This window comes from Brugia malayi (assembly GCF_000002995.4).
Source record: "Brugia malayi strain FR3 genome assembly, contig: Bm_v4_ChrX_scaffold_001, whole genome shotgun sequence".
Lineage (NCBI taxonomy): Eukaryota > Metazoa > Nematoda > Chromadorea > Rhabditida > Onchocercidae > Brugia > Brugia malayi.
In genome coordinates, this window is record NW_025062479.1 from 23,994,374 (window position 1) to 24,138,552 (window position 144,179).

At 20.3% G+C, this 144,179-nt stretch overlaps 13 protein-coding genes and 1 further gene across 20 annotated transcripts; 10 read left to right on the plus strand and 4 right to left on the minus strand.

The window, feature by feature from the left end:
• Positions 1-4,963: 4,963 nt before the first annotated feature.
• On the plus strand, positions 4,964-8,529 carry Bma-clec-89 (Uncharacterized protein; the record flags this gene model as incomplete). Its single annotated transcript, XM_043075948.1, has 5 exons — positions 4,964-5,034; positions 6,013-6,340; positions 7,048-7,075; positions 7,355-7,465; positions 8,237-8,529. 5 exons carry the CDS (start codon positions 4,964-4,966, stop codon positions 8,527-8,529), a joined length of 831 nt encoding a protein of 276 aa, XP_042931882.1.
• Positions 8,530-9,189: 660 nt separating this feature from the next.
• Bm18081 (Uncharacterized protein) lies at positions 9,190-11,165 on the plus strand (the record flags this gene model as incomplete). Its single annotated transcript, XM_043075949.1, has 4 exons — positions 9,190-9,207; positions 9,330-9,340; positions 9,609-9,710; positions 10,958-11,165. 4 exons carry the CDS (start codon positions 9,190-9,192, stop codon positions 11,163-11,165), a joined length of 339 nt encoding a protein of 112 aa, XP_042931883.1.
• An 18,870-nt stretch (positions 11,166-30,035) lies between these two features.
• On the plus strand, positions 30,036-42,250 carry Bm8444 (the record flags this gene model as incomplete). 2 transcript variants are annotated; one of them, XM_043075950.1, is made up of 4 exons in its annotated part: positions 30,036-30,051; positions 36,222-36,463; positions 41,426-41,722; positions 41,798-42,250. In XM_043075950.1, 4 exons carry the CDS (start codon positions 30,036-30,038, stop codon positions 42,248-42,250), a joined length of 1,008 nt encoding a protein of 335 aa, XP_042931884.1. The 2 variants fall into 2 exon arrangements, with proteins under 2 accessions (XP_042931884.1, XP_042931885.1); XM_043075951.1 differs by lacking the exon at positions 30,036-30,051 and having other exon boundaries at positions 36,224-36,463.
• Positions 34,573-34,752, minus strand: Bm16583. The gene has a single exon (XR_006228068.1). The product of XR_006228068.1 is annotated as a pre-microRNA Bm16583 (primary transcript).
• A 6,014-nt stretch (positions 42,251-48,264) lies between the features above and the next one.
• Bm130 (Uncharacterized protein) lies at positions 48,265-51,562 on the minus strand (the record flags this gene model as incomplete). The annotated part of the gene is made up of 4 exons (XM_043075952.1): positions 48,265-48,476; positions 48,795-48,988; positions 49,295-49,373; positions 51,442-51,562. 4 exons carry the CDS (start codon positions 51,560-51,562, stop codon positions 48,265-48,267), a joined length of 606 nt encoding a protein of 201 aa, XP_042931886.1.
• Positions 51,563-56,380: 4,818 nt separating this feature from the next.
• Bma-hst-6 (heparan 6-O sulfotransferase HST-6, putative) lies at positions 56,381-59,542 on the minus strand (the record flags this gene model as incomplete). The annotated part of the gene is made up of 9 exons (XM_043075953.1): positions 56,381-56,403; positions 56,760-56,848; positions 56,935-57,075; positions 57,331-57,516; positions 58,002-58,239; positions 58,321-58,429; positions 58,557-58,722; positions 58,930-59,086; positions 59,389-59,542. The coding sequence occupies 9 exons, from the start codon at positions 59,540-59,542 to the stop codon at positions 56,381-56,383; spliced, it is 1,263 nt and encodes a 420-aa protein (XP_042931887.1).
• A 3,698-nt stretch (positions 59,543-63,240) lies between these two features.
• Positions 63,241-64,078, plus strand: Bma-hmg-1.1 (high mobility group protein; the record flags this gene model as incomplete). Its single annotated transcript, XM_001893327.2, has 2 exons — positions 63,241-63,438; positions 64,004-64,078. 2 exons carry the CDS (start codon positions 63,241-63,243, stop codon positions 64,076-64,078), a joined length of 273 nt encoding a protein of 90 aa, XP_001893362.1.
• Positions 64,079-69,228: 5,150 nt separating this feature from the next.
• On the plus strand, positions 69,229-85,389 carry Bm1569 (Uncharacterized protein; the record flags this gene model as incomplete). 6 transcript variants are annotated; one of them, XM_043075954.1, is made up of 23 exons in its annotated part: positions 69,229-69,243; positions 70,055-70,121; positions 70,423-70,577; positions 71,362-71,527; positions 72,881-73,065; positions 74,068-74,217; positions 74,874-74,956; positions 75,380-75,570; positions 75,992-76,055; positions 76,461-76,510; positions 76,906-77,013; positions 77,171-77,239; positions 77,661-77,921; positions 78,909-78,972; positions 79,320-79,935; positions 80,664-80,805; positions 81,997-82,045; positions 82,358-82,431; positions 82,527-82,583; positions 83,439-83,535; positions 83,724-83,778; positions 84,737-84,796; positions 85,258-85,389. In XM_043075954.1, 23 exons carry the CDS (start codon positions 69,229-69,231, stop codon positions 85,387-85,389), a joined length of 2,910 nt encoding a protein of 969 aa, XP_042931888.1. The 6 variants fall into 6 exon arrangements, with proteins under 6 accessions (XP_042931888.1, XP_042931889.1, XP_042931890.1 ...); XM_043075955.1 differs by having other exon boundaries at positions 77,661-77,807; XM_043075956.1 differs by having other exon boundaries at positions 76,461-76,498.
• A 13,087-nt stretch (positions 85,390-98,476) lies between these two features.
• On the plus strand, positions 98,477-110,057 carry Bm18082 (Uncharacterized protein; the record flags this gene model as incomplete). Its single annotated transcript, XM_043075960.1, has 9 exons — positions 98,477-98,657; positions 99,624-99,715; positions 104,800-105,011; positions 106,283-106,366; positions 107,431-107,621; positions 108,602-108,735; positions 108,894-108,969; positions 109,244-109,304; positions 109,469-110,057. 9 exons carry the CDS (start codon positions 98,477-98,479, stop codon positions 110,055-110,057), a joined length of 1,620 nt encoding a protein of 539 aa, XP_042931894.1.
• A 1,313-nt stretch (positions 110,058-111,370) lies between these two features.
• Bm11541 (Uncharacterized protein) lies at positions 111,371-113,100 on the plus strand (the record flags this gene model as incomplete). Its single annotated transcript, XM_043075961.1, has 2 exons — positions 111,371-112,546; positions 112,795-113,100. The coding sequence occupies 2 exons, from the start codon at positions 111,371-111,373 to the stop codon at positions 113,098-113,100; spliced, it is 1,482 nt and encodes a 493-aa protein (XP_042931895.1).
• Positions 113,101-119,322: 6,222 nt separating this feature from the next.
• Bma-wrt-9 (uncharacterized protein) lies at positions 119,323-123,735 on the plus strand (the record flags this gene model as incomplete). The annotated part of the gene is made up of 6 exons (XM_043075962.1): positions 119,323-119,431; positions 119,644-119,813; positions 120,486-120,574; positions 120,804-120,977; positions 121,710-121,777; positions 123,611-123,735. 6 exons carry the CDS (start codon positions 119,323-119,325, stop codon positions 123,733-123,735), a joined length of 735 nt encoding a protein of 244 aa, XP_042931896.1.
• Positions 123,736-124,100: 365 nt separating this feature from the next.
• Bm18141 (Uncharacterized protein) lies at positions 124,101-125,956 on the plus strand (the record flags this gene model as incomplete). Its single annotated transcript, XM_043075963.1, has 3 exons — positions 124,101-125,022; positions 125,268-125,540; positions 125,877-125,956. 3 exons carry the CDS (start codon positions 124,101-124,103, stop codon positions 125,954-125,956), a joined length of 1,275 nt encoding a protein of 424 aa, XP_042931897.1.
• A 6,317-nt stretch (positions 125,957-132,273) lies between these two features.
• Positions 132,274-139,861, plus strand: Bm12769 (Uncharacterized protein; the record flags this gene model as incomplete). The annotated part of the gene is made up of 8 exons (XM_043075964.1): positions 132,274-132,355; positions 134,150-134,336; positions 134,493-134,607; positions 134,782-134,949; positions 138,327-138,484; positions 138,969-139,038; positions 139,167-139,216; positions 139,660-139,861. 8 exons carry the CDS (start codon positions 132,274-132,276, stop codon positions 139,859-139,861), a joined length of 1,032 nt encoding a protein of 343 aa, XP_042931898.1.
• Positions 139,862-141,400: 1,539 nt separating this feature from the next.
• On the minus strand, positions 141,401-142,055 carry Bm14100 (Uncharacterized protein; the record flags this gene model as incomplete). Its single annotated transcript, XM_043075965.1, has 2 exons — positions 141,401-141,515; positions 141,961-142,055. The coding sequence occupies 2 exons, from the start codon at positions 142,053-142,055 to the stop codon at positions 141,401-141,403; spliced, it is 210 nt and encodes a 69-aa protein (XP_042931899.1).
• Between the last annotated feature and the right edge of the window lie 2,124 nt (positions 142,056-144,179).

Consider the following 144,179-nt stretch of genomic DNA (forward strand, 5'->3'; position numbering starts at 1 on the left):
ATATCAAAATCGCTTATCATATCAAATTTTATCTTACAAATTTAATAGCATTTAATTAAAATTATCATATCAAAATCGCTTATCATATCAAATTTTATCTTACAAATTTAATAACATTTAATAGAAATTATCATTTTAAAATCCTAATATTCAATTAGTGATAATAACAAACTTATATTTTCAACAAAAAGAAATTAATTTAATTTTGCACTTAAAAATTTTTAATTATTCCTTGTTGGATTAGTTATAATGATAAGATGATAAATATGGAATATCAATTGCAAAATAAATATTCTTCTAAGTTAAAATTAACAATTAATATAATATTATCACAAAAATTTGCTTTGTTAAAATTTTTAAATTTAAAAAATTAATAATAAATATTATAAAATTAAAAAAAAAAAGAACTCTAAAATTCACGAAATAATTTGAATAGAAAAGTGTTAAAATTTACAAAATTATAATTTGAAATGATATTAATAGATTGGAAGATTTTCGAAGAAAATTAATAATTTACATTTTAGTAACAAAATCATTTTAATTAATTAATTAAAAAATATAATTCTTTTTTTTTTGATTATTTTAAAATATTTATAAAAAATTTTTAGCTATAAACATTTTTTTGTTTCCTTAAATTTATATTAAAACTAATTATTTTAATTGATGAATTTCAAATTCATTCAGGAATAATTCATATTCTAGGAATGAAATGAAATAATGAATTAATTGTAATCATTAATCTAATACTTAATTTTGAAATAATAATAATAATAAATATTACTTTAAATGATAATTAATATTTATTTAAGTTAAAAAAAAATTTTTTTTTTTAAAAAATTTGTTTGGAAACCTGTTTTTAATGCAATTTATAATATGCATACGAGATAATAATAATTATTTAAACGAACTAATAACTATTTTGTAAAAAAAAAAATTTAAAATTAACAGGTTATAATTACTTTTAAATGTCATCAAAATTCTCTTAAATAATTAATTATTCCATAATATTTCCCGAGATTTACCGTATTTTTTTTTTTTTTATGTGATGCATCAATTTTACAGTACATTTCATTTTATTTTTATTTTATTTATTATTAATTTTATTTTATTATTGTTAAATTTTATTTCAACTACTTAATTGTGATAATTATATTTGAAGGAAAAAAAATCATTGTATCTCTTAAAGCTATAATAATTGTAATATAATTATAAAATTATAATTTAAAACTATTAAACTTAAAACTACAATAATTGTAAATAATAATAATAATAATAATAATAATAATAATAATAATAATAATAATAATAAAGCAAATTAATAAATAAGTTTGTTTATTTAAATAGTTTGAATATTTTATTGCAATTTATTGCTAAGAAATAAATTTGTGAGATAAAATTTGATTAATACAACGATTTTGATATCCTTCTCTATTTTATCACAAAATTTTTTTCATCTTATCAACTTATCACTAAATAATCATAATTGTTATCAAATAAGATCATGACCTGATAATCAATAATCAAGCCATTTTTCATCATATTACCTTTTTTTTTCTTCTCTAATTTATCACAAAATTTTTTCATCTTATCAACTTATCACAAGTGATCATAAACACGAGTAAAATTAGATGAATAATATTTCATCTTATCAACTTATCACTAAATAATCATAATTGTTATCAAACAAAATCATGACCTGATAATCGATTATCAAGCTATTTTTCATCATATTATCTTTTTTTTTTCTCTAATTTATCACAAAAATTTTTTCATCTTATCAACTTATCACAAGTAATCATAAACACGAGTAAAATTAGATGAATAATATTTCATCTTATCAACTTATCACTAACTAATCATAATTGTTATCAAACAAGATCAGTATCTGATAAGAGATAATGAAAAAAAAATAATTACATTATATGCTATGAGGTAATTAATTTAAATTATTAATTAAAGATTTGATTTAAGAATAAAATTAAATGAATAATATTGATAAACTAAAAGTTAAAAAAAAAAAAAAAAAAACGAGCAAAGTAATTAAATAATTAATAATTAAAAATTTTAATATGAAAAATAAAATAATAGTAAAAATTGAAAAGGTTTCATTAACGATTAAAAAATGATTGAAATTAAAATGATCAAAAAATTTTTTAATATCTATCAAAAATTTTATGGTTCACTTATGATTTTTGTTATGGGAATAAAATGTTAAATTCATTTCGTTCCTTTCATATTTTAATTCAATCATTTTATTTTGAATTATTATATTGAAAAAAAAAAAGAAAAAAAGAAAGGCCTATATTTATATATAAATATTTAAAAAAAAAAAAAAAAAACTGAAATTAAAAATCTTTTTTCTTTTCTTCTCTCTCTCTCCTCCCTCTCTCTCTCTCACTCTCTCTGTCTTTTCTCGTATTTTCCCTTTCTTCTCGCTTTTTTTTTTTTTTTTTTTTTTTTATAAAAATAAAAAGAAATAATTTTTGTTAAAAAGAGAAAATTTAATTTCGCTGAATTTAAACGATTATTGGATGAAAAAAATCGATTAAAAATGAATAAATTTCTTTCATTTTCTATTAAAACGAAAATAAAAAATATAATAAATTTTAATCGATTAAAAAATAAATAAATTTCTTTAATTTTTATTAAAATGAAAAAAAAAAAAAATAAAATAAATTTTAGCAAAAAAAATTTTAATTATAAAATATAAATTCCTAAACGTTAATTATAATAAAAAAAAAATTAAATTATTTATAATTACAATTTTTTTTATTAAACGAAAGAAGTGAAAAAAGAAAGAGAGAGAGAGAGAGAGAAAGAGAAAAAATGAAATTTTTAATGATAAAATTAAAATTAAATGAAATAATTGTGGAACAAAAAAAAAAAATTTTATAATTAATTACTTATATTTATAAAATATAATTTATATTTTTTAATGTAAAATTTTCTCAAAAAAAAAAAGAAAAGGAATAAAAATAATTTTCATTTGCAAATTTATTTCGTTTACAAATAAATATTTTTACAATTTTGATTTTTTCTTTCTTTTTTTTTTTTTAAATTTTTTTTCTCACTGTCACAATTCTCGATTTGCTCACTGTCACAATTCTCGATTTGCTCACTGTCACAATTCTCGATGTCACAATTCTCGATGTCACAATACTTTTTTTTTTTTTGTTGTTGTTGTCAAAACTATTAGCAATTGTTTGATGACACTGTGACATCATTTCATATAAATGAAATGAACTTCTATAATATTTCAAATACAAGGACAATTTTTTTTTTTTTTTAAAATAATTTTTATGCTTTGTTAAATTTTTTTTTTATTTTATTTAAACAGTTATATCTTTTCTTTTCTTTTCTTTTTTTTTCCCACTTCTTTTCATTTTACTATCAATTAATTTTGTGACAAATTTTTATTTTGAAAAAAAAAAAAATTTTTTTTTATTTTTCAATGAAATATTTTTGATTATTTCTTAAATGAACCATAAAATTTTATCATAAATAAAAATGCTTGAAAGAATTTTTTTTTTTTATTTTGCTTAAAAGAATTATTTTAATGATAAATTTATTTTAAGAAATTTTAATTTCATTTTTTCTTTTCTTTTTTTTTTTTTTGAAATAATATCTATTGTTAGGATTAGTTTGTAAAAATTGGTGATAAATTTAGCAAAAAACGATTTAATTTTTACTTTTGAATAATTTTTTTTTTTTTTGAAATATTATATATTTGAAGTATTTGAAGCTAATTATTTTAGAAAAACAATTTAAATTTTATTTTAAATAATTTTTTTTTTTTTTTTTTGAAATATTATATGTTATCTTTTATTTTTTAATACTAATTATTTTAGCAAAAACGATTTTAATTTAATGCTAATTAATTTAGAAAAACGATTTAATTTTTACTTTTGAATAATTTATTTTTTTTTTTGAATAATTTATTAGTTTATTTATTAATTATTTCTGAGTAATTTATTTGTTATTATTATTTTTTTTTTTTGAAATATTATATGTTATCTTTATTTTTTAATACTAATTATTTTAGCAAAAACAATTTTATTTTTATTTTTGAATAATTTATTTGTTTATTATTTTTTGAAATATTATATATTAACTTGTATTTTTAAAGCTAATTATTTTAGCAAAAACGATTTTAATTTTTATTTAGAATAACTTTTTTTTTTTTGAAATATTTTATGTTTAAGAATTAATTTGCTAGAATTTATCAATCAGAGAATAATTTATTATTAAAGCAAAGATCATATCTTACTTTTCTTTTTGCCTCAATGAAATTTATAAATATAAATTGCTGTAAAACATTGTTAGCATAAGTGATAACAAAAGAAAATGATCAAACTTCATGGATATTTATTTGATAGAAGCAAAAAAAAAAAAAAAAATTTAGCTTATAAAAGCTTAGCTTTAAAATTTCAAATTTCAAATTTCTCCAACCAACAACAAAAATGTATCTAATATCATTGCTTTGCTATTTTCTATTCTTTAGTTGTAAGTTTTAAAATTTTATTTTAATTTTTTGTGTAAAAATTTTGTTTTATTTATTTTTTATTTATTGGTGTAGATAAATTGTCTAATTGTAAGTTAAAATTGAAAAAAAAAAAATTAAATAATTTGCTAAAGTAAATTACCTAATAATAAAATATTACCTTTGAAGAAGGTATGTAAGTTGTAAAATTTATTTTAATTTTTTTGTGTAAAAATTTTTTTATTTTATTTATTTTTTTATTTATTGGTGTAGATAAATTGTCTAATTGTAAGTAAAAATTGAAAAAAAAAAAAAAAATTAAATAATTTACTAAAGTAAATTAATAAAGTATTACCTTTGAAAAAGGTAAATTTAAATTTTAATAAAATGATTTTTTTTTTTTAAAAAAAATAAAATTAATTATTATTATAGTATGGCAAATTATTAATTCGTTATCAACGTGTCCGACTGGTTTCAGTTATTATGAAAAACTCAAAAATGCTTTATGGTAAATTTTTCGTCAAATTTTACGAATTGTATTGCTTGTTTACACTGTAAATTAATTTATTCATATGTTTAAATTTTTTTTTTTTTTAAAAAAAAAGGACAGAAAATTGTGTAAATATAAATATTTTTGTAATTTTATTTATCAGTTAATTTCAATTTGGTGATAAAAAAGTTTAGGTGATAAATCATAATTATTTTATAATTTTATTTATTATTTTATCAGTTAGTTTCAATTCAGTTGATAAATCATAATTATTTTGTAATTTTATTTATCAGTTAATTTCAATTCAGATGATAAATCATAACTAATTTTAATTTTATTTATCCGCTAATTTCAATTTAGTGATAAAAAATTTGGTGATAAACCATAATTATTTTGTAATTTTATTTATCAGTTAATTTCAGTTTAGTGATAAAAAAATTAGGTGATAAATCATAATTATTTTTTAATTTTTTTTATCAGTAAATTTCAATTTTAGGTGATAAAATGGTCGGATAAACCAATGAGCCAATATATGCGCGTTTGTCGTGCGCAAGTAAAAATGCTTTTCTAGCATCTATTGAATCTGCTGAAGAAAATGAGCATATCAGAAGTATTTGAACTTTTTATAAGAAATTTTTTTTTTTTTTTACTAAAATTAAACTTTTATAAATTTTTCTAATTTTATTCAAATTAATTACAGGTTTAAAGAAGCATTTAATTAAAAAGTTTAACAAAAGAAGCGATTTATGAACTAATTTAAAAACTTTTGAATTAATTAAAAAGTTTAAAGAAGTAATATATGAGACTAACAGTGGAAGAAAATTGACAATATTAATAAATATTAAATAATAAATAAAAATTAAAACTAAATTTAAATAGGAATCCAAATAAGATATAAAACAATTTACAATATTAATTACATTATATTAAATTAAAACAATTTACAAATTAATATTTTATATTTATATTAATTTTTAAATTTAATTTTTTCATTTTTACAAAAAAAAAAAAAATAAAAAATGAAAAAAAAATATTTTTAAAGGTTATTATTGGATGAAAATGTGGAAAGTGCATATATCGGTTTACAATCAGTTCCGTACGATGTAACACAACGATATTTCTGTACCGGTGAAACGATCGATTATACAAATTGGTTATCCGGAAAACCGGATAATAAAAATTTAAAAGATAATGGTTGTGTTATATTAAATGCTAAAAATGGCAAATGGATTGATTACAGTTGTGATGCTAATGATGAATTAGGACCTTGGGCAACTATTTGCCAAATTAAAGATACCCGGGAAGAATATGATGAGTTAAAATGCCCTAAAGGATTTGAATATTGTTCAAATACAAAAAATTGTTATAAGGTTTGTTAGAAAATTTCATTAATTTTTAATATAAATATAAATTTAATTCAATTTTTTTTTTTTCATTATTTTATAATAAAAAAAGAAAAAAAATGTTATAAATTTTATTTCTTTCAAAGTAAGTTTTACTTTTCTTCTTTAGTTTTAAAAGTAAGTTTTGTTACTTAATAAAATTAAATCTTTTCTTTAAAAACTATTTTGATATTTTTATAGCAAATTATTACTTTTGTTATTTGTATATAAATAATAATTCTACTAATTATTTTCATAGGTAATAACTGCATTACCTATTTTTATAAGTAATAATTCCATTACTTATTTTTTACATATATGTAATAATTGCATTACTTATTTTTATAGTAATAATTCCATTACTTATTTTTATGGGTAATAATTCCATTACTTATTTTTATAAGTAATAATTCCATTACTTATTTTTTACATATATGTAATAATTGCATTACTTATTTTTATAGGTAATAATTCCATTACTTATTTTATGGGTAATATTCCATTACTTATTTTTATAAGTAATAATTCCATTACTTATTTTTTACATATATGTAATAATGCATTACTTATTTTTATAGGTAATAATTCCATTACTTATTTTTATGGGTAATAATTCCATTACTTATTTTTATAAGTAATAATTCCATTACTTATTTTTTACATATATGTAATAATTGCATTACTTATTTTTATAGGTAATAATTCCATTACTTATTTTCATAGGTAATAATTGCATTACTTATTTTATAGGTATTAATTGCATTATTTATTTTTATAAGTAATAATTCCATTACTTATTTTTATAGGTAATAATTCCATTACTTATTTTTATAAGTAATAATTCCATTACTTATTTTTATAAGTAATAATTCCATTACTTATTTTTATAAGTAATAATTCCATTACTTATTTTTATGGGTAATAATTCCATTACTTATTTTTATAAGTAATAATTCCATTACTTATTTTTATAAGTAATAATTCCATTACTTATTTTTATAGGTAATAATAAAGGAAAAGGAATGAATCAAACAGAGGCGCAAAATGAATGTAAAACTTATAATGCGCATCTTGTAAGCATTGATTCGGAAGAGGAAAATCAATTTGTTTCTGGTAATTTTTATAATTTAACTTTATTAAAACAATAAAATTTCAAAAATTAATTTATGATAATTCTATAGAAAACAAACAAAAAAATGAAAGAAAGAAAATAAATTTTATTAAAAAATATGAAAATAATCTCAAATATTCAAATTATTTTTTAATTTTAAGTATTTCTATAACATTTATGCTACTTTTTTTATTTAATTTAGTATAATCTTTAATTATTTCATTACTTATTCAATGCTAATTTAGTTCAATTAATTATATTTAATTAATAAATTTAATTTCGAATTTATATATTTTACAAGTTTTATATTATATTTGTAATAAATATTAAAAAAATAATTCTTTTTCTTTCTTTTCATCATTTTAATATTATTTATTAATTTTTCATACAAAATTATAATATTTTACTTTTTCAATTTATTATATTATATATTCTTTAATTCTATAATGTTCTAAAATATTATATTATTTATATATATTTTATTCCACTTTATAAAATTATATTATACAAAAATTAAATTTTAATTAATTAAAAAAAAAAAACAGAAAAATAATTTCTTTTTTCATTTTCCCATCTTTTTAAAATATTATTTATTATTTTTTTTTTTTGTGCAAAATTATAATTATTTTTTATTCTATTAATATTTATTATATTTATATGTATTTTATTCATTTTACAAAATTATATTATACAAAAGTAAATTCTAATTAAATAAAAAAAAAAAACGATAAAAATTAAAAATAAAATTTTATAAAAAAATTTTTTTTTTTAAGATTTATCAATGAAACATCCACTTTCGGCAATGCGTATATTTATTGGATTAGAATTACATCAAACTGATGATATTAGTGAACAGCATTGGTTAGATGGTACAACAATTGATTATACAAAATGGGATTATATGAAACCGGATAAGGAACGTGTTCGTCCGGAACATGAATGCGTGATAATGATTCCGGAACGACATGGTGTATGGTCGAATTGGTCATGTGCTGATTCATGTTGCGCTAAACATGCTATTTATGGAGCTGTTTGTGAAATTGATCATGATGATAAGATAATATAAAATATAAATTTAATTCTAATTTTAATTTTTAAAAAAAATTTTTTTTTGTAATTTAATTTAAATTTAATAAAATTAAAAAAAATATATATCAAATAATAATAATTTATTAAATTATGTTTTTCTTTTTTTTTTTTCGTTGTTTGAAATAAATTATTGTAATTAATAAAATTGCATTGAGAATATGCAAAAAAAAAAAAAATTATATTAATTCGAATATAATATGAATATTTATTTTATGTAAACAATTAAATAAATTTTTGTAAGTTAAATAAAATTTAACAAAAAAAATTTCACAAAACCGAAAAACAAAAATGAGAAAATGAGAAATTAAAATAGCCAAAAAAAAAAAATTATTTTAATTGTTAAATAATTTTAATAATTTTTTTCGTCTAAGATTTAAATAAATTATCGATTGTATTTTTAGTATTAAATTAAATTATTTTTCTTTTTAAATGATTAATATTAAATTATTTTTTAAATAAATAAAAAAAAATGTTAAAATTATGTTAATTCTTGATTATTTTTAATATAAATTAAAATAATAAATTATGAAAAAAAAAATTGAATAATGAATAAAATGAAATTAAATTTTGCCAAAAAAAAATTTGCATTTTCCTTTTTTTTTTTTTTTTTTATGAATTAAAAACATAAAAGAAAGAAATGTTATCATTGTTATCAGTTGGTTACTAATCATTTTGCTAATCTTTCAAATTTTAACAATCCAATCTGAAAACAATTTTAAATTTTTTATTGAGTAAACAAATGTCTAAACATAGTATTAATTATAAACGTAATCGAAGGAAACAAAATGGTAATATCTGATTGATATTTGTTAAATTTAACACTTTTCTTATCATTTTTTTCTTAAAATTTCTTATCATTTCACTTTTCTTATCAATTTAACAAATAGTATAACTAATATTTGAAATTGTTAAAGTGGGCATTTTACTTTAGAATAAATCTTATTATTTGTAAAATTTATATTAAAGAAATTCGAGAATTTATACTTTAAAATTTTAAGAGTTTATAATAAAAGTTGTTTGAAATAAAATTTAAAACAAAATTAAAATAAAATTTAGGTCTAGTCCAGGTGGAACACCCGGACCATATGGTCGAATTCGACAAAAACAAGATTTCATTGATATTAAGAAAGAAATTGAGAAGTTAAAACGAATTAGTCGGTAATTTAATTAGCTATCAAATTTTTAAATAGTAAGAGGAAAAGCACAGAGAGAGAGAGAGAGGGGAAGAGAAAGAAAGAAGAGAGTAATACTTTTGTATGTTTAACAATGATAAAAATATTACAATTGTTTCAAAAAAATACAGAAATCATTCTTTCTTTTTTTCTTTTTAGAAATTTATATTAATGAATTTATCAAAGTTATATTTTTGAAAAATTTAGGAATTTATATTAAAAGTTATTTAAAAAAAAAAATTACACCTATAAATAGGTTATTTATTTAAATAAAACCTACAATCGATTATTTAATTAAATAAGTATTACACCTATAAATCGATTATTTAATTAAATAAGTATTACACCTATAAATTGATTATTTAATTAAATAAGTATTACACCTATAAATCGATTATTTAATTCAATAATTATTACACCTATAAATCAATTATTTAATTAAATAAGTATTGCACCTATAAATCGATTATTTAATTAAATAAGTATTACACCTATAAATCGATTATTTAATTAAATAAGTATTACACCTATAAATCGATTATTTAATTAAATAAGTATTACACCTATAAATCGATTATTTAATTCAATAATTGTTACACTATAAATCAATTATTTAATTAAATAAGTATTGCACCTATAAATCGATTATTTAATTAAATAAGTATTACACTATAAATCGATTATTTAATTAAATAAGTATTACACCTATAAATCGATTATTTAATTAAATAAGTATTACACTATAAATCGATTATTTAATTAAATAAGTATTACACTATAAATCGATTATTTAATTAAATAAGTATTACACCTATAAATCGATTATTTAATTCATAATTATTACACCTATAAATCGATTATTTAATTAAATAAGTATTGCACCTATAAATCGATTATTTAATTAAATAAGTATTACACCTATAAATCGATTATTTAATTAAATAAGTATTACATCTATAAATCGATTATTTAATTAAATAAGTATTACACCTATAAATCGATTATTTAATTAAATAAGTATTACACCTATAAATCGATTATTTAATTCAATAATTATTACACCTATAAATCGATTATTTAATTAAATAAGTATTGCACCTATAAATCGATTATTTAATTAAATAAGTATCACATCTATAAATAAACAAAAACAAAAAAGCAAAGAAAGCATTTCATATTTAAAAAAATGTAAACAAAAAAAAAAAAAAATAAAAAATTTGCATATATTTTCAGGAAATTAAATAAGACTGAAATTAACAAGAAATCAATGGAAGGAATGGAATTAAAATCTTCATCTAAATTATTTGAGTATAATTTAAATAAACAAACACAAAATGAAATGCATTTTAATGCATTATTTGAGCAGAAAAGCGATGAAAATAATGTTAATTGTGCTAATGTAACAAATGTAAATCAAAATTTTAATTTAAATCAAAATTAAATTCAAATCAGAAATTATTAAATGATGAAAATTTGATCAAAAATTTATCAGTGAAACAATGTGCGCAAATGTACGAACCTGACAAATGCTAATAAAACAATTAATCATTTTAATGCAATATGAAAATTTGATTAATAAATTGAATGAAAAATTAAAATCAATCGAATTATTCACTCAAAAACAATTGGCAAAAAAAAGAAAAAAAAAAAGACCTATCGTACTACTAAATGAAAAAATGCCGTAAAGTTGAAAAATAACTTTTGCGCACAAATTTTTTTTTATAATAAATGAATTTGCAAAAATGTATTTATTTAATTAATTGCAATAAATGAAATGATATTATCAATTTATAATTTATTTTGACATTATTTCTATTAATTTATAAATTAAATTAATTAATTAATTAATTAGATGATTGTTTCATATTATTTCATATCATTAAGTTATACTAAGTAATCTTAGCAGGTAAAAAAAAAAAGTAAAGAAAGAAAATGATAGAACTGAATAACATATTCCGTTTAATTACCGGAATTATTAAATATGAATTATAAAAAAAAAAAAAATTCCCTCTTTTCCTTTCTGTCTTTCTCTCTCTCTCTCTCTCTCTCCCTCTTTATTGTTAAATTCTTAAATAATTCAATAAATAAATAATCACTAACATATATTAACAATGATTTCTCTTTTTTTTTTTTTTTTGCATCGCAATGATTGATAGTGATTTCCTGATCGAATTCATAATAATCGTGATTTCTTGATTGATTTTCTATTCATTATGATTTCTTTATCAAATTGATAATTATTGTGATTTCTTTATCAGAATTATAATGATTGTAAAAATTTGATCGTTATCAAATTTATACTGATTGTGATTCCTAAGTCGAATTCATAATAATCATGATTTCTTGATTGATTTTCTATTTATTATGATTTCTTAACCAATTTTCTAATGATTGTGATTTCTTTATCAACTTTATAATGATTGTGATTTATTTATCAAATTTATAATGATTGTGAATTTTTAATCAGGTTTATAATGATAGCGATCTGTTATCAAATTTATAATGATTATGATTTCTTTATCAACTTTATAATGATTGTGAATTTTTAATCAGGTTTATAATGATAGCGATCTGTTATCAAATTTATAATGATTATGATTTCTTTATCAAATTGATAATTATTGTGATTTCTTTATCAGAATTATAATGATTGTGAATTTTTAATCAGGTTTATAATGATAGCGATTTCTTATCAACTTTATAATGATTATGATTTTTTTATCAACTTTACAATCATTGTGATTTCTTATCAAATTTATAATGATTGTGAATTTTTAATCAGGTTTATAATGATAGCGATTTCTTATCAAATTTTTAATGATTATGATTTCTTTATCAACTTTATTGTCATTGTGATTTCTTTATCAGAATTATAATGATTGTGAATTTTTAATCAGGTTTATAATGATAGCGATCTGTTATCAAATTTATAATGATTATGATTTCTTTATCAACTTTACAATCATTGTGATTTCTTTATCAAATTTATACTGATTGTAATTTTTTTTGACAAATTCAACTTATGCACTTATCTTTTTAATTATTAATTATAAGCTAGACAACAAATAATCCAGACAATTATTGCAAATTTATTGAAATAATATTAATAAACTTACAGTAATTTATCATTCTTGATAAACTGATAAACCGATCGATCATTTCAATCAATTTATCAATTCTATTTTAGTATTACATTGCAATCAAATTACTCCAAGTAAATTGTGGGAGAAAAAAACAAAAAAACAAAAACAAAATTTTCCTGTCATCCACATTGTTAAGAAATAGCGATAAGATCAAAAATTTGTATTTTCGTTTTAATTTCTGAATTTCCTGATTAATTTGCATGAAATTTCCGGATTTTTGCTTATTAATACATTCGTTAGATTCTTTCTTTTTTTACTTTTTTTTCCTTCAATTTCTAAATTAATTAAATTAGTAATTAGTTAAATTCATAAATTCGTTTATTCTACTTTATTTATTTTTCTAATTATTTTATTTATTTCATAAGTTGCAACGTATTTTACACATGCTTTTTTTTGATAGAGAAATAAGATTATTTGTTGTTTACGTCACCAATGTACACGTTTGACGTAAATGACGTAAGTGTATGACTCATATTTAGGTAAGTAGCATTGAATCACTGTTTAGAATACTTCATGCATTCCTAAAATATTTAAAATATTTCAAAAAAAAAAAAAGATGAGCAATGAATTGCAAAAATGATTTAGTCAATCGTTTTCAAATTAAAATTGATTCCAGGCGGTATTGTACATTATTTAAATGCGCTAATGACCGGTTCAATTTTTATATATATATTTTTTTTAACATTTTTAATAGCTAAATAAAAAAAGAAAAAAAAAATGCAATTTAAGCTTCACTGAATGATTGGAATGTTCGGCAATTTTAACAAATTATTAAATAATTAAAAAAATATTAAAATACTAAAAAAATATTAAATTACTAAAAAAGAAAAAAAATTTATTGCAAATTATAAAAATTTTTTCTTTTTTTTAACTTAATTTTTATATATTATTATTTATAAATTGCGCAAATTTAACATTAATTAGCAATGGAAAATTAAATTTTTTTTTTTTAATTTTAAAATTATCTGAAATTTTTTTATTTTGCATCGTTTAAATTGAAAAGAACAATGAGTCACTTATCATAGTTTTAATCAAAATTATTCAGTTAATTTGAATTTATTTGCAAAAAAGAAAGAGAAAAAAAAAATTATTTTTTTTAATTTACTTTTTTTCCTTCAATTTCTAAAATTAATTAAATTAGTAATTAATTAAATTCATAAATTTCTTAATTATTCAGTTAATTTGAATTTATTTGCAAAAAAGAAGAAAAAAAAAATTATTTTTTTTAATTTACTTTTTTTCCTTCAATTTCTAAAATTAATTAAATTAGTAATTAGTTAAATTCATAAATTTCTTTATTTTACTTCATTTATTTTTCGAATTATTTTATTTATTTCATAAATTGCATTAATATTAAACTCTTTAAAAAAATTTTTCAAATACATTTAATTGAACTATCTAAATTGTTAATAATAATAAAAGTTTAACTTTTTTTCTTTTTAAATGATAATAAAGTAAAAGATAAAAATTTTTAATATTTAAATATTATCTTTATAATTGAATTTTTTGATAGTAAAAATTTATAAATTTCCTATTTACAAAAATTATTTATTTTTTGAATATTTCTATCATAGTCTTGCAATTATTATTAAATTTAAAAATTATTTAAAAAAACTTCCAAAATTTGTTTGAAAATTGTAAAACGTTTTTTTTTTTCATAATTGCAATTTTTGTTTAATTGCGCTCAGGCGGTTAATTCAAACGTCACTATTTGGTGACATCCGTATGTCATACAAAAAAAAAAAAAAAAAAAAAAAAAACAATAAAAAAATAAAATAACAATAAAATGAAGAAAATTATTTACGACGAAAAAGAAAAAAAAAAAGTGCTCAATTTCATATATAATTGATGGTAAATAGCTCAATAATAGTTTTTAAACATTTAACAAATTTTTTCAATGAATTTTTTTTTTTGTTAAAATTTTTGAAATCTTGTTTGAAATTTTTAAATTACATTTGAATCAGCTCAGATCGAATGAACAAATTATCTAATCGATCTCAAATTGCTCTTAATATATCAACATTTTCAGTCATTAAAAAGGAAAATGAAATGATTCAAAAAAAAATTTTTTTTATCATTTATTTTATATTTATTTATATTTGTTTATTTTATATTTATATTTATAGGTTTTTATCATTTATTTTATATTTATTTATATTTACATTTATTTATTTATATTTGTTTATTTTATATTTATATTTATAGGTTTTTATCATTTATTTTATATTTATTTATATTTACATTTATTTATTTATATTTGTTTATTTTATATTTACATTTATAGGTTTTTATCATTTATTTTATATTTATATTTATTTTTTTAATTTATATTTGTGTATTTATATTTGTTGATTTTGTAATTATAGAATTTTATCATTTATTTTATTTTTATATTTATTTATTTATATCTTTTTATATTTAAGTATTTATATTTATTTATTTTATATTTATAGGTTTTTATCATTTATTTTGTATTTATATTAATTTATTTTATTATTATATTTATTTATTTATATTTACGTATTTGTATTTTTTATTTTATAATTATAGAATTTATCATTTATTTCATATTTATACTTATTTATTTTTATTTGTATTTATTTGTATTATTTATTTATATTTGTTTATTTTATATTTATGTGTATTTATTTATATTTATTTATTTATATCTGTTTATTTTATATTTATAGAATTTTACCATTTATTTTATATTATTTATATTACTGTTTTTTTGTAATCTATTTAAATGCACAAAAAAATCATTTTTCAATATATCAAAATTATTTTAGATAAGTAAATGAGATAAACAAGTAAAATTTTGTACTAAATTTTTGTTATATTTTATTTGTAAGATTAAAAACAATTTGTTTTTTTTAATTTGCATAAGTTTAACTAATCATTTCATTTGAATACCTTAATTTTCTTAAATATCTTTTTTAAAATATTTAAATACCTTAATTTAAATATCTTAAATAGAAATAAGATCGTTTTTTTCCTCTTCCAAATCAAATTTAGGAGAAAGAAGCTGCATTTTTAATTCATTTCAATAATTTTAAGTAATTATTTCAGTACTTTTAATCAAAACTATTGAATTATTTTTTTATCAAATTTAATTTAATAATAAAAAAACTGAAAAAAGAAAATATAATAAAATAAACAATAAATTTGAAAAAGAAAATGAAAAATTAAAAAACTTTTTGCTTAAAATTATTCATATCAGAAATTTTGAAGTAATACATTTGATATTTGATAAATTACTGAATGTATAATTTAAAATTTAATTTTATAATTCAATGAATTTTTTCTGTTGTTTTTTCAAATTTAAATTTTTATTTTTTATTTTTTTTTTTTTGTGTTTAAAAAGTTAAACATAAATAATTCAAAAAAAAAAAAAAAGAAAAGGTTTAATTTGCAAATTATATATTTAAAAAAAAAAAAATTTAATAATTAACCTCTGAAGTGATTGTGCTTAACAACGAATTGTTAAAGTATTTAAAGTTTTAAAAATTGAAATTTAAAAAAGTGATAAGATGTCATATTTGATATTTAATGATTGATAGTAGCTGATAACAATTAAAAATACTTTTTATCAAATTAATATTCTAATTTTTTAGCAGCAACATTTATTACTTAAACATTTCCAATTTTAATAATTCAATTATTTGATTTCGTTCTAAATTTGAATTTACTTATTACTTAAACACTTGTAATTTTAATAATTCAATTATTTGATTTCGTCCTAATTTGAATTTACTTATTACTTAAACACTTGTAATTTTAATAATTCAATTATTTGATTTCGTTCTAAATTCAAATCTTCAGTATTTGACGGTTGAGAACAAAAGCAAATTTTAAAATCGTACATCAAAAAAAAAAAAAATTCATATAAATTTAAATTCAAAATGTATTACATTTAATTTTAAATATTTGTATTTTAATTTTTAGATATGAAAAATAATGAAAATTGATATTTGCATAAAATTTGTAAGCAATTTGAGGAAGTTATTAAATTATTATTTAATTTTTTCCAAAATTATTGTTTATTATTAACCTAAATTATTACTTAAGTTTTTATTTTAAATTTTATAGAATTAAAATTTGATTCATATTTGAGCTTCAACATTGCTTAAATATTCCTTTGATATTATTATAAAATGGACAAGAAAAAGAATTTGCAAAGAAAGAGAAAGAAAAATTTAAACAAACAGAAAATTTTAATTCAAATTTTAAAATTTGAAAAAGAAGTACTGAATTAAAATCAGTATTAAATTAAAATTAATAAATAGCAATAATATTTGAAAGTTTTATTTATTTAAAACAATAAAAAAAAAATTATTTCTCAGATAAATGATTAGCTTTTTGCATTCTTTTTGCTTAAAAATTCAAAAATTCACAAATTTCATATTAATATTTTGATGCAAATTTATTTTAAACATATTTTCATATTATTTATAAATTATTTTTATTTTCTTTTTTTGTGTTTGTTTGAATTTTATAAAAAAAAAAAAAAAAAATTTTGCTAAATAATTTTGTTAAAACTTAATGCAAAATATAGTATTTCAATTTCTTTTCTTCACAATTTTTTAAATTTTTTGTTTATTATTCAAAATAATTTATTAACTTTAATTCATTACACTGCAATTTCAATGATTAATTAATTAAATTCAAATATGAAATTAAGTAAAAGGTCAAAATGGGGTCACTCAAATGACACTGAGCGATTATCACATCAATTCATTATTAATCGAATGACAAAATGAAAAAAAGTGAAAAGTATTAAATATAAAATTGGAAAAATAATTCAATTATAAAATTTATAAAAATAATTTTATTGCATTTAATAATTTTAATAAAATTTTAGAAATTCAAAAAAAAAAAATGCAAAAAAAAAAAGCAAAAATTTTGCTACAACAAAGAAAAATTCTAATAGCAAAAGAATAAAAATGAAAACAAGTTTGATTAAAAAATTTTTCAATAATACTTCAAATAAATATTTCAATATGCTTTTTTTTTTTTTAAAAAAAACGATATTTTAAAAAAATTTTACCAAATATTTAAGAAAATATTTAACTTTTTTAAATGTATTTTAAAAAAAAAAAGAAAGGAAAGAAGAAATTTCTCACATTTTAATAAAGAAAAGAAAGAAACAAAACAAAAAAAAAAAAAATTTTGAAAAATTAGAAAAAATAAAGCCAGTTTGATATTAATAATATAAATAACTAACATTGACAATCAAATATCAAAAAAATTTATACAATTTTATATAAATGAAAAATTTTTTTTTTTAAATTTACTTTTTGTCACCAATTTTTTGTCATTAATTTCATTAAAATTTTTCAACTGTTTCTATTTTGTTTTTTTTTTTCTTTTTCACTTTTATTTGTAATTAATGAAAAATTATCATTTATAATCTAATTTTAAATGAAAATATATTTTATTGTTAAATAATTTTTATTCAAAATTTTGTTTTTTTTTTTTTTTTTTTGAACTTGAAAATTTTACTCAAATAAGTTTTAAGATTGTTTAATTATTTAATTAAATTAATTAAGCAAATATTATTGCTTTTTTAAATTTAAAGTATTGCTCAGACATTTTTATAGTGAATTTTTTAAAGTTTATATTTCATATTTATATATAAACCATTTAATTATCAATTTTAATCATTGTCCTTTTTTTTTTTTTTTTTTTCTCTTAATGCATTAAATTCGTTTAATTAATCAAATTTTAATAGCAAAAATAATTTAAGTTAAGCAAAATTAATTTAAATGAAATATATTTTATTGTTAAATTATTTATTTTATATTTTATTGTTAAGCCTAAACAATATGCATGTATATATGTTTATCTTAAATAAATTATAAATTTTAATTTTGAAAATATTTGAAATAAATCAAATTTTTTTGCGACCAATTTTTTTAATTTAAAAAAAAATTTATAAAAAAAAAAAACTAAGTATTATTTTTAAGAAACGAACTGTCCAATAATTAATGGAAATTGAATTGTGCGGAAAAATCATAATAATAATAATAAAATTTCCTGTTTTTAACCAATTGATGAGAAAATTTAATGAATGCAATACTTTTACACTATGTATGTGTGTGTCTGTTTGTGTATGTGTATGTGTGTGTCTGTTTGTGTATGTGTATGTGTGTGTCTGTTTGTGTATGTGCATGTCTGTTTGTGTATGTGTATGTGTGTGTCTGTTTGTGTATGTGTATGTGTGTGTCTGTTTGTGTATGTGTATGTGTGTGTCTGTTTGTGTATGTGTGTGTGTCTGTTTGTGTATGTGTATGTGTGTGTATGTTGTGTATGTATGTATGTATGTACTGAAATTAAATTTAAAAAGATTTTTAGTCATAACAAAGTTTTTAAAAATTAAAATTATAACCAAAAAAAAAAAAAAAAAAAGCCGCTGCTGCTTACTAGCATTTATATTAATCAAACTAATTAATCATTTGTGATTAATTAATTAATTAATTAGCAATTTTTTATGTAATTAATTAATTGCCCTTCATTAACACAAAATTTTTGAAATTAAATTTTTTAAATTACATTTTTTTTTATTGTTTTTTTTTTTTGAAGAAAAGAAAAACAATGTTGAAAATGATTTTTTAGTAATTAAAAATATATCATTTATAATGTGCATAAAAACTTTATTTTTTTTTTTAAAAAGTTTAAAATCTTTATTTGAAAACTTTATCAGTGATAATAAACAATTGAATATTCAAAGTTTATTTATATTATTTATTCAAATTGTTGTAAATTATATTAATATTTCTGTAAATTTGTATTTTTATATTTGCTTAAATTTTAATTGATTGATCATTTATCAGCCATTTATCATTTATCAGTTAATTGATATATTCATTGTTGCTTAATTGCTTATCAAAAAAAATTGATAATATTTTAGTAAGTTTAATTAAACTTTAGCTAACTTTTAGTAAAAATTTTTTCATTCAAATTTTTTAATTGTTCAAAAATTATCACTACTAATTTGAAATTATAATATATAATTTGAATTAAATTATTTATTGCACATTTTTTTTTTTTTTTTTATTATCAATAATATAAATACTAAATGTAAGAATCCTTACTTCCGGTTCATTTCAAATGATTCAATCAATCAATCAATCGATCAATCGATCAATATTTTCCGGAATTTATCATTAATATTATCAATTAATTAAAATTAAAACTTTCAATACGTTCAAATTTGCGCCATCTATTAAATTGAAATTATAATATATAATTTGAATTAAATTGTTTATTTGCACATTTTTTTTTATTATCAATAATATAAATACTAAATGTAAGAATCCTTACTTCCGGTTCATTTCAAATGATTCAATCAATCAATCAATCAATCGATCAATATTTTCCGGAATTTATCATTAATATTATCAATTAATTAAAATTAAAACTTTCAATACGTTCAAATTTGCCTCTACTAATTTGAAATTATAATATATAATTTGAATTAAATTGTTTATTTGCACATTTTTTTTTATTATCAATAATATAAATACTAAATGTAAGAATCCTTACTTCCGGTTCATTTCAAACGATTCAATCAATCAATCAATCGATCAATCGATCAATATTTTCCGGAATTTATCATTAATATTATCAATTAATTAAAATTAAAGCTTTCAATACGTTCAAATTTGCCTCTACTAATTTGAAATTATAATATATAATTTGAATTAAATTGTTTATTTGCACATTTTTTTTTATTATCAATAATATAAATACTAAATGTAAGAATCCATACTTCCGGTTCATTTCAAACGATTCAATAAATCAATCAATCGATCAATCGATCAATATTTTCCGGAACTTATTACTAATATTATCAATTAATTAAAATTAAAACTTTCAATACGTTCAAATTTGCCTCTGTTATCTTTCTGTTTATTTTATTTTTTTTTTTTTAATTTCTTTTAAAATAAAATAATGGTATGTTCAAAAAAAAAAAAAAAAAAAGAATTTTACAAATAAAATTTCAAAAAAAAAAAATTTGTACAACAATTTTCACATTCCATTTTTTTTTTTTGTTTAAATGCCACACACACATACACAATTACATTGACTTTTGATTTTCTTTAACATTTCGAACATCCTTCCTTCCTTCTTCTATCCTTTCATCTCATTTATCGATCAATCGATCGATCGATTGATCAATTGATCGATCAATCAAGTAATTGATCATCTTCTCCAATCAACCATACAGTCATGATGCGAGGACGTTTGAAGTTCAGTTCAATTTTTCAGTAAAAACATTTACAAATTAATCATTTGAAATAAATGAAATATAATCTTTTTTAAATTAAAACGACAAGGACAATTGTAATGTCATTTAATCTTTTTTTTTTTTTTTTTTTTAAATGAATTTCAATTAATTGAAATAAATTGTTTTAATTAAAATAAAAATTAAATGAATTAATTAATTGAAATAAAAATTAAATTATAACGTAATTAATGATATGATAAAAAAAAAAACAAAAAAATGATGAATATTTAATAAAATAAACCATTTTATTATGTAAATTTCTTTGAAATAATTCATGAATTCATTTTTACGAAATTAATTTACGGAATTATTAAATTAATAAATAATTAATTATTTTAAATATTTTTTTTTTTTTAAATACAAAGAATTTGTTATTTTATGCGTTTTTTATGAAATTAATTTACTAATTGAATTTGTAAATAATTAATTATTTTAAGTGTTTAATACTTTTTTTTTAAGCACAAAAAAAATTTGCTATTTTTTTTTTTTTTTTAATTTTTTATTTTCTACTGCTTTTTTTTTTTTTTTTGTTATATGCAATATTCGCATTTGAAATTGCTAAAAATTTTCTTTTTGAAATTTTTAATTCATTCAAAAAATTTTTTTTATTCCATTTAAAAAATAATTTTCATTCAATTTACAACAATGATTAGAATTAATTAGCTATTTCTAAAAAGAATAAACAAAAAATGTTTTATACTTATTTATTTATTTTTTTAAAATAGAAAAAAAAAAATTCGATTGTTATTTTCCTTTTTTTTCTTTTTTCCAATACAAAATTTAATTTATAAATAAATAATATTTAAATAATTTTGCATGAAAAAATGCATTTCCTGAAAAATTTTTTTTATTTTTCTCAATTAATTTATAAATATTTAATTAATATAACAGTATTTATTTTTATCATTTTTCAAAAAAAAAAGAAAAGAAAGTAATTCTTTTTCATTTCCATTAAATTATAAAATATAGAATTAAAATTAAATTTTAATTATTTCAAACAAAGATGAAAATAAAAAAATTCTTAATTCGAATACATCCCTAAATGATTTTTAATTCTTACATTTTTTTTTTTTTATTCAAATTGAGCATTAAATTTTAAATTTAAAAAAAAAAAAAAAAAACTTGTAAAAATCTTATTTTAAAGAATGAATCAGAAATTTGTCTGTGTCCGTTAATTTGACAATAACCTTCAAACTGTAACACCGTAAACTTGTGATTTTTACTCAAATTTGACCAATTCATTTTCAAAGAAATTTTGAAAAAAAAAAGAAAGAAAGAGGGAGAGAGAGAGAGAAAGAGAGAAAAGGAATGTATCATTAAAAAAAAAAAAAGAATTATTTAATTTTCATTTCAAATCAAAAATTCTTTTAAAAATTTGGATAAAATTTGAGAGTAAAAATTAATATCAATAAATATAATTGATAAACTAACTTATTCAAAGAAAGAAAAAAAAAAGTTATTTTGAAAAGAAAGAGAGAGAGAGAGAGAGAGAAATGGAATGTATCATTAAGAAAAAGAATTATTTAATTATTTCATTTTCATTTCAAATCAAAAATTCCTTCAAAAATTTGATAAAATTTGAGAGTAAAAATTAATAACAATATATAAATTGTTTTTTTTTAATTTAGCATTTTTTTTTTTTTTTTATATATTTTTGAAACAAAAAAATTAAATTAAATTACTCACTATAAATAAATGGGAGAAAAAAAAAAATAGGAAAGAAGAAAATAAAGAATTTCCGGAAAAGGCTTAATTTTTTTTAATTCAAAAAAAAAATAAATTTTTTTATTTTCTTTTTTCTAATTTTCTTACTGCACTGAACATTGTACTTTTTTTTCCTTTTTCCTTTTTTTTTTTTTTTTTAAATCCAATTTAATTAGCCATCAAGAATAACAAAACCGGTTTTTTTTTCATCAATGATTTATGGAAATAACAGTAGCCCGGAATAGTAGTAGTAGTAGTAGTACTACTACTACTACTACTATAGCTGTTACCAGTTGTTATAGTGCTGATAATGATAATAACAATGATCATTATCAGCGGCCAATAACGGCAAACAAAAAATTGAAAGAATTGAAAAAATCTTGTCCTTGAGCAATACACATTTAATCTAAATTTTAGCAGTGAAACATCAATATAGCATTATTATTATTATTGCTATTATTACTATTATTATTATCATCGACAAAAATTTAACCTAAATTTAACAGCGAAACATCAATATAGCATCATCATCATTATCATTATTATTATTAATTATTGTTATTGTTATTATTACTATTATTATTATCAACAACGAAAATTTAATCTAAATTTAACAGTGGAACATCAATATAGCATCATCACCATCATTATTATTAAATATTGTTATTGTTATTATTATTATTATTATTATTATTATTATCATCAACAAAAATTTAATCTAAATTTAACAACGAAACATCGTCATTATCATTACTATTATTATCAACAAAAATTTAATCTAAAATTAACAACGAAGCAACCATATAGCATCATTATTATTATTATCAACAACAATTCATCATTGTTATCATTATCATTGTTATCAATTACTGAGCTATGATTAATACATAGCTAACATTCTTTCAATTACCTGAAAAAAAAAAATTTTTTTTTTTTAATACATTAATTTAATTTCTTTTTTTTTTTTTTTTTATTTGTCCTTCAACTCATTTACATCATTTCTCGTTTCTTTTTTCTTTGTCTGTTTTAGATTCTTTCCTTTTTTTTTTTTTTTTGTTTTTTCCAAACAAGAAAATATTGCATGAAAAAAGTGTAAAAATAAAAAAAAGAAGAAAAGAAGAGGAAATGTTTTTGTTAAATTTTAATGAAATTTTTTTATAAAATAATATTTATAATTATAAATTTGTTTATAAAATTATAATAAAATTCATATAAAAGAATGAAATTGATCAATGATCAAATTTTTGATTCTTTTTTTTTAAAAGTAATATTTGAAATGAACAAAAGAAATTGAAAAATAAGTGGAAAATTTAATTTGTATACGATATTATCATTAATAGATAAATGGATGAAAAAAAGTAGGCCAATTTTAAAATATTATTTTAAAAAAAAAAATAAAACTTGAATGATTGATTATATTTTACGTAATGATAGACAATATTTCAAGGTGATATAATTAATAAAAAATATTAATTTCATATTTTAATGTTTATTCTTATTTTTATTTTTTTAGCAATTACTTTTAGAGAATTTTTTTTAGCAACTGAATATATATCAGATTATATCTTTCATATAAACAAATTTTAATTTAAATTCTTAAATTGAATTAAGAATTTAAATTAAATTTAAATTATTATTTCTTCAATTGAACATTATTTTAAACAAATTGTTTATGTCATTTAAAAATTTTTTTTTCACTCAATTTATGAAACAAATAAATTCATTTGATAAATTATTTACTGATATGATAAATTAAAAGATAAGCTAACAATTCATAATTTATTTTATCTGAAAGCTTTTTTTTTAAGTAATAATTTTTGCATTATTAATTACTGTCTGGGAGACAAAAAAAAAAAATTCACTTTCTAAATTTTTACTAAATTTATTATTTCTTTATTTTTTAATCAATAATTTCAAAAATTTCCTTTTATCAAATTAATTATTTAAAATAAATAATTTAATTCTATTTTGCTAAATTTATTATTTCTTTTTTTAATCAATAATTTCAAAAATTTCCTTTTATCAAATTAATTATTTAAAATAAATAATTTAATTCTATTTTGCTAAATTTATTATTTCCTTTTTTTTTATCAATAATTTCAAACCTCTTTTTTTTATTAAATTATTTATTTCAAATTGATAATTTATTATTAATTTTTTTTCTTTTTTAAAATTTAAATCATTTTAAACATGAATAAATATTATCAATTTCCAATTGATTAATTTTGAATTCATTGATGTATAAATGACTGAAAATTAAAATTTAAATTTATAATAAATCAACCCCCCCTCCCCCATCACCTTCCTTAATATTATTAATTGATAAATGATTATTATCTAATTGAAATTTCTCATTGTTACAAATTTTTAATACATCTTTAATGGGACAACAATTATTTGTATTAAATATTTGTTGATGAAATTTCTCGTTTAAAATGATCTGCAAAAGTGTCAACCACATATATCATTGTTATGACATTAATTGTTGTTTATTAAATATATTAAAAGAAGAATTGCATTGCATCCGTTCCAATCATTTCATTTTATAATAAATATTTTCTTTTTTCTTTTGTTTATTTTTTTTGTAATTTATTTGTTCATTTTTTGTTTACTTTTTTTTTTTAATTTATTTGTTTATTTTTATTTTGTAATTTATTTGTTTATTTATTTACTAAATCATTCATCAGTTCCACTTCTTCTCTCTCGTTTTTAATTTTTAAATATTATTTGCATCATTGAATGTTTATTAATTAATTGTGAGGTGAAATAAATAAACAATTTTTTTTGTTTTTTCAATTTTTTTTTTCTTTTTTATATTTTGATTTTTTGATTATTTTGATTCAATAAATTCGCACCAAAAATTTATAAAATTAACGAGTACATTTTTTAATTTTCACTTGCATTTCAAAAATTTTAAATTTGTTAAAAAAGAAATAATAATATAATTTTTTTTTCAATGATTTAATCGGAATTAAATTTTAATTCGATTTAATCATTTCTAAGTTTGCTTAATAATTTTTCTTTTGTATTATTTTGATTTTTGTTACTAAATAATGAAAAACGAATATTTAAGTTACATTTTTTAATTTTCACTTGCATTTTAAAAATTTTAAATTTGTTAAAAAAAAATAATAATATAATTTTTTTTTCAATGATTTAATCGGAATTAAATTTTAATTCGATTTAATCATTTCTAAGTTTGCTTAATAATTTTTCTTTTGTATTATTTTGATTTTTGTTACTATATAATGAAAAATGAATATTTAAGTCTGTTATTTATAACAAATTTGAAAGTATGAATTTTTTTTCGAAATAGTTTAATTAATTTATTTTAATTAACTGATTTAATTCAAAGTAAATTAATTAACTTATTTACAAAGATAATCTTATGCGTTTTAATAATTTCAGTAATTTATTTATTTACCAAAATAATTTTATCTGTTTTAATGAATTTTAGTAATTTATTAATTTAACTAATTATTCGTCCATTTAAGTAAAATAAAAATGTATCTGTTAATTTCATAATTTTTATGCAAATTTTTTAAAATTTAAATATTATTTACAACATTGAATGTTTACTAGTCAGTTGCAATTAGTTTCAAAACACAAAAAAAGATATTACAAAATTTTTTTTTTTAAAAAAAAAGTAGAAAAAATATAATTAACAAAAAAAAAATATATTTTTGTTTTTTCTTTCTTTTTCTTTGCTATTTTAACGAAAAAATAAATAATTAGCAAAGAAAATGGGTGACAGTCATAATTTCAAAAAAAAAAAAAGAAAAAGAAAAAAGGAAAGAAAAAGTATTTTTAATAATTGAATAAGAAATTAATAAAACCAGAAGTATTGAGAAGTATTTGACAAATTGCAAAAAGTTAAAAAAAAAAAAGAAGAAGAAAAAAAAAATAATTGAAATGTGCAAAAAAAAAAAAAAAAACGGAATGTTATACGGAATTTTCTGGATGTTTGATCTGATCAACAATTTATTTTAATGTAATTTGTAATTTTTCATCTTCATAAACAGTTAACTTTTTCAGTAACATTCAATTTTACTTTAGTATTACTTAAATTCTTAATGAAAAAAAACTTTGGTGGGTGTAGTTTTTCTTTTTTGTTAAATTTAACATTATGATAAAATAAATCATTATGAATTTTTATTTTGAAAATTTTTTTAAATCAAAAAATTTTTGTTTGTTATTATTGTGTAACAAAATATTTCTTTTTTTTTTTATGAAATTATTATGATAATATGTTAAAAAAAGGAAGAATTATTATAATCAAAATATAATAATTTATTCATTATTCATTTTCATTATTTCCATTTATTGTAATTTAATAATTTTTTTTTTTTTTTTTTTTTAAATTTTAATTTATGATTGAATTTTAGTTAGCATTGATAATGATTGTTTATCATCCGGTTATTCGATCATTTTTTTTTTAAATATCAAAAAATTATATCATAAAAATAAATATGTATTGCATTATTTTCAATAATTAATTATTGATCTATTCCTTTCCTTTTTTTTTCTTTCTTTTTTCTTTTAATTATTCTAGAAAATTATTGGAGAAGTTACAGTTATATTAAAAATAATTTACATTTAATCGTTTTTTCTTTTTTTTTTTTAAATTTTCTTTTATGATTCAAAAAATTATTTTTAACGTATAAATTATTTTTGAAATTATACTATCATTCTTTTTTTGTTAATTAGAATTAAATATCAATACTATTTGTTTTTTTTTTTTTTTTAAATTGTTTATTTATTTTTGTTTATTCCTAATTAAGCATTAATTTTATGCAATTTTAATTTTCTTTTCATTCTCAAAAAAGAAAAAAATTATTTTATTTTAAAAATTAAAAATTTCTATAATAATCCGCAATTTAACATCATTGTTTTTAAAATGTCAATATAACAGGTATAATTTTTTTTTTTTTTTTAAAAAAAAAAGAAAAATGACCTATATAAAATAAAAAATGAAAAAAAAAAGAAAAAAGTAACCTATAAAAAAAGAGAAAGGAAAAATTACCTATCAAATTAGAAAGAAACAAGAAAGGAAAAGTGACCCAAATTAAAAATAAAAAAAAAAAATAACTTTGACAAAATCAGATCAATTTATTTTAATATATCATTTAATTTAGTGGTTTCGACGAAAAAGATATTCCATAAAAATTTGAATTATCATTTTTTTTTTCGTTTCATTTTAATAACTTTTCTATTTTTTAATTAAATTTTAAATTGTTTACGAAAAAAAATGGGTTTAAAATTTGGCTATGAAACAAATTGAAAAAGAAAAAAAAAAAAAAAAAAAAACTAATTTCAAGCAAAATTTTTATCAATGATATTTAACTTAAAATTAGAAATGATGAAAAAAAAAAAATTGATATTTCTTTTAATATTTTATAAATTTCTATTTTATTTTTTTAACTTTTTATTGCTTATTTATGCTATAAAATAATCATTTAATTATAGCATTCTGAAATTAATTCATTCAATGTAATAAAATAATAATTAATTAAACGAAGTAATAAAATTAAAACAAAATATTTTGCTAAAAATATTTTCGATATTAAAATTATTCACATTTCATTTTTATACATTTTAAAATTGCTATTTATGCTTAATGTAAACAAAAATTTTATTCATTTATAGATGAAATAAAATATGTAAGAAATGAATAAATTATATAATTGTTTTTTTTTTTCTTTTTCTTTCCCTTTTTTAAATTATATATTTAATTATAAATTTTTGTTGCATTACATTTTGCATATTTGCAAAAAAAAAAATTTTAAATTTTTTTGTTTTTTTTTTGTTTTAAAAAAAAAAAGTTACTATTATCAATGAATTCAAACAATGAAATACAAACCAATAAACATGTACCATTCATTCGGCAAATAATTGCTTGTTTCGTTCACATTTCTCAGCGAATTAACATCCAAAAAAAGTAGGAAGAGGATTAATTTTGTTAGCATTCTTTCAAAATGCTTTGTACCGGTTTTTAGTTTTTCTGTTAATCACATTTTAACCGGTTTTATCTTGTTTTTTCTTTTTTTCTTTTCTTTCTTTTTTTTTTTTTTAAATTCATTTTTAAACAATTCATCGAATTCTTTTTTTTTTTATCATCTCTTTCTCTTTATACAAATTTGAATATGCATATATTTAAAAAAGAAAAAAGAAATAATAATAATAATAATATTATTCATTTTTGTAAAAAAAAAAAAATTTTTTTTTAAAATAATAATTTTATTAAAAAATTTTGAAAAGAAAGGGATGATGAAAAAAAAAAAAGAAAGAAAGAGAGAGAGAGTGGAAAAGAAAGAAAGAAAGAATATAATTTTTTTATTCAAACTACTAAAAGAAGCATTTATTTTAAAAATTAAAAAAAAAAAATTAAAATTTTATAATTTTTAATTTGAATTGAAATTAATTTTTACAATATGAAACGTATTTAAAAAAAAAAAATAAATGAATGAATGAATGGTACTTGAATATTTTGCATAGCCTCAGGCATTAATAAATATGCTCATTGAGAATTAATTTTTTAAATTTCTTTTTTTTTTTTTTAAACAAAAATTATGGTATGGTAATTATACGAAGATATTAAAATTTAATTAAAAAAAAAATTTTTTTTTTAAAATTGTTTGATAGAGAAAGATATCATTGTATTATTTGAAATAAATTAATTTTTTGTAAAAATTTTAATATACAAAAATAGAATAAATTTTTTTTTTTTTTTTTTGTTCATATAATAAAAAATAAAATTTTTGAATTAAAAAATATATTTTTCTGATAAGATTGCATTTATTTGTTAAATTGTAATTATTTTTTGTTAAATATTATTTTTTTTTCTGTTGAATATTATTATTAAATTAAAAAAATTAAATTTGTTAAAGAATAATTAGCAAATAATTTTTTTTTTTTTTTTTGTTTCTTAAATGATTAATGATAATTATTAAGTATAATTTTAGGTTTATATGTATTTTATTAAAATGCTAAAAATCAAAACAAATTTTTTTTTTTTTTTTTTTTTTTTGTAAATCAATGAAATTTAATGAAAAGGAAATTTTAATGAATTTTACTGTGACAGATAAATGATAAATTTACAAAATACAGCGGGATAGTTTTGCTAGGTTGACGGACGTATTGCTGGAACGACAATTTTCACATGTCATTTTAATCAATGTTTATTAAAATTGGTACTGTTTTTTTTTTTTTTTTTTTTCTTTCCTAATCATGTTTCTCTTTTTTTTTTTTTTAATTTTAATTTATTTAGTAAATAAAAATGAAAAATTAAATGCATGAAAAATTTGCATAAATTTTAATTTAGCTGTTTATTGGTACTCTTTTTTTTTTTTTCTCTAGTCATGTTTTTCCTTTTGTTTCTTTTTAAATTTTAATTTATTTAGTAAATAAAAATGAAAAAATGAAATGCATGAAAAATTTGCATAACTTTAATTTAGGATAATTGAAAAAGAAAAAAGAAAGCGTAAGATTAGATTGTAATTAATTATAAATCAAATTATTCAATTATTACTTTTCACATCAACTAAAATCATATTTTGTTTAAATAAATATATCAAAGATTGAAATAAGTGATTTAAATGATTTTATAGAAAAATAGTTAGATTGTTTTGATTGATATGTTGATAAGTAGATAGAATAGATAGATAGATAAATGATAAGCATGCCCGTTAATGTTCATTTTAATTATAAATATATATAATTAAAATAACTTTTAATTGCATTGCATGGTTATCTCAAGTGCATCATTAAATCTGGTTTTGCTAAATTACAAGAAATGAGAATAATATCTAAATAGCTGTAAAAATTTCTTATTATATAACTATGATATAAAAGACACAAATAGGTAAGTAAATAAATATGAAATAAATAAATAAATAAACAAATAAATAAAATGATAAATTGTGATTATTAATCTATGAGAAAATAACTTATCATGAAATATCAAAAACAAATATTACATTTGATAATATTATAAATGAAATAATTTTATTGCTAAATTATTTCAAAGAATTTTTTCATAAGAAAGAGAGAGAGAGAGTGAGAGAGAGAGAGAGAGAAATGGTATGTTCAATGTAAAATTCTGTCAATATCATTTATTTCAAATTAAAATTTTATTACAAGGAAATGATTAGTTTAACGGAAATACGAATAAATAAATGAAAATAATGCATTGAGAATAACAAATTGTGAAAAGGTTAAAGGTTAAGGTTTTCTATTTTCTTTTTTTTTGATCTATCATTGACAAAAATTATTTCGCTCTTATCATTGATATCATTCATGTAAATTGACATTTTTGCTATCATTCTTTATCTTTTCTTCCATTTTAGATTGTTTGATCTGTCAATTTTACTCTGTCACACTTTATCATTAACTATCAATGCATTATCGTTTATTTGAATGCAAAATAAAATTTAAAAAAAAAAAAAAAAAAAGAAAACAAATTTATTTAAAATGTAATATCAATAGTAACTGCAAAAAAAAAAAAGAAAAAAAGAAACGAAAATATGCCTAATTATTTTTAATTTTTGATTAAATAATTCATTAATTGAAAAAAAAATTCTAATTATTTCTTTTCTTTTTTCTTCAAATAAAGTAAAAGTAATTAAAAAATATGCAATTTTATATTAATAATTAATATGCATGAAAATGGTTGAAATTTTTAGTCTGTTAAAATTGAAATTTGGGAAAAAAAAAAAAAAAACAAACATAATTGACGTGAAAATTAATGCCTTCTAAAGTAAAAAGTTCACTCTTTTTTTTTTCTTGCATAAATTTTCATTTATTTAAAAATTTTTTTTTTTGTTCTTTTTCAATTCAAATATCTTTTATAATATAATTCATAAAATTGTTAATTTATGTGAAATTATTTCTCAAAAAACTTGTTAATGCTATTTTTTTTTTTTTTTTTTGTTTGGATCAATTATCCCATTTTTCGATGTTTCATTATGATTTGGCCAATTTGATATTTTTAGAACGACATTTACCTTGCAGTCAATCTTATCTATATTATTTTAATTTCTATTCTTTTTTTTTTTTTTACTTTTTCAATAATTCTTTGTGCTGGTTATGCTTGAGATAATTCATACTTGAAATTTCGTTTATTTAAATATTTTGAATTCATTAATTGTTTCTTTTTGAATTGCTGCAATCATTCCTAATGTGAATTATTGCAAACGATTCTATTAATCAAATCAAAAGATAATTATTTTTTTCTATTGTAAAGATTTGAATATATTATTTTATCTTCAAATCATTAAGTGTTTTTTTTTTTTTTTCATTCACATTATCCAAAAAAAAACAATTAAATTTGTGATTAATTAAAATAAATTTTAATATTAATTCATTGCATCATTTATTTATTTTTTTTGCATTAAGTACTTTTTGATATTTTTTTTAAATGACTGCAATTTTTGCTAATTTTTTTTATATCATATAGTAATGATTAATCTAATAATAAAAGAAAAAAGAAACTACAATTATTTTAATGTTCAAAATTTATTGGCAATCTGTAAAAATAACATTAATGATAGTAATAATTATTATTACGTAAGTATTATTTTATCATAATCATTATTATTATTATCATCATCATTATACTAAAAAATTTGTGATAATGAAGCAAATAAAATATTTGATTTCCATATATATGAATTTGTTATAATTCTTTATTATTGTGTTCTTTTGTTTTTCTTGCTAGGATCAATCCAATAATTTAAAAGTTTTATGCATAATATTTTTTTTCTTCTATGGTTTTAAAAACAAAAAATAAATAAATAAATATTGTAGAAATGTTTCACTTGCGCACTTTGAAGAAAAAAAAAAAGCGGAAACAATACTGTAAAGTGCGTCGAGAGCACTTTGTAAAATCAGAATTGTCAATAATTTAAGCCTTTTCCAATTCATTTAACATTTGTAAATTTTAAAATTTAATTTAGAGAAAGTAATGCATTAAAATATTTAGCACTTTACTTAATACTTTTGCTCATGCGTAAGAATGTTGAATTTTTTTGCAATATGATGTTGCATTCTTCTAAAAATGAAATAAATGTTCAAATAATTTGTTTGCCAAATATACAATTTAAATTTTATTTTATTATACTTTTAACTAATTTTAGCACTAATGAAACATTCAAAAGTTACAGGTTATTATTATTGAAAATTATAAAATTATATTCAATTTTTCATACATATGTATATTTCACCCTGATGAATAGATTTAGTGTTTTATTTTTGACTTTGTTTTTGTTTTTATTTTTCTTTGCAATTTTCTCCCTTCCAAAATAAATGAAATATGACATTCGTTGTTTATTTTTTTTTTTTTTTTTTTTTTTTTGTTTTTATAAAATGAATTAATGAAGCATTCGATGCACCGAATTTGCTATTTATTATGTACAACAAAAAGATATAATATATATTTTATTTAGTTCTAACTTGTATTTTATTTCCAATATATAATTCTCCTTAATGAATATTTTTTCATGAATATTTTCTTTCTGACTTTTTTATTATCGGTTTTATTTACCTTTTGAAATTTTCTTGTTTTCAAAATAAACATCAAATTTATTCAAACTGATGAACTGACCTTCAATAATTTGTGTATTTCGCTTTTTGTTTGCTTTTTGAATGAAAAATTTTTTTGTTTTTGAAAATAAACAAAATGTAATTTTATTGTTTTGTTTTTATTTGTAAAATCGGCTGGAAAAATTTTTGTGGAATATATCAAAAAAATATAATTTTCAAATTGATAACATTATCATACAGTAGTTTGTTTCTCTTTTGTTTTGTTTTTTGTTTTTTTTTGCTTTTCCTTTATAAACTTGTTCAATTGCTGATTTTTGTGGAATTCATTTTCAAATTAAAGAAAAAAAAAGCGGAAACAGTTAGAAGTGATTTATCAAAATTATCAAAGAGAAAAAATTTTCTCTTTGAATAATATAGTAATGATAAAGTTCATCATCATATTCAATTCCATAAAAAAAAAAGAAAGCCATTAAATAAAGTATAACAAAATAGTCATTAAATCAAAAATAAAAAATAAAATTTTCTTCAGCGTTTTCTCTTTTTTTTTCTTATCCATTAATTATTTTTCTATTTTTTTTTTCTTTTTTAATTTAGAACACATTTATATTATTACACTGAAATAGATACTCTATGAAGGAGAAATTGTGTAATAGTTCGAGAATACAAAAATTATAGCGAGCAAAATATTTGGAAGTAAAAGTCTGTTTTTTCACTTTTTCCTTTTTCCTTTTTTTTTTTTTTTTTTTTTGTTTAAACATTTTCGTTTTCTTAATTACAAAATAAAATATGAAAAAAAAAAAATATCATTATGTTTGTCAGTATCATTTTCATCAAACGATTTATCTTTTGTTTTTCGTTTTTTATCTTTTTCATTTAATGAAAAATTTAAAGAGATAAAAAGTAGAGAAAAGATAATAGTAAGTAAGAATTATTGAAATGGGAGAAAATTTGAAGATAAATAATAATAATAGTAATGATAGTTTAGTAATTTATTGTTATTATTAGTAGTAGTAATGGGAGGAGGAGGAGGAGGAACAGGAAAAGGAAGATGAAGCTATAAAGAAAAAGCTAGTATACAAAAAAATTAAGTGTTATCTTCGTTTTTTTTTTTTTTAATTTTTGCGTCATAAACAGTTAGAAAGATTGAACCTGTTGAAAAATTAACGAAGCACTGAAAAAGAAGAAAGAAGAGGAAGAAGAAGAAGATGATGATGAAAAGAGAAGAGAAAGGATGTTTGATAAATCTAGTGTTACCAATTTCTACTGACGCATCTACTGGCGCATATGTACTCCCTCCCACATTCCGCCCTTCTTACTCTTCTTCTTCTTCGTCTTCTTCATCTTTAATACCGCCATAACGTTAATATACATATAAAAGGTTGGACGAAAATGAGAAAAATGATATGAGATGATGCGAATTCTTTCTGCTTACTGTTTTAATATATTTCAACAATAATGCTAGATTTTTTTTTTTTTTTTGCTCTAAATAATTTAATAGTTTGAATTTTGTTTTAATTTTAAGAAATTCTTTTTCAAAAGATTATAATTATTTAAAAATTGTTGAGAGAAAAAAAAAAAAGAAAATGCATAAAGTAATTTGTTTAACTGATTTACATTTCAGCTAAACTTCTTAATCTTTTTCTATTTTTTGAGATAATTTGAATATTATGAACAAAATTTTTTCATTTTTCTTTTTTATCCTTTTTATCTTTTTTTCCTTTTTTTGTTTTTATTTTGATTGATGATTATTTCACATTTTAGTAGAAAATGAAAACGATGATTTATTTAGCTTACATTTAATAGTAGTTTTTATCTTTTTCGTTTTCAGTTTGCTCAAAAAAATGAAAAAGAAAAATTTGAAGATAAATTCTCAATTTTTTTTACTATATTTTTATTTGTAAATTTTTATTATTACATTAATTAAAAATATATTTTTCAAATCCAAATTAAAATTTAAACAGTTAATTTGATTTTAATTTTCTTTGCAATTCCATACAAACTATGAAGTTGTTACTTTAAACCATTCTATTGTGAAAAATCCGTATTCACTGACATATTAATACTTGAATACTTACTTCTATTGTGAAATGGAGATGAAAAACAAAAATAGCTAAACATTAAAGTTACCTATAAAAGGTTCATAAGTCAAATTTGAGAATTCTAAATTTCTCATTTTTCAATTTTATCACTAATATTTTATATATATCACAAAAGGAAAAAAAAAAAAAACACGAATCATTAAATATCTGAGAAAACAAAAATACTTATCATAATATATCTACTATCACTTGAATATGTTAGCTTTCTATCATCTCTTTTTTTTTTACTTTCTTATGCAGTTACTACTTTCTTTTTCATTGAAACTATTTTTGTTTAATTTCAAATTTAAACATGAATTTTTATTTAGCTTACATTTAATAGTGGTTTTTATCTTTTTCGTTTTCAGTTTGCTCAAGAAGTAGGAATTAATTTTCAATAGATATGACTCTATACAGTATTATTTACATATGATTTTATACAGTATTTTGTTATGATTATTGTTGTTGTTGTTTCTTTTTTTTTTTGATTAAAATACACTTTTATTCACATGTATTGGAAAATTAATTAATTCATACTATAAACACTTTTATGTAATATTTATGTTAAAAGTGTAACGTAAATGAAACGTATAAAGCAAACATTACCATATCACTTTTTTTTTTTTTTTTTCATTTCCTTTTTTAGAAAAAAAAAGAATTTATTCTATGAATTTTATTGTAATATAAAGAAAAGAGAAAAGAAAAATGAAATTAAAAAGTTTTCTTTTTTTTTTTTTTTGCAGTGATGAGGCCTCACTTGGACGATGATGCATTACATTATAAAAAAAGACAACAGGAAGCGGAAAATCTTCGAAGGGTTGCATTTTACGGTGTAGCATTATCAACCATAGCTTCATTTATATGCGCAATTTCCGTACCAATGTTTTATAATTATTTGCAACATGTACAATCTGTTATGCAAAATGAAGTGGACTTTTGTAAATCACGCTCAAGTAATATTTGGCGTGAAGTAACACGAACACAGGTTAGTTAGTTAGTCAATTAGTTAATTACTTACTTAACTAATTGCTTACTAAATTATATGATTATTATTATATTATGTTTAACAAAAATTTTTATTTTTTTCTCTTTTTCGTTGTTTTATATTAAAAAAAAAAAAAAAAATTTAATATAACATTGAAATTCATTACATAGTGATAATTGTTTTGCAAAATTATCTATGCATTATAATAATTGCACAATGATAAATAGAAAAAAATTATATGATATAGCAATTTTTTCATGAAAAATGTTGTATTCTTAAATGTGCTAAAATTAAATGGTTCAATTTTCTATTATTATATTTTAATTTTTAGTTTCAAAATATATCCAAAATTTGAAATTTATTAATAAATTAAATGCAAAACATGAGAGAATGATTTTTTTTTTTTTTTTTTTTTTTTTGTATGTTATAATAAGTAAATAAAGAAATAAAAAATTTAAATAAATAATTATATATATAAATAAATATATATGTGTATCCAATTTCAAGGTAAACTAATCTATATACACTTTTTGAACTATCCCTTTTTACCGCATATCTCTATGACTGTAATCAAAATTCGCAAAATAAACCATTTATTGCATCAAATTCAATTAACATACTGTATTTTACCGTATCCTATAATGGCATACTGTATCATACTGTATCGTATCATATCACTAGTGATATAAACCATTAAATTGGTTATAAAAAGAAAAAAAAAAAGAATTTTACCATCTATAACATTGATTAAAATGGTAAAAATATTTAACATTTGTAAATAATTTCTTCTTTCATCTTTTTTTTCCAATTCCTTTTTCTTTCTTATTTTTGGCCTTCAAGCTAAAAATACAAAAGACTTATTCATTTCATTCTTATTTCATCTCAAAATTTATTGTTCAGTGTAGTAATTTGCATGACAAAAAAAAAAAAAAAAAAAAAAGGAACAAAAAAAAATTCTCTAAGTAATAGGATAAATTTTTATGTTGTTTCATATAATGCGGTACAGGTACCAACCATCACCATCATTATCATATTACCATTGACAAATTTTCTTTTCTCCCTCTCTCTTTCTCTCTCTTTCCTCGTTTATTGTACTAAGTAAAACCGGAAATTTCTAAACAGGTAGCATATCTTATTTTAAAATTTCTTTTTTCTTTCCTTTTTTTTTGTCTGAAATTCTTGTTCCAAAAAAAAAAAAAAAAAAAACGAATAAAAAAATGTAATTAATTGAAAAAAAAAGAAAAAATAAATTTTTTTTTTTAATGAAAAACATGCTTTGGTAATGCAGAACTTAATATTGAAAGTTATACTTCAATATTTTTATTGGTGTAATATTTCAATAAAAAAAGAAAAAAGTATATAAGAAGAAAAAAACAGTATTTTTTTCTTTATTTTTTTCCATCTTTTTTGATTTTAGATGAAATTGGGTAAGTTACTTTAAATGGTAAAGGAATTTTATGTCTCTTGCATTTCACTTATCTAATTTTTTATTTAACTGCAAGGTCAAAATTGAATTGTGATCACAAATACAACTATGGTTAATTTACTGAATTGAATTATATGATTAATTAATTAGTTGATTTAAGCAAAGAAAAGAAAAATAAACAATGGCTAAAGCAACATAAACAGTTAAAAGAAATATTAAATTAAACTGAATTAAATTATGCCAAAAAGCTGCTCACAATTTTATGCTAATCATTCAAATAGAATTATGGAAAATATGTGAAAGATACATTTTCCATTTGCCATTTGATTTAGTATCAAATTTAGTATTAAATACTTTTCACAATAATATTATTTTTAAGTGTTACAGTGGTATGAATATTAACAATGAAAATTTCTATCAATTAATAGTTTGAATTTAAACCTAAATTTCATCAAATTCAATGATGACAAAAAAGAAAGAAAAAGGAAAATAAAAAATGAAAGAACGTGTAATAAATTTAATTTACACGAAGTATTTTAATTTTTTTTCAAGGTAAAAATTACATCCAAAAATTACAGTCACAATTTCACAAATTGTTGTAAATATAAAATTTTGTTTTCTGTTTAAAATCAAAAAATTTTTCCTTTCAGTTAAATACATAAATTTATATATCTTATTTCTTAAATTGTTTCACTATCAAATTTTTTTTTTTTCAATTACTATTATTTTTCTTTAGCAAATTTTTTTTGAGAAAAAGGAAAACGAAATAAGTATAATTTAAAAATTAAAAATTCTTTTTTTTTCTCTTCCCTATAATTATGGATGCCATTTATATTTCTAATTTCATACCTTTTATTATTATAATTTATTATTGCTATTATCATTTACTTTCTTTTCCCTTCTTTTATTAACAAAAATGATTCATTGAAAAAAAAAAAAAAAAAAAAAAACTTTGAAAATTTTTATATACAAAGAAGATTTTGAATTTAATTTAATAGGAAATTTGAAAGAAAAAAGAAACTAAATAATAGTTTCGATTAAATGACTTTTCTTTTTGATGAAATAAGAAAAAAAAAATGTAATGATTGAAATTTTATATCCATGAAAAAATTATAAGAATTTTTCAAACAATTATTTTATTTGCACAAATAAAATAATCGTTTTTGCTTTGCAAAATTTTCATATTTTCATTTTATTGAATTCCATTTTTATAAATTAAACTAAAACATTGAGAAAAACAAATTCTACAATATTTCATTAATTTAAACAAATAAAATAATGGCGCATAAGCTAGGTTTAACTATGGTTTATGAATAACTGCTAGCATTCATAGAAAATTTTTTTCAGTAATTTATTTTTGAATGATTGAAGAATAAAACATAAATTTGTTGTCTGACCTGAAATATAGTATTGTTACAATGACTTCAAAACAGAAATTAAAATAGATTTTTGTGAGTTAGCTCAATTTTTTTTTTTTTTTTTCAATTCGTTGATTAAATTAGAGAAACGGATGGAAAATTTCGAATTTTTAAACAAAATATTGTTCTTCGTGATGCTATCTTAGCTTTAAATAATCATTTTGCTATTGCTTATCACTGATATCAATTATTATCATCATTATATCATAATTATGCTAATAATAAATGAATGATGATTGATTGGTCAATCATTTTTAATTAAATTAATTTAACTCTAAAAGCACTTTTTTTTTTAACAGTGAAAATTAACTTTATTGTATCTTACTTTTCCTTATAATTTTTTCTTTTTTTTTTTCAGTTAATTTAATATTTGCTAGCAATTTGAATTACAAGTAAAGTAATTGTTAAAACGTTTTTCAGTGATTTTTTTTTTTTTTTTGTGATAATGAAAAATTTATTTAGGAATGAGAGAAAAAAAAAATTACTATTTAGGAAAGAAAATCAATATAATCATCCGATGAGTAATAATTATAAACATTCGATGTGTAATTATATTTAAAATTGAATAATTGAATAATTGATAATTATAAATTCTCTTTCCTTAAGTAATAATTTCTCTTTCATAAATAATTCAACTTCCATAGTATTTCTTGATAATAATTTATAAAGCGGGTATTTTTTGCACTTCATATCATAGATTATACATTTATTATGAACATAATCTATAAATTTCAACTAAAAAAAAGTTTCAAAAAATCAAATTGAATTTCAAATATTTGATAATAAATTATAATCCATTTGGCAGCATATATTTACAGCACAATTTTCCTATAAAGTTTTACATTTAAATTAAATATGAGTCTTCTTAAAAGGAAATCTTGCTAAAAAGCTTTAGTTTTGAATTAAGCATGAACTTATAATTTCAGATTTAATCATAAAAACATTAAAAAAAGGAATTTAAATTAAAATGTAAATTTATGATAAGTATTGGAATAAAAGCTATAAATTCGTTTTGTGATATTATTCAAAAATTTTTGTCACAATAATTAAAATATCTGCAGTTTTAACATATTTTCACTTTATTTAATAAGAATATTTTTCGTGGTTACATGTAATTAATTTTTATTGTATTTAATACTTTATTCAATGTCAAATTTCAATTTGCATTTTACAAATATATTTTAGACGAAAATTTCAAATGAAATTTATTATTTTTATTTTTATAGCAAACATGAAAATTCGTCAATGATAATTAGCAACAATTAATGTCATTGGTTAAATATCATAAAGTTACCAAACATTTTATCACTTATTTTCTTGTACATTAAAAAGCAGTTTAAGCAGCAATTAAATTAATAAAACAAGTTAATAAGTTAGAATTTAGCAAAAATTATGCAAGTATTATAATTGAAAAAAAAAAAAAAAAAAAGAAAAAAACTAGTTTATTTTCAAACTCGTAAGTTTGTTATAGCATAAACAATAATAATTTTATGGAAAATTTATTTATTTTAATAACATTATGGAAAATTTGTTTATTTTATTAGTAATCTAATTTTAATAGCAATCTTAATTTAATAGCAATATCGAAAAAGAATTATTATTCGTGTCGATAATTATTATTTAATTCATATTTGATTTTAATCTGTTTCAGTTCTTTTTCCTCATTTTTATTGAAATGCTTCTTCTTTTCTTTTTTTTTGAAGCACTTAGCATATTCATCAATTGTTGTTTACTTTTTTAAAATCATATATAATTTAATTTAAATTAAATCTAATTTTGATAATTAGTAACACTTGGTGTTTTAATATAATATATTGTTAGGATAATATGCAAAGGTTGAAATTAAAAAAAAGATAGAAAATTTAATTTTTGTTTTTAAAAAAATAGTAAAAAAATTGAAATTAAAAAAGAGGATCGAAAACAGATTAAAAGAAAAAGATTGAAAATTTAATTTAAAAACATATTTGAAAATTTTTGAAAAAAAATAAAAAAGAGATAACTCTTCTTATTTTTTTATGTCTTTTTTTTTTTTGGAGAGAGAATAGCTGAGTGAACTATTTTTACAGTTGTAAAGAATTTAACGAGATAATGAAAGATTTTAAATTAATTTTGTTTAAGGTATTATCAAAAGTAAATGGTGAATTACGGAGCCGTAGGCAAGCCGGTTATGACAGCTATTCGACCAGTGAGGACATACGTGGTGCTGGTGTCAGTGGTGGTATTATGACAAGTTTTGGTGGAGTTACGGGTGCACCTTCTGCACCTGGTGGTGGTTGCTGCGGTTGTGGTGTATCACCACCTGGGCCACCTGGTGAGCCTGGTCCAGATGGAAGTGATGGTGCTGATGGTGAACCAGGACCACCAGGTAAAGATGGAGAGGATGCACCACAGGAACCACCTACGCAACCTCATATTGTAAGACTTTTTGCAAAATTTTTATCAAATTAGTGCACATTCAAATGAGAGAAATCGTTATGCAATGTAATACAGGAATGGTGTTTCGATTGTCCAGATGCACCAGCCGGTCCAGCAGGAAATCCAGGACCGAAAGGTCCAAAGGGTAGACCTGGACCACCAGGAAAGGATGCAGATGGTGGTAATAGAGGACCACCAGGACTGCCAGGTGAACCAGGACCAAATGGCGCACCAGGTCAAGCAGGTCCAAAAGGACAACCAGGAGTGCCTGGAACTGTGATTGAAAAAACTCTACCACCAGGTCCACCAGGACCACAAGGGCCACCTGGTCAACCCGGTACACAAGGACCAGCTGGACCGAAAGGTAATCCTGGACAAGATGGACAACCAGGACCACAAGGTGATATAGGAAAAGATGGAGCACCTGGTAAACCAGGTAGCGATGGAATAACTGGACCACAAGGAGAACGTGGTTCTTCCGGTTCATGCGATCATTGTCCACCACCACGAACAGCACCTGGCTATTAACACATATCATTTGATATAATATGCTACACCGATGATCTTTGCATAAATCTTTACATTTTACGCATTCCGTCTCTGATAAACTTGAAATTTTTCTACAAAAAAAAAAAAAAAAAAAAAAAAAAAAAGATAACAATTAATTTAAACAAAAATTTACAAAAAATACTGCAAAACATAAAAAACTAATGCATGATAAAAAACAAAAACAAAAATAAAAACAAAAAAAAAAAAAAAAAAAAAAACAAAAAACATAAAACAAAACAGAACGAAAAAAAAAAAACCTAAAGGAAAAAGAATTACAATTGGTGGAACATTTCCACCCAAATTTTTTTTTTTTGTCTATTCTGCCTTCTCTTTCATTTCCTTTCACTTTTTTGTTTTTTTATTTTTATTTAAATAATGAAAGAAAAAAAAAAGAGAGAGAGAAAAACCTGTTTCTTACATTGTTATTTTAATGAATCATTTTATTTTCACCAAAAAAAAAAAGCATTGCAGGAATTATCAATGTAATCATTTGATAAATTAATTATTTTTTTTTTTTTTCTATGAAAATAATACCTCGAAGAGAAAAATTCTATCAAAATTTTTGCATTATTTGCTACAAAAGTCATTTGTAATTACTCAAATTTTTAATATTATAGCAAAAAAAAGAAAAATAAATCAATCAGTTAATTAATTAAAATATTAAACTACTGCCTTCCTACTGTATTATTATTTATTATTTTTATTTTTTATTTCTTCATTAAAAATCTTTTACTGCCACATTTTATGTTTTATTATTGTCAAATATACCTTAGAATGAGTCTTAAAAAGAGTTGTAAATTTGAAAATTTTTTTAAAATCATTTATTAACACATGATATTATGAAGTTAAATAATATGCTTTCTCGAAATGTTAAATGTTTGAAATTAAAATGAAGACAAAATTGAAAACGAAAATCAACTTTTACTGTACATTTGTTTTATTTTATTATTTCATTCATTTTTTTTTTTTTTGCTTCATTTTAAATTGAATTGAACAATTAACAATGCAATGAAAAACATCATTAATTTGTAATGGTAAATTAAATTTTTTAATTTAACAAAAAGTTATCTTTCAAATTACAGAGATTACGGTATTACAGTATACATAATGTTTTATAAAATCAAATATCAAATGTACTCTATGCTACTAATTGTATGATTTCCTTGCAATGCTTATTATATTGAAAATCCTAATTAGTCTTTTTAATTGCAGTATTCCTTATGCATAAAACATATACAGTATACTTACTTACAGTACACTTACAGTATACTATAAAGCACAGTACTTTATAAAGTTAAAGTATTGCTTAATATGATTTTTTAAATAGCAAAAAAATGAAAAAGTTCACTGTCTTTCTACTAATTTTTACCATGAAATTAATTTAATTACTTTTTAATAAAGAATTATTTCATAAAAAATTTTTTCATTATGAGTACATTTTCAGAAACGCTATTACTTTTATTTCTTTTTTTTTACTTTTATCTTTCTATTTCTCTTGTACTTATCATCTTATCCTTCTTTAATTTCTTTTTTTTTTTAAAAAAAAACATTAACATTGAACAAATAGATTTGTTTATTTTTAAAACAAATCCAAAACAAAAATTCAATATAATAAAATTTGAAAAATTTGTTCAAATTCTTGGCTAATTAATTAAATTCCTTCGAAATTTTTTTTGTTTTCAATGTTCTTGTTTTTTTTTTTTAATATTTCTTATTTTATTTTTATCACATATATTTTATAAAATAGTTTAAAAATATACTTAAACATAAAAATTACTTTCTTATGATAATGAACTGCCTATAGCAGATATGTTAACGAATAAATGTATCTATTTGATTTAATTATGCAAAAATTTCTCTTTGATATGCCGATTATTATACTATTTATCATATCTCTGCTTATTTACTATTGTTTTAATTTTCTCTGCACCCTGTATGAAATTTAATTTAATCAACTGAAATGCATTAGTAATGAAATTTGTCTTCAAAAAAAAAAAAAAGCACGAAAACATTACTGATAAAATGAATCATCACTATCATTTTTATATTTTTAAATAAAAACATTTAACTTCTCCTAGATGACAAAAAAAAAGACAGAGAGAATGTTGAGTAATAAAATTAAAAAAAAAAAAGAGAACAAACCAAAACATTAAATTCCAATGCTATTAATAAAATTTAAATTTACATTTTACCGTACCTTAATAAAGTTTAATGATTGCATGAGACATCATGTATATTGTTGAATTTATAAATTTTAAATTTTATTTAATTTTAAAATTAATTCATGAATGGAACTACCGAAATTGGTTTACTTCGTTTTTATAACAGTTATTGCATCAAACACATATTAGCTATTATTTTAAATAAAAACTAAATTTATAAGTTTCAAAATTGCAGAAAATTCATCGCTTACATTTGCATTTATTCATCGACATTTCATCCAAATAAGCGCAAATGTTACTCACAATAGCAATTTATACACATTTAAATTTTTAATTTATAATGATAATTTTTAATTTGCAATAGCAAAATATTATCAAACATAATTTTTATTAATTTTTAAACTTTAAAAGTATGAAATAGTTTAAAATGTACCAGGATCAGCTTATTTCCATGATACTTTATTAAATGTTTCTTTTAATAAAAAAAAAAATTAATAGGCACATTTCCATAATAATTTGATTTCAATGATGAGATCATGGGTATTCGCCAATGTAACTGAAATTTTTATTTCCAATTTAGCATTGGATAAAATTAAAAAATTATAAAAATGGATAATCAAAATTAAAAAATCTCAAACGCTAAGACAAATACTCATTGCACTGAATTGTTTTATACAACTTTTAAACTTTTATCGTAATAAATACAGCATTGAAGTTGTATAAAGTTTACAAGATATAGGAAAAAAAATTGGAATTTTAATTTATAATTAAATATTTTGTTCATTAAGATAAATGCAATAAAAGTCAGCAAATAGTAGGAATATCGGTTGGAAAATAATTTATAAAATTTTTGATAAAAGCTTAATTATCCTTATTAAAAGGGATATTATGATGATTTCATTTATAAAGCTAATTCATACACATATATGTTCATTAATTAGCAATTAAATGAGTTTAATCTGAAACAGGAAATCAGAAATAATTTAAGCAGACTAATACTTAAAATCGATTAATACTTAAAATTGATTACTTAAAAACGATTACTTAAGAAAACAAACATTAACGTATAAATTTGCAGTTTGTGATAATTAAAGAGGACATTAGCAGTAATTTCATAGATTTGAATTTGCATATTGTTTAATGCACATACTTTTTTTTTTATTAACATTTTTTTTATTTATTTAATAAAATGAAATATTTATTCAAATATCTTTTCTTTTTCTTTTTTTTTTTTTTTTTCAAAAAAGAATACGATATCATGAAATGAAATTTTGATCATAAAAGTGATAAAAGTGTGATAAATGAAAAGATGAAATTATCATATCATAAATAAAATATAGTATTTAACTGACCGACCAAATGATAAGATTTAATTTTCTTATCTAATTGTAATAAAATATTTGAAAAAAAAAATGATAGAAAGAGAAGAAAAGAGTTGAAATTTTCTTTTGTTATATCAAAATAATATTTTCTTTTCTTCTCATCTATCGTAAAAAAGAAAAAGAAATGAAAAAAGTTAAACAATTTATTGTAAAATCAGTTGCATTTCCACATTTTTTCATTTTGTGCAATTACTTTTGACAATTTAAATAGTATTAATGGCCTTGGAAAGAAAGAGAATTCGTAATGTGTAACCTTTCACTGTTAATAGTGAAATATAAAATTTTCAATTTCAAAAAATTTCAACCAAAAATTTTCAATAAAGTTTAAATAATCAAAAGAAGTGAAAAAAAAAAATAAATAATGCATTTACATTTATTTATTTTTTTTTTGTTGAAGATAAATTTCTTTTTTTTTTTTTTTTCATGCTTATTAATTTATTAAATTATTTGCTATTCAAATAAAACATATGACAATTATTTTGTAAAAATAATTTAATACTAATAGGCATATGAATACATTTTTTTTAATTTGTTGAAATTAATTGTCACCTAGTATTTACTTGTCTTCATTTCTTGCTGATTGCTTATTTATTATTAACTTATCATTTAATATTATTATTTGACATATAATTCTTGCTCATCACTTATCATTTATTTGTCATTCAATTCCGTCTTATTGTCCGTCATTCAATTCTTGCTTATTGCTTATTTATTATTAACTTATCATTTAATATTATTATTTGACATATAATTCTTGCTCATCACTTATCATTTATTTGTCATTCAATTCCGTCTTATTGTCCGTCATTCAATTCTTGTTTATTACTTGTTTATTATTTACTTATCATTTAATATTATTATTTGACATATAATTCTTGCTCATCACTTATCATTTATTTGTCATTCAATTCCGTCTTATTGTCCGTCATTCAATTCTTGCTTATTGCTTATTTATTATTAACTTATCATTTAATATTATTATTTGACATATAATTCTTGCTCATCTCTTATCATTTATTTGTCATTCAATTCCGTCTTATTGTCCAGCATTCAATTCTTGCTTATTGCTTATTTATTATTAACTTATCATTTAATATTATTATTTGACATATAATTCTTGCTCATCTCTTATCATTTATTTGTCATTCAATTCCGTCTTATTGTCCAGCATTCAATTCTTGCTTATTGCTTATTTATTATTAACTTATCATTTAATATTATTATTTGACATATAATTCTTGCTCATCTCTTATCATTTATTTGTCATTCAATTCCGTCTTATTGTCCGCCGTCATTCAATTCTTGCTTATTGCTTATTTATTATTAACTTATCATTTAATATTATTATTTGACATATAATTCTTGCTCATCTCTTATCATTTATTTGTCATTCAATTCCGTCTTATTGTCCGTCATTCAATTCTTGCTTATTGCTTATTTATTATTAACTTATCATTTAATATTATTATTTGACATATAATTCTTGCTCATCTCTTATCATTTATTTGTCATTCAATTCCGTCTTATTGTCCAGCATTCAATTCTTGCTTATTGCTTATTTATTATTAACTTATCATTTAATATTATTATTTGACATATAATTCTTGCTCATCTCTTATCATTTATTTGTCATTCAATTCCGTCTTATTGTCCAGCATTCAATTCTTGCTTATTGCTTATTTATTATTAACTTATCATTTAATATTATTATTTGACATATAATTCTTGTTCATCACTTATCATTTATTTGTCATTCCTATTGTCGTCCATTGATTAACTGTTTGTCATTTATTTTCAACTTTTCACTAATTTCTTAATTGTTACTTTTATTTTTTACTTGTTGCTTATTCCTTATTTGCTGCTTATTATTTATTTGTCATTCATTTAATCTTTTGTTATTTTATCATTAATAATATTTGAAATTATCTCATAGAGTTATTTACTTATTTATTTTTTTTTTTGAGATGAAATCTTTTTTTTCTTTTTTTTTCCTATTATTAATAACTTTTTTTTCTTTCTCTTTTCGTCCTGAAATTTCTTTTATCATTTGTAACTGATAATATTATCAACAAAATCAATATGATAGAAGATAGCATTAAAATCATAATATAATTCTTATCAATAAATTGTAAACTCACTGAGGATCAATATGATATCTATTTAAAATGTAGTGATAATTTTGATTAGAAATATATTCATATATGATTAAATTGAATTTATTATAATCATTAATCATTAAAATGAATAAAAATTCATTTTGAACTTTCCCGTATCAAACAAATAAAATTATCATTATAATTTTATAGTGATAATTTCTTTTCTTTAGATTTTTTTTTTTTAATAAATAAAACAAAAAATTATTTGCATTGTTAGTTAAATAATTTTATCTCTTTTAGAATTTATCAACTGTTATCAACCTATGAATTATGCATTTCCTCAACAATTACTATCATTTTCCAAAAATACTTTGAAGTAAATTTGGTGAATTATCAGGATTTGGTGTAGCTCTTTGTGCACCACTTCTTCTTAGCATATTAATTATTCGATCAATGTTTGAACCACCTGCTGGATGATAATTTTCACTTAAATTATAATCTGGTTTAAAAAAATTAGCCAAATTTGTTGCTGGTGGTAATGTTGTTTGTCCAAAAAATGTTGGTCCTGCAATAATTTCAAAAAAAAAAAAAATTTCGATAAATTTATTTTTAAAATTTATTATAAAATATTTATTTTTATTAATAACTAATTTTTTTTTTTTTTTATGAATAAAATAATTTGTGCAAATAATTTTATTTAATTTATTTAAAAAAAAAAAAAAATCTATTTTTATAAATAATAATGTGAAAATTTTACACCAAAAAATTTTAAAAAAATTTCCTTTTTTTTTTTTTTTAAAGCTATAAGAATTAAATTTTTTATTTATATATGATTTTATTATTAAATTAAAATTTGATTAATTAAATAAAATTATTAACAAACCTAAGAAAGTATTTAACAATGTTTCAATTCCACTTTTTTTAATTGGATGCACAGAACCGTAATCACTACCGTATGTTCGATCATTAAATTCAAAAGATGGTAATAAGCCAAAAATGCTACTCTTTCGTTTATTTAATCTATCATCATGAAATGATGGTCGAATATAATCACCGGATACACTATTTCCTGATAAACTGCAATTATCATATTTTTAAATATTGATTTCAAAAAATAAATAAATAAACAAATAAATAAATAAATTAGTAAAAATACTTGGTTAGTTACTGATTACAATAATCAAAAATATATTTAAGATATTATTTTGTAGTATTATTATTATTTACAAGTTATTGCCATTTTTCTAAATAATTATTCTCAACAATTTATATTCTATCAATTAATATATAATATATATATATTTTTAATACTATGATTTTTATAAGATTTTAAATATGAAAGAATAAAAAAACAAAAAACAAAAAAAAAAATAAACAAATAACCCGGCAGAATCGTAAACATTTTTTGCATTATTAATAATTGAACCACCGAAATTCATCAATTGTGCAGCAATTCCATAAACTAAAATCAATAAAAATTTTTGAGTGCTAATTGAAACAAAATATAAATGAGGAAATTTCATCCTTTTCTTCTTCAATTACATTTGCAAATATTATAAAACAAATTTAACATTTAACGATATATTAAATTACTCTTAAATATTATATCAAATAATAACATTAATAAATCGATGTGCAAATAATGAAATAATCCTTCCTTTTTTTCCTTTTTTTTTTTTTTTTTAAATATTTCTTTCAACTAATTCTATGTTTGTGCTATACGATTATTATTATTATTATTGTTATTATTATTATTATTATTATTATTACTGTTACTATTATTGTTAATACTATTATTATTATTATTATTATTTTTGTTAATATTATTATCACTATCGTTAGCGTTACTATTATTACTGTCATTATTAGTATTTATTACTATTATTATCATTATTATTATTTGTTATTATCATTTATTATTTTCATTACTATTAATATTGTTATTATTATTATTATTATTATTATCATTATTATTATTGCTATTATTATTATTATTATTATTATTATTATTATTATTGTTACTATTATTATTATTATCATTATTACTACCACTATTGTTATTATTTCTATTGTTATTATTATTATTAATATCATCATTAATAAACATATTTAGTTTATTTTTATTTACTTGTACACTTAGTTCATTAATCCTATTTTATCAACAAACCATTTAAACAAGTTACATTTTTCGTTTTGGCAAATATTCCTAGTAGCGCTTAATTGACAGAATTTCAAAACTTTATTTAAAATCCAAAATATTTAATTTGGAATAAATTTAAATTTGCAATGAAAAATTATGAAACATAAAGAAATACTACGATATTAATATAAGTTAAAAGTTAAACATATGCAAATTAAATACATCAATTCAATTTGTTACTGTAAAATATATAATTTCAAAATATAAGGCCTTAAATTATCAATGAAGATGATAAAAGATATTTATTAATTGTATTTTAATTAATTCCTTTCCTTTTTTTTTTCTGAATTTTTGATTTTTTGTTTTTTTTTTTTTTTTTTTTTTTTTTTTTTTTGAATCTGAATTTTCTTATTATTGTGAATACATAATTATTATCAAAATAGCATTTCGAAAAAAGAAAAACGAAAACGAAATTCAATTTTATTGAAATTGCTGCTACCTTTTTAGTAGCTATAGAAACTATTTGTTTGTTTTTTTTAGAGCATAGATTAATGTTCCAATATTTTAAAAGCATAATGCAATAGATAATTTCATAAAATTTATTATTTTTTTACTAAAATTACCTTTAGGTAAACTTCTGTAACAATTAATTTTATAAAGTAAAATAATTAATATTTTTATCATTGTTAATTAATAGCTAATTAATAAGTTAATTGCGTAGTAGGAGAAGAATTAATACTAATATAAGTAGCAAACAATTAAAATAAATAAATTAAATGATTAATTAGGCAATTGAGAATAAAATTAAGTAAATAAATAATAATTATTAAATTCTTATCTGTTTCTAATTATTTTATAAAATTTATAAACAAATAACATAAATTGATTAATTCATATCTATGCAACTACGAATAAATTGATCATATTTAAGCATCTGCGAATAAAATTAAGTAATAATTTATAAAATTTATAAATAAATAATAATTAATAATCATTAAATTCTTATCTGTTTCTAATTATTTTATAAAATTTATAAATAAATAATCATAAATTGATTAAAAATCACATATAAATTAATAAATATACCAAAAAAAAAAAACTTTTTTTTTTTAAAATCATATTTATTATAACAAAAATGCCTTAAAAAAATTTACAAATATTGAAAAAATTGTACAATTTGATGGTGATACTATATTTCATAAAATTTTCTTAACTATTCGTTTTTTTTTTTTTTTTTTTTTGTTTTTTAATTTAACAAATTATTTTGTTTAACTGTTGGGCAAAATTTACCCGTAAAATATTTGTAAAAAAAATTTCTAAATAAAAACAAAAAAAAAAAAAAAAAAAAGAGAGAGGGAGAGAGAGAGAGAAAAAAAATAAATAAACATACGATCAATGAATTGTCGTGCTTGATCAGTTAATAAACCAACATCAATTCCAGGTGGCGCAGGTAACGGTTGCCCATAAATTAATGTCCAACAGGTAAATAATAAAGCGTTACGATATATCATTACATGTGGTAGAAATAATTTTGCTTTTTTCTTCTTTCTTTCTTCTTTTTTCTAATTTTTTTTTTTTTTTTGTTATTATTTAAAAATTTTAAATATTAGTTTAAAAAAAAAAAAAAATTATCAAAATATACATTTATCATAATTTAATAATAAATATAAAATTTGCTCCCTTTAACAATGAAACAATTTTCAAAAAAAAAAAAAATATATATATATTTGTCAGTTATTTGTGTGACAATTCTCAATTAAAATAATTGAATTAGTTTTAGTAAAATTAATTTTAATCTTAGTTTAATACATTTTCCTTTTTTTATTTGCATACATTTTCTAACAATAATTTCTACTAATATTACAATATTTTATTTCATTTCATTCAAATTTCTATCTATTTTATTTAAATGAATAAAAAAATAACAAAAATTATTTAAAAAGAAAAAAAAAGAATTGGGAATTAAAATTAAAAAAAAGCGAATCATCAAATTCAAGTGATATCTATCAATTAATAATTTTATTCTAGGATTCATTTAATGAAAATGAAAATTTATTAATTCAAAACATTATTGGAAAAATATTAAATAATACATAATCAAATAAAATTAAATTAAAGCAAATTAAAATAAAAAAAAAAAAAAGTAAAATTGAAAATTTTGCAAAATTCTGTAATCAAATAAAAGCAAAATTCATTTCAATTAATGAAATAAACCAAAGTATATAATTCCTTTTCGTCCTAATATTCAATCCAACAAATATTTCAACACGGTTGACATTTTTGGTGACAAACAATTTATATGTATGTGTATGCTATATATATATATATTTGAAGAGTGACCAAATTTTAATGAAAAAAAGCAAAATGTAATCGATGAGTTTTGTAAGGAAATGAATTTTTGGTTGGATACAGAAAAGAAGGATGATTCCGGGAAATTTCTTTCCCGATATTTGCCCTCTTTTCATTTTTAATTATCAAATTTAACGAACAAGGTATATATATATATACTCATTTTAGTCATCATCATCATCATTACTATTATTTATTATTATTATTACTATTATTACTCCTTTGTGATACCATAAGAGAAATACAAGTAATTAACTTTTATGCTAATTAACCCCTCCCAAAAAAAAAGAAAAGTAATTTTAATAATTATTACAGTGAATTTCATCTTCCTATATTTGAAAGCAAAAGAAAGGAAAAGAGAAAAACGAAAATGGAACAAAAATAATGATTTAAATGTGTATGAATGCAACAATTTGAACCAATGAACTAATTTTGCCTAAGGGTGACAGCAATGTGACAGCATGAAGGAAGCATGTGACAGCAATGAATTGTCCGAAATTCAGGATGAATTAACTGAGAAGTATGTGGATGTGAATGATGAATGAAAAATTGACAGTGATGACAAACAGGTAGATTTTGCTTTGTTAAATTATTGAAAGGGAAAGAATAAAGGACTGGAAATTGAAGTAGAACATCGCTTAGGGCAAATGGTATATGATCATTTTAAAAGGTTGACAAACAATTTCTTTAAATGTACTCAAAATTTGATGAACAAATGAGTGAGCAAAAATGTAGGTAAAATTATGTTAAGAAAAAAGAAAGGATTTAAAGTGACTATTAAAATAGCAGAAGCTAACTTATAAATTATATAAACCAATATTACGATGGTGATAATAATAACGATAATAATAATAATAAGTAAATAATGATAAGTAAATAATAATAATAACAATAATAATATTATTAACAATAATAACAACAATAGCAATAATAATAATAATAATAATAATAATAATAATAATAATAATAATAATAATAATAATAATAGTAATAATAATAATAATAATAATAATAATAATAATAATAATAATAATAATAATAATAATAATAATAATAATAATAATAGTAATAATAATAATAATAATAATAATAATAATAATAATATAATAATAATAATAATAATAAATAATAATAATAATAATAATAATAATAAAATAATATTTATTATTGCTATTTTTGATATAAAAACGAATTAATTTTATTTCATTATTTTTTTATTAGTATTACTAAATTCACTTATGTGAAATGTAAAATTAGTTTTGAATTATTTTTTCAATCTTTTTTACAGTACAATCTGATATACTAATAATATTTCTAAAATATTTTCTTTGCACTAAATTAAAATTTGATAATAAATGAAAGTATTGCATTACTTATCACTATTACTTCATTTATCACTTCTTTCTCAACACATATCTGTGATAAGAATTTATTTTTTAAAACTTTGATAAGCAATTGATAAGAATTTATAAAGTTAAAAGTTTAATTGAGAGGAAAATGTAAAAAAATTTTTTATTTTTAATTTTTGGATGCTATAATATAAAAATTTATCTATTCTCTGCAAATCTTACTATACCTTTATGTATATACTGTTTTTTTTTTCTTTTTTTTGATTTTCATTAAATTGAAAAATAATTTGAACTATTAATTATAACTTTTATAAATGGTTCAAATTAATTTCACTAACCATTTTTTTCTGCTTTGTTCTTTTTTTTTTGCAAAAATTCGAAATTTATTGGATTATTTTTATTTTAATAATTAATAATTTATTTTAATATTCAATTATTTTAATAAATATATTTTTTTAATAATTTTAATGATTAGATTGTTTAACAATTTACAATTTTTATAAATTCCAATTTACAATTTAATAAAAAACAAAAATTAGCAATAATTGAATATGATAACATTTTAAGTATAATCTATTAGAATTTAAATATTTGATATAAAAAATCCTACTACTATCTATTTACTGTCTGATTTGACCTAATAAAGCAATTTTGATCTAATAAAGCAATTTTGACCTAATATTAACCGGTTTAATCAGTATTACATTTGCAATTAAACATTGTGTTGGATGTTTTTGAAATAAATTCATAACTTCAATTATATTCGATATACTAATATAACTCATAAATTCATCGAAATTTTTCTTCCTTTTTTTAAATAGAGATAAATTAAAATAAAAATAATAGAAAAAAAAATTTTGAAAATGCATGTCAAACAATGTTTATTTTAATTTCAAATAAAATTTAATACTTTATTTCTTTTCATATTGGCTAACAAAATTTAAGCAACAAATGAAGTTAATTTAAAATAATAATTTAAAACTTTAGACTATAATTAATCTCATTATTCGATAAATATCAACATTTATCTATAAATTCCAATTTATCATTCCTTCAATTATATCTTTTCAGATGGACTTCATGAATAAATTCAAATGTTATAGCTAAATTAAAGTTCAAATTTAAATTTATTAGGAAATTTCACCTAGTTCCAATAATTTATCCTCAAATATTGTCAGAACTTTTCTTAAAGTATTAAATAAATTAGGAAGGGCGTATCTGTCCTCATATTTTTATTTCAAAGAATTTTGACTAATTTACGGAAATGAAGAATTACCATATAAAATAATATAACAAACATCGAACAAGTGCTCATTACTTCTTTTATTCAGTATAATTTTTAAATCAAAATTAGCATTCCTATCAAATTTATAAAACATTACAAAAGAATCTAGCAATGATCATTAAAAACAATATGCATAAATTGTAAATAAAATGATATAAGCATACAACAATAACTGTATGGCAGTTTGGTATTTGTTTGGTTACTTGGAGAAAAGCTTTTTTTTTTTTTTTTTTTCAAAATTCCGCAAAAAAAAAAAAAGCTTTCAAAATTTGTACATTCATATAAAAATGCGCAAAAGAGACCAAAGATTATCCATTCGAAAATTTTAACGATTTCCTACTTTGCATATACAAAAGTAATCTGTTTCATCGTTCATTTTTTCACGTATAAGTAGCCATGACCAAGTGCTGATTCATATTTTGATACTTTTGAATCCAAATGAATTTAAAGGAAATCACTGATACCTTATATGAACTTGAAATATACAGAAAAAATGTACATAAACATATCATATAAAAAAAAATTATGAATAATGATCAGTTGTTATTCGAGAAGCATAATAAAAACAGTGATCAAATCTGCATCTTCGATTAAACTGATGACATATTATTGTTCTTTGATATCAACAAATATATGAACATAATACTTCGGAATGAATAATTTTTGTGTGTACATAATCAATGTCATAGATTAAAATGAGCGAAATAACTTTTGAAACATAGTCAAATATAAATAAATTTAATACAAATTAAAGCTTAAAGATACACCAGTTTCCTACTCAACACAGAGAAAGGTAAAAAAGAAAATTATCACCAAATAGCACTCAATATTTCATCCGACAGCTAATGATTTCTAATATTAAAGCAAAAGGAAGATGCAAAAATGTCCGAAAGTATCCTTAATAAAAATAACTTCATTAAAAGATCTCAAACATATGGTTCTTTGAAAAGATAGTAATCCAATTTTACGATAAGCAAAAGTAATAAAAAGACATACTACTACTACTACTACTACTTCTTCACTGTTAGCAAATGATATAGCGGACATCTAATAAAAAACCATAGAATTAATCTGTTCGGTAAATGCATCAGAGAAACTAAAGGATGAGCAACCCTGTCTGACAAATGTATCAGGAAAGACAACGAGCTTTCAAACAATAAAACACTAAAACAACAAAAAAATAAATCAAGTTAATTATTAAATCAAATTGTGAAAATACCTGGATTAACAATGATATGATTTAAGGTTCCTATTAATTTCCTATTATATAAAACAAAATCAACTGCATAACTTCTACAAAATCGTGTTTCGATGATGAGGAAGATGTTATATTTCTTTCAAACGCTTCATTGTCCTTCGCTTCGATTAACTAAATGAAAAGAATCTTGAATAGAGTGAAAAGTAAATAAAATTTCACAATTGTAAAAGAGATTGACAAATCATACACTTTAAAACATAAATGATAATAAACAGTTTAGACCTAACGATTATTAAGGAAAACGAATACTGAAATCACTAACGCACAGCTGCACGACACACTGACTATAACAATAAAATGAACAAATATCGCTGTCTCATGCATTTACAATGTCAATCACTCAAACCAACAATAGATTTTGAGAAATTCAATATAACAAATTGAGTAAATAAGTTAAGTTTTCAGACCTTCACTTTCCATAAGTACGCATCATTTCAACGATTTATAGAAAAATCTTTACCACACACCTATTTTCAAATCACCAGCACGACTACCATTGACCATTCTGTGTGGGAACACTGAATAATCATCAATGCTTGACTGCAACTGCTTTAACCTAAAATTCAGGTAATGCTTCATATGAAAAAGACAAGAAAATTCATAATAAAAATACGAATACGATACGCATTCAATTACACAAACCTCTTAAAAAAAAGTTTTTTGGCGTATGAATACAACATGATATCCAATCTATTCCTATCCTTAATTAACTGCATTTGTTGTAGAGTTATTTCAGTATCGTTTGATTTGCTTTTGGTCCACTCAGCAAGATTCTTTGAAAATCTAAATGGACAATAATAATTACAACAAAATCAAGACAACAATGCTTTCATCCTTCGATGAAGACTGATGTCAAGGTAATATGACTAGCAAATTTCACTATTACGTTGTTCAAGTAACAATTTTTGCCTTTCCAATCCAAAAGAACGTACGGTATAGCGAAGATAAACAAATGTTTATAGATATAGATCTTCACGGTTTTCCAGCCTCCGCAAAATTTCATATATGTATACGTACTAATTTTTGTTCGAAACATACTTTAAGTGGAAAAGACGTTCAAACATCCATTGACTTTCAGCCATATATTCTTTGAGACCAAAAAATGCCAAATTTTTTAGATTGACTTTTGCACTTTCCAACATAATCTTATCTCTGGTTGCTGCATCCGTTGATCGCGTGTCGTAACAATTGATTAATGTTAGATCAGCTAGCATTCGAGTTTGCCTGTAACAAATTAAACATAAATATGTCATTCGCAAATGCATGCTATAAATATCCCAATCCACTGTTTGCTATTCAGTCTATTTCCTATCTGTAAGAGACACTATATTGCAAACAACATTGTCCCATCACCTCATTTTGATTTTTAATCTTTCATGCTAACTGAATGCTTGCATGTCAATTAAATACTAATAATTATAATCCTCCGCGTCCGTTAACACCAAAAGTTTATAAATGCAAGAATCTATGGATCAAGAAGTAAAACAGATCCTAACTGATATGACAGTTAGGAGCTGTTTGATCTGTTTTACTTGTATCTACCAGACTCTAGAGTATGCCAGAATTTCAAATAGTTTTGGAAAATGAAGAAAGGAAGTTATTTCTTCTATGATTATGTGTAACAATAAATTTATTACCAAATGAAACGTTATCCATTATTTCGTTATTATTTCAACTAGTATTAACGTTTATGCAGAAAAATATCAAACCTATTAAAAGCAAGATTATATGGACAGGCAAGAAATTCATCCAATGTTACACCATCCCATCCAATCTCTGGATCAAAACACATTGGTAATTGCTCGGGTGTTGGTGGTCGACCATTACATATGTGCCTTGCTGCTAACCATGTAGCGCCTCGTTCCACATGACGATATTCGGATATAAATCGTGCTACTGGTTCTCGAAAAAATGAGGTATAAAAATATCGCCTCTTTCGATGAAAACCTGCAAAATAATTACTGTTTATAAGAAGACAAGAAAAAATATATTAAAAAAAAATTTCAATGCAGTTACATTTCGATATACCTTCTTTTTTATCCAATGCATTATCCACACAACCAGAGACGAACAATTCAGTGAAATCGGCATGCAATCCACAAACCCAACCAGTTGAATAACGAGAAAATAACCATATCTTGAAAGTATTTTAAATTATGAAATGTATGTAAATCGAAGAAATCATGAAACATCAACAACACTGAATAGATGATTCTCATCAGTAATGTAAAGATTTTTATGCAAAAGCATCACAAAAGATACACCTTTTTCTTGGGACCAGGGCCTATACAAGTGCATCTCTTCTTTCCCATACGACAAATGCACGGTGTTGAAACATTGAGATGTTTAACAAGAAAGCGCTCAAAACTTGTGCCTGCTGTTTTTTGAATGTGCAAGAATACAATTACATCGTTATCGCTCATATTAAATCTGAAAAAACACCAGTACTATGGAAGCACAGTTAATACCCAATTAATAAAAAAAATAATAATAAACAATAAACACTGAGTATATCTGTAAAGATTCGATTGTAATGGAAAGTAGCACAGTGCTAGTCAGAAAGTCTTTACAGTCTTAGTAATTGGATTTTCATTGTTTTGACGTTTATGAAGATGAAGAAACCAAAAATGGAAATACCCGTTATCGGGATCATCTAAAATTTTGTTGAACGAAAGATTCCAACGAGTATAAAATGATGGTTTATAATCGGTGGCGATGCTGTTTTTGAATGCAAATTCACGCATCTGGTCTAGGCTGTATCGTGGAAAACTGATACTTGCTGAAGAGTAGTAACCTAAAAAATGGATGTCTCCATTTGGGAATGAAATTAACAGAAAAACTGTTCCAAACATATTAATAGCTGACTGAATAAATGGAGAATATCGTTTTCTATTAAGCAGAACTTTTAAACCGACAACTTCAGAAATTATCAATAACTCAAAACCATTATACAGTTTTAACAATCCCCTTAAGTGTAATCGGAGATAGCAAGATACTTTATAGCCTCAAATCAATGAAGCAACTCTATAATTTTTAAACGGATAACTTCAAAAGAAAGAGTGATTTTTAAAAACAAATTAGAGCCCAATAACAAACCATAATTCGCAGCGTAATTGAAAGATTTCTCAGCAATAAAATAGCCGAGAGGTGTAACAATAATAAGAGCGGTGAAAAGTATCGTTCGCAACCAAGATTGTCGCTTATACTTCATATAAATTTTACCAATTATTGACTCGTCTTCATCATCCATCTCTTCTTCAACAATAATCTCTCTGCTCGGTTGAAAGCTTTCATTGCATTGCTCGTTACCGAACCGATTATTTGCATATACTGTCTTTTGCAAATCCGTTTTCACTTATACTGCTGAAAAGGAAAAAAAAAAATGAAAGATAGAGAAATTTAACACAAATAACAATAACAATACTTTTCGTATATTTCTAGACAAAATGTACTCAAAAGAAAAAGAAAAAAAAATGAAAATAAAACATGTACTCAATAAATTATGAATTTAGTAACAGTTGAAATTAAATATGATTGTCATTTCATCCTTGCATAATTAGGACATCACTTGATTTTGCAATTTAATATAAGTCTACTATTCAATCTCTTTAATAATAAGTAATATTTTAGCAGATTTGATTGTAGCATGTTAAAATTTATAAATGAGATTACACGGCTAGGCCAAATAAAGCAAATGCCTATAAATATAAGTTAACCATAGATCCGAAAAAAATCGTAATTTCTTAAATGGAAAGTGATATAGATGTAAAATAACAATATCAGTACAATATATCATTCTGATAACATTTGCGCTCAATATTTGCGCACCATCAATTTACACAAACCAATAAAATTATATCAAATAAAAGCATGAAAAATCACGGTGCATTCCTATTTCGTTTCTCGTTTCCTGTCATTCTTTTCGAGTTTTATTTGCTATTGTGTACGTACATATTGCGCATTGTGCGCATTATTACTAGCATTAGCTTATCAAATGCGCATAAGATAATCATTTTGAAATTAACTGATATAAATGAGCATATAATTAGAATAGTATTTATTATGAAAAAAGAAAAAGAAAAACAGTAGTAACAATTTTAGCGCAATGTTATCTTTTTCATTCGTGCATTTGCGTATGTAAATTGATGTTGAAATTATTTTATATGAATTTTAAAATATTGATGAAGTGAAACCTTCAATGAATTTCATGTAATTCGTATAGAAATTATTATATATACTGAATTTTGAAATATTACTAAAGTGAAACTTTCAGTGAATTTCATATAACTGTTGTAGAAATTATTATATATGAATTGTAAAATATTACTAAAGTGAAACTTTCAGTGAATTTCATGTAATTGTTGTCGAAATTATTGTATATGAATTTTAAAATATTACTAAAGTGAACTTTTAATGAATTTTACATATTTATTATTATCCACATAAGCTTCATCATTCATGGATTTCACAAAAAACTCTCTCTCCCTCCCTCTCTCTTTCTCTCTCTCTCTCTCTTTACTTGTCACCATTTATGTCCCCATGATTTATGATGACAAGCGGGGCGAGGGACCGTCCTATTTCACTCTCATATGACATCAATACAATCATTCCAGAATATTCTCTTTGGATGGTCCCTCATTACCATAAATCAGCTGTTTGGCGCCAAAACCCTTCAACCTCTCCCGCCCAACTCCCTCCCTCCCTCTTTCTCTCCTTTATTGTCCCATTCTTTCGCTCTTCGTTACTTCTTCACGTGTCCCTCTCCCGTGTCCTTGGATGTGGCACATTGCTGAGTGTTTATGTAGAGTGTCTGTGTATGTGTGCATGTAAAGTGTGTGTGTATCTACATAAAATGTCTGTGTATGTGTGCATGTAAAGTGTATCTATATAAAGTGTCTATGTATGTGTGCATGTAAAGTGTGTGTATATCTATATAAAGTGTCGGTGTATGTAAAATGTGTGTGTATCTATATAAAGTGTCTGTGTATGTGTGCATGTAAAGTGTGTGTGTGTGCATCTATATAAAGTGTCTGTGTATGTAAAGTGTGTATGTGTGTGTGTTGTTTTTGCAGATGTTTTGCAGTTGAATGTGTATTTGGGTGTCTGTGATCATATAAGGTCACGTGCATCTACGTATATGTGCTTATATATACATATATGTATGCTGTGTATGTGGAGTGTATATATTGTCAGTGATTATACATGTATGTGTATGTGTGTGTGTGTGTATCCGTCTGTCTACAATTCCTTTGAAATCACTGGAAATATGGATCTGCGACGGAGTACAATGAAACGTGTGTGTGTCGATTTGTCCGTCTGTCAACTCTCAAAGCTAGTGAAATTCACTATGGACTCATAATTTATGTAGTGTGTATGGGTGTGTACGTCCGGTCTGTCCGTCTGTCTGTACACCAGTTTATCTCTTGGACTGATGTAAATCTACCTTCGGCATATATGTGTATGTGTATGTGTGTGTATGTGTCTGTGTGGCAACAGAGGGTAATAAGTGAAGGAGCAATAGTGTAGTGTGCTGTGCTGTGCTGTGCTGTCAGTAGTTAGTACCTATTGGTGAAGTACCCTTTGTGAAAGAGACGGACGGACAGAGAGACAGATGATTACTGAGAAATGAGCAGAAGCGGGAGAAGAAGGCAGAGCGGGCGGGTAAGCGATACTGGAAGCGGGCAAAGGAGAAGAAGGTACGAACGATTTTTGCCTTCCTTTTTGAAGAAAGATATGTGTTAGTGACGCTGTTGCTGTTGCTACTGCTACTGCTACCCGCCCGCCTGCCCGCCCAACCGTTACTACTGCTGTTGCTACTGCTGTTGGGATTGTCGGGTAGTCTTGGAGCGTAAGGGAAGGGCAGGGTAGGGTAGGGTAGGGCAGGGGACGAGGATGGAGTGACTCGAGAGAGGGCTGAGGGAATGGACGAGTAGATGAGCTGTGTGCTATGTGCGATTGGATGATGGCATTGTGGTGATGGCGAGTTATGCCATGCCATGCCATGCCATTCCGTTCCATTCAATTCAATTCATTTCGATTCTATTTCATTTCATTTTAATTTATTCTAGTTTAATTCTAGGCAGTTTATCAGTATTCATATTACTACTAATACTGTTACAAATATGGCTGTTATTACTTCTATTACTATACTATTTCATTTCTAGCTTCATTGTTTTAGTCCTTTTTATTTTTCTCTATTCAGTTTTCATATGCTTTTTTCTTTTTTCTGAATAATTTTACATGTTATCATTGTTATTTTAGTTAAGAGTGATTTTTGGGTCAGGTCGTGACTAATTCAGTTGCGATAAATCGAGGGAAAGATGAATTAAAGAAATGGTTGACATTGAAAATGAAAATCTCACAAATGCATGAACTAAACTTTACCGTTTTAACGATCGAATTTGAGAACTATGTTATAATATGCAGTCAGGTGCTGAAATGTATTTCAGTTACGCATCATTCTGTACCATGTCTTTCAAACGTTTTTCGTTTGGTTAGCTTTGTTTGTTTTCCGAGAGTGTAATACGTACTTGCATGAGCAATAAAAGAGAAAAACGTCACAATCTCGTATGTGTTGTACCCCCCCTCCTGCATACATCGATTGTTTTTTATATATTGTTCGTATATGTTATAACTTGGCCATGTATGTGTTATGATATCTCATTGTGCTCAATCATCATCACATTGAACAATTTATAGAAAGGTTGGGGAGGAGAGATGTGAACTTTTTGAGTATGCGACAATATAATTGTGATTCGAAGAAATTAGTTGATCTGTCGTTATCTTCGTTGTTATGGATCAATGCCTGACAATCTGTGTTCTCGTTGACGATGTTTTCGTTCATTGTTATCATTCGCATTATTAATGTAAATATTATTTGTTGCAGTTTTAACTGGTGTATCGTTATATTGATTACAACTGTAATAGTTTGAAGTAGCAGAAGAAAATATGGGCAAAGCAACTGTTGATGGGAAGAAACCAAAAGCAGTCAAAAAGATGAAAGATCCAAATGCTCCAAAACGTGCAATGTCAGCTTTCTTTATTTGGATGAACGAGAATCGTGATCGAATCAAGAAGCCTGGTATGAGTGTTGGTGATGTTGCCAAAGCTGCGGGTATCGAATGGGCAGCGATGACAGATAAATCAGTTAGTTTTTTCATTTTTGGTAACAAAAAGAGATAGGAAAATGTGAAGAAATGTTGTTCGGAAACTTATGGAATGACATTTGAATCAAGGATATTTAGTAAGTAAAAAGAAGATTTAATTCGGGAAAGATGTGGTGCATTTGTGGTGTTAAAAATTTCTTTTGTTATCTAGCAAATACTTTGGTTTGGATGAGTCTGGGATAAATGCGTTTCATTCTCTGGTTTTGATGCATACCTTGATTTTGCTGTAGTTTGATGCGAATGTTAATTCAATTTGTATTAGTATCCAAATCATCAAGAGAATGATTTTTGCCTTCATTTTTTGTCAGCATTTCAACTGTTGTCAAAAATGTGCCAACGAATTCATGCTTTGATGGGTTCTGGATAATAAAGTTTTACACGCTTTATTTTTTTTTTTTTTTTAAACTATTCAACTCGTTTATATTATGAGTACTGAGTGAAAGATGGTTTCTATTATCTAGTTTTGAATATTAGTATTTCTTAATCAGATGGAGAAACTAATGTCATTTACAAGAAAAAAAAAAAAAAAAAGACATGCATTTCAGCAATGGGAGAAACGAGCGGAAGAAGACAAGAAAAGGTACGAAAGGGAGATAGCTGCATACAAAAACAAGCAATAGGCTCTATGAAGCATCAACAGTGGCGATAACAATAACAACGAAACTTGTCATCATCATCTAAGCAGTTTCGGTGTAATTTGTTCATCTTTCCATGTTGACGTTATAATTGTGGAAAGTCATGTAATTAACCGTACCAATATTTTTTTTGATCAATTTTGGTCCAGTTTCTATATGGCACTTTCATCCTTTTTTTTTTTTTTTTTTTTTTTTTTGTGATCTCAGGCGAATCGCGCAAAACTTGTGTGCATAATTTGATTTGTTTTGTTGTGTCTCGCGCAGTGTGTGTTGGATGTGTGCGTACGGACGTTTATTTTATCCCAGATATATTTTTCTCCTTCCCTTCCTTTATCCCATCCATCTTTTCTTTTATAGATTTTTCCTGTGTCCAGTTAGGATTTGATCACTTTTAACTCTGTACGATATGCTTCAATTAAATAAAAGAAAATTAGAAGAATTGATAGGCAAAAAAAAAAAACTGCAACAAAATATCCGCAATCAACACAAATAATAATTGTAGCACGCTTATTGTAGAAGATAATAATGCGTATGATGTGTGAATGTGTGCGCATTGCAAGTCTGTATGCCGGTTTTTTTTTTTTTTTTTGTGCTGTTACTATCACAATTTAACGAAAAGTTTTAATTCCTTTTTTTTTTTTTTTTTTTATGTTTGTATCAGTGGATACGTTTTAACACTCTGTGAAGAAATGTCCAGTAAAAAAAGTGTTCTCTTGAAATTTCTTAATGAATGAATACTATCTCATTTTAAAATTAAGCACCTAATTATAAGCTGGTTATATATTAGTAACAGCTATAAAATTCTATAAATGCAAAAAATTTGTGTATTTGATCAATAGAATCGTCATCATCATCATCATTGAGCTACTGTTGCTGTTGTATGTGTGTATGTGTGTGGTGTATGTAGAGAGGTTAAGCGGGAAAATCTCCCATTTCATTCTCTATGACATTTATCAAATACTTGGATTAATTTGACCCCTACGATCATCTCATTCACCATCCTCTTTTAAAGTAATCGTTTAATGGTATGTCAAATTTAACCCATGATCACTTCAATCTAATATCAATAAGTAATTCATTACGAATGAAAAAGAAAAAGGAGAAGGAGAAATGGATTTTAATTTGATATGAAATATTTTTAGATGAGAAATGGATTTAAGTTGATATGAAATATTTCTTAGATGTAAATGTTTTGTTGTTAATTTAAATGACAATAACAAAAATCTCGACACATAGCAGGAACATGATCCATATTATGATATGATATAATACACAAATATGATAGGTTTTATGCTTAATTTTTTTTTTTACTGAGTGAGAGAGAGAGAGAGAGAGATCAGATAATTTGCTTAATTTGAATGATCAAAAAAGAGAAAAAAAAAAAAATTTATTTCTGTTCATTAATGTATGTGCATTTGTTGTATTTGATTTCGATAAATGTTAAAGCAATGGCTTGATTGTAGCACTCATTGTCTATTATTGTTTGTGTGCATTACTGTTTGTTTTTTTTTTTTTTCACTGAAACGGTCGTTTGTCAGTGTTTTTTTTTTTTGTTTTCTCTCAAGCTATTAAATAATATAAAAATGAAAACAAAAATTACTGAAAATGCTTTAATGAGTAATAGTTAATTTTATTTTAACTAACTATTTGCATGAAAATAGCATATGAATTAAAAAGAAATGGAAAGAAAGAAAGAAAAAGAGAGATGCATTAAGTTAAGCTTAATAAGCATTATTTGAAGTTTAATAAATAAATAAGTCAAATATTGTAAACAAATATGATATAGTTGAAGTAGTTAAAAAAAAACAAGAAAAAAAAAAAACATTTTATCACTTTCAAATATTTTAGGATAAAGAAAAAAAAAAAAACACCTAAACATTTTAATTTAAACAAATCACACAAAGTTTATCAATGATTAATTTAAATTAAAGCATAAATATGCTCAATTACAAATTAAATCAACTATCATTTATAGAAAGTAAGGGGAAAAAAAAAAGAATAGAAAAGGATTTAAAATTACAATTGTTATTTTTTTTTTTTAAATTACTATCATTTATAGAAAGTAAGAAAAAAAAAGAATTTAAAATTACAAAATTACAATTACAATTTAAAATTACAATTTTGTTTTTTCATTTAGAATTTAAGCTAAAATAATATCTCAATTTGTTATACTTAATTTTTTTTTTTTTTTTTTTTTGTAGTAATTAGATTTAATAAAGTAAAAAAAAAAAAAAAATTTTTTTCAAGAAATTTTAAAAATATATGAGCGCGAAGAGATATTCGAAGAAAAATGGTGATCTCAGTCAATGTTCTTCACAAATTGTTACCGCAATCGATACATTTACTGCATCTGATTATCTTGTAAGATTATTATCATTATCACTATCATTATCATTTATCACCGTTATCACTATCATTATTGTTATCATTCATTTCGTTACTATATTCTCCTTGTTATCATTTATTTGATGATAGAGCAAAATATTCCATCATTTTATTTCTTTTAAATTTTTGAAAAAAAATATTTAAAAAAATAATTTTTTCAATAATTTCAAAGCATTATTTCAAAAATATTAAATGAAATAAAAAAAAAAAGCATAATTTTTTTGTTTATATAATTTTTTTTAAAAAAAGAAAAAAAAAAACTCAAATAATTTTAGTATATTTGTTGATAGCAATTTGTAAAAGATATAAAATTACTTATTCTTTTTTCTTTTCCTTTTTTTTTTTTACCTTTATAGTATGAATTTTTTTTTTTTAAAATTATCCTATGAAATTTATAATTTATTCAAAAAAAAAAAGTAGTTCTTATCATTACTCTTATATCTTATCACTTTTATCTTAATCATAAATGATAAATGGAGGAAGAAATTGTTAATTATTACCAACAATTTATTTGTCTATTCTATAAAATTGAAATTTGCATAATTATTTTATAAAATTTAGTGAAATTTTAGAATGAAAATGAAATAAAAAAAAAAAATGAATAAATTAAAATTTACATATTTCTATAATGAATGATTATTTAATTTAATTTATTTTTTTTTTTTTTTAATCTGAAATAGTTATAAATAATCTTTTATCAATAATAAAAAAATTTGCTTACGGATAATCCTAATAAAAGGATTAAAAAACAATTTTATCCTTTTAGCGTATTTAAATCAAAAGTTATTTTCTTTGCTTTTTAAAAAAAAAAAAAAAAAATTAATTAATTTAAAATGTTAAAATTTTAAATTAAATTAAATTAAAATAATCAAAATTAAAAATGTCAAAAAAAAAAAAAAAAAAAAAATTATTTTAGGTTGGTGACTCAATGGATAATATAGAAGGAATGTTACGATTATTAATAAATAATCCACGTAATTTAACAATTTTTAAATATCCAAATGATACTACTCGAAGGTATTTTAAATCATTTTAAAAAAAAAAAGAATTTAAATTTTTATTATTATTTTTTTTTTTGTTTGAAAATGATTTATTACAAAATATAAATGATATTATTGCTATTTTAAATGATAAGCTGAAATTTATCTAAGAAAAAAACAAAGAAATTATAAATTATTATTGTCAAATTTATGCAAAAAGAAATAAACAAATTATATTTTTAAATGGTTACAAATTAACTATATTATCAGTAATTTTTTAAATATTTTAAATTGATTAATTAAATCGGCTATATTATCAATAATTTTTCTAAATGATTAAAATTGATAAATTAAATTAGCTATATTATCAATAGTTTTTTAAATATTTTAAATTGATAAATTAAATCGGCTATATTATCAATAATTTTTCTAAATGATTAAAATTGATAAATTAAATTAGCTATATTATTAATAACTTTTTAAATGTTTTAAATTAAATTAGCTATATTATTAATAACTTTTCTAAGTGATTAGAATTGATAAATTAAATTAGCTATATTATCAATAGTTTTTTAAATATTTTAAATTGATAAATTAAATCGGCTATATTATCAATAATTTTTTAAATGATTAAAATTGATAAATTAAATTAGCTATATTATCAATAGTTTTTTAAATATTTTAAATTGATAAATTAAATCGGCTATATTATCAATAATTTTTCTAAATGATTAAAATTGATAAATTAAATTAGCTATATTATTAATAACTTTTTAAATGTTTTAAATTAAATTAGCTATATTATCAATAGTTTTTCTAAATGATTAAAATTGATAAATTAAATTAGCTATATTATCAATAGTTTTTTAAATATTTTAAATTGATAAATTAAATCGGCTATATTATCAATAATTTTTCTAAATGATTAAAATTGATAAATTAAATTAGCTATATTATCAATAGTTTTTTAAATATTTTAAATTGATAAATTAAATCGGCTATATTATCAATAATTTTCCTAAATGATTAAAATTGATAAATTAAATTAGCTATATTATTAATAATTTTTCTAAATGATTTAAATTAATAAATTCAAATAAATCATTCATATCAGAAAGATTAACATTTTGTAATCATTTGATGCTAAATAATTAAGCATTTTTATAATTTTAAGAATTTTTGCTAACATTTCTAAAATTCTCTCTGTAATTTTTTTTAGCTAAAAATTCTAATTGCAAATTTCATTTGTTAAATTTTAAAATATAATTTGTGAAAAATTTTTTTGAGAAAAAGAAGTTAGTAAAATGTCTATTTTTTCAAATGCTCATTTCATTTCATTTCATCGTTCAGAGTAAGTGTTGAGTCAATTACGCCAAATGCGCAAAAAGTTCAAACAAAAACGGCCTCTATCATTCGTTGTTTTAGTGCTGGTAAGAATTATTTCAAAAAGAAGAAAAAAAAAATTTTCAACAATTTAAATTTTTCATTTCAATATTTTAATTGTCTTTGTTTTTTGTTTTATTTTTTTACTTTTTAAAGAATTATCTAAATTATTTTTTTCTTAAAAAAGAAAAAAAAAATTTTTTTTGAATTGAAATTACTTTCAATTTTTACGATATTAATATTATCATTATCAGTGATATCATTTGTACCTAAAAATTTTTTATCATCTATTTTCATTCATATAATATTTTTTAAAAAAAAAAAAAAAATTTTCAAATATTTTTTGATTCATTGTTACAAACAAATCAACAATTTATGCGGCATTCAATGCAAGGCCTAAAAGTATGTATAATTCATTTAAATTATTCTTAATTAGCAATAATTAATTAATCAGATAATAATTATCAGTTATATGATGGAATTTAATAAATTTAAAAGTTTAACTTTTGTTAGTTGATTATGTGATAACAAAACAGTTATGATAAATACAATAATTGATAAAAATGATAACATAATTATTATTTTTTTTTTATTTATTCAAATTTTAATAAATCTAAAAGTTCAACTTTTATCGGTTCAAAATGATTATATGATAAAAACAAAAATAATTATGATAAATATAATGATTGATAAAATGATAACATAAATTAAACTTTTATTTATTCAATTTTAACAAATCAAAAAGTTTAACTTTTATTAGTTGATTATATGTTAACAAAACAATTATGATAAATATAATAATTGATAAAAACGATAACATAAATTTTATTTATTCAAATTTAATAAATCAAAAAAGTTTAACTTTTATTGGTTGATTATATGATAACAAAAGAATTATGATAAATATAATGATTGATAAAAATGATAACATAAATTAAACTTTTATTTATTCAATTTTAACAAATCAAAAAGTTTAACTTTTATTGGTTGATTATATGATAACAAAACAATTATGATAAATATAATAATTGATAACAATGATGACATAAATTTTATTTACTCAAATTTGATAAATTAAAAAAGTTTAACTTTTATTTATTCAAATTAATAAATCAAAAAAGTTTAACTTTTGTTGGTTGATTATATGATAACAAAACAATTATGATAAATATAATAATTGATAAAAATGATAAGATAAAAAATTATTTTATAGAATGCACAAAATATTGAACCACAAACAAGTTCATCATCTATTGCTGCACCACATGTATTTATCATTGGTAATTTATTATTTTAATTTTAATAAAATTAATTTTAGCTAACATTTTTTTTTTTTTTATTCATTTTGTTTGTTTTTTGTTTTCAAAAGTTTTTCATAAAATAATTCATTAATTTTATTTCTAGCAATTGCTTATAAAAATTTGAAACGATAATTTCTGATTGTTTCTTTCTCTCTCTTTTTTTTTTTTTTTTTTACCTTTTCAAATTTTTCATTTTCCAAAAATTTACTTTCAAACATTTTCAAATTTAATTAAATATTTTTAAAATTAAAAATCAAAATTAATTTGTAATAAATTTTAGGTCCAGTAAGAGTGCAAACAATACAAAAAATTGATGGACGATTAATGGATAAATTATTTATTGATGAAATATTAGAATTATATGGTTCAGGTGTAAAATATCCAAGCAAAGAATTAATTAATATAAAACCTAAAATTCTAAAATCTCTTCCAACGGTAATATTTGCTCAAATATTTGTTAATTAAATACTAAATATAATACTAAAATTATGCGTAATTAAATTAAATTATTTGTATTTATAATTAATTTCTACAAAATTTAAGCTTTTTTTTTTTCTGATATCCTTCTATGATTGTATGATTTGGAAATTATTAATTAATATAAAACCTAAAATTCTAAAATCTCTTCCAATGGTAATATTTGCTCAAATATTTGTTAATTAAATACTAAATATAATACTAAAATTATGCGTAATTAAATTAACTTATTTGTATTTATAATTAATTTCTACAAAATTTAAGCTTTTTTTTTTCTGATATCCTTCTATGATTGTATGATTTGGAAATTATTAATTAATATAAAACCTAAAATTCTAAAATCTCTTCCAACGGTAATATTTCCTCAAATATCTGTTAATTAAATACTAAATATAATACTAAAATTTTATGTAATTAAATTAAATTATTTACAATTATAACTAATTTCTATAATAATTATAAATTATCAGCAATTTATAAAAAAAAAAAAAAAAAAACCATTTCTTTTTCTGATATTCTTCTATGATTATATGATTTGGAAATTGTTTAATTATTATAATATAATTTAAATTAATAAATTAATATTTGCAAATATTTTATTGCTCTTTTTAAAAATAAAAAATAAACGAAATAAATCACAAAAAAAAATTGTAAACAATTTATTGCTTATTTTTTAATTTAATTTTTTAAATTTTTAAATTTAAATTTAATAAATTTTTTTTTTTGCAAAAATTTTTATCAGACTACAAAAAATATTCCAATAACGGTACAAGCTGTTCGTGTTGGTAATGATTATGTAAGAATTGATCGAAAAATGGAAATTGATCGATCTAAAATCAAATTACAATCGGTTGCAAATACCAAAGAATTAGTGAAATTTGGTGGTGCTGAAATGATCGACGAAAATGGTTTGCTTTTTTCCTTTTTTTTTTTTTTTCAATTTCTTATCTTATCACTTATCTTTATCAATTAGTAAAAAAAAAGAAATGAAAAATGCAATTTTCATTTCTTTTGGTTTAATTACTAATTAAATGGAAGAATTAGTTTAACAGCTAATTTTGTAATATTTTAATTTTGATTTAATATTTATAATTTAATTACTGCACTAGATAATCTTAAAATAATTATCAATTTGATAAAAAAAAAGTTTCTTTTTTCAATTTCTTATCTTATCACTTATCTTTATCAATTAGTTATTGTAAAAAAAAAAAAAAAAAAAAAAAAAAAGATACTAATTAAGTAGAAGAATTAGTTTAACAGTTAATTTTGTAATATTTTAATTTGATTTAATATTTATAATTTAATTACTGCACTAGATAATCTTAAAATAATTATCAATTTGATAAAAAAAAAGTTTCTTTTTTCAATTTCTTATCTTATCACTTATCTTTATCAATTAGTTATTGTAAAAAAAAAAAAAAAAAAAAAAAATACTAATTAAATAGAAGAATTAGTTTAACAGTTAATTTTGTAATATTTTATTTTTAATTTAATGTTTATAATTTATTACTATACTAGATAATCTTAATATATTTATCAATTTGATAAAAAAAAAGTTTCTTTTTTTCAATTTCTTATCTTATCACTTATCTTTATCAATTAGTTATTGTAAAAAAAAGAAATGAAAAATGCAATTTTCATTTCTTTTGGTTTAATTACTAATTAAATGGAAGAATTAGTTTAACAGCTAATTTTGTAATATTTTAATTTTGATTTAATATTTATAATTTAATTACTGCACTAGATAATCTTAATATATTTATCAATTTGATAAAAAAAAAAGTTTCTTTTTTTCAATTTCTTATCTTATCACTTATCTTTATCAATTAGTTATTGTAAAAAAAAAAAAAAAAAAAAAAAAGCGATACTAATTAAATAGAAGAATTAGTTTAACAGTTAATTTTGTAATATTTTATTTTTAATTTCATGTTTATAATTTAATTACTATACTAGATAATCTTAATATATTTATCAATTTGATAAAAAAAAAGTTTCTTTTTTTCAATTTCTTATCTTATCACTTATCTTTATCAATTAGTTATTGTAAAAAAAAAAAAAAAAAAAAAAAAGCGATACTAATTAAATAGAAGAATTAGTTTAACAGTTAATTTTGTAATATTTTATTTTTAATTTCATGTTTATAATTTAATTACTATACTAGATAATCTTAAAATAATTATCAATTTAATAAAAAAATTCAATTTTTCCATATAAACTGTATATTTGATGTAAATTTTAATATGAAATGTTTTTTTTTTCAGATGAAATTAAACCAATTCGTAAATCAAAATCGGAAGCTACCATTTTTAAAATACCAATTTTTAATTTAATTGGTTCATTGGTAATTACAGCATTTCAAAATACAATTTATGATAGTAGCGGTAGTTATAAAATATACGAAGAAATTGAACTTCGTGCTGATAGAAGTACTGCAAAACCTGAAATTGTTCGTTTTTTTTTTTTTATTAATTATTACTATTTTTAAATTATTTTAAAATTTTATGCAAGAGAAAAAAAAAAGGCGAGAAAATTATTCAGCTAAAAATGAATTTAATTTAAATTAAAATATTTCATTTGTATAAATTTTTTTTTTTGAATTGGACATTTCGTATTAATAATTAGTTAATTTTTGTCGTCATAATAATAAATTTGAAATAAAATTAGATGTTAAAAGTTTATTATTGAAATATAAAAGAATGTATAACTAAAATTACTACATTTTAAAATTTTGAATATTTTATTAAATTTTACTACCATTTTAAATGAACTATTTAATTGTGAAGAGTTTTTTTTTTTTTTTTTTATTTGTTTATTTTGCATTATCAGTATTGATTTACTTATACTCAAGGTATTTGTCGATTAATTTGATTTATCAATTTATCACTAACTTAGATATAATTTAAGTTTAAATTGAAATTTATCAATTTATCACTGACTTATATATAATTTAAGTTTAAATTAAAATTTAATTTACCTTTGTACTTTCCATTATACACTTATATTTTACTTTATTTATTACCCTAAACATTATCAGTGATGATTTACTTATATCCAAGACACATATGAAAATTTATATTATGCTTATTTGCCGATTAGTTTGATTTATCAATTTATCACTAACTTAGATATAGTTTAAGTTTAAATTGAAATTTATCAATTTATCACTGACTTATATATAATTTAAGTTTAAATTAAAATTTAATTTACCTTTGTACTTTCCATTATACACTTATATTTTACTTTATTTATTACCCTAAACATTATCAGTGATGATTTACTTATACTCAAGGTATTTGTCGATTAGTTTGATTTATCAATTTATCACTAACTTAGATATAATTTAAGTTTAATTAAAATTTAATTATTAAAATTCATTTACCTTTGTATACATCTATGTTTTACTTTATTTATTAATAATTTTGATTAAAATTTTTACTTTTTTTAACAGGCGGTTGTACCATTTCTTCGAAAGGTATCAGTGTTACCAAAAAATAAGAAAGATCAAATACCAATCAAATATCAGGAAGATATTCTTATAGGCTATAATGTGATGCTTATCAAACGTCTAATTGAAATTAAACCTTCGTTTAAAAAACAGGTACAAATTATATGAAATTATCTTATCAATTATCAAACATTGTTATCATCATTGCTAATCATATTTTTATCACTATTAAACACTATTATTTATTAAACTAAAATATATTTTGTCATGATTATTAAGCATAATAAATGATAAAATTTAAGACATAATAAAATTATCATTGATAAAATAAAAAATGATATTTTAGCCTTTCTTTGTTTCATTTTATGAAAAATATTTAATTTGTAATTGATAATTTCATATTGATAATTAATCATTATCATATTACAAATCAAAAGATAAGAATCATTGCTAATTATATTTTATCATCATTATTAAGCTACATTTTATCATGATCTTAAGCTTAATAAATGATAAAATTTAAGACATAATAAAATTATCATTGATAAGAAATATAATATTTTAGTGCTTCTTTTTTAATTTCATTTTATGAAAACTTTATGAAAACTGTAATTGATAATTTCATATTGATAATTAATCATTATCATATTACAACAAAACAACAAGATTAAAATCATTTCATAGAATTATTTTAAATTTTTCATTGATTAGAATTATTAAAAATTGACTAACAATTCTTCTTTAAAATGTAAACAATAGAAAAATTATTATTGTAAATTAATTAATTAATTAATTAATATACTTTACAGTTTTATAATTTTTCATTAAACGAAGAACGAAATTATGTCACTGATAAGACTATTTCTACTCCAAGTAGTATTACTGAATCTGTGTTAGTCTTTTTTTTTTTTAATTTAAATCTTTTAAAATCATTAATGTAACAAAAAAAAAAAAAAAAAAAAAAAAAAAAACAACAACTTTAATAATTTAAATAAAAAAATTTATAAATTATTTGGAGAAAAAAAGCACTGATAATTAATGAAATATAAGTTATTGTTATCAATATTTATCAACAAACACTGATAAGCAACGAAATATAAATGATTATTATCAATATTTATTTATAACTTTTTATCATTTGAATAATTATATCACAAAATATAATCTTTCATATTTACAAGTTAAAATTTTACAAATTTTAAACTTTACCAGTATTTCACTCTCACTCTCATCTTATCAAATTTAAAATTGGAATTTAAATTTTAGTAATTTATAAATAATTTATAGGTAAAAAAAAATTTTTTTTTTTTTTCAGACCATCAAATATTGGAAAACCAAAAATGCTTGTTTTACAAGAGCCACCTATTAGGACAGATTTTACAAGATTAAGTAGTGGTTCAGCCGAACAGGTATTTTATCATCCGGTTGAACCGGTTGATAAAAAAGATCACAAAATGGAAGAAAATTTACAAACAGCAATTGGTTCATCTGATATAATTAATGAAGGTAATTTTATTTTATTTTTTTTGCTTTACAATTATTATTCAAAAAAAACAAAAGTTGCTGGGAAATAAGCAACTCGAATATTTCAAAGATCAATCGATCGAATCAATTAGAATGATTGATCAGTAATAAATTGATCTTTTGAAATGATTGATCATTTGAAATGATTGAAATAATGATCTCATTAGATTATCGTTCTTGATAAAATGAATTTAACAAAAGAAAATAAATAAATAAACAAACCTAATTAAATACAACCCTAATTATATCTTAGTTCTAATTAAGAAGTTATAAAAAATAAAAATAAGTAAAAATTAAAAAATAAAAATAAATAACCAAATATCGTAGTTCTAATTACGTTGTTACAAAAAAAAATTTTATATTATTGCTAAAAAAAAAATTAAACAAATATTATTTCTTTTAGATCGTGGTATTGTCAAAACATTTGACAAATTTCAGATTATTCGACATTCACCATCAATTAATGGGTAGGTATAATTTAATCTGGGTAAATAATCTCATCTCTTATATTTTACTTTTAATTAACCTTCTTCAAAGTAATAAAATTATTTCTAAAAGTTTTATTTAATCTGAAAATAAAATGTTTAATATCAGATAAAATAAATGAAATAAATTTAATTTTTAAATTAACCAAAAAAGCTATGTTAAGTAATTTAAAGTAATTTAAATCTACTAAAATTATTATTTAAAATATTCCATAAGTTAGATTAAGTAATTTAAATTTATTATTTAAAAAATATTCATTTCTTACAGTGACATTCATTTCATTTGATAAAGAGAAGAAATGAAAATATTCAATGAATATAGTAGATTTTAGAAATTATCAAAAATTAAAATAATTAATTGAAAATTTTAAATTAAAAATTTAACAGGTCTAAGGCTAGGAAAATTGCAAAGAGTACAAAGCATCGTAAGTTAAAAGGTTTTACTTATTTTTACTATTTATTGCTAAATTTCAATTTATATGTGATTTCAAAAAAAAAATGCAAATAAATAAATTAAAAAATTTAATTGGCTTTTTTTTTTTAGTAAAAAAAATTAAATTCTCTATTTTTTTTTTCACAATTGTTAATTCAATAATTTAATTAAAATAAATTTCAAATAATTTTAGCATATTAAAATGAGACAACAAGAACAAAAAAAAATATCTAAATATAATTCAAAAATATTTTTATTTTTTTGATAAACAATATTTTAATCTACTTTTTATAAATTTATACTATATTAAATAAGATAAAAGTAATTAATTATTTAATTAATTAATTAAAAGTAAATAATTAAATGAAAAAAAAAATTGCTATAAAGGAATAATTTCAGTTGGTAAATCACCTACTGAAGCTTTCCTGAATGCTGAATTACATACTTCACGTCCGTTACGTAACACTTCAAAACCGGAAAATCCGGAAACGATTGATTATGCATTACGTTAGACTTTTTAACTTCTTTTTTTTTCTTGAATACCAATTGAAAACAAAAAAAGAAAAAAAAAAAAAGTTTTAAATTCATTGCACTAATTTATAACGGATAGAAATTTTGTTATTCCGGATTTTGTTACAGAAAAAAAAAAACGTTTACTGTTTAGAAGCTCATTCTGATTCACTACGTACCGGACAATCAATTAGCACAGAAAGTACAAAAAATCCGAAACAAAGTGATTACTGATTAATTGTTAAAGTTTCGATCGATAATTAACTAATTAATTAATTAACTATAATAATTAATTAATTAATTTATCCAGTAGTGCAAAAATAATGAGTAAAATGATAAAAATTTTAAAAGTTTTATTTTAGCGAATATTTTTACGATTATTCAAAATTTCAAGAATAGAGGAATTGTGATAGCATTAAATGATATGATAATTTCAATATGATAGATAAAAATTTAGTTTGTAATTAAAAATTTTATTAGACTTTTTTTTTTTTTTTTGTTTAAATCAAATAAAATATTAAAATTAATTGTTTGATTTCTTTCTCTCTCTCTCTCTCTCTCTCTCTCTCTCTTTCTCTTTCTCCTTTTTAAAAAGCAAATCAAGAGAAAAAAAGAAATTATCATAAGTGATAACTCATTAACAGGTCAATTAGCAGATCAAGATGAATCAAAACAATTCAAAGAATCCATTTCATTTGCAAACAAAGCAAAGCATTCATCATCAAATGAAGCAATCGATTCAAATTCAAAAATGAATCAAATTTCATATCCAACCACGCTGAAGACAGCTCGTTTGTCTAACTCATTTCGACCCATTTATTCATCACCGATTCATTCTTTTGCATCCTTATTTTCATCTAAACGAAATCATTTACAAAAATGTCTTCCTGATAGCTCTGAAATGGGTAGGTAATACTTCCGGAAAGTTATATTATTATTATATAATAATATAACTTTCCGGAAGTATTGTAATTTTTGTAATAATTGTAATTTTTATTTCATACCGAAAGGTTATATTATTATTATTATTATTAATTGTTTTTTATTATTATTATAATTTTATTTCATACGGAAGGTTATATTATTATTATTATTATTATATTATCAATTGTTTGTTATTATTATTATTATTATTATTATTATTATTATTATATTATTATTATTATTATTATATTATTATCACTATTATTATAATTTTTATCTCATACGGAAGGTTATATTATTATTTTTATTAGTTATTAAGTATTATTAATTATTATCAATTGTTTGTTATTATTATTATATATTATTACTAATATAATTTTATTTTATATCGGAAGGCTATATTATTACTATTATTAATTGTTATTATTATTATTATTATAATTTCATTTTATACCGGAAGATTATATTAATATTATTATTTATATTATTATTAGTTATTATTGTTGTTATTAATTATTATTACTATTAACTATTATCATTAATTATTATTATTACTATTATTATAATTTTAATTTTATACCTGAAGGTTATATTATTATTTATATTATTATTATTATTAATTGTTTATTATCATTGTAATTTTTACTTCATGCCGAAAGGTTATATTATTATCATTATTGTTATAATTTTTATTTCATATTTTTTTATGAAATTTTTTTGTAAAAAAAAAGAAATTTTCATATATTAAAATAATATTAAAATTATAAATTATAACATTTTAACATAATTGCAGAAAAATAAATAAAAATTAATATTTAACATTGAAAAATTGTGTTTTTATTTAATTAAAAATGATATAAGTGAAATGTCTCTTACATTTATTAAATTATTTTAGTTTCAAAAATATATTCTAAATTTATAATTAAAAAATTTTTACAAAAAAATTTTAATTCATTCATTTTTTATAGGATTAATTTCATCTTCCAGTTCTACTTGCATAAGTAAAGATAATACTTTGTTGGATGAAAAGAAGTATGTTAAAGTTTCTTTCTTTTTTTTTTTTTTCTTTTAAATAAGAATATTTAAATAATTAATTGAATTATTATATTTATCCATTTTTTGAATTTTTCTTTTCACATTTTAATTTTAATTTAAAATTTTATTAGATAGAATTTTATAAAAGAATAAATTTTTTTTACTATGTAAATTTTAAATTTATTCTTTTGCTAAACTGAATAATATATTTCAGTAAATTTTAGTTTGTTTGTTTTAGAATTCAGTAATTTATTCGATATTAATTATAATTCAGTAATTATATTAATTTCGAAATTATGTTAAAATATATTTACTGTTAAAATTTCGAGAATTTTTTTTTTGAGGAATATTTCGAGAAATGCGCAAAAAGTACCATCCATTCATTTCACATCTAAAGATCAAATTTCCAAATACAACAAATCATCGCATTTTTTCGGGAATATAGATGATAAAAATGATAATGAAAAATCAACCGGTATTCGAACTGCTCGTAGCATTCCGGATCAGCTAATAATAACAGCAAAAAGTTCACGTTTTCCTGAAACTGATGAACAAGCAGCATTAACTGCATGTGAATTATCGCAAGAATTATTGAATCGTAGTAGAAGCGCAAAAAAAGATAAACAACAACATCTCATTAAAACTACCGGAAATTTTCCTGATACGCAAATTTCATCACGGAAAATATTTTCGACCGTACAACCGACACATATTAGCAGTTCTTCATTAACTGAAATTAAATCAAAGAATTTAAAATTACCTTCAATATCACTAGAACAAGAAAGGAAAAATGTTTCTATTGTTTCCGACAAATGTCACCATTCCATGTCACCAAAACGAAAATACGGTTTATTACCACCAACATCAAGTATCATATCAGCTACACCTAAACATTCCTCAAAAAGTCGCAGCGGCGAAAATGTCACCTCAAAATCATTAATGTCATCTCAAATATCAAAAGTATTTCACATCATTTCTTTTCAATTTTAATTTCTTTAAATTTCACCAAATTTCTTTTATTATTATTATTATTGCCATTATCATTATTATTATTATTATCTTTATTATTATCATTATTATTGTTATTATTATTATTGTTATTATTATCATTATCATTATTATTGTTATTATTATTATTATTGTTATTATTATTATTACTATTATCATTATTATCATTATTGTCATTATTATTATTATTATCATTATTATTACTAATATTATTATCATTACTTCCATCAAAATATAACAATGCATATATTGAAAAAAAAAAAAAATTTTCTAAATTTTTACTGATAAAATATTTTTATAATTGATAAATTATTATTTTAAAGGATTAATCACTTGATATTTGATAAATTGATAAATATAATAAGTTAAATATAAGAATCATAAATTTTGCACTCTTTTAATTTTAAAATCAAATAGATAAAAATAAATGAGAATTCAACTAGAGAATGGGAAAATTTTTGAATCAGATAACAAAAAATAATTAAAAGTGACAAAAAAAAAAAGACAATAAAATGTTTTTAGAGAAAAAATTCATCGAGAAAAACTTAAGTAAATTCAAGTAAAAAAAAAAAAGACATGAAAATAACATTAATTAAACATTTGATAAAAATTTAAAATATTTTTGCAATAAAATCAATTTTATTTCATATATAATAAAGTTATACTAAATAATATTACAGGAAACATTCTCAGATATTGATAAGAAAGTACACGTAAAAACTAAGAAAACGTCAAAGGAAATTCAATCACTTGAATCACGTTTTGGACAATTGCCATCACGTTTTGAGAGATTCCCATTACAAGCTCGATCAACAAAATCTCGTATAAACAATTTTTTTTTTTTTTTTAAATCTTTGAAATTACTAATTTTTAATTTTTCTACTGATATTTTTCCATTATGATAAGGATTAATTTGAATTGAGAAAAATAATTTAGCCAACACATTATCACTTGAAAGTATTCCTGTGATATGATATGATAGTCACTTGAAAGTGTTCCTGTGATGTGATATGATAGTCACTTGAAAGTATTCCTGTGATATGATATGATAGTCACTTGAAAGTATTCCTGTGATATGATATGATAGTCACTTGAAAGTGTTCCTGTGATATGATATGATAGTCACTTGAAAGTATTCCTGTGATATGATATGATAGTCACTTGAAAGTATTCCTGTGATATGATATGATAGTCACTTGAAAGTATTCCTGTGATATGATATGATAGTCACTTGAAAGTATTCCTGTGATATGATATGATAGTCACTTGAAAGTATTCCTGTGATATGATATGATAGTCACTTGAAAGTATTCCTGTGATATGATATGATAGTCACTTGAAAGTGTTCCTGTGATATGATATGATAGTCACTTGAAAGTATTCCTGTGATATGATATGATAGTCACTTGAAAGTATTCCTGTGATATGATATGATAGTCACTTGAAAGTATTCCTGTGATATGATATGATAGTCACTTGAAAGTATTCCTGTGATATGATATGATAGTCACTTGAAAGTGTTCCTGTGATATGATATGATATGTAACACAAAAATCGGATGATACTAATTTTCATATCTAACTTTTTGTATTTAATTTTTTTTTTTCGTATATATATTTAATTTTTAAAATTTTTCTTTTGAAATATCTATTTAATATGCTCTTTAGTAATTAATCTTTGAAAATAATTAGTTCATTAGTTTAGTAATTAATTTTCCAAAATATAATTTCGATTAATTTCATTTAAAATTAACTTTAGTTTAATATCAGTGCTAGCCTATAGCATAAGAGAAGAATGAGAATTATTTTATTATCAAATAATATCGATTGATATTTAATTTTCAAAAATTTGAAATTCGGATTTGCTTCAAAATTTTTTTTTTTTAATCTCTATTAATTATTTTGTTTTGAAAGTGAAATATTTTTGAAAATTAAATTGAGCGAATGATTTTATCGTCCTATTTTGCCAATTTAAATTATCAATTTTTTTTCCTTTCTTTTTTTTTAATTTTAGGACAAAAAAAATCATTTGATACCTCTGCTAAACGAATTCGAGCAAAACGGTTTGTTTATTTTCATTTCTTCAAAAAAAAAAAAAAAAAAAAAAAAAAAAACAACAAAAACAAAAACAAAACAAAACAAAAATAAAAGAAGAAAACTTTTAATGTTTCATATTTTATTTTTAATTCAAAAAGTTCAGAAAAAAAAAAAAAAAAGAAAGCTGCACTGTATTCATACATTTGCGTTTAAAACCTATAATATAACCCAACGTACGTTACTTATTCAGAGACGTACGTACGTTGGTATAATACAGATTTAAAAGTCATCTAAATCATTTTAATAAAAAATGAAATAAATAAATAATCATTCTCTAGAGTACCATCATTAATAAGTGTAACACAAGAATCGGATGATACTAAAAGTTCCTCAATACGAACACCATCAAAATGTAAGTAATTTAATTTTTTTTTAAATTTTATTTAAAAAAAAAAGTGTAAAACTTTTTTTTTTTTTGTTTTCTTAAATTAAAGAAATAAATTTTAGGGTTTGAAAAGTCAAAAATATTTGCAGATCAATCAGAATTAGAACAACCAGTACAAAGTAATAATTTTCAATAGTTTTACTTTAACTTTCATTTCTTTACTTTCAATAGTTTTACTTTAACTTTCATTTCTTTACTCTCAATATTTTTACTTTAACTTTCATTTCTTTACTCTCAATATTTTTACTTTAACTTTCATTTCTTTACTTTCAGTAGTTTTACTTTAACTTTCATTTCTTTACTCTCAATAGTTTTACTTTAACTTTCATTTCTTTACTCTCAATAGTTTTACTTTAACTTTCATTTCTTTACTCTCAATATTTTTACTTTAACTTTCATTTCTTTACTTTCAGTAGTTTTACTTTAACTTTCATTTCTTTACTTTCAATAGTTTTACTTTAACTTTCATTTTTTTACTCTCAATAGTTTTACTTTAACTTTCATTTCTTTACTTTCAATAGTTTTACTTTAACTTTCATTTCTTTACTTTCAATAGTTTTACTTTAACTTTCATTTCTTTACTTTCAGTAGTTTTACTTTAACTTTCATTTCTTTACTTTCAATAGTTTTACTTTAACTTTCATTTTTTTACTCTCAATAGTTTTACTTTAACTTTCATTTCTTTACTTTCAATAGTTTTACTTTAACTTTCATTTCTTTACTTTCAATAGTTTTACTTTAACTTTCATTTCTTTACTTTCAGTAGTTTTACTTTAACTTTCATTTCTTTACTTTCAATAGTTTTACTTTAACTTTCATTTTTTTACTCTCAATAGTTTTACTTTAACTTTCATTTCTTTACTTTCGTTTACGTCATTTTTTAATGAAAAATTTATAACGGACGTCAATTATGCTCGATGAAATACAATGAAATTCAATTATTTTATTAATATATTTTTTTTTTTGAATTGCAGCAAAAAGTATTGTTATTCCCATATCTTCCACTACACTAAAATCATCTGGCGCAAATGTACCAACAATAGAAGCGCCATTAGCATCAAAAGCAAGCACGTAAGTGAATTACGCAACGCGAAAGTAATTTTACATTGTTATAATTTCAGTATAAAATTGAAAAATTTGATGATAAACCAACATTAATTTAAATTTACTTTGTTTTATAATAAAAAAAAAAAAACTTTTCTTTACATTTTTCTCGAATATTTTCATTCAATTTTTTTATTTTTATTTTTTAATTTCAGGACAAAAAAAGTTTCATCAATTTCTGATACATTAATTAAAAAAAAAGGATCTACGGTAATATCAAAGATTTCTTTTTTTTTTTTTTCAAATTTTAGTAGTATATTCTCGAATAATAAAAACATTTTTTTTTTTAATTTTAATAATATTTCCTTCAAAAAATAAAAAATTTTTAGTAATTAATTCTCGAATAACAATGAAAATTGCTTGCTTACTTTTCTAGTTTAGATTACTCCTTTTATCAACCTGAAATTCATTAAATAATTTACATATATAAAAGTTGGAAATTGAAATTGGAAATTAGTAATATTTTAAATTATTTCATGGCAAATGTTGAAATACACATTTGTATAGATATATATTTGAATTTTAACTAAAAAATAGTTATTTGAATACATATTCGATTTTTAATTAAAAATAGTTATTCGAATACATATTCGATTTTTAATTAAAAATAGTTATTCGAATACAAATTCGAATTTTAATTAAAAAATAGTTATTCGAATACATATTGGAATTTTAATTAAAAATAGCCATTCGAATAAATATTCGAATTTTAATTAAAAAATAGTTCAAATATTTTAAAATGGAATATTTAGGATGGTCAAAAAGATGGAACTTCTATAATGATTCTATACATATAATCGAATTTTAATTAAAAAATAGCCATTCGAATAAATATTCGAATTTTAATTAAAAAATAACTATTCGAATACATATTCGAATTTTAATTAAAAATAGCCATTCGAATAAATATTCGAATTTTAATTAAAAAATAGTTCAAATATTTTAAAATGGAATATTTAGGATGGTCAAAAAGATGGAACTTCTATAATGATTCTATACATATAATCGAATTTTAATTAAAAAATAGCCATTCGAATAAATATTCGAATTTTAATTAAAAAATAACTATTCGAATACAAATTCGAATTTTAATTAAAAATAGCCATTCGAATAAATATTCGAATTTTAATTAAAAAATAGTTCAGATATTTTAAAATGGAATATTTAGGATGGTCAAAAAGATGGAACTTCAATAATGATTGAATCGAAAGATGACGAAAATCTTACCGTATGTTTCATTTATTAATAAATTGTTCTAGCAAACTGTAAAATATAATTAATTAAAAATTTTTTAAATCAAAAATTATTTTACAAATTTTCAGATTACAAATTAGTTTGCAAATTTTTGAATTTGCATTTAACTACAAATTTACATTAAAAGATTTTCTCTCTTTTTTTTTTTTACTTTAAAGAAATTCTGATTGAAATGAAATATGAAAAAAATTTTTTTGAAATTGAAATATAGTCTTAAAATATATGATAAAAAAAAAACAGAACAAATAAAAAATTGAAATGAAATATGAAATTTTTTGAAATTGAAAATATATTCTTAAAATATATGATGAAAAAAACAAAACAGGTAAACAAATAAACAAAACAAATAAACAATAAACAATTACAAAAAAAAAAGAGATGAAATTAGTTTCAATTTTGATAATTATTGCTAATATTTGAAATTAATTTTTTCAGATTCAATTAAATATAAATTTACAAGTGAAAAATAAAGATGGTAAATTAAGTGAAAAACAAAAGCTAAAACCGGAACGTATACTGATAAATGATCGTGAAGTATACCGGAAAAGTGAAAGTTATCATTTATAATTCATTCAGTTTTTATTGAATGATTATCTTTTCCGAAATATAATGTTGAATATAGCATAATAAATTTAACAGTAAAAAAAAAATATGAAAGTTTGTTTTATTTAATTGTTTGTTTTTTTTTTTTTTTGGCCATCGAAACTTTTCATTTGTTCCGGAAAAAACAAAGATTGCAATGAGAGGAAAATCAATATTTTATCATAATTCTATGTTTTTTATTTCATAAAGGTTTTTTTTTTTTCAAAAAAAATCTAAAACAAACATAAACAATAAAAAAATAAAACAAACATAAACTAATCCATAAATTTCCGGATGTTAGCGTCTTTTCTGGAGAATTATACTGAAATGGTAAATTATAAAAGTTTTTAAGTTTAAATATATTATTTAATTTTTTTTCAAAATTAATAACAATGATATCAGATTAAAATACATTTGCCGGAAATTATTATATATAAATAATTTGATAAAAGGATAAATAAATAAACAATATAACATTATTTAGAATAAATTATTATCCACAAATAAATAACTAACCAAACAAGTAAATAAATAAACAAAAAAAAAAAAAAACGATATAACATTATTTAGAATAAATTATTATCCACAAATAAATAACTAACCAAACAAGTAAATAAATAAAAAAAAAAAAAAAACGATAAAACATTATTTAGAATAAATTATTATCCATATATAAATAGATAAATGAATAAACCAATAAATAAATAAATAGATAAATGAATAAATAAATAAATAAACAAACAAACAATATAAGCTATTATTTAGAAAAATTCATACCTAAAAGTTTTGTGTTTATCCAGTAATTGATGGATTATTGTTGATATGATTTGATGTGGTTGAATTAACTTGAAAATTGACACTAATCTGTAGTGACGTGATTAGTGTCATAAAATCACAAACAAATCAATTACGTAAAAAATTACAAGAGAAGTTCAAAGGTCAAGAGAATAAAATAGTTTAAACTAATAAATGAACAATTAGACAAATGAAGGCGAACATGCTAAAATATGTAACAAATGATTTCTAATTATCATAAAAATTCTTAGTGTTATCAAATTTAGCATAATTCAAAAGTTTGAAATTATTTCAATCAAATGATAAAATCAATTATTTTTTTTCATATTTTCAAAATTTGATCTGAATAGTTTATCACCAAAGAATGCTATGATTACTTCTGATAAACTGATTAAATAATTGATTTTATGGTTGAAAGTTATCATCTGGACTGAATTTATAAAGATAAGAATTGCTATTATTATTTTTAATTAACAATTAAAATAAAAATGTGGAGTTAAATTTGCTTTATTATTTCAAAAAATAAAAAAAAGTAAGAGGAGAAAAATGTATGATTTAAATCATTTAATGAAATTTCGAAAATTTTTGGATTATTTAATTTCGTTTAATATTTTCTTTTTTTTTTTTTTATTCTAAATAATATTGAATGGAGTAAAATTGATTTTTGAAATGTTTCATTGAAATGTTTCATAAAATTGATTTTTGAAAATGTTTCAAAATTTTACATTTATTACTTTAAATGTTTAAGAAAATGCTAACAAATTTCTTTTTTTTATTAACTAATTTTTACTAATGAATAAAATTATTACTAATTAATGCATTTCTCTCCTACAAAGCCTCAAAATATCATTCAATAATTTTAAAATTATGATAATAATTAATATTAGCAATTTCAAAAAAAAAAAAGAGATATTGAAGCAAAAAATGAAAAAAAGCTTTTATTAATTATTTGTAATAAATTTAATATTATATTAAAATATTATAAAATTATAAAAAAAAAATTGATGTTAAAAAAAAAGAAGAATAATTGATTAAAATATTATAAAATCATAAAAAAAAAAAATTGATTGTTATTATAAAATTAATACTAAGTTTTTTTTCATTTTATTATTTGAAAAAAAAAATCATTTCTTCAAAATTTTAATTTTCACTTCCAATAAATATTCATTAATTTTTGTTGCTATTCTTTTTATTCCTTAACTCTTTTTTTTTTTTTTTGTTTTTTGCATTATTTCTTTCAAATCTTATTCAATTCATTTAAATTTGTTAGAATTTAAAATTTTTTTAAAAATTTTAAAAAAATTTATTTTTAATTTAAAAACAAAAACAAAAAACAATTTATATTTCTTTTGTTTTTTGATTTATTTTTCAAAGGTTAAATACAATTTTTTGCAAGTATTGGAATAGCCGCAAGGAAAAATAAATTCCGTAGGCGTACGTTTCTGTTATTATTATTTGGTGATGGTGGCGGTGATGGTGGCGGTAATGGTGGCGGTGGTGACCTAATCGTGTATGACCGCAACAACAAAAAAAAGAAATAAATTTTGGAAGAAAAGAAAGAATGTGATTAAATTTTCGAAATGTTTGATAAAATGTTGAAGAAAAAAAAAAAAAAAGATAATTCATTTTTTTTTTTTCTAATTCTTTTCTATCAGTAATTTTCATATTTACAACTAATAGAAATTAAAAAAAAAAAAAAAAAACTATCAAATCTATTCCGTGATGATACATCATAATTTTGTAAATTTCAATTTTTCATTAGTTCACTTCAAATAAAAGATATGAAGAAAGTAAGAGAAAAAATGGCTATAGATAATTAATTAATAATAATAGTAATAATGTTGACGATGATGATGATGATGATGATAATAATAATAGTAATAATGATGATGATGATAACAATAACAGTGATAACAATAATAATAATGATAATAATAATTATTAGTAATAATAATAAGAAACAATATCAATAACGACGGTGATGACAACAGTAGCAACAACAATGACATTATTAACAACAATGATAATAGTTAACAGCAGTAATGGCAACAATAACAGCTGATGAAAGCAACTATAATAATAAATAGTGACAATAATAAATAATATTAATAACAACAGTAATGACAATAATAATAACAACAATGACATTCTTAACAAAAGTAACAACAATAACAACAGTAATGACAACAGTAAAAGCAACAGTAACAGCTAATGAGAACAGTAATAATAATAATAATGAATAATGTCAATGACGACAGTAATGGCAATAATAGCAACAGCAATGACATTATTAACAATAACAACAATTAACAACAGTAATGGCAGCAATAAAAGCAACAGTAACAGCTAGTGAGAAGAATATAATATTAAAATAATGATAATAATAATAATAATTGATAATAATAATTGCAATAATAATAAACAGTAATAATAATGACGATAATAGCAGTAACAATAGCAATAATAAATAACATTAACAGCAACATTTTCAACAAAAAAAAAAAAAAACAACAATAACATTATGAATGACAACAAAAGCAACAGTGAGAAAAATAACAAAAGTGAAAAATGTGATATGAATGCGAGAAAAAAAAAAAAAAAAAAAGGAGAGAGAGAGAGAGAGAGAGAAACTTTGAATCGAAAAATTCCTTGTCACCAAAAACTGGAAAACTTGTCGTAATTGGATGGAAATTTACAATTTTGTTCTGAGTAAGGACAAAATCACCATTTCCTTTTATTTTTAGACCTTCTCGATGGTACAACAATTTTCCCTTAATTCTTTTTACCTTTTAGCTTTTCTCTCTCTTTTTTTTTTTTTGTTTATTTTTGTTTGCTTATTTTGTTTATTTTAAATTATCATAAAACAACAACAACAATAATAAAGTGATAAAAACAAGAAGAAAATTAGCATTTTACAAAAAATTTTATGGCCTTTAATTTTACATTTTATTTATTAGTTCATATTGACATTAAATTTTTAGTATAAATTTCAAAAAAAAAAACCAATTAAAATATTTTATTACAATTTTGAAAATTAATAAATAGTGTGGAAATAATATCATTTGAAATTTCATAATAAAAGATTATTTATAAATAACATAAATTAATTGTTTTTGATTAATTAATTAATTAAAGCTTAAATTGTTTAGCCATTTCCTTTAGCAGTGAATGTATCAATTAATTTTATTGATAAATTTTTAATAAATTATTTAGCACTTTTGAGTAAGATCATTGTAAAATTTTGTTTGTTTCAAATAATTCATCAAAATATTTTCAGCAAAAAAAAAAAAAAATAAAAAATAAAAAAATGCACCAATCATCGCTTTATTTCAAGTTTAATTTCTCTTTTTTAAATTAACATTTTCAACTTATCAAATTAATATATTACTTTATTTTTTGTTTTTATTTATCAAAAAAATAGTATATAATTCATTTTTATTTAAATTAACATTTTCAACTTATCAAATTAATATATCATTTTATTTTTTGTTTTTTATTTACCAAAAAAAAAATAGTACACAATTTATTTACTAATTTATTTATTTTACTTTTTAAATTTTTTTTACTTTGTTTTTTACTCTGTTATTTCAAATAACTCTTACAATAAACGAAAGTAATCGAAATAATTTTACTTAATTAACTGAAATATCACTCTCAGATAAATCAGGTCAAATGTCATTTTATCATTTTAATTTATTTTTATGCGACAAATAATAAATTCAAAAAGAATGAATTTTTTGTCAATGTATAAAATATCATTTATAAATATTCAAAAAAGATTTCCATCATTTTTTGTTTTTATTTTTTCAATTTCTAATTTTTTAATTTTTAAAAATTATTTTGTTTGAAAGTGATAACTGATTGGAAAAACTTTTAATTAGTTCATTTTTGAAATGTTTCATTTTCGTTTTCGTTTTTTTTTTTTTTTTTTTTGCAATTCTTTAAAAGCATTAATTAATTAATTAAAATTAATTAGCATCAAAATTCTTCGTATTAATTTCATTGTTGAATGTAAATTATCGCTAACAATGATAACTGTTATCAGACTTTTCAAATTTTAATGATATGAAAAAATGAAAAAAAAAGATTGAAAAAAAATTTTGTTCTATTCAAAACAATTAATGAAGAGTTAATAATTTTAATTTAAATTATCAAATTTTTACTAATTAGTAGAGAAATAACAAAGGTATTATTAATTAATAAACACTAAAGTTAGTACTATCCATTTTGCTGGTACAATAAAGTTAAAGTTATTTACATCGCTTTTTTTTTTTTTGCACATTGACAATTTAATGATATTTTTCAGAAAGTTTTTTTTTTTTTTTTTTGAAATTTGCTGCAATATTTTTTTTAATTTTCATTAATTATTAAAATTGCTAATTAGTAAGGAAATAACAAAAGTGTTATTAATTAACAAACAATAAAGTTAGTTCCATTTATCCATTTTGCTGGTACAATAAAGTTAAAGTTATTTGCATCGCTTTTTTTTTTGCACATTGACAATTTAATAAATATTTTTCAAAAAAAAATTTTTTTTTTTATTAAACAAATTAATTTAACAATCATTGATTTTTTTTTTTGATCAAAATATATTTTTTATATGATTTATCAAAAATGAAATTTTAGTATTATATTAAATCTTTGATATTTTTAAATTGAAATTTAAATTAAATAAATTATTATAAGAATTTATTGTAAGAGATAAATTTATTATACTTATTATTTTCATTTGTTTTATTTTATTTTCATCTTTTCAATTTGCAATTCATTTTTTATGCATTCATTAATTTTTCAAATGTTTAAATCAACAAATTCATTCTGCTAAAGAAAGTTTAATAAAATTAAATAAAATATTTTTCTGATTTATTCAATCAAAATTTTACTTTGCACAATAAAAATACATTTTTGTGCTTTATTTTGTTATTTATAATTCAAAATAAATGATAAATTACTTCATTTTTCATTCAAATTGTATTAAATTTTAAAATATTGAAAAAAAAAATTAAATTTTAAAATAAATATAAATTTTTTTTGAATAAATAAATTAATATAAAATTTTAATATGCTAAATCGTTAATAATTAATAAACAAATATTATAAAATATAAATAAATTCATTTAAATTTCTTCCAAAAAAAAAAACAAAAATCGGAATTATTCAATGATTGAAAATTATAAAACGTTTTTCCTGAAGTATTATTTCGGTATTAATTGTTACCTGATTGACTTCTTTTCATTCCTAAATAATTCATTAAAAAAAAATTTTTTTTCTTCATAAATTTGAATAATTCAAAACTTTAACAAATAAATCTAATAGCTTATTTTGTGCTAATTTCAATTTAATTTATTAATTTAATTTAATTGCTAAATGCTAACATTTGTATCAAATATGAATTATTAATTTATTTGAGAAAAACTTTAATATTTTCTTTTGTTTACCTTTTTTTTTTTAATCTCTTTTGTTTATTTTTGATTATTGTCATATTTGTTGCTTTAAAAATTTATTCTAAAATTAAATTAAAAATTTTTTCTTCATAAATTTGAGTAATCCAAAAACTCTAACAGATTTTGTTCTGTTTTATAAATCATACATTTAACAAATAATTTAAAAATTTAAAACAAAAAACTTCAAAGTTAAAAAATGCATTATTTATTGATAGCAGTAAATTAATAATTTAAAAGAGTTAGTGAAAATGATAAAACTTAAAAATTTAAAAATATTAACTATTAAATTAAAATTTTTCATGAAATGAAGAAAAAATTCAAAAATTATAGAATAAAGAATTAAAATCTTTTGCACTTTCATTTTTTTAAAATTTCATATTATCCATTTCGTTAATTAAAATACACAATTTAATTTAATACATTTCAGCAAGTATTTTAATCGTAAACAATAACTTAAATTAATTCCTACCTAATTGAACGGTAGTATATTAGTAGCAGAAAAATATAACTTTAATTATTCAAAAAATACTTATAACTTTAATTAGTCGAAAAAATTTATAACTTTAATTATTCCAAAATGCTTATAACTTTATTTATTCAAACTTACTTATAACTTCAATTGATCAAAAATACTTATAATTTTAATTATTCAAAAATACTTGTAACTTTATTTATTCAATAAAACTTATAATTCTAATTATTCAAAATAATTATAACTTTAATTATTCAAACTTACTTATAACTTCAATTGGTCAAAATACTTGTAACTTTATTTAATCAAAAAATACTTGCAACTTAATGTTTAGATTTTAATTGTTTTCAATGAAAAATTTGCATAATTAGTCCATTTCAACTTTTCGACTGCTTTCTTCTTACTATGAATTTTCTCATTGTTTAAATTAAATTTATCTTAAAAACTATTGCAATTTCAATAAATTGTTGCTGTATAAACTAATAATTATAGCAATAATATTAAATTCAAATTAAAAATTTAAAAAAAAAAAAAAAAAAAATGAAAGTAAAAGAGAAACGAAAAAGTATTTATTAACATTATATTAGTACTTATCAATTTTTATTTTATTTTAATTTAAGAAATTTATGAAATTATTTAATTTCAAAATTTGTTTACTTCATTTCTTCCTTTCATTTTTTTCTTTCTCATTTTTGAACTAACAATAATATTCTTTTGATAAATAAATTTTTATATTTTTTTTTTTTTTTTTGAAAAAAAATTTATTTTTTTTAAATAAATTGAAATATTTCTATAGGTAATACAATTGAGACAATATTAGCGCCATTTATTCATTTCTTTTATGCATGCCGAAAAATTTTTTAATTTAAAAAAAAAGATAATTAAAAAAAAAAAAAAAAAAACTTTAGAAAAATTTTTGACAAACTAGAAGAGAACTGAATAAAAGAAAGAGAGAGAGAGAGAGAGAGAGAGGAGAGAGAGAGAAAAAAAAACGGTATATTAAATAGATGTAGTAGAAACCACTTCAAATTTCTTTTACTAACAAGCATTTATAAATTATCAGCAAGCACTTCGTGTTTTGATTATTATTTTTCATTTCTGATTTGTTTATTTTTCATTTTTCACTTTGTTGACAATGTCATTGTCACATCATTTTAATGATAATTAATTCATTTAACACTATGCATATTTCTCTTAGCTAATTTGATAATTTTTAAATTAAACATTTAAATAATCGTTCTTTTCTTTTTTTTTTTATTATTATTATTTAATTATTCTACAATCATTGCATTATTAAGTGATAATAATTTTATATTTTTTTCTTTTTGCATTGATTTGTTTAATTTATTTATCTCAGATAAATAATTTGTTTAACGAAATGATAATTTTAAAAAAGTATTACTTAATTTTAAAAATTTAAAATTCATATTATTATGATTTTTACACTATTATATTTGTTAATAGTGTATTATTATTATTACTATTATGTTTGTTTATTTATCTCATTGTTTACTAATAAACATTATTATTACTAACACAACTTTATTATCGTTATTATTGCTACTATTATTATTTTTATTCTTCTTCTTCTTATTATTATTATCATTAGTTGCCAGTATCATATGACTATCATATTATTATCATTTAATAGTTTATTATTATTACTATTATCATAATAATAATTATTATTCGAATCTACCATTATTATTCACAATTATTATTATTATTATTATTCGCATTGTTATGATTTTCTCACTATCATATCTGCTAATAGTGTATTATTATTATTATTATGTTTGTTTATTTATTTGATTGTTTACTATTAAACATAATTATTATTACTGTTATTATGTTTATTTATTTATTTATTTTGTTTTACTATTAAACATTATTATTACTAAATGTTTTTTGCATTTCCATAACAAATATTTTCTAAAATCATGAATATCAATGTACTGTTAGCCTTTATTTTTTAATAAATTATTATTGCTATTATTATTATTACTATCATATGATTATCATATTATCATTATTTAACAGAATGTTATTATTATTCATATTTTTATCATATTATCACTATTTAATAGCATGTTATTATCACTATTATTATTCATATTATTATCATATTATCATTATTTAATGGAATGTTATTATCACTACTAATATTCATATTTTTATCACGTTATCACTATTTAATAGAATATTATTATCGCTACTATTATTATTCTTATTATTTATCATATTATCATTATTTAATGGCATGCTATTATCACTACTATTATTATCATATTATCATTATTTAATAGCATGTTATTATCACCACTATTATTATCATATTATCACTATTTAATAGCATGTTATTATCACCACTATTATTATCATATTATCATTATTTAATGGCATGTTATTATCACTACTATTATTATTCATATTATTATCATATTATCATTGTTCAATAGAATTTAGTTATTATTATTATTATCACTCATATTTTTAACATATTATCACTATTTAATAACATAACTATTATTATTGCATTAGCAATATTTTTGCTCTATATTTTAGTTATTAAATCATATTGAAATAAATTTATATTAATTAAAATTGCTAATAAGTTTGTTTATCTTAATAATCTTTTATCATACACTTATAAAAATGAATGTAATCAGCTTTATTATTTTTTTTTTTTCTTTAACATTCAATAACAAAACGAAATTTTTTTTCCCATTTAAAAAAAAAAAAACTTTTTCATCTATACGAAAAATTTAATTTCAAAATGTTTTTTTCTTTTTGCATTTCCATAACAAAAATATTTATCTAAAAAATCATGAATATCAATGTACTGTTAATGTGTTTATTTTTTTCAAAAAAAAAAATTCTTACTGTAATTTTAAAATAGCATTTCATTCTTTAATGTATTCAATTCTTTCTTTTATTTTTTTATTTTAAAAGCTTATTTATTTATTTATTTATTTATTCATTTCCTTAAAATTACAATTGCTAAGAAAGCAAAGAAAAGAAACGAAAAGAGGGGAAGAAGGGGAAGCATAGGAACAGGTTTAATATAAAAGTACAAATCAGCAATAAACTTGAAATTTAATGAAAATATTTAAACGAAGAAAATTTAAGCATTTTCTTTTCAAATGTTCTAAGTGTATATTTTCAAAGCTTTTTTTTTTTTTTTCAATTAAAAGCAAAATTTAAATTTAAAAAATAAAAAACTTAATTACATTTAAAGTTTTCTTTCACACTTATCACTGTAATTCTTATCATTTTAGTATTATTTGATTATTATTTCTAATGATAAGCTAATTGTAGTGCCCTTTTTTTTTTTTTTTTAAATCAACAAAAATGAATATTACTAGTTTTATAAATTATAGCAATTATGAATGAATGAGAATTTCAATGAATTGTTCAATTAGTGAGCAAATTTTTTTTCTTAAACATTTGAGATTTTCTTTATCATATCATTATTATCAATAAATTATCTTATAAAGATGATTAAAATGATTATCAAAATAGTAATAATATCACTAAAAGTAAGTCAGATTATTTGATTTTCAATAATAATAATTGTTTCAATTCTCAATTTAGTAATAAAATAAAATATTTTATTCGACATTTTCTTTATCATATCATTATTATCAATAAATTATCTCTAAAGATAATTAAAATTACTATCAAAATAGTAATAATATCACCAGAAAGTCAGATTATTTGATTATCAATAATGATAACTGATTCAATTCTCAATTTAGTAATAAAACAAAATATTTCATTCGACATTTTCTTTATCATATCATTATTATCAATAAATTATCTCTAAAGATAATTAAAATTACTATCAAAATAGTAATAATATCACCAGAAGTCAGATTATTTGATTATCAATAATGATAACTGATTCAATTCTCAATTTAGTAATAAAACAAAATATTTCATTCGACATTTTCTTTATCATATCATTATTATCAATAAATTATCTCTAAAGATAATCAAAATTACTATCAAAATAGTAATAATATCACCAGAAGTAAGTCAGATTATTTCAATTTCAATAATAATAATTGTTTTCTTTTTTTTCTGTTCTTGATTGATTCAATTTCTAATTTAGTAATAAAAACAAAAATTTTTTATCCTTTAATAATTTTTATTTAAAAACAAAAATATAGCATAAAATTATGAATAAATGATAAAAAATTTGTTTTTTCCTTTTTTTTTTTAAAAAAAAAAATGAATTAAAATGAAAGTTATTGCATTTTCAATATGATTTTAATTTGATTTATTTAATTTGAATTGTTGCAATAACAAATTTTCAATTTCGATAATATTATCAAATCTTGTAAATAAATCATTTCAAAAAAAAAAAAAAAAAAACGCAATTTTATAATTTCAATTGTTAAATTAATGTACCAACAATTTTTAACCACCAAATATGACATTAAATTATCAATAAATTTTTTTTTTTTTTTTTAAATATATAAATTTATCATTCATTGTTCCATTTAAAATTATATCGCAGTTGAAATTTTTGTTAAATTCATTCGAGAAAAAAAAAAAAAGAAAAACAAAAAATGTAAGTCAATTGCGCCCGATTGATTGTAATCGAAACATCGATTCAATTATTTCATTCATTAAAACATAAAAAAATTTATCAAAAAAGAAGAATTATGATAGAAATACTAATTTTAGAATGGCAAAATTGTTTTTGTTTTTTGTTTTTTAATTTTATTTAAATATACAATTTTGATTTGTAAAATTTTAAATGATTAATATGATTTAATAAATTTTTTTTTAAAAAAAAAATTAAAAACGAAACATTTTGTTTTTCTTTTTTTTTTTTTGATAAACATTTATTTGCAATGATAATAAAAAAAAAAAAAAAATGTCATTTACTATTATCACTAATCTCTTATCACTTAAATAAATTATTGTTTATTTATTTATTTATTTATGAATTGTTATCATCTTTAAAATAAATAACATTTCTTATACGAAGAAAAAAGAAAGAATGAAATTAATACAAATAAAAATTAAAAATTATTTTTTCAATTTTAATTTTATACATTATTCATCATATTTCACTCTTCGTTAGTCATTTGTAAATGAATGCTTTTTTTAATTTTAATTTTTTTTTAATTTTATTTTTCATTTTTTTTTTTTTTTTTGAAAAAGGGGGGTGTTAACATTAGGATATTATTTTATAAAAAATTTCAAATAACTGGAATATTAATGACGAATCAATTCAAATTGCTCAATTGCTCATTATTTTGAATTATTTTCATCACTCATACACAAATGTTACAAAATAAATAATTGTTGTTTATTGTTATTGCTATTATTGTTATTGTTTATCTTTGTTTGTTTTTTAAAGACAAAACAAAAAGAGAAAGAAAAAAACAATTTCATTTTTCTTGGATTTATATATCTATGTCACATCATTTTTCATCTCTTTTTCAAACAACAAAAAACTATTAAAACGAATAAAAAAAAAAAAAAAATTTTTTTTTTTCCATTTCATTAATCTTTTATAATTTATTTCTTTTCTTCAAATTTTCATTTCTTTTTTTTCTTTTTTTTTTTTTATTTTTATTAAAATTTAAATTTTTGCATCGATTAAATTCATCAATTTCATAGCTTTTATCATTTAAATAATAATTTATAGTGGAAAATTTTACAACAAATTATTTCTTTTTTTCTCAATTTATTATGAATTTAAAATTTTTGATAAACTTTTAAGTTTTTGATTTTTTAAATTTATTGAATTAAATTTTTCTAAGTAATCATTGCATCCATAACTACTATAAACTTTTCAAAATAACACTTAAAATATTTGAAACAATTATCATTTAATCTTTTCAATTTACATTTTTTTTTTCCTTCCAAAAACTTATTTTTTTGATTTTAGAATTTATTCAATTAAATTTTTGAAAATAATCATTATATCATAACTATTATAAACTTTTCGAAATAATCCTTAAAATAATTATCATTCAATCTTTTCAATTTACATTTTTTTTTTCTCCAAAAATTTCTCACCCATTTTTTTTTTTTAAAAAGACAAAAAAAAAAAAACTTTTAAAATCTTTACTGTATGATACGAAATGATAGTATTTTTATTTCTTTTTAAAATATGTTTATCTTTAAAATTACTAATTTGTTTCTTTCAAATTTACATTTAACAACAATTTAAACAAACAAAAAAAAAAGGCAATAATATTTTTTAATAAATTTAATCAAATATTTTAAAATATTCAATGATAATTTTTTAGATGTATATGAAGTGCTAAAAAAAAAAAAACAAATTAATTATATTTTCTCGATGGTAGTGCCATTTGTATTACTTTTATCAACCACTGAAATGAATGATAGTGCCGTAAAGTTGAAAAAGAAAAGGCTTATCAAGCATGTTGTCACCTTATCAGTTATCACTAGCATACTATTTGCATTAATCATTGTTGCTGGCATTGTATTGATATTCAAATTACCACCAAACAATCAAAAATTTACTCTTAGCACAATTGACTTATCACAAGATCAAGGTTAGTTTTTTGATTAATTTATTCAATTACCTGATTAATTTATAAGATTACCTGTAATTTTTTAGAGCATACTTAATAAAATGTAAATTGAAATAAACATAAAGGAGTGATTGTTTTTTTTTTTTTGTTGTTGTTATAAAATTTAAGGTTAGCTTAATTAAGTTATTCAATTACCTGATTAATTTTGAGAATTACCTGTAATTTCTTTGAATATACTTAATAAATTGTAAATTGAAATTGAAATAAACTTAAAAGAGTAATTGTTTTTTTTTGTTTTAAAATTATAAAATTTAAGGTTAGCTTAATTAATTTATACAATTATCTAATTAATTTATATGGCTACCTGTAATTCCTTAGATTATACTTAATAAATTGTAAATCGAAATAAACTTAAAAGAGTAATTGTTAAAATAATTTCTTTCTTTGTTGTTACAAATTATAAAATTAAGGTTAGCTTTGATTAATTCATATGATTACCTGTAATTTCTTAGATTATACTTAATAAATTGTAAATTTGGAATAAACTTAAAAGAGTAATTGTTAAAATAATTTTTTTATTTTTGTTATTATAAAATTAAGGTTAGCTTTGATTAATTTATACGATTACCTGTAATTTCTCGGGGTATACTTAATAAACTGTAGATTGAAATAAACTTAAAAAGTAATAATTAAAATTATTCTTTTATTTTGTTGTAATAAAATTTATTAATTAGTTTTTTTTTTTTTTTTAAGCAAAATTTATTTACAAAATTTACTAATTAGTAAAGAATTACTTAGAATTCATTAATTAGTGAATGATTTTTTAAAATTTACCAATTATTAAAAAATTTTTTAAATTTTTCACAAAAATTATTGTTTTTTCTCTTTTTTATTTCTCTTATTTATCATTTAAAAGTTTTATCAAATATTTAATAATTTATTAATTAAAAATGCAAATTAGAATTGTTTATTTATTTTTTTTTTCAGAAAATTGGAAACATCAAGTGAATGCTGTTTTTGCAATAAATTTAATTGGACCAAAAGAAATGCGACCTAAACGATCGGTCGAAAATATTAAAGTAATCAAATTTATATTAAAAATATTATTTAAAATAAATTTTAAATTTGTTTAAAAAAAAATAAACTTTAAAATAATTTCTAAAATACAATTGTAATGACATATACTGCATATTGATTTTTTTTTTATAGTATAAAATTTAATCATACATTCATAATTTTAATTATTATCATTGAATGTTTTCTTATCATAATTATTTATCAGATATTCTTAATCATAATTATAAGATTGATTTATAAATAAATTATTTACATTATTTAATTTTAAATTAGTTTCATTTCATATTAGTCATCAAATTAGGTTTATTTATCACTAAAGACTTACTTATCGTAGATTTACATATGAATTTTTTATCACAAAATGAAATTTATCACTAAATTTTCGTTATCATTGCTTTATATACTAATTTATTATAAAAATTGTTAGTGATAAATAAATAACCTAAAAACCTAAAAATAAAAAAAAAAATTAACCTAAAAATTTATCACTTTTTATTTCATTTCCGATTTCTATTTATGGTATAAATTTATCATACATTCATAATTTTAATCATTATCATTGAATGTATTCTTATCATAATTATTTATCAGATATTCTTAATCATAATTATCAATCTCGTAAGACTTACACAAACTAATTATAATTACACAAATAATTACTTAGATAATTTAATTTTAAATTAGTTTAACTTTATATATTAATCATTAAATTAGATTTGTTTATCACTGATGACTTACTTATCATGAATGTATATGCATTAATTTCTTATCACAAAATAAATTTATCACTAAATTTTCGTTATCACTGCTTTGCATAGCAATTTATCAGAAAAATTGCCATTCTAACCTAAAAATTTATCACTTTTTATTTCATTTTCTTGTTGCTTAATTTTTCGATTATTAATTTCATTTTTTTTTTTTTAAAAAAAAAATAAAAAACAACAAATGAAAAAGTTTTGTTGCAGAAATATAATTTATAATAATAAAAAAAAAAAAAATTTCACTCAACATTAACCTTGGAATTAAATTTTTCAAAAATGTTATTTGGTTGAGAAAATTTTTTTTTTTTTTTTGGAATTCTCGGCACTAAAATTAAAAACAAACATATTTTATTGATTATTTATCAAATATATCTAAATGTAAATAACATTTCAAAAATTCCGTTTCATTTCTTGTTTACAAGTTGAAAAAAAAAAATAAATAAACAACAATTATTGTAATTATTAAATTGTCAGTATTGTACCAATAAACCGGAATATAATCCAAAAAAAAATTAAATTTTTTAGCAAAACCACAAAAAAAAAAAAATAAATAAATTATGTCAGTAAAAGAAAAAGAAAAAATTTGTGAGCAAGAAAAAAGAAAAATTTAGAAAATAAATTTATTTCTTATAAAATTTTTGTTAAATTGAGAATATTTGAGACTTTTCAAAAAATTTTTTTTATAAATTATTACTAATTAAATTTACTTTTGTAAAAATTAACAATTTTTTTTTTATTATTTAGTAAAAGTATTTTTTTCTCCGCAGAACTAGTAAATAATAATTTTTTAAATTTTTAAATTAAAATTTTTCAGTTTTTTTTTTAAAAAAAATTTAAATTTTATCATTTGGTATTTCAATTTTTTTTTCCTGTGAACTACAAATAAAAAAAAAAATAATTAAAATTATTTCCTAAAAGATCAAATCAATAATTGAAGATTATTAAGTAAATGAAATTTAGCAATCATTAATGATTGTATTTTTTTAATTATTTTTTTTCTCTCAAAACCTAAAACCTCACTGAATTGAATTTTAATTAACTTCAACACGTGAAATTATTTAATTTTAATACGTGAAATTACTGTAAAATTACTTTCAATACGTAAAATTATCGTATGAGAGTAAGTAAATTAGATTTAGCACTGATTAATGATTGTATTTTTTAATTATTTTTTTTTTTTTTTTCTTTCAAAAACCTAAAATCTCACTGAAATGAAGTTTAATTAACTTCAATACGTGAAATTATTTAATTTTAATACGTGAAATTACTGGAAATTACGTGAAATTATTTAATTTTAGTACGTGAAATTACTTAATACGTGAAATTATTTTAATACGTGAAAACTACGTGAAAATACTGTGAAATTACTTTTATGCGTAAAATTATCGTATGAGAGTAAGTAAATTAGATTTAGCAATGGAATGATTCTATTTTTTTAATTATTTATTTTTTTTCTCTCAAAAACCTAAAATCTCACTGAAATGCAGTTTAATTAGTTTTAAAACGTAAAATTAATTAATTTAACACGTGAAATTATCATATGACAGTTAAATGCTAAGCGTAGGCGCAAATGACGCTTACGTCATTAAAGTAAGCAATTTTTTCATTTTCTATGTAATTTACACCTATAATTCTATATTTAAATTAGGTTAATTATTTTGTTATTAATTACAAATGTATTCTGGTTTATTGTAAATTACATTAATAACTTGAAATAATATACATTAACTGACGTCAAATAATTTGAAGAAAGCGCAAAAAATAATTTGAACGAAGCGCAAATGTCGATCTATTATTAATTCAACAATTATTTAAATAATTATTTATCTTTTTTTTTTTTTTTTTCATTTTCTTCCTGTTATTTTTCTCATTTTCCGCTTCAAAAGATACACATTTTATTTGCTAATTTATAATATTTCTTTTTTTTTTAAAAAAAAAAAATGAAATAAATTTTTTTTTTTGTACGAATTTCATAGCACATAAATTGTTTATAGCATTAGAATTGATAGCAGAATTTATTTAAAAAAAAAAATAAAATAAAATAAAATAAATTTCAATTTTATTTAAATTTCACAGAATATAAAATTGATGGCATAGAAATTGAAGTACAATGTCTCTTTCTTGTTTTTTTTTTTTTTTTTTCGAAAAATAAAATAAAAAAAAAAGTATTTTAAAATATTTTGTTTACATTTTATAGCATAAAATTAACACTTGAATATTTTGAAAGGAAAAATGAATTGTATTTTTTTTTTTTTTTAATTTAAATTTTCAATAGCATACAAATTGAAACTATTAGAAATGCAATATTTTTCTTTTTCCAAGGATTCTGATATTTTTTATTCAAAATTTATTTGTTAAGAACAATTTTAAATCACATAATAAAAGTTTAATTTTATAAAACTAAAATTCAAGTTAATTAAACTTCAAAATAATTTTTTTTTTGAAAAAAAGATATTTCAAACTCAGAAAACAAACAACATTAGTGAAGGAAAAAGAAATATGTCAATTAATTATAGTTATATAAAGCTAAAATTTTATTCTTTTAAAATTTTGTTTAATTTTAAAAAAAAAAAAGAACGAAAAGCATAAGTACCACATTGGAAGTTATTTTTTTTAAAATAAAAAAAAATTTTCAAATTAATTTGTTTACTTACTTAAATGCTAGCTTATACTTTCTTACCTTTAAATTATCATATGTTCTAATAAAAAAAACACAACAATAAATTCAATTTTTGCAAATTTAGAAAGTTAATATTTTTTAAAAAAAAAAAATTTACTATCACTAAATTCAATAATTGAAATTACTCAAATTATTCATTTATCAATTATTCAAGTTCAAAAATTTTTTTCTTGACTCTTTTACTGCTCATAACTGTATCATTCCGAATTAGTAAGAAAACAAAAATTCTATAAATGAAAAAAATAAATCAAAAAAAAAATTTTTAATTTATTTTCTTTCATTAAATGTAAAAAAAAAAAAAAAAAATAAGAAAATATTAGTAAATCAGCCAATAAATGCAATATTTTAAAGAAATATTTCTAATTTTTTTTTTTGAATAAAAAATAGAAATTAATTTGAATTTAAATTTATTAAATGAAAAAAAAAAATTTGGAAAAACTTCTTTCCTATTAAAAAAGAAAGGAAAGCACAAAAAATCAAAAATATTTTCTAATTTTTTTTTTTTTGATTTATTAAGTAAATAACAAGTTTGAATTTTCATTTTATTTTATTTTTTTGATTTATAAAGTAAATAACAAATTTGAATTTGCATTTTAATTTTTTTTTTTTAAATTAATAACTGTAATTTAAATAAAAATACAAAATCTCATAATTTTTTTCTTTAAGTATCTTTCTTTTCAAAATGAAAATGATTGAAAAAGTAATGAAATAATCTATCTTCTTCTTCAAAAAGTAAACATTTAAAATTATCAAAGTAGAAAATTTAATTGAGCCATTAAATTTTACAATTTTTAATTTTAACGAACTTCTTTTTTTCTTTTGGCGCAAATGTTTTTTTCAATTTTTCTTTTTTTTTTACTATTTTAGTTGCATTTTTGTTTTGTTTTTTTTAACCATATTTCTGATAATTGAATGTAATTTCGCTTCAATTCATTTCAAATCAAATTGAATTAATTTTTCTCTTTTTATTTTTGCCAAAAATATTGTTTTTGAAAGTTTTACTTTTATATTTCGATCGTAAACAAAATGATAGATTACAAAATATTATTCGATTGATCAGTTAGATAGATCAGTATCGATTGATTTTTAGATTAATCAATTTGGAATCAATAATTGTTAGAACAATTAATGTCGAGAATCGTTTTTAAATAATTTCTTGCTAGAATATTTATCAATAAATTTAAATAAAATAAATCAATAAAATTTTATTAACAAATGCAATTTTATTTGATATTTTATTTCTAATAAAAATTAGCTGTTAAAATTAGTGTAATAAACTAAAATGATGGTACTTAATAGTATAAATTTTAATAAATTAAATAAAAATTTAATAGATTAAATTTTTAGAAATTAAATTTTAGTTAAAAATGTATTAAAAATTGCTATTATACTGTAAAAATTGATAAGTTAAAATGATAGTACTAAATAATATAAATTTTAATAAATTAAATAAAAATTTAATAGATTAAATTTTTTAGAAATTAAATTTTGGTTAAAAATGTATTAAAAAATTATATTATTTGCTACAAAAACTATAAAATATTACACTGCTAATTATATTCAATATGTAATTTAATTATTATATACTTTTTTTAAAAATAAATTTTTAAAAAGTAAATGAAATAGTGTAATTTTTACAATTCAGAAGTACACGTTACAAGTGATACGTTCACTTCTATTCACGTATTACGGAAGTGACGCGCAATTTGTAATACAAACTTATTCCATTCCTGGACAAACAACATTTAGCGAATTCTGTAATGCACCGTGTACAATGCGATATATCGATCAGATCGATCAGATCAATCAAATTGATCGAGAACAAACTTTCATCGGTGAAAATCCCAATCAAACAGAGTTTGCTTTTATTTTTTTTTTCTTGTTTAAAATTTAATTTTCTATTAGCACTTCAAATTTAATTCATTTTTATTGTCATATAAATTTTATGGATTATTTTAATTTTTTGTAAAAAAAAAAAAATTATTAAATATTATTGTTTAATTATTATTTATTTATCATTTTGCCAAGTTTTCCTTTTTTTTTAGATATTATTTAGCTATTATTTAAATTGATAGATTTTATTTAATTATTATTTTTAAATAAAAAGTGAAAAATTTTTAAATCAGTTTTAACTAGCTTTTTCATAAATCTATTGGTACTAATTTAAATTATTCAGTTTAGCTTTTGTACTATTTTATCACAATTTTATTTTTAAAATTAATTTTATTTTTAATGAAAAAAAATTTTTTTGAACTATTAAATTCAAATAAACGAAAGTTCTTTTCTACACTTTAGATTGAAATATAAAATTTTAGCTAATTGATTTATTGTATTTTTACTAATTAGCTAAAATTAATTGCTTAAAAAAAAAAAAACCATAAAGAGAGAAAAAAAGAAAAAATTAATTGCTTAACAAGGAAAAAATTTTTAAAGCACATCAATTGATATCTTTGATAACAATAGAATTTATCATTTTGCAATCAATCATTTCTCTCTCTCTCTCTCTCTCTCTCTCTCTCTTTCTCTCTGTTATTCCTTCTTCTTTTTCATTTTAATTTTTCAGCAAAATTTTTTTTTTTTTTTTAAAAATATTTGCTCTAATTACCCACATTTTAAAAATGTTCTTTAATCTCTATGCTCCAAAAAAAAAAAAAATTTTTTTTTTTGCACCATTTTATTTAATTATATTAAAATCTAAAATATTTTTTTTTTTTTTGCAAAAAATAATTTTAATAATTATTTATTTTTTATATAAATATACAGGAAATAAGCTATGCTAATTTAATTTCCAGAATACCTGTTTTTTTTTCTTTTAAAATTGCCCAAAATTAATTACTTTTTTTTTTCTGTTAAAATATTTACATAAAAAATTGTTTACATTTCATGCTGAACAATAATTTCCGGTTTCTAAAAAAAAAAAGAAAAAAAATTTAACAATTTATTTTTTTTTTATTTTTCTTGTTTTTTTTTTTTTTTTTTTTGCATAAAATATATGCAATTTTATTTGGAAAAAAAGTTTTAGAATAAAATGAGAGGGAGAGAGAAAGAGAATTTTGTTTTACCTTATAATTACTTTTTAAAATTACCTGTATTTTTTTTTTTTTTTTTTTGTTAAATTAAAATTACAGTGCTGTTTGGCAATATTATCGCTATAGTCTTGGAAGAAAACCAAGTCGTTACATTTTATTTGTTGCTGATCGTACTTCATACAGGTTATAATTACTTTCATATTTTAAATTTTTTAAATTAATAAAATAAAAATTTGAGAAAAAAAAAAAAACAAGTTCATTCTTTAAGATTAGATTAATTCATACTTCAAATGTATCATTGTTATTGTAAAAGATTATTATTATTACTATTATTATTGTAAAAGATTATTATTATTACTATTATTATTGTAAAGGATTATTATTATTACTGTTATTATTGTAAAAGATTATTATTATTACTATGTAAAAGATTATTATTATTACTATATTATTGTAAAAGATTATTATTATTACTATTATTATTGTAAAGATTATTATTATTATTGTAAAAGATTATTATTATTACTATTATTATTGTAAAAGATTATTATTATTACTATTATTATTGTAAAAGATTATTATATACTATTATTATTGTAAAAGATTATTATTACTATTATTATTGCGAAAGATTATTATTATTACTATTATTATTATCATTATTATTATTATAGTTGCTATTACTACTGTTGTTATTACTGTGAAAAGTAACAGACAATATTTCATCAGCAAAATTAATAAAACTTTCAATCAGTCATGATTGAATGGTTTTAATTCATTTTTAGAAATAAAATTAATTTTAATTTCAAATTTAAATTTTGAATTTTGCTAAATTTTACAAATTGTAATAGTTTTTGTATATTAAACAAGGAAATTAGTTTTAGATTATCAAATTTAATTTTAATAAAGTGCATAATCTGCTAAAAATAGCAATTAATTTAAAGAAAAATTAGATATTTAAGACTTAGTTGATTAATTCATATGCATTGTACCAGTGCTGGTGGTCATATATTGTGTGGTCATTTTATAGTTTAAATTATTAAAATACGCTTTTGTAATTAAGTTTTGCGCAAAAAATTCATCAGCAAAATAAATAAAGCTTTCAATTAATCATAGTTTTAATTCAATTTAAGAATTAAAATTAAATTTTATCATAAATTTAAATTTTGAATTTTTTAAAAATTTAAAATTTGTAAAACTTTTTTTGTATGTAAGTAAAAATTTTTAAATTTTTAATTTATTTCCAGTGATGATGCAATATTTGAAAAAGATATGGAAGAAACGAGCAAAATATTAGAACAAACAAAACTAACAAATAAAACAGAAATAATATTTATTAACAATGCTAATACAGTAAATTACTTTATGCATAAAAGTAATATTATTAGCAATGGAAGAAGCGCTACAGAATTAGCAAATTTAATCAACAATAGACTGAGTTAGTTACGGTGATTTCTTTGTTTATATATTTTTTTTTTTTTAAATATAACTTTTATTCATTTATTCATTTAAAATTTTAAAAAAAATTTGAGCAATTAAAAATATTATTAATTTTTAAAGCCTATTCATTTATTTATTATTAATTTATTTATTTAACTATTCATTTATTATTTATTATTAAATTCATTTATTTATTATTTATTATTAATTTTAAAACCTATTCATTTGTTTAAAAATTTATAAAAATTTAAGCAATTGAAAATTGTATAATTTTCTATTATTATTTTCTAAAGTTCATTCGTCTTTTTTTTTTTATTTCAAATTTATGAAATTCAAAAAAATTAAAAGAAGCATAATTTTGTAGTTTTTATTTTTTTTTAAAGCTCATTCATTCATTTCAAATTTATAATTTATAAAGCTGAAGCAATTGAAAGAAGTATAATTTATTATTATTATTTTTTAAAATTTCATTCACTTATTTAAAAGCCTATAAAATTTAAGCAATTAAAAAAAGTATAATTTTCTATTATTATTTTTTTAAAGTTCATTCATTTCAAATTTATAAAATTTAAACAATTTAAAGAAGCATAATTTTGTAATCTTTTTGGAAATAAATTATTAAAATTATACAATAAAAAAATTTTTTCTTTTTTGAAAATTTTATTATTTATTTATACAATTTAAACTTTTTTATTTGTATAATTGAAATTTTATTATTATTTATTTACTAACTAAAAAAACTATTAAATTGTTATCGATATTTGTATTATTATTTTTATCATATAATAAATAAAATTAATTCCATTTCAAACTAAACAATCTTTATTTATAGTTTATATTTCTTTAAATTAGTAAAAAAAAGGAATCTCAGTTTATTTCAAATTTATTTTTGTTTATTTTCTTTTTGTTTTTTTTAAACTTTTTTTTTTAAAATTTCGTTTGTTTACTTAAAATTTACTTCTAAATTTACTTTTGCAGTTTCTTATTATAAAAATGATAATAAGCTGAATGCAAATACAACAATTGCAACGACAATAAGCGATTCATCAGAATTTGTTATACCATTTATTACAGAAACAACAACAACAACTACTATTGTTACTGATGAAAAAGTAATAATTTTTTTTTTTTTTTTTCAAATCTAATTCAAAATTTATGTTAATAATTTTAGAAATTTTAAAATAAAAGAATTTACTTATTTGTTATTTCATTTTGAGTAAAAATTTTATATTTCAAAGTTTAATTTCGTTTTTGTTTATTTTTTTATTAGAATAAAAATGAAATTGATGTTCAAACAATACCTGTGCAAGAATTACCTCAATCAAATGTTGCATTCCATAATACAGGTGAGTACTAATTAATTAATTAATTTAGTTAATTAATTAACGTTTTTTTTTTACTAATGTCATTTATTTATGGCATATTTTTCATTTATTTAATTCAAATATCGGATAATACTTTTAGTTTGATTAGGCGTAAACATGTAATAAATAAATACAATTTTTAATGTTTATTATATCATATCACGTAAGTACACGTAACTTTCTTGCCTACTTTATGCCTGTTAAATTGAATATTTAATAAAATTACTAGAATTACTCATATTTGTTAAAATTTTAGAAATAAAAGAACAAGCAACTACAGTTTCATTCATTTCATCTACAACAAAATTCAGCAAAACGTACGTTATTTGTTTTTTTTTTTAAGAAAAAAAACATTTTAAAGTTATTGTCGATTATTTTCAAAATTATTCAATTAACAATTTGTTAATTTAATTAAACTTTATTAAATTAAACTCCAAAAAAAAAAAAAAAAAAAAAAAGGTGATCATTAAAGATTTTCTAGAACAAAGAATGATCATCAATTCATCAATGATAATTCACGATTATCATCATTTCCTGATATTGATTCAAAAGCGGAAGATGATTTTATTGTTGAAAGGATGAAAATTTTTTCAACTGATACTGATGATAGTACTATATCAAATGAGCAAAAATATATTGCTAATATCGAATCAACAACATTTACTTTACTACCATTTTTATGGACCGGAAATGGTGATGAATTTGAGCAACCGGATGATACGGATATTGATGAAATGATCGAAACAACACAATCAAAATTTACTTCAACAGAAAAAATTACACAATCAATAAGCAGTAATGTTGCTAATGAATTAACACATATTAAAAGTACTGATAGTAGTAGTGATAAGCATTCAGATTATCATTCATTAACTGATAAAATAGATAACAGTAAGGTAAATTTACCTATGATATCTAGTAGCAACAACAAAATGTCATCTAAATTTCAAACAAATGATCGATTTGAACAAACAAAATTAATTGAAAATGATGAATCATCATTTACAACAATAGAAGAAGGAGAAGAAGAAGAAGGAGGAGGAGGAGGAGGAGAGAGATGGAACGATTAATTTTAAATCAATTTCTGATATAAATTCATGGATGGATAATTATCAAAATTTAACGACAACAACAACAACAACAACAACAACAACAAATTTATCAGATGTCACATTGGATGACATTAATACATCATTCACTGATGAAAATGCTAAATTTTTATTGGAAACTATTTTTTCAAAAGTAACACCAATCGATGATAAAATGATAACTGCTACTGGTGCTACTGGTGCTGCTACTGATAAGTTATCAACAAATGAAATGAATGATAAAAATGTTTCAGAATTTGTTGACAAAAATGGTGCGACAAATTTGGAAACTTTAATGCAATCAAAAATTGTACCATCATCAGATATCAATGATTTTGCATATTTTTTAGAGGATTTGACTACTTCATCTACTTCAACAACACTCGATGAATTGATAAATTTGAATTCACAACAGAAACATTCCAATTCATTTCATTTAAATGAAAAATTTGAAACAACAAAAATTGCCGAAAAAGAAATGTTGAAATTAGTGGAATAAAAGAAGCGGAAACCGAATTAAATCGAGGTGAGATAATTACTGAACCAATGAAAAATATGATTACGCCTCATACGGATGATATATTGGATATTCCGGTTGAAAATGGCAACACAATGAAAATGGATAGTGTGACAACAATTTTGGAAGTACCACAGATTAGTTCCGGACAATCAACATTTCCAGAAAGTAGTTTCATTCAAGAAAAGATACATTCAACTGAAAGTGATGATAAAGTGATGGAACAATTAGCATCCGGAAAAAGTAATTCATTTCCTACCACCGAATTCTCAACAATTCTAACAAATAACTCTCCGAAAAATGTAATGGATTTAACCGGAAGCGTAACTGATACTTCCTTGCTATCAGATGATAAAAAATTGTCAATGACAACGAATAAATTATTGATAACGGATGATTTCTCACCGTTTGATGAAATATCAGAAATAATGAAAGGGACCGATGATTCATCACAGCTTACCAATAGTCATCCTGATAAACCTGATTTATCAATAACTCAAACAACAAATGATTCATCAGATAAACCAATAGTTATCGGTTTCATTCCCGAAGAAGATGATGAGCTAATAATCGATGATAGCTTATCATTAACTTCTACTACTGCTGCAAGTACTAATGATGACAATTTTGCAATTAAACCTCAATCAATTCTTAATCCGGAAATTCCTGATTCTGATCATCAAACAGTCGACAGCACCTCAACAGCATCAAATTAAGCATAAACAATTGGCTAACATTTTTTGAAACATCAACGATTACACCTGAAATTGCAATTGATATGGAAAATGAAGTTGACATTGATGCAAAACTTGCGAATTCAGAAATTTCAATCACTCCAATACCAATGACAGTTTTTAATATAACAATGCGACCATCAAAATTTAATGCTAAACATTTGAATCGATCAAGTAATAATAACAATAATATTTATAATTACTTAATTTTGGATGAAGTAAGTTATACGAAATTAAATGAATCAAATATGTATGATTCATCATCAACAGCTATATCAAATATCGATGATCAAAATATTTCACTAAATGATTTATTGTATGATGAAAATGAAATATACAATGATTTATATACCGATGATTCACTCTCATCAACAACAACAACAACACAACAAACAAATGATATGACAATACCGCCTGGTGCAAAATTAACAATGGAAAGTTTATCATTGCAAAAAATGCATCAAATAAGATCGGAACCGGAAATGGCAACCACATCAATTTTGCATACAATCAATAATCAAATTAAAAATGCTAATGAGCATGATAATAGCTTAATTTCAATAGATAATTCGTCAGTATCATATGATGATACTGAAGAATTGATAGAAGAAACTGATCCGGAAAATCGCAATACTGAAAATGCAATAACTACAACTCCAACAACAATATCACAAATAATAAATTCAATAAAATCTGATATTACCAGACGTACATTGGATGAAAATTTAAATGATCAAATTACAACTGGAACAACATCTATTCCTGAAATTGAAGAAATTGCTGATAAAAATATGAATCATAAAAAAATTATTCATCAAACATTAACAGTACTTAAAACGGAAAATGCTATCAGCGATGATTCATCGTTATCAATTGCATCAACAATATCACCATCTGTTTCCACTTCAATATCATTTGAGCAAGCAATGAATGAACTTTTATCATCTGATTCAAATTTTCTACACAAATTAAATACATTAAATTTACAATCTCAAATTAATGCTACTACTACTACTGCTAGCGATACTGATAAAGAATTGATAAGCAGCACTGATAAGAATGACAATATTTTTAACACTATAGCATTGCAGTCATCACCTTCGTCAATAATCGCTAAAACTGAAAATTCATTTTTTCAACAAAAATTCAAAACAGGCAGAAATGATATCACTTCAGTTAACAATCCATTTTGGATAATGATGATGAAAATTTGCGATCAAGTTCAACAATGACGAATTTTCGGCAGATGAAAGTATCAGCGATGATAATACTTTCATAATTGATGATCATACAGTACCCAACAGTATGTCTTTACCAGTTACAACAATCGTTCCGGAAAATCTGATACGGAATTCTTTTGCTAATGATGAAAATTTGCGATCAAATGTGGAAATTTCAACAATTGACAAATTTTCGTCAGATGAAAGTATCAGCGATGATAATACTTTCATAATTGATGATCATACAGTATCCAAACAGTGTATCTTTACCAGTTACAACAATCGTTCCGGTAAATCTGATCCGGAATTCTTTTGCTAATGATGAAAATTTGCAATCAAATGCGGAAATTTCAACAGTTGACAATTTTTCGTCAGATGAAAGTATCAGCGATGATAATACTTTCATAATTGATGATCATACAGTATCCAAAAATGTATCTTTATCAGTTACAACAACCGTTCCGGAAAATCTGATACGGAATTCTTTTGCTAATGATGAAAATTTGCGATCAAATGCGGAAATTTCAACAATTGGCAAATTTTCGTCAAGATGAAAATATCAACGATGATCATACTAATAGCAAAAATATTCGATCATCTGAAATTTCCATAAATGATGACCTTTCACCTGCTGAAAGTAACACCGATGATTTTAGCATTGGTGAAAAAGCTCAATTATCCGGAATTTCTACAAATAATAACTTTTCACCTGATTGGACTCATATCGATTATAGTGAAATTAATAGTGAAAATTTACGATCATCCGGAATTTCTACAAATAACAAATTTTTGCTTAATGAGAATGTCACCGATGATCTCAGTAATGAAGAAAGAAGCATTCAATCATCTTTGGAAACATCAACAAATAATAACTTTTTATTTGACAAAAATAATTGATGAGGAAAGAAATAATAAATAATTAGCATTATTTTGAAAAAAGAAATTAATTAATTAACTAATTTTTTAATTAATTAAATCGATTAGATTAATCAATAAAATCAGTTATAATAAACAAGTAAACAAACATTTTTTCTTTTTTATTTAAAATTTTCTCTATGATTTTAATCATCCTAATTTAGTATTTGAATAATAAATTATTTCTAGTCAATGAATTCTTTCCTCAGGTTATCAAAATTAAAAATTTTACAAATGCAAAAAATATAAATAACAGTTAATATTTCTTATTATTATATAATTAAATGAATTATTTTATAAAATTTTTTGAATTAATGCGCAATGCGTAAATAAGAAATTAATTACATTAAATAATTCTACAATAATTTTTTATATTAATAAACTTTTTCAAATAAATTTTTAATTCTCATTTGCATGAAAAAAGAAATAAACAAACAAACGAATTTATCTTTAAATTGATGAAAAAAAAATTTTTTTTTTTTAAAATTATATTTTTGTAAATTTGATGCTTTGCTGTCACAAATTGTTTCAATCTTTTTTTTTTTAATAAATTTAAATTTAAAAAAAAAACGTTAAAAATTTTCCTTGCAAATGAATTTAATTGCACATATGTAAATTTTTTAAATTTCATTTATAATTTTTACACATTCAAATGTTATAAAGATTTTTCACTCAAAAAAAAAAAAAAAAAAAAAAAACGGAAAATTTTTTAAATTTTTAATTTCATTAATATTTGATTAATTCAATACAGTTTTTCATATTTATTTCAAATCTTTAAAATTCATATATATAATTAAAGCAAAAAAGAAAAAATTTCATTTGAAATACATTAATTAATTGTGATAGTAATTACTTTTATTATTATCGATTATCATATTTTTATTATTATTATTTTTAATTTTTGCATTTTTTATACATACAAATTAATTTTTTGAAACTGTAAATTATAATCAAATTATTATTATTATTTTTAGTATTCCATTATAAAATTTTCTGGAAACGTAACAAATTTATGACTTTTTTTTTTAAATTATTGCATCATTACAAACTATATAACATTAATTATTTCAAATTTAAACGTGACGTGACCTGTATTATAATCCAGTTTTCTTGCTATTGTGTATATTTTAATTTAAATTATTTTTTTTTTAATTTTTATTTAATAATCGAATAGGTATAGAAAAAAAAAAGGCAAATGGTTATTAATTATGTGTGATAAAATTAATTGTAATTTTGATTATTCGATTTCTGTATTTTTTTTTTTTTGCATATTTTGATATCAAACTATTACTGTAATCTTTTATCACTTATCATTCTTTTTTTATCATTTTGAATTAAATTTTAATCATACTTATGATTAAATCATTAAATTGTATGTTAATTAGTTCATATGCAAAGTGAAATATTATAATTTCAAATATTTTCATGTATGCATTTTTTGTTTGTTTTCTTTTTTTCATGTTGTATGATTAATAGATAATTAATTAATAATTCAAAAAATGAAAATTATGATTAATGGATAATTAATTAATAATTCAAAAAATGAAAATTATGATTAATGGATAATTAATTAATAATTCAAAAAATGAAAATTATGATTAATGGATAATTAATTAATAATTCAAAAAATGAAAATTATGATTAATGGATAATTAATTAATAATTCAAAAAATGAAAATTATGATTAATGGATAATTAATTAATAATTCAAAAAATGAAAATTATGATTAATGGATAATTAATTAATAATTCAAAAAATGAAAATTATGATTAATGGATAATTAATTAATAATTCAAAAATGAAAATTACGATTAATGGATAAATAATGAGCAATTAATTAATTAATAATTAAAAAAAAAAATGAAAATTATTGGCAAAGATAATGAATGTATTTTTGAAATTTTTTAAATTTTATATGATGTTTTGAAAAATAAATTTTTAGAAACATAAAAATGAATTTTAATTTTAGTTTAATTAAAATCCATTTTACTAAATCATAAATTGATTATATTTAATTGATAAGCAATTTTTATTCACATTTAATTTTTTTTTGATCATGTTGCAGTTTTTTAAAATATTAATTTCAGATCAACATGAATGTCTGAGAAAATAAAATTTTCCATGAAAATTTAAGAAAACAAATTTTTCAGTAAAATTTAAGAAAACAATTTTTTCAGTAAAATATTAAATTATCTTAGCTTCAGAGAAATTCATAATTTATCACTAATTCCACTCAGATTTGATTAATTTTATCAAAAAGGAAAAAAAAATTAAAACTTTATTAAGAATTTATATAAAAAAAAAAAAAAATTGTCAAGAAAAGAAAATGTTTTGAATAAAAAGATTTTTTAAAGAGATTTTTAAAATTTAAAAAAAAAAAATTTTTAAAAAAACTTTTTTGATTAATACTTTACAAAACATTAATATTTATTGTTAATCTTTCCATCATTGATTCGTTTTTTTTTTTTTTATTATTATTACTTTTGATTAAATTAAATTTGAATAATTTTTAATGAAAATTTTTAATAAAAACAAAAAAGTGTATAATTTATAAATGTATGCAAATTTTATGATTTATTAATAATTCAGTAAAATATGCTAACAGTTTTACATACTTTAAATTATAAATTTAAATCAAAAAATTTTATAAAAACAAGAATGAGTAATATAAAATGTATCATTTCTCATTTTTAAAAAGATAATATAAACTAAATATAAAATATTTTTGAAATTTTAAAAAAAAAAAAAAAAAAAAAAATAAATTTAATAACGTCAACAATATGATAAATGAATGTAAAATGAATTTGAATTCATTTATTAATTTATAAACATTTAAAAATTAATTCTTCTTTCTGTTTTTCATTTTTTTTTTTCTTATCAAATTAAATTTTAAAATTATATTTTAATTTTGTATCACTAAAATTGAAACTTTTCTGTACTGCATTTGAAAAATTGAAACATTTTCTGTATATTTAATGTATATTGAAAAATTGAAACCTTTCTGTATATTTTATTTTGTATATTATATTTACATATTTTTGTAATTCGATTTATTAATTTATATTTACATATTTTTTTAATTCGATTTATTAATTCATATTTACACATTTTTGTAATTCATTTATTAATTTTTATTTACATTTTTTTTAATTCGATTTATTAATTTATATTTAAAAAATCAATAAATCCACCATACTAATATTTTTAAATAATAAATAAGTTTATTTTATATATTTATAATTTTTCATTTTTTTTTTTTTTTTGAATATATCTTTTAAATAAAATAAATGAAAAATTAAAATTGATATAAATTTAATTATTGTTTATCATTCATTTAAAAAATGATATAAATTTAATTATTGTTTATCATTCATTAAAAAATGATATAAATTTAATTATTGTTTATCATTCATTTAAAAAATGATATAAATTTAATTATTGTTTATCATTCATTTAAAAAATGATATAAATTTAATTATTGTTTATCATTCATTTAAAATTGATATAAATTTATTTATTGTTTATCATTCATTCGTTATTTTCCAATCGTCAACAATAATTTTACTGATTGAAAATTAGATGACACTTTTAAAAGAAACTTGAGAGAGAAAATACGGATATTGGCATTTTGTCATCATTGTCACCATTCCGTTGTCATTTCTCGAACTTTTGTCATCAATCCCTAATCAAAATCGTATAATTCCAGGAATATGTATGTATGTCATTATCCATACATACACATACACACACACACACACACACATACACAAAGATATACATATGGGACAGACAGAATGTGACATACAAGTTTTTGTGACACACCGAAAAGTATGACAAGAACGATTTGTAATAGATTGAATGTCTTTCACTACCAAACAAATTTCATTTTCACTATTCATTCATTTATTTATCTCTTTGGATAACCTTTTTTTTCTTTTCTTTCGTTTTTTTTTTTTTGCTTTTAGTAATTATAATTGAAAATATTTTATTGATTATTTTAAATAATTTTAATTTGAAAAAAAAACAAAAAAAAAAAAAATTAATTAAATTAAATAAGAAACAAATTTTTTGCTGCAAAAATTAATAAATGAATTTTTTTTTTTTAATATTATTGAGACTTTTTTTTTATTTTTTATGTGAAATTGTCTGATTTATGAATTAATACAATTAATTCTAAAAAAAAAAAAAAAAAAAGTTAGCAGGAAAAAAATTAGTAAATTGAGAAAAAGAAATTTTAGATAGAGAAAAATTTGAATAAATTTAGAAATGTTTCTAATGAAATTCAGGTTTTTTTTAACATTTATAAATAAATTAAATATTAATAAAAATGTTTGTTTTTTAACATTTGTAAATTAAATATTAATAAAAATTTTGTTTTTTTAGCAAAGTTTTTTTTTTTTTGTATTTTAATAATTTTTAAAAATTGCTTACTGTTATATTAAATCTTATTGTTCGTGAAAACTACTTGTTATTGAATAAATTAAAAAAAAAACTTTCATCAAATATTTTAACAAAGATTATTATACGAATAAAGAAATGAAAAAAAAAAAAAAAAAAATTGATGAATAAAAGATACATTAAGTTAACAAAATAAATTTGTGTAATTAAAAATTCATAAATTTAATTATGCATAAAAATTCAAATTAAATTCATATGAAAATTAAGTTTTTTTTTTCCTTTAATATTTTGCTTTTCATGGAAGTTTCATCTTTGAAATAAGTATGAATTATATTTTTTATTTATTTTCTTTTTTTAAAAATAAGAATCAAAAATTCTCTCCTCTACAAAAGGAAAAATTTGAAATTTAAATTTGTCTAAAATTAACAATCTAATGCTTTATTTCGTATTAAATTTTTAGTATCATTAATATGATTCAATTTATTTTCATAAAATTTCATTGAAAATTTAAAAAGAAAAAAAAAAAACTAAATTATTTTATAAAAGTTTATTAAAATCTATCATAAATTTTTTTTTTTAGAAATTACTCTGGAATAAGTTAATTATCGTTTATTAAAAAAAAAAAAAAAAACAAATAAAAATAATTTCATATAATAAATAGAAATTAGAAAAACATAAGTAAACAATTAAGATTTTATAATCTTATCAATTTATAATAATATTATGGTTGTTGTTGTATATCATGAATTTAAGTCTTTTTAAATTTAATTTAAATTCTTAATTAATTAAATATATCGTTGATTTAATCCAGTTCGAAGTACAAAGAGTAAATTTTCAACAAATTTATCGCAAAAATTTTTATCTTCCTTTTAAAAATTAATTATAAATTGTAATCAATTTTTATTTATTCAAACTAATTTTAATTTTAATTTTGTTTTTTTTAATGTGATTTATTTAAACTAATTTTATTTAAATATACCAAAATTTATATATTTGTAATTCTTTTTTTTCTCTTCTTTTTTCATCCCTTGAAATTTTTTACCAATTGTTCAAATTTTCTTTTAAAAAATTAAATCAAATTTTTTTTTGAAAATGACCACCATTAATATTTCCTAAGTACCGCAAATTTCTTTTGATAGTTTTACAGTGACAAACTAATCGACCAGTTAAAATGTCCTCAATTTCAATTTTACATTGCAAAGCATATATATTTAAAAAAAAGAAAAAAGAAAAATGATATATTAATGAAAATTAAATTAAATTTTCAGCGCATTTTAACTTTTTTTTTTCTATTTCTATCAATGTTAATGATTTTTTGTTTTTTGTTTTTTATTCAAAAAAAAAAAAAAAATAATATTAAATGATAATAATATCGTCAAGTGAAAATACTGTGATAAAAATTTGATTTATTAAAATTTAAAATATTATTTTAAAAAAAAAAAGTAAAAAAAATAAAACCAGGATGAAAAAATTATTCTATCTATTACTCATTTCCACTTTATCATATCAAATATTTGCATCATTTTGTGGCTCAACTGGTGTACCATTTAGTTTTGAAGTGCTACCTTCAGGTTTGTTTTTTAAATTTTTAATCAAATTTTTAAATTTAAAGAATAAAAAAAAAAAAAAAAAAGAAAAAGTATGAAATAATTTCTTTCCTTTTTTTAAACAATAATAATTTAATCAATTACTTATATTAACATTACTTATATTAATTTTATCAATTATTTTATCAAAAAATTTTATCAAATTTATCAATTACTTATATTAATTACTTATTTAGGTGCACCAATACTTGGCTGTGCACAACCAACCTGTGTGGGAAATTTAAAAGGTAAAAATGATGATAGCAATTTTCTGGTAAATGCAAATGGACAAGCAGATGGTTTTATGCGTGAAGATGATAAAGATAGTAAAGCATATGGTGATCCGTATGGTAATAAACTTTATGCTGTATGTTTTTTTTTTTATATTTTTAATTTTAATTTTAGAATTTTTTAATTTAAAATTTTCTATTAGTTGCAAAAAAAGATAAGTGAATTATATGTATATATAAGTGAACTAATGGCAGTAAGCTTTATGCCATATGTTTTTTAATTTTAATTTTAAAATATTTTAATTTAAAAATTTATTACTATTTGTAAAAAAAATTTTTTTTTTGAATTTCAAAAAAAAAACACGACTTGAATTAATGAAAAAAAAAAAAAATGGTATTATTTTGAATTCCAAATTTAAATTATATAAAAATTTTATACAGTGTTTGAATGAAATATTTATTTTCAATTGATGAAATTATTACAAGTCTGATGATTAATCTTATCAATACCAAATTACAATGAATTATTTCAAGTTTAAATATTTTGAATGAAATTATTTCAGATTTTGATTGTTTGAATATATTTCTTTTATTTCAATTTTATAAATGAATTATTTAAACAAGTTACTCTAAAAAATTTGCATCCAATATGTTAAAACAAATAAATTTTTGAAAATTTTTCATCCTAAACAAACAATTATTTATCCATCAAAAAAAAAAAAAAAAAAAAATTTTTTTTTTTTTTCTGTAAAATTTTTGAGAAATTCTTCCTTTTTTTTAAAAAAAAAAAGTTTAAATACATTTTGTAGAATTGTTCCGGTCAATTTTCTGATCTGTCATGTTTACGAAAAGATCAATGGGTTGGTGGTATCGAATATATTGATCATCCACGACAACCGTGAGAATTTAACCTGAAAAAAAAAAAAAAAAAAAAAAATGCGAGAAAGAGAAATTTTGTTAATTTTGTTTAAAAAAAAATTTAATGAGAAGTAAAATAATCAAACAAATTATAACGAATTGTCGTTATTATTGTTAGTGAACAATGCATTTTGAAAATTAATTTACCCATTTGTTTACTATAATAAAATTAAATGTCATCTAAATTTGTCATATGTATTAATTTATAGATTACTCCTACAATGCTGTACATTTCCCGGATTGCGATTTTCGCAAGAGGTTGGCATAACAAATGTTGGTCCAGGTGAAGCAATTACCGGTGGTGAAGTAATTAGGGATGGGCGACAGATAAGTTTTGATGTGATAGCAAATGCTCGAAAAGTAGTAGATGCTAATACACATATGTTAGTTTTTAATTCATTTCTAATTATATGCAATGATTAGAAAAATAAAAATTCAAATTCAAATTCAAATTAAAATGACATCTTACATTTAAATGTAAACATTAAATTGTAATAAATCATTTAAAAAAAAAAAAAGAAAAACTTTTTTAAATTATTTTTGTATGATTTCATTTGTTTTCTCAATAACAATTACTTTTAATTTTCTTGTTGAAGAGAGAGAGAGAGAGGGAAAAATAAATAAATAAAAGTTTTACATCAAGAATTTTGCACATTTTTTACAAATTTTTTTATTTGTAATAAAAATAACTTTTCTAACAAAATTATGCTATCTATTAATTTATCATTTTTTTTTAAAAAAAAATATTAATTTTATGTTAATTTATCATTTAGCATTTTAAACTTTTAGACGAGCAAAAATGCTATATGATTGATAAAGATTTCGAGCAAAAATTCTGCATATTTTGTTTCAAAAAAAAAAAAAAAAACTTTCTCGAGATTTATCAATTTTACAACATTTCTACAAATTTCTCAAATTTATTGGAATGCTAGCCAAATGATTAAGTCTAAAAATATTATTTGCTAATCAATTAATTGCTAATTAATTATCATTTTTTTTAAACGAATGTGGAAAAATTATAAAATTGTTTTTGTAATAAATGCAGAAGTATTAATTAATTTTTGTAATATCAAAAATATTTTATATTTAATTTAAAATGGTAAAAATTTTTGCAGTGTTTCATATGAAGTAACGGTACGGCGAATGCATTGTTTACCGGATCCACCGGAACCAGTTGTTGACTGTTAGTCGTTTACTAATTTTTCACATTGCCAAAATTTCTCTTCATTTCCTCATTTCAATGAATGAATTGTTTATCTGTACGGAAAATCAAAAATTTTAGAAACTTTATCCATATATATACACACATACACACACATACATGCACATACACATACAAACACACACATAATATATACACACATACATACACATACATGTACATACACATACAAACACACACATAATATATACACACATACATACACATACATGTACATACACATACAAACACACACATAATATATACACACATACATACACATACATGTACATACACATACAAACACACACATAATATATACACACATACACACACATACATGCACATACACATACAAACACACACATAATATATACACACATACATACACATACATGTACATACACATACAAAACACACATAATATATACACACATACACACACATACATGCACATACACATACAAACACACACATAATATATACACACATACATACACATACATGTACATACACATACAAACACACACATAATATATACACACATACACACACATACATGCACATACACATACAAACACACACATAATATATACACACATACATACACATACATGTACATACACATACAAACACACACATGCATACATACATGTTCTATTCTATTACTAATAGCATCCCTGTAGAAAATGAGATATAATCGGGGCATTTATCCTAAAAATCTAATTGGATAAATAAAATATTTTTAACTAGGAATAGAGATAGATTAGATAGATAGATAGATAGGTAAATAAATAGATCAGGTAGATAGATGGATCAGACGGATAGATCAGATAGATAAATCGGTTAAATAGAGAGATCAGAAAGATCAAATAGGTAGATGGACTAGATAGATCAGATAGATCAGACAGATGGATAGATTAAATAGGCAGAGAGATCAGGCAGATCAAATAGGTAGATGGACTAGATAGATCAGATATATGGATGGATCAGATAGGTAGATAGATCAGATAGATCAGAAAGATGGATAGATCAAATAAATAGATCAGATAGACAGAGAGATCAGATAGATCAAATAGGTAGATGGATTAGATAGAACAGATAAATCAGACAGATGGATAGATCAAATAAATAGATCAGATAGACAGAGAGATCAGTTAGATCAAATAGGTAGATGGATTAGATAGATCAGGTAGATCAGACAGATGGATAGATCAAATAGGTAGATGGATTAGATAGATCAGATAGATCAGACAGATGGATAGATCAAATAAATAGATCAGATAGATCAAATAGGTAGATGGATCAGATAGATCAGATATATGAATAGATCAGATAGGTAGACAGATGAGATAAAAAGACAGATGGATAGATCAAATAGATAGGTAGATGGCTAGATAGATCAGATAAATAGGTGCAAGTGAAATTCAATTTATTCTCATTTCATTCTAACAATGATCATATTATGTTGACAATTTGATCTATTTATGATTATTGTAAAATGGATCTCACTCTACGTATGAATTCTTCATTCTCTTTTATATCATAGCTAAGAATTGTTCAAATTTAAAATCATAAAATCCTGTTCTAAAATTTAACCCAATTTTAAATTTTAACCCTATCGTGAAATTTCAATCTTAATCAAACTAAAGGTGGAAAAAAAAAAAAAAGAAATGTAAAAAAAGTTGTAAAGAAGAATGTTAACTTTTCTCTTTTATTGTAATTGAAATTTTACTCCAAATTTTTCTTTTGTTTTTCCTTTTCTTCTACTCTCTTTTATTTTTCATCACTAATAATCCATATGTGATATTACAGTCAAAAAGGATGTTAGTGATGAGATAGTGAAAGTATTGACAAAAGGAACCGACCTTTCAACTTTTCGAAAAGAGAAATCATTGAAAAAGGAAAAATTGGATGAATTACAAGGGAAAAAACATTGACAGATAATGGTTTTCACAAAATTGACGAGAAAAAACAATACAAGTAAAGCAGTTTCTTTCTGTTTTTTTTTCTTTTTTTTTCCTCTAACTAAATTTCAATTTCATTAGAATTTAAAATTGTTATCATTCTAATTTATCAACATATCAATATAATCATAGTATCATTTTTTTTTCTTTTGTACCAATAAACAAATAGCTAAAATTAAGAAAAATTGATATAATTAATTATATTTATAAATAAATTAATAAAAATTCTAGACATTAAATTAGTAATAGAAAGGAAAAAAAAAAAAAAACAAAAACAAATTCATCACTTATCATTTAGGAGAATTGAAATTGAAGAAAAGGAAAATTTGAAAACAACTATGATGATGAATAGAAATGATGCAATGCAGAAGCGAAAAGAAATTGATGTTAAAGCAGAAATAACATTAAAACCAAATATTGCTCAATCATTAGCTATTCCATTAAGCAATCGTAAATTGGAAACTGATTCAGATCATTCTGATAACAATAATTTCTCGGATGATAGCAATCATAATTTTGCTAGTCATCTAATAGCACAAGGTGGTGAATCAAAAGCATTTGGTCAACAACAGGTAAATATGTTTGGTCAACAAATACCACAGCTACCATTACAACAAAATGATTTTGCTTTTGGTTCTGTTCAGCAACAAGGAACTAATCAAATTATTCAACCAGGACAAAATCAGAATCAAATTAATCAACCAGGACAAAATCAGAATCAAATTAATCAACCAGGACAAAATCAGAATCAAATTATTCAACCAGGACAAAATCAGAATCATGAACCATGCACAACACAATGTCAACAAACACCATGCTTTTTAAATCAATGTAATCAAGGCTTAAATCCAGTTTTAGGATTTCCTACACTTTTCCCAATTACTTTTCCAACATTACCAGGTTTTCCAACTTTGAAGCCACAACCTTTTCAACCATTTATAACCAATACTTATCCTACTGCAGCTCCACCACCACCACCTCCACCACCACCACAACCACTATATCAACCTGTTCCTGTCTCTTCACCTTCTCAACAATCATTTCAATCTATTCCCAATTATTTTGATCAATCTAATTCTGATCATGTTGCTTCATTCAATTCACCATCATATTTTGATACAACTGGTGCTAAAAGAAATGTTAACTCGAACGGTAGATTTATGCCACTATCAATTGCTCCAATAACACATACTCTTACGACACCTGCAATAAACGCAATTCCAACACAACAACTTTCCGGAAGACCAATGCTTTTATCCGGTTAACACCATACAATTTTTTTTTTTATTTCCTTATAAATATAAATTTTTCATTTTCAAGTAAAAAGTCGTTTAGTTTTTCATAAATATGATAATTATATTTATTTATTTTTTAAAAAATCTTACTAAATTTCAAATTCTCAAGAAACAAACAAGCATTCTATTTTTTAAGATGGTGAACAAAAAGAAAAGATTTTCATTGAATGAAATTATATATAGTTAGAAAAAGTGAAAAATTATTTTCAGGTAATCAAATTCCTAGCAATCAAGTTACAATAAGGCCATTAACATCATTTGAAGAATTTATGGCAAAACTTGGTTATCATAATGCAAGTTTTGCAACTTTAGCACCAGCAGGTGCATTAGTAATTTCACCTGAATTTACGGTAGCTACTCCATTTCCTATTCTTTCACCTTCATTACAAGCAACAAGTGCTACTGCTGATAATCAAGCTCAAATGTTTAATCCAAGAACTGGCATTCAATCATATCAACCAGATCAATATCATCATTCTTCTGGTATGTTTACCACTATTTGTAAGACTATAACAAACTTTGTTTTTTTTTTTTTGTCATCCAATTTTACATTATTTCAAAAATTAGAATCTACTATATCATAATCAAATAATTCGTACAACTAGCAACTACAGTATCCCAACCAAATCAAGTACCGTATCATTTCGATCGACACTGTGTGTTACAGTAATGCTAAATAGTAATGCCAAACAGTTAAAATATTAATAATTTAATATTGTGCGATATAATATGATATATTATACTGAGAAATATAACTATGCAGTAAATAATATGCTATGTTATACTGATAACTACAACTATACGGTAAAAAAATTACAGTATACTATATACCGCAGCAAGAGCAACCAGTAGATTTGGATGATGCAATGCTACAACGAACAGGCCTTCGACAACTCTGATCATCATCTATTTTTAATTCAATGTTGCAAAGCAATTTCACTTGATCTGTAGAATTTAATATTATGATATTTACTAAGATAATCATTTGATTATATCTATTGTTTTTTCTTTTTTCTCTTTTTATTTTAATTTATTATTTTTTTGGATTATGAATACAATGAAAAATGCATCCGATTAATGTTATCTTTGTTCTGGTATGTCTTGAAGACTAAAAGAAAGAATAAATAATATTATAGGATCTTATTAATTATCCTATTGTTTTTTAATACATTATATTTTTGTAATATCTGCTAAGAAATTGCTAATGTTAAGGTATGATGTATTAACTAAATAATTCAAAGTTTTAATATTCGAACAAAAAATTTAAATAAATATGAAAAATATTTGGTGCTAACATTTAATAATAACAGTTTATTTAAATATCTACTTTTATAACAAAATCAAAATTTTCGTTTCTATTCTAATTACAGCAATTTTCAACTATGCCTTTTTTTCTTGATAATTAATTCAAAATTTTAAAATGATAATCATCCAATTTAATTATTACTGATTATTCGTTTCAAAAGACTGAAATGTTGAGAGTTCAATGATGTGAAATATTTAAATCATTCCTAATCATATTCATGATATACATAATGACATTGATGTATAATTGCATTAATTTACATATAAACAAGTAATACTTAACAACAACTACAAAAAAAAAAAAAAAGAAACAAAATTATTAAATTAACAAGTGTAAATATAAATTGCTAAAATGGAATCATTAGAAAGCGGTCAATTTGATAGCAAAAATGAAGTAAATGGTGTGGAAATGATGTCGCAAAATTTTGCAAATACTAAAAATGTTGCAGAAGAGAAAAATGAAATGGAAAATTTGAATGAAAGTTTGTTTGGTAATTTTAATATTAATTTATTGTTGTTTACAACGAAACATTTTTTTTTAATTCTTTTTTAGTTATGGATAAAAATTTTCAAAAGTTTAAAATTTCCAAAGCTAAAATCAAATTCTCGACATCGAACATTTCTAACATTCGAAACTAACATACCAAGATCGCATAGCAAAAATTCCAATTCACTAATGAAATGATAAAATTTTTCAGTTTTGAAAATCTTTCTTTTTTTTTTTTGAATTTAATATTTTAGCCAAAATAGAAAAATATCTTGATTTGAAGAAACAATACTTCTGTTGCTGCAATATCAATGTTTGTCTTGAAAAATAGAATTGAAAATTCTTTGAACTATCAAAATTTAGTGGTTTTTTTTCTTTGTTTTGTTTTGTTTTTTAATATTATTTAAAAATTAAAGGTATTAGATTATTAATTTGCATAAACATTGCTGAATCTAAAATAAATTCTTCAATAAGATAAAGCTAAATGAAAAGAAATTTTTCAGATTTGGATGTTGACTATAGCAGCTATCACAATATTTACAGCAGTTAAAACACAAATTTTACTTCTAGTTACAGACGATTTTACTGATAATGTAATCAATTTCATTTTTATTTTTCCGGTATGGATTTCCGGAATTTTTGCTATACTTGCTTACATATTTAAGATGCCATTACTCATTTGGCCATTTATTGTTTACTTGGTTAGTTGCAAATATTTTTGTTTATCGATTTGTAATTCAATCAATTATCAGTAATAAAAATTCATCATTTTTAACTTTCAACAAAATTGAACATAGCTATGAGTTATTATTTTACATGGTTATTAATTTCTGATCACATTATAATTATTATCATTATCAATATTATCATCATTGTATTATTATCATTATCATTATTGTCATTGTTTGATCAAATTCTGAGTAATTAATCACAAGAATTACCCAAAATTATTCCCGAGTACTTCTATATATGATGATTTCGCATAAATCAATATATTATATACAATAAAGTTAATTCAAATTTCAGATCATTATTAACTTATTGATAATTGTTTGCCTAATTTATTGTACCATAAATATTATTCCTGCAAAAATTAATGGTAATGTATTATATAACTTAAATACATTACCGTTAATTGTATAATAATTCAACTTAAACAATTCAATTTAATTTCTTCTTCTATCTTTTGTTATTGTACCAAGAAAAAAGAAGAAAAAAATAAAATTAATCCATTCAAAGTTGAAAAAACTTAACAAAATAAAGTTCTAATTTATATTTCAGTAATTGCATATTTTATTGTATTTTCTACGATAATTGGAATTCAATTTATAATGCTATTTGAATTATACATAGCTTTTCGTTGGTATATTAATGCAAAAAGCATTAAAAAATATTGAAAATTCCGATGAACAAAAGAAATGAAAAAAATTTAAATGCAAAGATGAAATTCAATAAAATTTGTCTAAAATTTGTCATTTCTACAAATTGAAAATTTTGTAAAATTTGTCTAAAATTACATTTGAAATAAATTAACTTATTTGAAATAGCTAATTTGTAATAAACATATTTTAATTCGTTTGTTAACGTTAATATAGATAAACTTTTTTTTTTAATAAACATATTTTAATTCGTTTGTTAACGTTAATATAGATAAACTTTTTTTTTTTTCTACTTAAGCAAATATCGATATTGTATTGATTGATTGATTTGTGAAAGTATTACAAGCAAATATCGATATTGTATTGATTGATTGATTTGTGAAAGTATTACAAGCAAATATCGATATTGTATTGATTGATTGATTTGTGAAAGTATTACAAGCAAATATCGATATTGTATTGATTGATTGATTTGTGAAAGTATTACCAATAGTTCAATTATTCTTTGACAAAAAAGAAATAAAATAAATAAAAACAATGCAAAAAATAAAATTATTTGATAATAGAGGAAAAATAATACATTAATAATATAATTTATCATTTCTACTTGAATAGTATTACTTAATTTACAAGAAAATATAAATTTAAATAGACGGCAATGAATTTATTTATTTTGCAGTATTCGAAAAATGCCTGATACCAAGCAATTTAAAGAAATATGCAAAATAAAACTAAAAATTAGTAAATACAAAATGACATTAAAAAAAAAAAGAAAAATTAAAAACTAGTTAAAAAACAAAAACAAAAAAAAAAGATAGCAATAGAAGTAAGTATGCATGCATAGATAAATATCATTTACTCTTCTAGTATATTTTTTATTTTCGTTTTCTTTTATTTGTGATCAATTTTAATTAATTTGGAATTTATTTTAAATTAAACTTTAACGATTTTCTTATTTTGTTAAATTTATTTACAACAAATGAATAAAAAACAAACTAAATCTGGAATTTATTATAAATTAAGTTTAAATGTTTATTTTATTTTGTTAAATTTATTTACAATAAATGAATAAAAAAAAAACAAATTAAATTTGGATTTTATTATAAATTAAGCTTTAATTTTTTCTTATTTCGTTAAATTTATTTACAATAAATCAATAATTAAATCTGGAATTTACAAAATTTGGAATTTATTTTAAATTAAGCTTTAATGTTAACCTTATTTTGTTAAATTTACTTACAACAAATCAATAAAAAAAGACAAATTAAATTAATAAACAAACAAATATACATGCCTACAAATATTTTTATAACAATTTATTCATCGAATTGTTACGTTTTTTTTTTTTATTTATTTTTGAAATGATTAAAAATACATTCTGAAAAGCAAATGCTAATTTTTTTTTTTCAAATAAGCTAATTAATTTCTATTTTTAAATATTTAAATGATTAGATTAATGAAATATAAATTAACCAATGAATCACAAACACATAGTCAAATTCACTTTGTTTAAATTGCTTTGCTTCTCTTTCCATGTAATTAATTAAATATTTCATTTTTAATTTTTATGTAATTAATTTCGAGTACAATGGAAAATATATTTGCATATCTAAAAATTCATTCATTTGCATAATTTTTTTTCACTTGTAAAATTGTAAATTATATTAATCAACAACAATTAATCGATTTAAAGCATTACGGACGGTTGTTTATCAACTAAAAGTTGTTAATTTATTTATCATTTTAAAAATATAAGTGGAAAGATTGTTTATTTCAATTATAAAATTCCACTACAATTTTATTTTTAATTCATTTTAATAAATTAAGTTTAAACACAGAGTGATTTTTCCTTAAAAAAAAAAAAAAAAGTAAAACTTCTTGTAATTTATGTAGAAAAATTTTAATATTTTTAAAAAGTTTAAAACAAAATTTTTTTAGATCAAAAAATTTTGAAAAATAATGTCAACCAGAATAGCAGCAAGAAATGAAGAAAAACAAAAATTAGTATCATGGAGGAAGATAAAAGGTGAAAAAATTTGATCTGCAATTCATAAAGTCAATTTGATCAATCAATATGAAATATGTAAACAAATAATTTATATAAACAAAAAATAATTTAAATATAAAATATACAAAATAATTTATAACATTCATAAAATCAATTTGATCAATCAATATGAAATATACAAATATATTAATATCAAACTAAGTTTTTTCCGTTTTTAGTTTTTATAATTAGATATTTATAAACTTTTTCGAGAAACTAAGTGAACAATTTTCGACTTTATTAAAAAATTAATAATTAATTAGAGTAATCAATTTCTAATTTGCTTCAATTTTTGTTCAAAATTCTTCAAAAATTTTCAATTTTCTAATTAATTGATTAATTCGACAAAAAAAAAAGAATTATCTTAGATTTTGTTAGTTTAATAAAACTTTAAAAATCAATGACTTTATGAAAAGGTCACTCGGAACGATTTGAAAATATTACCAAGAATACATATGAAGCAACAGAAGTGGAACAATTTGCCGGAATCTTTAACTATGATGTAATTTTTTTTCCGGTTTTCCATTCTTATTTTATTTTTAGGAATTCTTGATTTGATAATAATAGTTCAAACAAAAAAATTTGCATTGTTTATTTTAAATTATTAGTTTGTTAAAAGAGTAAACATTGTTGTAAGTTGGATACAAATTCTAGATTAAATAAACAATTAATTAATTAAATGAATCATTTCTTAAATGAAATAAATATATTAATTAGTTTTTTTTTTTTAAATTCAATTATTTCATTTTTATGCTTTTTTCCTTTGATATAAAATATTTTAAAAGATAAAATTTGAAAAGGTAATAATAAAGGTATTTGTTAGATACAACGAATACGACAACAATTTAATCAAACAACATTTCGTTTCATCAATCGTACTGATCACATATTTGTCACCTTATCTCTTCTTGTCACCGTTGGCAATATACTACGTTTTCCGGTTATTTGCTCAGAAAGTGGTGGAAGTAATCAAATTTTCATTTTTATTTATTATAAATTTAATTGAAAATTTATTAATCAATCATATTAAAATGAAAAATATGCAAAGATTTTCACATATTTTATATATTTTATAAAATAAAACAATTAAATTTTGATATTTCAATTGTATTTTATTTAAATTCGCTTATGTCAACTTTTAATTAAAATTTGCAAATTTCAATTTTTGTTTCAATTTATGCTTTAATATTTCAACTTAATTTCAATTTACATAATTTAATTCAATATTTCTACATAAAAATATGCAAATATATTCTATATATGAAACAATTAAATTTCGATATTTCAGTTGTTTTTTATTTTTTTAATTAAAATTTGCAAATTTCAATTTTGTTTCAATTTATGCTTTAATATTTCAATTTAATTTCGATTTGCATAATTTAATTTAATATTTCTACCTATAAATAAAAAATATGCAAACATTTTCATATATTACAAATATATATAAAACAATTAAGTTTTGATATTTCAATTGTATTTTATTTAAATTCACTTATGTAAACCATTAATTAAATTTTGCAAATTTCAATTTTTGTTTCAATTTATTCTTTAATATTTCAATTTGATTTCAATTTACATAAATTTTAATTTAATACTTCTACATAAAAATAAAAATTATGCAAATATATTCTATATATGAAACAATTAAATTTTGATATTTCAGTTGTTTTTGTTTTTTTAATTAAAATTTTCAAATTTCAATTTTTGTTTCAATTTATGCTTTAATATTTCAATTTAATTTCGATTTGCATAATTTAATTTAATATTTTTACCTATAAATAAAAAATATGCAAACATTTTCATATATTATATATAAAACAATTAAAATTTGATATTTCAATTGTATTTTATTTAAATTCGCTTTTTTGTAAACCTTTAATTAAATTTTGTACATTTCAATTTATACTTTAATATTTCAATTTTAATTCTATTATTTATATTTTAGTCTTATTTTTTATCCCATATGTGTTATGTCTTATTTTTATTACAATGCCAATTATGTACTTGGAGAATGCAATTGGTCAGTATAGTTCGCTTCCATCAATAAAACTTTTTTGTCACATCTGTCCTGCATTCGAAGGTTAGTATTTTTCAGTATTATTTATTTTCAGTATTAAAATATAATTTCAGTATTAAAATTATATATAATATTCGTCAGTATTACTTTAATTTAAGACAAAAAAAAAAAATTTAGTTAACTTTACAAGTTTACTAATTTTACATTGAGAATGTTAAAAAAAAAATATAACAGTTTAATTTTATTTAAATTGAGAGAAGAAAAGAAAATAAATTGATCTATGTTTTATCTGTTCATCTACTACAATATGCATAATGCTATTTTAAAATATTATTATTAACTGATCTGATTTATATGATATAAATTAGATCATTTAAATTGATTATTACCTGATCTGATTTATATGATGATATTAATTAGATCATTTAATTTGAAATATCATTATTATCTGATCTGATTAATATAATATTAATTAGATCATTTAAGCTGAAATATCATTATTACCTGATCTGATTTATATAATATTAATTAGATCATTTAATTTGATCATTGCCTGATCCGATTTATATGATGATATTAATTAGATCATAAAATTCGAAATAACATCATAACCTGATCTGATTTATATGATGATATTAATTAGATCATAAAATTCGAAATAACATCATAACCTGATCTGATTTATATGATGATATTAATTAGATTATTTGATATTATCTGTTTCTTTCTTTAGCTAAACACTTCAGCAGTATGCTTCCGTAATTGTTTGGATCCGTTTTCTTCCACTATTTAAATTTCAGGAATTTCTCCCACCGCTTACACTCAGGAATCTCTTCTACTGTTTACATTTCAGTTCACATTTCACGAATTTCTCCTACCGTCTATATTTCAGAATTTCTCCTACCGTCCTACCGTTTAAATATCAGGATTTTCTTTCACTGTTCACATTTCAGGAATTTCTCCTACCATTTACATTTCAGGAATTGGTATTGCAATGTTATTAGTAGCAATTTGCAAAAGTCTTATATTATCATATTCCGTAATAGGTATCTTCCATACATTTAAAAGTATTACTACTGTATTCAGTTCCTTATCACAAAGTACCTGGTTGGAATGTGTTTACGAAAGTCATTGTAATTTTCTTTTTCTCTTTTTTTTTTTTTAAATTAATTATATTTTTTTGAAAATTAAATTTTATATTGTCTGCTAATTTCTGCTTAAGTAATTTGGTATTATTTTGTTGCTATTTATTGCTTTTCATGTGTGCTATTTAAAACTAACTATATATACTAATAAAAAAACTTTCAATCAATCAAATTTTCAGCTAAAATTAAATTTGAAATAAAAAATTCGACAATTTCTTTATTTATTTTTATTTTTGATATATGTTTTCAAATAAAATCTTGTATTTCTTTTTAATTTTCCAAATCAAATTAATGAATTTAAAAATTTTTTTTTTAAAAAAAACGATAGATTTCATTTCAAAATAATATTAATAAATTCATTATTGCATATATATATATATATATATAAAAAAATATTAATATATATTAATAAACAAACTTTAAATCAATCAAATTTTTAGCTAAAATTAAATTTGAAATAATAAATTCAACAATTTCTTTATTTAATTTTATTTTTGATATATGTTAATAATCTATTTAGTATCATTTCAAATAAAATCTTGCATTTCTTTTTATTTATTGAATTAAATTAATAAATTAAAATCCTTTTTTTTTTTTTTAAAGAAAAGATAGACATCATTTCAAAGTAATATTAATAATAAATTCATTATCGAACTAATCATTCCAATCAAAATAATCATCAATTTATTATGCAAAAAAAATTTTTTTTCAGCATCTTGTTATGATCCATATGTAAAATGTAATGAAGCAATTGGTAATTATCAATATTACTCAAAATGTTATAATTTTAAAAATGATGATCAAGTATTAAAAAATTCAAATTATACATGGGAACAAGTTGTAATAGCATTAACAACAACTTCTGAAGCACTTCGTGAATTTCCACCAAATATTTATTGGTATGATAGAACTGATTGATAAATATTTCATATGAAATTAAGTGATTTAAACTATTCAATTAAATATAAAAAATATTTAATTAAATTTTGATTTTTATCATCGATATTTTTTTTAAAAAAATTAAATGTTTAAAAATTTAAAATTTTAATATTTAGGATGGAGAAAATTAATAAAGCTGGAAATATAAGTGAATTTTTTATCGTTTCGGCATCTATTGAGCAAGCAATCATTGCTGTAATTGTAATTCTTGGAATACGTTTCTATGCTAAAGTATTAATTTAAATTTAACTTAATTTGAATTTAATTTAAATTAATTTTTTATTAGATCGAATCAAATCTCAATCTTTAATTTTCTCCCAGTTTTAAGCAAATTATTTTGATTTAAAGTAAAATTTTAGCTCATTTCATTTCAGCTAATTTTGCAACCTTTGACCTCTGTTTTAGATAGCTCGATTTGTTGTAATATTTCCGCAACTTTGCATGCTAATTTGTATTATTTATGCAACTGCTAAAGCTGGCTCTCAAAATACGCTTGCTTCAATAGCAGAAGGCTTTTCGCCGGATCCGGAAAAATTTTTCGATCTAAAAGTTTGGATCACTGCTGCACTTCAGGTTTTCTCTTTGATTCTCCGAGCAATTTTAAAATGAAATGCGAAATTAAATTATTCTGATAAGAAAGAAAAATGGAAAAGTGTAAGTTCGATGATAAATAAATCCAAAATAAACAAATCTTTTGCCATTTTTCTTTGCGCAAAATGTTTAACAAACATTTTTGCAAACTTTTTTTTTTTTTTCATAGCAAAATTATTCAAGAATTACTTAGATATTATGCAAAAACAAAATTCAAAATTTTAATTTTCTCTGTCATTGTTTCTATAAGCTAATTAAATTCAAAAAAAAAAAAAATGAAAATTAATAAATTATTAAAAAAATACAATTTTGGTTCAAATTTTTTTAAAAACGAATTAAGAAACAATAATGTTAATGTTAGAATCATTACAAATTAATAGGATAAGTTAGATTTAATAAGTATTTTACTCAACTATTACTTAAATATTTGAATAAAAAATAATAACATTAAATTTTACATAAATAGAAACATAAACATCCATTATTATTGTTATAAATAATAATTACTACTATTGTTTAATTAATAATAATTTTTTTAAAATTAATATTATTGGTAGAAATAAAAAAATTAAAAAAAAACCGGTTGATATTAATTTTTTTTTCTCATTTTTGGCTATAATAACAACAAATATATTAGATGGAACATGTATAACATTAGCAGCAATGAAGGAATTCCGGAATAATTTCATGCGGTGCAATTTTTTTTTCTTTTCTCTATCAATTATCATTAAATAAAATATATTTAAATTGTTGATAATGATATACTGATTATATATTTTAGTTTTATTTAAAGATAAGAAATATTTAATATGATATCACGACTCGGAAAACTTAATACAATATCAATAATATAATATAATATCAGGACTCGAAATATTTAATTTTAATATAATATCAGGACTCGAAGTATTTAATATAATATAATATCAGAACTCGAAATATTTAATATAATATCAGTACTCAAATATTTAAGCAAACTTAGAATGTTCAATTGATATTATATCTGAAACAAAAAGTTTTATAAACTACACTCTGTACATTGTATGAATCTAAAATTTATAATAAAAGTGAAAATATTATAGAAACATTTTTAATTTTTTTTTAATTAACTAAAACTCTTATCTTATCATATCATAAATATTTTAGTGATACATTTCTGGTAATTATTTATGGAATGATAATTAATCTATTTGGTTGTTTTTTTGTATTCTCTGTAGGTGGTGCTGCTGTTAGCTTGATGTTTCCAATGAGTGTTGGAAAAGGATGTAAGCATATATATATATTTGTTTACTTAAAAAACTAAATTAATGAAAAATTATTCATATCATTTCATTTCCTCTTTTCTTTCTTTGCAAAAAAAAAAAAGAAAAGATTAATTTGAAAAGTTTAATTTTATTTATTTATTTTTGATAAGCATAGATTAAGCGATTATCAAGTGTTATTTTTTTTAAAAAAAAAAGAAAAATAAAATTACTGATTAATATAAAATGAGAATAAGTAAATTCTTACAACAATAGAATACAATTTATGCAATTTTTTTTTTAAATCTATATTTAATTTAATTTATACAAAAATACAATTTTTTTCATATTGATCAATTAGTGGATCAATTTGATTAATTTGGTAGCAAATCAAAATAGTTCAAAAATTAATATGCCTACAATGTATGTAAACATCCATTATTATTGTTACAGCAAAATATTATGATTAAAGATAATTAGCATATAAGTAGTATCAAAATTAATTGCTTGCAAAATATTTCATTAATTTAGTAGCAATGCTTTGGAAACACGGCGAAAATATATACTTCATTATGCTATCATTACTTTTTGCTAAAACTTTATTTGGTGCAATTTTAGTTTCACTTACATTCTTTTCACTTTTTTTATGCACAATTGGCATACAAGTAAGTATGACTTACACTTTGAATTATCTAATTCCAAAAGAAAAAACTTAGAAAATATATTTTTTTCAAAATAAATTAATATATTAAATAATTATTTAAAAATTAGTTTTACTAGACATTAATATATTAAACAATTATTTAAAAATTAGTTCATCTTACTAATATTAAATCACATATGCTCACTTCTTATCTGTTGGTAATCTAATAAGTTAAGTTAATAATATACATCAAATTAAAAATGATAAGTGATAATGATTACAACTGTGATAAAAAACTGTAGGTACTACGGTAAAAGATACCGAAGTTATACGAATATTAAAAGAAACATTCTCAGTCCTTATTTATTGGTAATCGTTAAATTAATAATATATATCAAAATAAAAATGATAAGTGATAGTGATTACAGTTGTGATAAAAAATACTGTAAGTACTACGGTAAAAGATACTGTAGGTACATTAATGTTGAACGACATATGTTCAGTTCTTATCTATTGTAATCTTTAAATTAATAATATGCATCAAATTAAAAATGATAAGTGATAGTGATTACAACTGTGATAAAAAACTGTAGGTACTACGGTAAAAGATACCGAGGTTATACTGGTATTAAAAGAAATATTTTCAGTCCTTATTTATTGGTAATCTTTAAATTAATAATATACATCAAATTAAAAATTATGAGTGATAATGTTTGCAATTGTGATAAAAAATACTGTAAGTACTACGGTAAACGATACTGTAGGTAGTAGTAATTGAAATGATCATTATGAGTGTATATCGAACTGTAATACGAATTAAATTTATCAATCAAGAAACATCTCGAAATATTATCATTTGTGTATATTTCTTACTGATGCATTTATACACTTATATATATGGTCGATTAGTAAGTTTAAATATACTTTTTTTTTTTCCATTTCAATGATATTTTTAATGCTAAAAATTTCAACTATAATTAATATTTCATTTTATAAATCAATTTCAATTTATTCCTTTTTTTTACATTCATTTCTAAAAATTATTTATAACTGTATTTATAAATGTATTTATAAAATGAGATTTTGCCATTGATTTAATTTCATTTTCTTTTTCATTAATATTTTCCGAGTCATTCATATTTTACTTTAGGTTCCATTAATTTTACTTTTTATTAATCATAAATAATTATTTGCATAGCATATCATATTATTGAATTACTTAACTCTTTCTCAAAATTAGTATCAAAATTTATTTCAACTGTCTATAAAGATTATAGATCTATTATTAATTTTAACAGTTATATTAATCATTATTTTAGGCTTTTGGTGATATAAGAGTTAATCATAAATAATTATTCGTCATATTATTGAATTACTTAACTCTTTCTCAAAATTAACATCAAAACTTATTTAATTATTTATTAAGATTATAGATCTATTATTAATTTTAACAATTATATTAATCATTATTTTAGGCTTTTGGTGATATAAGAGTTCGTTACTTTTATTTCTCGCTTATTCTTACAATACTTGCATTTCTTGAGCTATTAGCATGCATTCATATTTACCATCTCAAACGATTAATTGTCAATTTGCATACAATGCTTGGTGAACCACCAAATAACTTTTGGAGGTGAAAAAAAAATTTCAATAATTTAGGAAAAAAAATTTTTTGAAAAGAAAAAATTGGAAATTTCAATAAACTAAAATTTATTATTTATACATATTATTGTTTTGCTTATTGATACATTATTATTGCACTAACATTTTGTATTTTTTTTTTCACTTTTTTTCTTGAATTTTAGTAAAATTCGTTATCTTTTTTTTTTCAAAAATCCTTTATCAAAAATCTGAATGCATAAATTATTATATTTATGCAGCTATTAATTGATAATTGGACAATTATCAGTTGTTATCAATTGATAATTTTTTTTTGTATGTAGGAGGAATAAAAGAAATAAAAATATTTTTGGATATTTGGGTTATCCGGTAAATTTGCACTGGATTATGTAGCTATTAATTGATAATTGGACAAATTATCAGTTGTTATCAACTGATAATTTTTTTTTTTTTTTTGAATGTAGAAGAAATAGAAAAAATAAAAAAAATATTTTTAGATATTTGGGTTATCCGGTAAATTTGTATTGGACTGCTTGTTGGTATATTATTACACCTGCACTTTGCATTGTAAGATTTTTTTTTTTTACTTTTTTTCTTTTTCAATTTTAGTAAATTTTGAGTAATCATTTGATTTAAAAAAAGAAAAAAAATTTAGAGCTTTTTTTTTTTGCTTAAAATTTACTATTTATCTTCAGATTTCGGGTGGACTTGCTTTATTTATTATCATTAGTGGAAGATTATACAGGTTATTATAAAATTAATTTTTTGATAATTTCCTTCCTTGAAAATACGAGAAAAAAAAAAACAACCAGTTGCAAAATTTTAATTAAAAACTAAATGCATAACAATTTGTTTTGGTATAACAATAATGTACAAAAATAATTTTTCATTATATTAATAGGATAATTTCAATCAAAGATAAATTTGTTTAAGTCAAAAATTACTATGCAAAAATTTAATACTTTCATAAATTTTATACCGTAGTATATTTACGTTGTAGTAAATTCTTGTAAGTAAAATTTGTAAAAAGTTATAGAAAAAAAAACGTAATTCTGAAGTTTTTACGATTATTTCATGTTTATTATAAATGTTTAGATTTAACAAGAAAAAAAAAAATCAAAAAAGAAATTTCAGTTTTTAATTTTTCAATGCTTTTTTTTGATTGAATTTTTTTTTTTTCATTTTCAGTGATATAATTGCTTTAACTGTGATAACATTTCTTCCATTAAGTGTTATCATTATCACTATGATAATTCATATTTTAAAAGCTTATGGAACTGGAAAAGCTATAAAATCATTATTTATTGCTGATCATCATTGGTTGCCAGAATTAGGTATCAATCGTCAACAAGCACTGTATGAAGAACGGGCTGCTCGTGCGATAATTTAATTATTTTATTATGTTACGGAATTTTTTTTTTCGTTCTTCTTGTTGTTGTTAAATTATTGTAAATATAAATAATTGATTTTATGATTGAAATAATTTTTAAGTTTATTTATAAATGGTATAAAACGAAATAAGTGCTACAAGTTAATAACAATGCATTTAGTTAATTAAGTTTATACTTCAATATCTAATGCAAATATATTAATTCATTGAAAGATTAAAAACAAAATGTTAAATAAAAAAATGAAAAAAAAAAAGAAGTAGAAAACTATTTTGCATAAAGTAACAAAAAATTGAATGATAAAAGAGTGATAAATGAGAAAAATATTTTTCATAACAAAAACAAAAAAGAAAATTGGAAAAAGTAAAAAATTTAAAAAAAAAAAAAATGCCTTCTATTATCTAAAAAACAACGATCAAGGAAGATTAAAAGATTAAAAAGTACCGGTTTTATTCCTTTTTTTTAAAAAAAAAAACTTTATTGATTGATTTAATCAATTGATATTAAAAAAAAAATATAAAGCTAAATTGAGCCAATTTAATAGACAAAAAAAAGATTAATGATTTAGGATTTTTCAGAAGTTTCAAAAATTTTTTTTTGAAATTACAAAAAATTCTAATTATTCAAATCGTTAATATTTATTAATGCTATTAATATTTAATTAATAGGATTTTTTTTAAAAAAAAGTTTTTAATTTATTATTGTTCTAGTTAAAAAAAGGAAAAGTTCAACAAGATTTGCTACATCGTGCAAAGTGCACATATAATAAAATAAACTGTTCAATTATTTATTAAATTAAAAAAAATCAATTATTTTTTAAATTGAAACTATGGTAATTTTATTCATCAATTTCTACTAATTTATTTGCTCAAATTCAATTTAATTAAAATGAACAGTTAAATAGATGTTGTCATAAAGTCTTCTAAGAGTTGTTTAATTCATTTGTTTGATTCAATATTTATTTTTATTGTTAGTAATAATCGAAGTTAAACGAAAAACTAATAAGTGTTTTGAAAAAAATAAACAAAAATTTTTGAAAGACTTATTTTTATTTTTATATTCGATAAATTAAATTCTCACTTACAAATTATCCTAAAAATGAAATAATTTCCATTAAATGGCTAAAAATTACGATCACTAAAAGACAATATTACCACTATGTTACAGTAAGAAGTTACTGTAATACCGTAGTAGGAAGCCATAGTAAGGTTACAGTAAGAAGCTGCTGTAATGTTACATTAAGAAGTTACGGTAATGCTACAGTAAGAAGTACTCAAATGTGAAACTTTCTCAAATGATAAAACGATGAGAAAACTGTTATGATTTGAATGAAAAAATACTTGGCTTATTTCACCAGGTATGCATTACATTTTGCGCTAAATGGCGTCGATAAGGATGAACAATTGTTGATAAGTTTAACATCCACAAGTGATAAGGATTGATAAAATAATGTAAAGACTGATAAATTACCGAATTTATTTGTCACGAAACAGTATTTGTCAAAGCTTCTGCAGCTTTAACAAAGATTATGTCACAAATTATCAAATTAATTTTAAGCCAACTGTAAATGGACTGAAACTATGAGCTCCAAATATGCGAAAACCGTATGAATAACCAAATGGTCCATATCGCATTGTTTTTATTCGCTTTTGATACCTGAAATAGAATTTTTAAATACACCATGTACTAATTAATTTCATCAAGAATTTACAAATGATAAGCTAATTCAAAATTTTTTCCTTCACAACAAATCACTTTTATCTATCGCTAATTAATTTCATCAAGAATTTGTAATTTGCAAATTTTCGAATACATTAAATGAATGCATTTCACTTGCATTTGCTATTTACAAAATATTTATGACTTTAAAATTACTTAAAAAAGTATTTTATTAGTATTACTAGAAGAAAAAGCTTTTTTTTGGAACTTTTTTTGTTATGTAATAATAAATAAACTATATGAAACATTGCTACTTTTTTTCTTTTTTGTCTATACGAAATTTTTTCGCTTTTTTTTTGCTATTGTAGAAGTAAATTTATTTTCATTGCAAATTTTAAAATAAACAAAATAAAAAAAAAAAAGAAAACAAGAATGATTATACATTTCAATATTGGAGCATCCAACACATTTTTCTTCAACAGCTAAATGAATGATCGTAATGAGAAGAGCAAAAAAGAATAATTGATAATCTTTCATAATTCAAATCTTCTTTTTTCCACTGCGAATGATAGAAGAATAGTAATTGAAATATAAATTTTAAAATATATAATGAATAGTGGGTGACATTTTTTTTTTATTTTATTTCCATTAATTCTACTAAGAACTAATCCTGCAAGCAGATGTTTTAATGTATAAATGATTTGAAATAATGACAAAATGAAATATGATTTAGTAATTTGAACAGAATATGTTTTTTTTTTCTCTCAACTATTTGTTAATTTTAATTTCAATTTGTTTGCCTTCACTTAATTTCATCAATTATTTTTGTATGAGTTACATAGATTGTTGAAATATTCATTTCAATACATGTTTTTTTTTTAAGCAATAGAAATATTTAACTATCAACAGTCGTTAGTAACAATGTTTATTTGCTTAAATTAAAAGTGTAAATAATAAAATGTTAGACTTCAATCTTTCCTGAAATAATAATAGAAAATGATTACTTTTCATCAAGTTTACCGATATTGGAGCATTTTCGTAAAAATTAAATTTCGAACTGAAATTGCTGAAAGTTGTAGTTCAAAATTTGCTACTTGCAAAAATTATTTTTCGATATAATTTTGCTCTCAAATTATTTCTTAAAGTTTTTTTTTTGTTGTTTATTAAAAAACAAAAAAAAAAAAAAAAAATACGGAAAAACATTTAGAATGTTTTAATTATGCAATAATATCTCTACAACAATGATATTTTGGTAATTTAACATTTTGAAATTTTTTTTTTATTTTTTTGATGGAAACATGCATTGTTTTAAAATATTTGATAAACAATAGTATAACAGTAACATTTATGAACATTATTTCAAACTTTTGTGAAAAAAATTGTTTTAAAGCATTTCTTTGCTAATTTATGCAATAATATTTATTAACAAAACGACTGACCTTTGACCTTTTTTGTTCAAACATTCTGGTTACTGATCATTATTTGCCCATTAGATCACATCGCGCTAAATTAGTAACCTCCAAACAAAACAAATTTGAATCAATATTCAATTCTTGTGTTTACTAAAATAATTTTTTATTAGGACAACCTAATTAGTTTTATTCAGGATATGATTACAAGTAAAACTTGTTATTATCACTTCGAAGGCATATGAGTTGGAATCTAAGTCAAATATTGGTTAGAAATCCATTCAACATAGTTACGATTCAAATCATTTAGAAAAAGTCTATCAAAAAAAAAAAAGACTATCGGTATTCAAAAAATTGAGGAATTCTTGACAAAAATTGCAATTCCAAATCAAAATGAATTCCATAAATCTGCAAAATATTAAAAGTTAACGATTAAGGAAAGTACAAAGATCGCAAAAAAAACTGATAAACATTAAGCAAATAAAACATAAAATAAATTTGAAAATGCTAAATGAAAATTGTGATTGAGTAAAACTGTATATCTTAATTAGGAACAAACAAGGCAAATTAGCGAAAACTTAAAAATTCTGATAAAAAATTATTCATTAATTAGAAACTAAGCAATTTCAACTCAAAAAAAAAAAAAGTGAGATCGAATAAGTAAGTTACTTGTTTAAAACTAACAAATAGATATAACAATTTTTGTCAGTCTTTTTTTTTAACCTATGGTAGAGCAAAGTAAAGCAAAGGAACTCATACAGGTAAGCAAGTTTTGAATGAACATAGCAAATAATTATAATAACAAATAGTAAATTTGTTAATTACTTCATTGAATAATAAAAACAATTTCACGCCAATCGAACTTACCATATTTTCTGTCGTAAGTAATATTAACACTTTATTGTTGCTTAAATAAATAATCAGATATTTACTTTTAAATGGGTAAATTTTGAGCTAATTGAATCATTTAGAAAGCTTAAAAAAAAAAAAAAAAAGAAACGAATAGTTTTTATTTATACGTACGTGTGAAACGTGCTGTTTTACGTGCAAAAATATACAACCTTAAAAAAAATATACATCGAAAAAAATGTGTACATTTTAACACACAATAATATATTTAAATAAATCAGACATTTTTCATAGAGCATCAAAAATAGGATAAAAATAAGAGTTTTATTTTTCTGAATAATTATTAAACGGAAGAAGTAATCTAACCTTTTCTTCACTTCAGATTCAATCTAATTGGAAACGT